The sequence below is a fragment of the Danio rerio genome, chromosome 3 (assembly GCF_052040795.2).
Source record: "Danio rerio strain M-AB ecotype USA chromosome 3, GRCz13ab, whole genome shotgun sequence".
Taxonomy (NCBI): Eukaryota; Metazoa; Chordata; class Actinopteri; order Cypriniformes; family Danionidae; genus Danio; species Danio rerio.
Window position 1 is genome coordinate 16,283,288 of NC_141023.1, and position 144,179 is coordinate 16,427,466.

Consider the following 144,179-nt stretch of genomic DNA (forward strand, 5'->3'; position numbering starts at 1 on the left):
ATTCATCATGGAAGATGCCAATACAAAGCATTTATTTCCAAGACTAAAGGAGACTAACTGGAATACAACACCGATACTCAGATACAAGATTGATAGCTAACTACAATAACAAAATGTGCAACTCTTACACAAACCTGCTGCACCTCATGCTTCTGTCACGTGGGACCAATCAAATCAGATCAAAGAGCCTGAGGTAATGCTTTGAAACCAGTAAAATTCAAGCAGTCTCTTGCAGGATAGCACATTGACAACTCTCACCATGCAACTAAAAAGCTGCCCAATTTTATTTTCCCCTGCACTGTAAAACCCAATAAGTTATGGTAACTTAATCCATTTGAGGAAACCGCTTGCAACAAACCATTCAAGTTCAAAAACGAGTCCTGATGAGTACTGTGAACTTAATTCATGTGAGTAAAAGAAGCTATTTGAGCACAGTAAAACCCAATAAAAGGAGAGAACTCAAACCAACCGAGTACTCTAAAAGCCAATAAGTTAAGGGAACTCAAATCGCTTGAGGAAACAGATTGCAACAAACCATTTGAGTAAAAAAAACAAAAACTAATCTATATAAGTACTGTGAACTTACTCCATTTAAGTTGAAGTAATGAGGTATTTAATTAACTTATTACCTTCAACAATGAGTTCAATACTTTGATCAAATGAGTAGAATTAACTTTTAGTCAATTGAGTTAACTACAGTCATTTCATTTGATAAAGTTGACTGTTGGGTTTTACATTGTGGGAAACAGTAGGAAGGCTTTTTTTAGTCTTGTTGGGTCTAATTCCGTGTGTTATTATGCTTTGTGGAGGCCTTCATACTGTACAAATAAACACATGCTCGCATAAGTTCCTCTGAGGTTTCTTCAGCTGCTTTAACCTCCTCTACCCTTTTGGGTGTTTATATTATTGCCCATTTATAAGAGAAGTCAAAGGTAAGCTCACATTTTGTTGATGAAAAGGAATTTTAGCTGCGAAGAAGCAATAATCTTAACAAATTTATAGGAAAACATATAACAGGCCTAAAAATGTTGGCACGAGAGTAAAGCTTCTGCAGTTGGGAATGATATTTCTCGCTGTAATTCAAAGGCAAAATAATCTCTGTGTCAGTTACGTGAAATATAACCTGCAAAAACCTCACAGACAGGAAACCTGGTTCACTGGTTCATGCCGCTTGAAGTGGGTTTTTCACGGTTCATTTCCCCAGTGTGGGCCTAAATGTTTTGTTAAAACTTATACGTGCCTTTTTTATTATTAATTTTCACATTAATACTTCGGTATCCTGGGAAATATCTGATGAGTTTAATAGCTCTGGCTCTGTCTAAGAATATAATACTTGCATTCAGGCTTCGTGGTTTAAATTTGTGTCTCATTCTGGGTCAGTGAGATATTTTAGAGCACTAATGTCCTCCTACTAATGTCCTCCTACTGCACTAATGTCCTACTGAGTTTTTCTTTAGAAAGACAGTACTATGTGTTATTTTTCTAAAAACCAAGTAAAGGGTCTTTAATAATGTAGGTGTCGTTGCCTTTTCATAACCTTCCTCAGATCGGATATTGTTGTAACGTCTTTATTGTTTTAATGTGCTGTCATGTAGCGCCGCCTGGTGGTTTTAGTGTGTGTTGCATTTACCATGAGTAGCCTATAGAGCAGGGATGCGCCAACAAGGGCCAGCTGGCAAAAATTGGCCCATGGTAACCTTTGATTTGGCCTGCCATCAGATTCTAAGAATGGTTTAGAGATTGCCATTTTAAATTTCATGTACCCTTTTATTTGTTTATTCCATGGTTAAGCTACGAAAAAGCTATCTGAAATTAAACGTTTCAATGTAAATGGTGTTCAATGTAAATTGCTCAGAATTAGTTTAAAATGTACATATGACGCATAGAGGACAATGCAGAGACTTATTAAACCTTAGAGTTATAATTAAAACAGTTATACTGCATAAGTCAATACGATTCAAAGTAATGTTTTCTGCTTATTTTCTAATATTATGGAATTAGGAAATTAGTGTCATCACCTCACAGCAAGAAGGACGCTGGTTTGAGCCTCGTGTATCTGTGTGGAGTTTGCATGTTCTCCCTGCGTTCGCATGGCTTTCCTCCGGGTGCTCCGGTTTCCCCCACAGTCATAAGACATACGGTACAGGTGAATTGGTTAGGCTAAAATGTCCGTAGTGTATGTGTGAGAATGAGTGTTTATGGATGTTTTGCAGCTGGAAGGGCATTCGCTGCGTAAAACATGTGCTGGATATGTTGGCGGTTCATTCCTCTTCGGCCACCCCCTAGATTGATAAAGGAACTAAGCCTAAGAGAAAATGAATGGATTAGGAAATTACCCATGCAAATTTTAATGTAAAATAGTTTGGTATATTTATTTTTGGCCCACGGCTATCAATGATATTTGGATTTTGGCCTTCATACAAAAACAAACTGGACACCCCTGCCGTAGAGCAATGGTCTCCAAACTCAATTCAGCTCTGCACAGTTTAGCTCCAACCAGCCCCAACTCACACCTGCTTAATAGTGTCTTGTAGTTTTGAACACCTTGATTAGTTGTATCGATTACTGTGTTTGATTAGGGCTGGAACAAAACTGTACAAAAGCTGCAGCCCTTCAGGAATCCAGTTTGAGATCTATGCTTTAGAGGGAACGCTTTATCAGTTGGATGCACATGCACACTCTGCACTCCAAGCAGTATATATGTCTTGAAATATATTTGATCAAATATTTTTACAATATAGATTTACATAATTATGTTTTCTACAAATATATTGTTTGTTGGCCATTTTGATCTGTTTTAGAAAACATATAAGCATCGTAATCATCTGGTAGACCTTTTTTTAACGTTTATTTATGTTTTTTTATTTTGCTTTTTATAAAACTACAACAAAATACAGAAGAAAAGAAAAAGAACACCCAATTCCATACACTACAATAATAATACATATAAAATACAATACATAAAAATCACTAACCTATGACAGAACAACCGAACAACAGAACAGGGGACAATGCACATGAAGGCAAAATATAATTTAGCTGGTCAGGTTGCATAAATAAAAGTCTAAAGTAACATTGTTCTTGTATCACCAGAAAAATGCATTATCCTGGCTATAGTTTTATTGTCAAATAATAGTTTGGACACATTATTAAGATTATTATAGATTATAAATAGTGAATATCAATTACACTCAGTCTTAATTACTATATTATTGATAGGAGTTATTGGTTAGCTTGCATTTCTTCCAATGCAATAAGATGTTTTAATATCTGTCACCATGTTTTATGAAACATTTGCAATTTATCATTGTTGATATATCTTAACCTCTCCAAAGCAAGCATGTTTACAATATACCACATACCAAATATAGGTACAGATTCAGTTTTCCACATTCTCAAAATCATGCTTTTAGCAATTACAATACCAAATAACATGGCTTGACTTTAATATTTATTCAACATCTCTAAGTTACTAAATATACCAAGAACAGCTATAAGTGGACAAGGTTCAAGATTTTTTTGCAGGGCTTCAGAAAAAACATTCCAATATATTTTCCCTGGTCGACTTTTCATCCATAAGCTATCATTATTATTTCAATTGCTCATTATTATTTATTGAGTCAGAATTATCCAAAACATTTTTCAAGGAGTGCACCTTAAGGGGTTAAAAATGTATTTAATAAAAATGCATTTTCCTAAATATGTACTCAGAATATATTGTGTTTACTCAGAATAAACCTCTTTCTTTAATTCAATATTTTTATAGCTGCACATTATTTATTGAGTTGGAAATAAGGTATACTTTTTAACCTTTTGCAATAAATTTCATTATAAATTATATTCATATATACTCCATTCACGTTCAACTGTAAGGTCAGGAATGTATTTTCTTCATCCTCAAATATATATTTTTTGTTATTGAGGGTTGAAATTAAATATAATTCAATAATTCAAAAATAAATGTTATCAAAACCCACAAAATACAAAATATATGTAGCATAACTTTAAAATATATATAACCAGGAAAAAATAATAATTCTGGTAATTTAACTAATTTTGTTTAATTAATATAGATGATATGCGAATTATTAATATATTAATTTATTAATTCATTCATTAATTAATATATTAATTATGAAATCATTTATTTATTTATTTATTTATGCATGACCTCTGGCATTCCCAGAAATTATGGAGGAGATAAAAAGGAGAAGGTAGTTGGAATTTTTATAGATTTAAAGAAGGCATTTGATACAATAAATTATAATATACTGGTAAATAAATTAGAAAGGTATAGTATTTAAGGAGTAGCCTTGAATTGAATGAGTGGTTATTAAAAAAAAAAATTGGAAACAGTAAATATACATTTTCATACTTAAATGTAAATTGTGGCATACCTCAAGGATCTGTTTTAGGCAGTGGCACCCGCAGAAAATTTTCTTAGGGGTGGCCAGATGAGGCCACATCAAATCTTGAGGTGGCACACAATAAAATAATAAATTCAGTGTAATGTTTTGGTAAATGAAATAGTGTGGTTTTAATTCATTATTATTAAAATATTGCAATGTATTCTTTGAAATAGTTCAGCAAGTACATGAGCAAACCAAATAAAAATCAATATTTGGTTTAAAAACTCTTTTCAGGGCAGTTATTTTACACATACGTTTGTTGTACAGAATACATGCCATGTCTAAACGAAGATTTAATGAATTAATTTATAAAACAAATAAACGAACTGAACAAAAGGCGTTACTATATGCACACACACCCACTAATAATATCATCTATCCATATTCCTTTTTGAGCCACAGTATTATTAATAGTTTTTTTTATTTTTTTTTTATTGATGTGCCTTTTTGCAAAATACATCCACAAAATCACTGAGATTTCTGGCCCTTGTAAGTCAACAAGCAAAACAATGGAGATGCTAAATAAGCTAGATTTTTTTAATAAAAAGTGTGCAATCTCATGAACCCAAAGTTGTGCATAAACCCCACAAACAATACAAACAACTTATAACCCTTAATAAAATTACCCTTAATTTCATTTTTGAATGTGTATTAGCCTAATCAGCAAAAGCGAATGTTCTGTAGAAAGGCAAAAACATTTAAACTATGCAAATCAAAATGACCTAACTCTGAACCTTGCTAAGTAACGTTAACACGTTTAGTATTTCACCATAAAGGTTAACAGACAGCATAGAATAGTTACTTAAGTGAAGATATGTATGTATGACAAACATACCCGTTGTTTCCTAAATAATTACCATTGCTGTCTGTTGAAGGTGTGTACTTGCTGTCAACAACGATCAGGGGGGGGTTGGAAAGGGCAGTTAATCAGCTACATCAGTGGCACAAATCAATCCACAGTCATTTTCTGGCTGCATTTTATTCATTCATTTTCTTTTCGGCTTAGTCTCTTTATTAATCTGGGGGTGCCACAGCGGAATGAACTGCCAACCAGCTGCATTTTATTTATTTATTGAAATATTATGAATGTCCGTAATTACATTTAAATTAAAAATATCAACAGCAAAATCTTATTGGGGTGGCCACAGGGGTGGCCAGAGGTTACACAAGTTTACACAGGGGTGGCCCTTGGAGGCGCCCCTGGTTTTAGGAAAAGGTCAGGAAAAGATTAAAAGATAATATGGATGCTGTTTTTTAGCAGGTTTCTTCAGACATCAGACATCAGACACCCTTAACATCTCATCCATCAACACATGAGAACAGTACAAACAATCACCAAACATACAAAATGGGAAACAGGCTACTATATCAGTGGCTACAGCGATAGTTGCCCATCAGATAAGGAGCATGAGATTTTTAAAAAAGTCTTTGTACTGTCTTTAGATGTTGTGGGATCTTATTCCAGGCTTATTTACTTTAAGTGTTTTCATATGGAATGGGAAAACAAAATAAAGAAATATACAAGAAAATGCAAATTACTTAACAAATAACAATAATAAGGGCTTAAACAAAAGCATATTTAAAATGCAAACGCATATTTAAAAATAACAAGGCCATAATATGCTATAATAACATCACCATTATGTTCAAACATGATGATGCATAATCTAAGAATATCCACACATGCTGCATAATTATGGCAATTAATTCCCATACAGCTCTTCCATATAAGCCCACAATGCTCTTAGTAGTATGCAGCCTGTCTGTCCTCCAGATAGCTGAAAGCATTTCTTTTTTGATCTGAGACTGAGAGTCATTTTTGCCACCAACAGATGGCAACATCACTAATCATAGCCCGTCCATATAAACACGCTCCCGGACTTAGGTTACATGTTGAGGAGGACTTTATTAAACAAACTGTAACCAGTGGTGTAAAGTAACAAATTACAAACACTCAAATTACTGTGATTGAGTGGTTTTTCTCAAGAATTGTATTTTACTAAGTAGTTTTAAAAGTGTGCACTTTTGCTTCCCTTGGAGAACATTTTTAGTGCTGCATATTGGTACTTTTACTGCACTACTTACTTTTTTTATTGTCTATGGTGAAGTAGAAATATCAGTCCTGTGATTTCTGTCCTATCAAATCACACATAGAAAGTAACTCGCATCATTTGAAAGCATTAAAAGTGTCCAAGAAGATCTCCAAAATCTATACCTGCAATGACTCGGGTATTAGCATTAGCGTATTATCCATTGTTCCTGTTATGCAAATTAATGTAGTTAATTAAAATGTAAAGTGTTAACAAAACTATTAACCATTCTCATGTCATGTCAATCATTCTATAATCATTCCAAATTGTTATAACACAAAAGAAGAAATACTATAGGCATACAGTAATTTTTTATTTTTATTTTATTTTTTACATATAACTACCTGAATATAGTTAACACAAACTAATATTAATAAGTTTTTTATACTATCATGAAGGTTGTGGCAATCCTGTTGTTACTATTTTTGATTATGTTTGAGTTAAGTTTTGAAGTTTAACAACTTTATTGATCCCACCAGGGGCAATTAAATTAGGGCAGTATGGTATCATGATAGAACAAACACAAAAAGAGACTTACAAACATTTTTAAAAAACACATAATAACTTCATAATAACTTCATAAATAGTACACTGTAAAATCCAAAAAGTTAGGGTAACTCAAACCATTTGAGAAAACCGATTGCAACAAACCATTTGCAAGTTCAAAAATGATGTTTATGAATATGTGAAGTTAAACCGTTTGAGTAAATGAAGCAATTTGAGCACATTTAAGTTAAAGTAATGAGGTATTTAATTAACTCATTACCTTAAACACTGAGTTCAAAACTCTTTTCAAATGAGTAGAATTAACTTTTTGAGGTAACTACTCATTTCATTTGATAAAGTTGAATGTTGGGTTTTACAGTGTGCTAAAAAACAGCATTAAGAAAAGACCCATACTTTAACAATTTTAAACCTGCTAAAATGTAAGATTGCAAAGCCGTATTGCCTCAGGAACAAAGGTGAATTTATATCTAGAAGCCCATTTAATGCTTCTAAACCTTTTGTCCAGAGGAGAATAATACAACAATGGCTTCAGAGAATAGGAATCATCTTCTGTCACACTTTGAATTTTCCTTATCATGTGCTGTTCATGTAACTTTGCAGAGGCAAACCAATAATCTTGGAGCAAGTCTTGACTAAGCTTTGAAGGCGATTTTTATTTTTTTATTTTTTTAACTCTCTACTGGAAAGAGAGAACCAGCATGAAAAGCTTTATACTCCTCATATAGGTAGTATAAAAAGTTCTCAGTATATTTTTGTACACAGAAAGAGTTCAGTTTCCCAAGAACATACAATCTCTGATGCACTTTCTTAGTAACAGCTTCTGAGTTCAGCTGGAACTGTAATGTGGTATCAAAGATTATGTCAAGACACTAATATTATAAAATAGACCTCTGAGGCATTTTCTAAAATCATTATTATAACTATTGTTATTGTCTTAATAATATATTATAGAAAATCAAATATTATTTAACATTATTTACACCTGAGCTAATATAAATGAACAGTAACAGTTGCATTATTACCCAACATAAAAAAGTCAATAAAAACTGTTTTAAATGCACTTCCTATTGTTAATCAATGCATTAAATAAAGTAAAGTAAACACTTTTTGTAAAGTGTTAAAATTATTATTACCTTTTACATTGTTTAGATGAAATGGTTAAAAGAACTCACCATTTACCTTTCATATAATATGACTTCTATCATTTAACATGTAAATTGGAACACTTTACCACGTTGAGATTACCAGAGTTAACCTATATATACCTAATCTATAGCATTTCTTGATTAATTAGCTTCTATTGGTCATTTTTGTCCCAGCTTACAGCATTAGGCTGAATGATTTGAGCTGTCTGGTCTGTTTGGGACAGTCCCGTCAGCCTTGTGACTGTATTTTTCACACTGGTGTTAATTTAGCCATCCTCCTCTGTGTATAGTTTACACTCATTACAGAGGCAGTGATAGATTCTGCACACTGCATGACCTCTTGGCATTTCAGCTCTCAGGATCAAGGATCTGTTTCTCTGCTACTCAGATATTCATATTGGTCACTTTTGAAGATAAAATAAGACGCACAATTGAAATAAGACCTAATATGACCCTTTTTACAAGATGTAAATTAAGTCTCTGATGTCCCTAGAGTGCTTATGTGAAGTTTCAGCTCAAAATACCCCACAAATAATGTTTATAACTCTTTGAAACTGCCCCTTTTAGGCTTTGATCCTAATTGTGCCGTTTTAGTGACTGTCGCTTTAAATTCAAATGAGATTGTGCTCTTTTAAAAAGAGGGCGGAGCTACAAATGTCTTGATCACCAGCGATCACTGCTTGGTATATCACTGGTGAACTACAAACTCATCCATGAACTACAAATCCCAGCATGCTGTTACACACCGGTCACCATTCTCCACTAATCACACATGTACAGCTGACTCTTGTTATTATTAATTATCCAGACTATACACCCTACACGCATTAGACTGGAGTCAGTCTTTCTTGTTTCCCGTCACTTATATTACTTGTCTCTGTGTTTTTGCCTTAGTCTAAGTCTGTTGTTTGCTTTGTTTGTTCTTTTGGATCAATGCCTTGTTTAGGACCTTGTTTTGACTATGATTTTTTGGATTGCATTCTTAATTTTTTTCCTATTTTTGGCCATGATTACCTGCATGAATACTTTCTTTAATAAATTATTATTAAGCTGCACTTGGATACTACCGCTATTGTTTTCACCATGCCGAGACCCAAACCTGACAACAAATGCCTGTGTGTCAGCATAGTGGCAAATTCAAAAACTAACTAACCACCTATGCTAATGAGGGAGAGATCTTTCCCCCTGTGGCATGTACAAAAGAAGAATGTCGATCAAAGTGTTTCTGCAGACTTTTTATGAAGTGTGATCATAAAAAATAAAAAATTTTTACCATTAGAAGCTGCTTGCTTCTATTCACAGAATGTTGTCACACAATTGTTTAAATGTGATTTTTGCATAATAGGTCCCCATTAAAGTGATAGTTGAAAAAAAAGAAAGAAAAAGAAAAGAAAAGAAAATTATGTCATTATTTACTTATTATTCACTTGTTTTGAGTTTCTTTTTTACTGTTGAACACAAAGGAAGAATTCAGGAAAAACTGTTATATAAAAAATCGATAAATTATAATATATTTATATTGTATTTACTGTCTCAGCAGGGTGTTTTTACACCTCTAGTTTAAAATAGTCAGGAAAGTGGGTGAGTCCAGCTCTGTTTAGGTGGGAGTGTCAGGTGGCGAAAGAAGGAAGGGTTTGCATAAAAAGGGGAGTTTCAGTACAAGCATGCACTGATTTTCACAGTGGCAACACAAACATACTGACGCAGAGATATTCAGTGACTACGTTTACATGGACATCAGTAATGGAATTATTTGCCTTAATCTGAATAAGACAATTATGTAAAGTGTTAAAGTGTTTACATGAGTTGCGTTTTGAATGTTCCTTTCATGATCCCATTTCATATATTGCACATAATTTGACACTGCGCTATCCATTTTTCCTTTGGAGTTTCATGTAATTTCGGGTGTTTCATTCTTAATTTGTCGACCTTAATTGAAGTTTGGCATTTTCATTAAGGAACATTTTATGCATGCCCCCAAGACAAACGAGATATTGGATGCAAGGAACAGCTGGAAGAGTGTAGTTTTAATGGAGTTTTTGATGTTTACATTTGGAGAGTGGCATTTACAGCTGATCTTTCAGTCCATAATATTGTAGTGATTTTAACGTACTCTAAGCTTACTATTTACTAAGGTATGTCTTTAAAAACTGAATTTTTCACTTTTTAGTGAAATATATCTTTCCTAATAGTGTTTTAGCAACGTGGGACACATATATGACAGTCAACATCTCAAAATATGTGTTTTGGCATTTCGTAACCCTTTAAGTAAACAAAAATTCAACACAATTTAGCAGGAATTCCCAAGTAAACCTTACTTAACAGTTATAGTTAAAGGTACTAATAATTATGGTTAGGTTTTTATTTTTAATGTACTATGCTTTAAAAAATGAGTTTTGCTGTTTTGAAACTACTTATTTAAAATGAGCTTAAACAACACAATTCTTGAGATATTTTGGGGGAACAACTTAATTGTTTAGACGAGTCGCTGCAAAACTCGTAGAGATCGGGTAAGGAACCAGACCATCAGGACAAACATACAAGTCGAACCACTGACTGAAACAATTGATAGGCATAAAATGAGGTGGTTCAGTCATGTTGTCAGGATAAAAAACCACAGGGTTCCAAAGCAGATTCTAGAGGCAAGAACTCAAGGAAGATGTCCAAGAGGCAGGCCTCGAATGAAATAGATGGACTCACTCAGCCCAGCATTTGCAAAGAGAGGAGTAGACCCAAACTGTGCCAGAACAGTGGCTGCAGACAGGAAAAGGTGGCGGAAACTTTGTTCAGCCTCTACACCGCAAGGTAGAAAAGGCCAGGAAAAAGAAAATAAGAACTTAATTGTTTTATGTTCAACCCACTTAAATGTGTTAAGTTAATTGATTTGTGTTGAGACAACATCAATGAATTATGTAGAACCCTGCATTTTTTTACAGTGGATCTGATTAACAAAATTAATGTAATTTGCTTTTCTGTATTGCTTTAAATACTGTAAATAAACTCAACAGTTCTTTTAAAATCAAGTAGTTAAATGACTTTAAAGTACAGTAACAATAATCCTCTTTTTGTTCAGTGGTTACTTTGTAACTAATTACACCCAACAATGATAACAATCAACCAAAAACAATTCAGGGAACTGTTAGTATAGCAATATTTACACAACTATCAAAACTTTGTTGGGTCTCAACAGCAGCCTGTAGCGAAACCTAAACTTCCTGTAGGTTTTAAGTTCATTGTATAAAGAGTTTGTGGCTATAATATGTCACAGTATTTCCATACTCTCCTACATAAAAGACACCAATACTCTCTCTCATTCACGCACACATTCATACAATATATGGCCAATTTAGTTCATTCAATTCACCTATAGCGCATATCTTTGAATTGTGGGGGAAACCATATGGAGTTAGTCGTGTTTCTTTATTATTCAATCAAAAATATTTAGTTTTAGGGGAAAATAAGTACACAGTAATTTAAAAAAAATTGCAAATAAAAAAAACCATTTAATTAAAAAATGATGTCAATGATAATAAAATGCTTTGTTTTGCGAAAAATCTACTTTTGTCGTATTATGCAGCACCACAATTTTGACTGCACACTCAAATCATTTCAACTGTCAAGCAAAGATTCTAGATGTGCAATAAATTACAGCAAAAAAAGAGAGCAAAATGAATGAGTGTGCAATGAAACTTGTGGTAACTGCATAATAAAGCAATTGTTTATTTTTTGCCATGCAAAACCTTTTATTTACCGGAGCACCCGCAGGAAACCCACACGAACATGGGAAGCACATGTAAACTCCATACAGAAATGCCAACTGACCCAGCCGGGTCTTTAAAAAAAAAAAAAAAAAAAAAAAAAAAAAAAAATATATATATATATATATATATATATATATATATATATATATATATATATAAATATATATATTGTGCTATATCAAAAACCTGGTGTCTGATAAATGTTTGGAGTGACTGTACAGTATTTTCAGCATTGTCAATAGTATTGTCCCCCTTGGTAAATATGAATAAAGAAATCAGTAATAAAATGTGTATTCATCTTTTAATCACTAATCGATCAATCAAATATTTAATATTTAAAAATAAGGTTAAACAAAAGAAAACTGATTATTCTCCAATGCACAAACTCACTGGCACCCTTTTGTTCAATGCTTTTTGTAACCTCCATTTGCCAAGATAACTGTTTCAGCGTCTCCTATGAAGCATGGTGAAAGGAGGAAACCTGGAAAGAAATTACAGAGCATTTTTCTTTACAGATCTCTCCAGATGCTTGTGCTTGTTCCTGTTCAGTTCCTCATTTTCTGAAGAATTCAGTGTCATGATTAATGTTGCTTTGTCTTGTGTTTTAGCTGTTGTTCTCCTTCAGTGTGGCCAAGTCTCACAAGACTAATATGCAGCTAAAACTTCCAAAACAAGTCTGATAGTTTTAGATTTATTATAATTTAAACTCAATAAATGAGCACACAGTATGTTAAATTGAAACCCCTTTAAGTCTATAAAGTAAAACTGATATGTTCACTAAATTACATTAATACATAAAAATTAAATTTTTTAAAGAGGCCAAATATTTACAACAAAATAAATAAAAATATCGGCTGTGATGATGATGATGATGAGAATACATTACAAATGTGCAGTTTAAGACACAATTATTAGCCCTCCTGTGTCAACATTTTTTTTAACTTCTAATGTCAATATAAGATTGTTTTGTCTATGCAGGTCATTGTCTCTGCCCACTTGTTAGCCTTTTAGCCCTTGACCCTTTAGGCCTTTGGATATGACATTTTGTTTTGCCCTGTTTTGCCCAGGACTGCTGTGTTTGGATATCAATACTGTATATGTTTTACTATGCTTGGATTCTCCTCTCGCCCTTGCCTGCACTGTCATTACAAGGAGACTTGCATGGGCATGACAGATCATTACTTTTCAGCTCACAGACCCGTTTTTTATTTTGTATTTGTTTTGGATCATTGTCATTGTAAAAAGATCCAGCTGTGGTCCATTATAAGACTTTTAGCATAGGCAATCAAATTAAACGTTTATATTTATATATTATAGAAGATTCTAAAAATCACAACATACTGCAGTACATTTAACATTAGTAGGATATGGGGTACAGGGGCGCCTGCCGGATTTTATTCTCTGGTATGCACATATCCAACACCGCCCCGCCCCATCACCCCTTATTCTTTTTTCAATCTCAAAAAACACTGATGCCTTCTACAAGGCTACATTATTTAAGGGTTGTCGCGGGGCACCTCAGATCATTTTGGAAGGGCACTTTCTATCCAAGAGTAATAAAAAGGGAATGTGCACTGCAAAGGTTGAGCCCTACGTTTGCACGTGCCTGCTGCGGTCTCCATTTTAATTCTAGTTTTAGGCCTTTTGGTAAATGTCTCAATAAAGTTGAGCTGTTTTAAAGAGCATTTATTCATTTTGAACCTTGTTTTAAACAATAGCTATCTGAATTGTAATTTTTAGTGTGCAGAAAAACCGCCAGCAAAACTAAAGCCAATAGATGTCTAGAATCTAATATATCTCTGATATATCTAATAAAAATAAATAAGCAGCAATAATTCGGGCCTTCTTATGGTAGGTACGCACAGTGCATACAGCCGTATGGCTGCAGGTGCCTCTAATGGAGTTTACCTTTTTATCCAGTCTTGTGTGTTTGATTTGACCACAGGAACCATCTTAAAGTCTAGCAGTGTCTGACAAGTAAATATGCTAGAGTTTGCTTTTATATATATATATATATATATATATATATATATATATATATATATATATATATATATATACATATATACATATTAGGGGTGTGAACCTACACTGGTCTCACAGTTCGGTTACATGCCATCGATTCAGTTCAATGCGATATCTTGAGTTCATCATGATGCATTGACGTTGCTTTCCATACACAATTTGATATTTTACTTAGCAACACAATAGTTCTTGTATTATTATAATTTATAAATATATTTATATATAATTTGTAATACAATTTTGTCCTGTAATACAAGCAGTCAGATCTATGTGCTGTACCTTTACATTTTCTTGCTCAAAGAAAACACTCTTTTTGAATGTGTCAAACAAAACTCAAGTACATGAACAGAACAATATGAGCATTTAAAGCAAAAAAACAAATGTAAATGTTATCCTGCTTGCTTTTTGAGCATTGTTGAGCGAGTTCTTCAACGCCTATGATTGATCATGCGCTCAACAGAAATGGCTGCGTTTGGCTGTGAACGGTCAGTGCAGTTCTGGCGCTGTTCATCAAACAGTGACACGGACTCTGATGGTAAACAATCAGCTGATCCATTAAAGCAGACAAAATGGTGGAGAAAACTCTCTCTGCATACACACTCATGTCTGGTAACGTTAAATGGTAAAGTAACGTTATTGTTGTAACAGCCGAGAGATAGAGAGAGATAAAATGTTACTTCAAGAACATGCCAGCAGGTTAAAGCGGCCACAGAGGGTCTGAGAGAGAGAGAGAGAGAGAGAGAGAGAGAGAGTTTACAGCTTTCATTTTTTCCTAGCTGGGTTCAGATGTATTTACCTGTCAGTAAAAGACTGTGCAGCAAACTCACAAGCAGTGAATTGTGCACACTTATCTTCTTTAAGTAGTTGGAGCGTTTTAATTACGAGCGGTCACCACCCTCGCCATAGTAATCTACCTGGCATATAACGCAAGTGTGATATATGACGTCAGTACATAATAACTGGTTATTATTATTACTGAACCGATACCAAATTGGTCGTATGTGTGTGTGTGTGTGTGTGTGTGTGTATTGTATATACAGTTGAATTCAGAATTATTAGCCACCTTCAAATTTTTTCTTCTTTTTTTAATATGTCCCAAGTGATGTTGAACAGATTCAGAAAATTTTCACAGTATGTCTGATAATATTTTTTCTTCTGGAAAAGTCTTATTTGTTTTATTTTGGCTAGAATAAAAAAAGTTTTGATTTTTTTAAACACCATTTTAGGGACAAAATTATTAGCCCCTTTAAGCTATATATTTTTCCCGATAGTCTACAGAACAAACCATCATTATACAATAACTTGCATAATTACCCTAACCTGCCTAGTTAACCTAATTAAGCCTTTAAATGACACTTTAAGCTGTATAGAATTGTCTTGAAAAATATCTAGTAAAATATTATTTACCTCGGAAGTATGCCATGGTAAATCCTGAGCAAATACCTTATAACTCTGTGTAACATTTTACCCCATGTTACTTGTGCCCTGCGCTCCCCTATACTTTATATATATATATATATATATATATATATATATATATATATATATATATATATATATATATATATATATATATATATATATATATATATATATATATATTTATTTATTTATTTATATACATATAACTATAAACCTTGGTAGTCTCTCAGACAAAAATGATTTCTGCTACTGTCTCTGTAACATTTGGATTAATATCAAATATTGGTAAGTTTAATTAGAAGGGGATTATAAAGGCCAAAAGGAGTTGCAGAGTATTACTTTCCAGAAATGTAAAGCTCAGAAGTAAAACTGAAAAAAGTCAATAAAGTCACATAAAGTCAACATTTATCTAGACCAGTCCTGAAGGATCAAAACACAGCAGGAAGTGGTGTTAAACCACAGCAGCCATAGTTACATCAAAGACCAACCTCAAAGTGTGCCAGAAGTGTGTGTGTGTGCACATGTTTGTTTGTTTTATTATTAACATGACCAGACATAATTAAATTAGAGAGCAACATATTTCAGGGAGACTTATGTAGACATATTTTTTTAACAAATTTCATTTTAAAACTTTATTATTACAAGAATCTGAAATGGTACATATTTAAATGAGTTTATTGTTTAAGTTAATTCCAAAGAACTGCTTATGCTTAAAAAAATAGCATTCTGTATACAATTTTAGCCAGAAGCTAAGTTTAAAAATAAGTTAATAAATAATAATAATTAAAAAAAGACATCTGACTGTTCACTCTTGTGTCTATATCCTGGAATTATATTTTCATATTTTAAAGAGATATCAGAAATTATAACACGCGCGCACTCACGCGCGGTACGTTTGTACAAAAGAATAACGTCACCTTTGTTTCCTCTGTTTTCGGAACCACCCTCTCCAGGTAAATCCGATCACGTGACCAGGACTGGGCTGTTCCTGACGTCACTCTCGCTCTGCCTAGTTCTGGTCAGCTGATGCCCGCGACGCAGAGGATTCAGACACCGCAGGACTCCGTTTTAACCCGTTTAAACTCAGTAAGTCCCATTACTCCAACTTTATTATCAGTGTTTAACTACTTCAAAACGTCCAAACGCTTGTATTCAGAAATCAAGAGCGTGTTTGTTTGTCAGACATGTTTTTAGGAAGCGTTGCTGAGTATTTACGTTCTCTGAGTTAACTTGGCGTTAACAACCTGTCGAGGATCATTAGCATTAGCGCTCGTACTGTTTAGTTTAGCTTATGCTTGTGTTTTAAATCTCTAAAGATGAGCTTTTCAGGAACTTTCTTACTGAAGTGAATGAAGTGGCACTTTGCTCTACTACTTGTTGACGCAACAAGCTCAAGTTGACAGTTAAGTACACAAATATCCTCTGTCAGGCTAGTTAAGCCGGTGTCTTGGTCTAGTAGTAGTTATAATTCAACGAGATAATTACACTTTCGAAATGCTGAAGTAATTTTAGCTTGATGATCAATATAGGATAAGTATGAAAGTACATAACACTTTGATCGATTTAGCAAAGCGGCTAATTTACTGCTGATATAATCGATGTGACGTAATGTTAGAGGAACGCAGTGTAAAGTATAGATGCTCTATTAATTTTACCCTATTATTGAGAAAACACGAAGAAAATTATGGCTCCAAAAAGATTTATCTTTGAGGGGTTGAATTCTTCTTACTAAAGGAAAAGCTATCTCCAGATCTGTCTCCAGAAAGTCGACTTTCATATGCTGCTTAGTCTCTCCATGTTGTCAAAACCATTTTTGAATCAAACTAATAAAATGTTTAATTTTAGTTGGAAAATGGTATTCATTATATTAAAAATATAGTAGTATAGCTTTGAGAATGGTGGTCTTAATATGCTGGATTTTTGTACATTTAATAATACTGTCAAAATTAAATAGGGTAAAAAATTTCAAAAATTCTACTTCAATCTGGAACTTTATTCTAAATGACATATTTTCTAACATTGGGTGGCTTTATTTCTTACTACTTTGTAATTATAATGTTGAAAAAAATACCAGCTAAATTATCTCCATTTCATAAGCAATTTCTTCTTGCCTGGTCACTATTATACAAGCACAACTTCCCTCCTCACAAATGTTTTATTTGGAATAACCAAAATATTGTATACAAAAACCAATCTTATTTTTTTCAAAGCTGATTTGAAGCAATTGTTCTGCTTGTTAGTCTATTATTTAATCCAAATGACCATTTATTAAATTATAAAGAATTCTTAATCAATTCAATAGTCTCATCCCCCCTAAAGAATTTGCTGTTGTATTTGATGCCATTCCATCTGGAGTTATACGATTATTCCATGGCATCCCCTATCCTTCTGTGTTTCCTCTTTTAAACCCTTCTACTACAATGGTAGAAAAATGTTGTTTCTTGCCAACCTCTTCAAACAAATCAATATGCTCTTTATTTTTTAATGGAATTGTGTCAGTTCCAATTGTTACTTTTTATAGGAACTCTTTTGTTCATGATATTGTTTGTGAACAAATATGGCTAATTTCAAATAGCTACTTAATTACAAATAAGATAAAAAAAGTTTCATTTAGAATTATCCATCGGACATTATCTGTGTATACTCTCTTAGTAAAATACAAAAAAGATATTGATACAAATTGTTCATTTTGTAAGCAAAAGAGTCCCTTATTTTGGCAATGCTAATTTGCTTTGGAAAGATTTTTCCCTTTTTTAATTGAGAATTTTTGAAAAATAATTTTCCTTACTATGGAAAAATGTTTTGTTTGGTTTTGTTGGTTGCAAAACAGAACCTTTAAATATAAAGAATATATATTTTTAATATTTTGCTTGCTGAAATGGAGTATTACTTTGAAACTACTTCTAACTCTTTTACAAAAAAGGCTTTAAAAACAACAAAAAATTATAAATTGCATAATATTTTTCTTTAATGTAAGTGTATATACCCCTTCTGGGTGTTTTTTTAAATATATATATATATATATATATATATATATATATATATATATATATATATATATATATATATATATATATATATATTTTTTTTTTTTTTTATAAAGTACTTTAATTTGTATATTTTCACTTTTCGCATTATAAGAAAATATATTACTGACCCAAAAAATGCACATTTACACAATACCGAAATTTTACTTTCCTTGTTAAAATTTCATTCATTATTTAATCTCTTAAGCGCATTAAGAATAATACATTTCTTAAAGCTTATGATAATCTTTGTCTTAATGATTGAGGCCTTTTAAAGATTTTCTTTCCCTCTCTGTTTTAACTTTTGTTATTGCGTTTTCTCTTCAAGGCAGTGATGTTATTTTTCTTTTATTCAATAATAACAAAAACACATAAAGTTAAATGAGTAGTTAAATAAAATTCAGTAAAGCTTTATATTAAGTGGGTAAAAAAACGGAAACGACAGAGAAGCAAAATATTTCCAAATTAATATTTTTATTAAAAAAAATTCTGAATATACAGAGCTATAAATTATTATTATTATTGCTATTAAAAAAACAATAAACGTACCGATTTCTTGTCATGGTGATTGGCTGATACTGAGTACCGATTCTGATGCTTGAAGCATTATGTAACTTGGCCACTGCATGAAGCACATTTTTCCTCTAAGTAAGTGGAGATCTCTCCTTACCTAAGATAAACTAAGGATGCTGCATGCAATCATATAGATTATTATTACGGCATATAATCTTAAACATGTCTTTCTCTTATAACCATTTATTGTGGAAAGAAGCAGCTTCACAGAAAATAACAGATAATATGCGGGAGACCTCCGGAGCTTCCAGGAGAAATCATATGGTTGAATACCAGATTGGGCTAATTGCTTCACTTGCGTCACAGTAGCTCAAAACACTACAATGGCTGCAACAAAGAGACCATCACTTGCTCGAGTTTCACCAATAAACTGTAGAAACAGAGGCAGCACCGTATCTGTATACAGTATATTTTAGCTGCTGTGATCGGTTACGCCACTACGCATTATTTACCTCCTCACATGTTGAGGTGCTGCTATCTGTATAACCCGGGTGTGCATGTGCGTCTTTCTCTACTTGTAAACTCATAAACAAACACCTGCAATCGGTTTATAAGATCGGCCAGATTGGTGTGTACCGATTGAGTCATTAATTGTGATCATTGGCCAATCGATTGGAGCATCGCTATTTTTAATTAATTGTTATATGTATTTTATAGCCGAATGTTTGTGAGGAGAAAAATGCTTCTGTTTTGTTCATAAGCATTTCAAGCATTTTTAATTGTAATTTTTGTACTGTTCGAGTCTTTTTATTTATTTATTTTTTTTGTACAGCACTGTGGGTGTTTTGAAAGTGCTTTATAAATAATGCGTGATTGAAAGATTGATTGAGTCTAGTCTTATGCTCCGACAGCTCGGCTCAGTCAGAAAACTGCTCACATACTCGAATGAAACCTGATTAGATGCCCTTCCACAGGAGTTCACATTATTAATACGGTGTTCTATTGTAGGATCTGCTTTTGAAAGACTTTCTATGGCCCACTGCTCTCAATGCTGGGACGGCTGTAGTTGTAAAGGCGAATGGAAAAAATGAGAGGAGCATCCACAGAGACAACTGAAAGAGTATCTGCATCTTGATAATTCCCCAAAGTGCTGCATTATTTAGCACGTGTGGAATTACCCATGAACCACACACCACTTATACCATTTTGACCACTTTTCAGTCATCAAATGGAGCTAACAAATACATTGTTTTTGTGTGTGTGTGTGTGTGCTCTATTGAATTTATTTGTGCTTCAACCTGCCCGAAAGTGCCTCTGTGTTGGTAATGTTTAGTATGGAGAGTCACATGGCGCAGCTTAATCCATAATCCGCTCCCTGTGAGTGCAGTTCATCGTAGTTTATAACAGGGTGTCCGCAGGGTCTTAAAAAGTCATTTTAAATCATTTTAAACTGGTCTTAATTTTAAAAGACACCCACAATCACCAACAATCCATCTAAATATTTTTTTTTATATAGGTATTAAACTTTTTGCAATTCACAACACACATTTTAATAGCAAATTCTCTTAATTAAATTCCCTTATCAGGAAAAGAAAGCTAAAAACAATTACACAATTCCTCATGATAATAACAGCAGTATGTTCCTTTACATGATCTTTCTTTTACACAAAAGCTTTTTGCAAAAGTAAGGATAAGTGCACAAAATATTTATAAATAGGCATAAGGTTTAATAACACATTAGGTTGAATAGGAGTTATGCTCAATTAATTTGGACAACAATTAAACATATATGTCCGCGGAGTCTTAAAAAGCCTTAAATTTCAAAAACAAAATTTTAGGTATTATTAGGTATAAAATTAAACCAGCTCTGAGTCACCAGGTTAGATTCACAGAGTAAGTTACCTCGGTAACAGGCTTTTAGTAAAAGTTACCTCTCTTTCAGGAACAGGCTTGACTTGCCCTGCTTTCTCGAGTTTGACGAATCGGTATCAAGATGGTCTCATAGTACATCCATTAAAAACACAAATGTTGATTTACAAATTGTAATGTGCATAAATGATCTAAACATTTGCATATTATTCAATAATATTACTGAAAAATGCCAAATAAATATGACTGAATAAACTAAATAAATATATACATTTAAGTTAATAAATAGATTAACTGCAAGGCCCAAATTTTTGTGTAAATGTGCAGATTTGTGTGGGCGCAGATTCCATAGCTATTATTTATAATCCACTCTTTTGAGCAGAACAGCTGAGAAGATCAAGATTTGCCCTAGGACAGCAGATGCCATGCGGTTGTAGCGGAATAGGTCCAGGCAGAGTAAAGTTCATCAGGTTATTCTGTGTGTTTTCTTCATCCTTCTGAGAGAGCATCTTAAATTCCCATAGCTGTTTGGGGCATCACATGCCTCAGGAATGGTGAAACGGCACAGAAGCATAACGCTATTATTTGTGTGCCCTCAGGGCACAAGATTGTGGAATCTTTCCTGAGCCTTTTTACTGGATTGTTTCTCCGCAGACATTAGTTCAAGATGACTTTTGCATAGTTGAGATGAAAATGTGTTATTATGAATGTGGCCTTTTAGGGTTTGTAGTAGTATTGCTGACTGGTTAATCACTAATAATCACTAATCACTGTTGTTTTCACAGTTTTGCCTTTTTTTACAGTTATTATAAAAATACAAGCAATTTAAATTGATCACTGAGCTGCATTCAGTTTCATTATGATTTCTGAATTTGGCATATGTCAAGATATGACCTAAATTTTATTTTGTTTTTCTGGTTCTGATCTAAGTTTTGTATATTTTTCTCCCTGCTGTTAATTTTTTTCTTGACTCTTTCTTGACAGTTTGTATGGGAAATAATATGTTATTTTAATTAAAAATCATATTATTTATTTTAAGCAAATGTATTATATACTAGGGCTGCACAATATTTTGTTTCAGCATCGATATCGTAATGTGCACATTCACAATATAGTCACATCGAAGTGCAAGTAATGTAAGTTTATATGTTGGGACTATAATTTACCAGGAGCCACAGTTTTTTGGATTCACTGAAGAGTTTAACCCTAATGGAGTTAGTTTATCATTGGCATGTGTTTTTAAGGCCAGTGATCCTGTAAGCATTCAGGCTCCAGAGTTTAAACTAATCAGGCACAAGAAATTGTAACTCTAATAAAGTTGTATTTATTTAATTATTTATACAATGAAGACTATATACTGTGTTATTTTGCATTTGATTTATTCAATTTCTGTACCTGAATTCTAGGATATAAAATATTTCACTTCTATATTCCCTATAATAATCCAGAATAATCTCCATAATCTTCCAGAATAATCAAAACTTTATTGAATTTTTTTTTCAAATAGAGCTATTTATGCTATCTGGGGAAATTGTAGTCATATCGCAATATACATTGCAGAAAAACAAAATATTGCAATGTTAAATTTTTCCAATATTGTGCAGCACTATGTACATATATTTATAACTTATAATAGTCCCCTACAGAATCTCCACGTGCAGCAATTCGCAGTTTTAAACATTTTTTTAGCCCATCATTGAGTCTATTTATTTATTTGTTTACTAAATATGTGTAAATATATTTATTCAGTTTTTATATTAATTCATAAATGTTTTTGACTATATATTGATATATATAAGATGAAAGACTTGCTTTGATATAATTGTTTTAAGCTTTTAGTTACTTTCTCACAAAATAATTTTCTGTAAATCTGTAGACTGTTTACAAGATTTTGTGCATAAATAGCAAAAAAGTCAGCAGATTCTGTCTGGTCCTAGTTATAAGATTTTAATAAAAAATAAAAATAAAACTATTGCTGTATTTAAAATCCCCCCCAAAACCCTCATTCAGTTTTCTTAAGTTAGTCTGCTGCTAATATAGTCCACTCAAAGGGATTAATTGCACTTGATTCCACCACAAGGGTGTGTTTTGTTTGGTTTGGTTTTGTATGGTTTTGTTTTGCTTTGTTTGTTTTTAGCTTTTATTTTGGTTTGGTTTGTTTTTATTTGGTGTTTTGGTTTGCTTTTTGTTTTGTTTTAATAAAACACCATAAATCTCTTAATAAATGGAACAATACTTAATGTACAAATAAGTGCTATACAAGTGCATTTTAACTCAATTTAAATCCCTCAGATTGATTAGATTTTCCACTTCTCTGTCAATGTACCATCTGTTAGTAATGAAACTAAGTATTTTGGTTTCTGTCATGTTAACAATAAAAAATTCTTTCAAAACATGCTCAGATAGGATTCAGCTGAATTTTATTGTGCATTATGGGTATTTTTCCGCTATGGAATATACATTTGTTATTACGTTGCACGTTGCATTGTGGTATTGATTAAGTGCACTTTAGTGGTGTCGGACATCACTACAAATGGTTACTCCCTCAAATAGGGCACAATTTAAGGTTATAGGTGGCGATCACGGATTTCAGCCCATCGTGTCACTTAGTATCTTATTATTCATCTAAATAGTTGTCATAAATACATGTTAGTAGCCTTAGCTTGTAGTCAAAGTTGATACTACATAGCTGCTGTTTTGATATAATCTACAAGCTGAATGACCTCTGTATATTACACTTTCAAAACAGAACATTCACATGATTCTCATGACTTTCTAAACAAACCACGGTATTAATTCATAAAATGCAAGTGACTTAACCGCATTATTGTCATTCTCCGTTTATTTGCATGAGGCCTTCATATTTTTCCTCACTCTATTTCCTCAGGTGCTTCTCCCCTTAGTGCATTGGGTTAAGAGCAGTGCATTATGGGGGAGCTGTTTCGTAGCGAGGAGATGACCCTGGCCCAGCTCTTTCTCCAGTCAGAGTCTGCATACTGCTGTGTCAGTGAGCTGGGGGAGATCGGCATGGTGCAGTTCAGAGATGTAAGTGCAGACCATTTCATTATGTAACATTGACCTCATTGTCATCAGATGTCAGCATTACAATCCACAACATTCCTGATTCCTGAACTAACAAAAAGTGTTCCCATTTCTGAAAAAAAAGGAAACCATGAGTGGAGTCCAGTGAAAAGCAGTGCAGTATTAACAATTGTAGGATATGTAGCTCATCGTTTATCTCCAGCAGGGGAAGATTTCCAAACAGTGATTACTTAAGAGTAGAGTTTAGTGAGCTAATGGAGTATTTCTGCAGTCTCTAAACGTTAGATGTGTCCCATTGAAATGAAAGTTACATGCTTGCAGTATTTAGCTTAGTATTAATGTGAACAGTTAATGGAATTTATGCAGAGGAAATGCATACCATAGCCTTTTTTTGTGTAGATGCACTGGAAGCTGAGTTTTTGTTTTTAAAAGGAAAATCCTCCTCGTCCAAACTGGGGTTTTTATTACATTTCAGGAAAACAATCTGTCCACTACAGCCTAAAACTCATGATACGTGACCATTCATGCTCACTGGGCATGCACATATTTGCTGGCATTCATAAATGCAGTCTACTGGTTGTGTAATGGCAGAGGCTTGACGAATCTGGGAACGATACGCAGTAGTCCAGAAGATGAATTTAAGAGCGATTATGGATTGCAGCACTTCCATGTTCAAAAGTCTGTGTTTCAGGCTGTACACTGAAACAGAACACCAGCATTTCTAAACCAATACAGGATCTTTAGGGCTTTCAAAATGCTTCATTTTTGTGGGTTGAACATGCTGGAGTAGGGTGGCATTTTAAAATCTACCTTAATGCCTTTTAGATGAGCATATGAAGTCCATTTAGAAAAATTGAAGCATTGTTTAAAGATTCTTCACTGACATAGCATTGTTCATTTTAATTTAATGTAATTGTTTTGGTAGATATCTTATTTGGTTGTATTACAAGGCGAGATTAAAAATGGTTGGTGGGACATCTCACCAAGCCTTTAAACAACATTCCAATTAGATTTAAGAGATACATTTCTGGATTATTTTGGGAATAATTTACAGTTAGTGTTAGGTTTAGGGTAGGGATGCATTTACTAAGCAGCTGGCGATGTTCAATCTGCAATCTATTGCTTTTCCTGCAGTTCCCGGATGTAATGTCGAATTTTTACAGTCGAATTTGAACCACTGAATTTATGGAAGCGAATATTTAAACTGAAATAAAATGAACTGAAAATTGCCTTTTGAATATTATACCTCGTATTTTTTAAGGGTATTGAAAATTTTGTAAGTGAAATCTGGAAATTGAATATGAATTATTGAATTTATAAGTATGAAAGCGTGTTTGAAATATTTTTAGTTGAAATACTCACAGCTTAAATAAAAAGCTATGTTAAATTTCAGGACCTAAAAATACAAAACCTGAAATTCATGTCATTAAAAAAACAAGAACTTGTTAATTTGGTGTGTTATTTGTTTTTAGTTTGTGCTATATAACAAGCTTTTTAATTCAATACTTTTGGCATAGATTTTGTTCCATAATTAAGAGAATAATGACTTTATCTTTCTTTGAATTGCAGTTGAACCCAGATGTCAACGCATTCCAGAGGAAGTTTGTGAATGAGGTCCGTCGCTGTGAGGAGATGGACCGTAAACTGAGTGAGTTACTGAGTCAGCGTTACTGACATAGTGAGCTAGAAATCATTGCTGACAAACAGCATCATGGGTTCTTATTGAATTAGGTAGATAGACGTTTATAAACGCACTCTTTTTTTTTCTGTTTCTGCTTTTCTTCATCTCGCTTGTCTTTTTTTTTCTTTTCAAGGATTTGTTGAGAAGGAAATCAAAAAGGCGAACATACCTATTGTAGATACAGGGGAGAATCCAGAGGTCCCCTTTCCACGAGACATGATTGACTTGGAGGTACAACCTGCACAACTCAAACTAAGACAACTTTAGAAGTTAACAGAATAAAACACTATCCAAAAATATAAAGCTGGCCTCAGATTTTTTTAAGGCAAGATATAAAGTTTTAAGGGATTTATGATATTTATCAGCAGCAATTATATCATATTTGTGGTTTTAATAATGTTTGAGTAAACATTATTCAGTATGTTAGTCATATTTCAGAGCAAAAACTCCAAGATGATTAACCGTGTTAATCTATGGAGCCTATTAACCTATGGAGCTGATTAGAACGCAGTTACTGTTCACCTATAAATTAATTAAATAATTAACATCTCTGTATGTTTCTGTTTGTATTCACATAATTTGATGTAAGTGTTCTTCCTAACATTAGCATATGTACACTTACGGGCTACTTTATTAGGTACACCTTACTAGTCCCTGGTTGGACCCCCTTTTGCCTTCATAACTGCTTCAATCCTTCATGGCATAGATTCAACAAGGTACTGGAAACATTCCTCAGAGATTTTGGTCCATATTGACCTGATAGCATCACGCAGTTGCTGCAGATTTGTCGGCTGCACATCCATGATGCCAATCTCCTGTTCCACCATATTCTAAAGGTGCTCTATTGGATTGAGTTCTGGTGACTGTGGCGGCCATTTGAGTACATTGAACTCGTTGTCATGTTCAAGAAACCAGTCTGAGATAATTTGCACTTTATGACATGGCACGTTATGCTGCTGGAAGTAGCCATCAGAAGATGGGTACACTTTGGTAATAAAGGGATGGACATGGACTGTGCTCAATTAGTACTTATGGGCCCAAAATGTGCCAAGAAAATATCCTCCATACCATTACACCACCACCACTGGAATGAACCGTTTAAACAAGGCAGGGTGGATCCATGCTTATATGTTGTTGACGCCAAATTCTGACCCTAAATCGAGACTCATTAGACCAGGCAACAGTTTTACAATCTTCTATTGTTCAATTTTGGTGAGCCTGTGCGAATTGTAACCCCAGTTTCCTGTTCTTAGCTGACAGGAGTGAAAATCCCAGTAGAACAGCAGTTTCTGAAATACTCTGACCAGCCCGTCTGGCACCAACAACCATGCCACATTTAAAGTCACTTAAATTACCTTTCTTCCCATCTTGATCGTGTCTACATTCCTAAATGCATTGAGCTGCTGCCATGTGATTGGTTGTTAAGAAATTTGCGTTAACGTGCAGTTAAACAGGTGTACCTAATAAAGTGGCCTGTGAGTGTATATAATATAACAAATGTGATTAAATTTTTAGTCAAGATATTGGCTGTTTTTTCCTCCGTTTTGTAGATATTATTAGCGCCAAATAAACACATCGTTTTATGCATCTCAGAGCAACACTATGGTTTTATGTCCCTAAATTAATTATTTGGGTCAATAATCCAGTGATGCAAAAAATGAATCAGCCTATTAAACAAATCATTTGATAAATGTTTAGTATACAGGGCCCTGTCGCAAATTACTGGTAGTTTTAGTCTCATAATGGTTACCCTTGCAAGCCAAGGTATCATCACAAAAATAAACTAAATATATTTTTAATTATTATTAATGATTTGTTTTTATTTTTGTTTCCCAGTACTGGGTTGCAGCTGGAAGGGCATGCGCTGCGTAAAAACATGTGCTGGATAAGTTGGCGGTTCATTCCTCTGTGGTGACCCCAGATTGATAAAGGGACTAAGCCGAAAAGAAAATGAATGAATGAATGAATGTTTTTATTTATTTATTTTTATTTTTTACAAATCTCTAATATAAAGGTTGGAATCCTAATTGTGTGGGTTTCTTTTGTTAAATTCCAATGCAGTCCTGCCTGTGTTCTCCATTGTGAAAGCAGATTCAGTAATCTATTGTGATGAGCATAGTGCTAAAAACATTAATTAAATACAGAACAATTTTTGAGTAGTTCAATACGTTTAAACATTGACTTATAGTGTATGTAATTGCTGTTCCTTTGGACTTTGTAGTTCTCAGAAGCATACCAAAAAAAAATAGGCCAGAAGGAAAATATTAAGCAGCATAACTCTTTTTGAACATAAGTTATACAAATAAATGTTGCTTAAGCAATTTCAAATGTTCAAATTAAATGTATTTATTTAAAAACATTAAAAAATTTCCACTGAACAAAATGTTTGTACATATTTACATTGTGTTCATCCTCAAATGTCTGATTGATCTTTTGTAGGCCACCTTTGAAAAACTGGAGAACGAGCTGAAGGAGATCAACACCAACCAGGAAGCCCTGAAGAAGAATTTTCTCGAGTTGACTGAGCTCAAGCACATCCTCCGACGAACGCAGCAGTTCTTTGATGAGGTCTGCAATGGCTTATCTCTTACAAAGCCTTTAGCCTGTAGAGTTTCCTGTGGTCTCGGAGGCATTTTACACGGCACACGTCAATTTGCAAGCTCGCTTGTGATCTCGCACTTTCTGTCATGCGCTGAAATTTTGGGGAGGTGGTGTGAAATGTGTCAGTGCAACCACAGTGATACCTGCTGTTGCATCAGCTTGAGGAACACATATGTTGCAAGCACTGAGGCAGTTATTATAACATTGTTTTTTGTGTTTAGTAATGGCTAAATTAACCTCTCAGTGTTGTTGTTTGACCACAAAAAAGCTGACTACAGTTTAATTGGTTGTGAATAAAATAACCTCAAAATAGTAATAGCTAGCTGTAGGTTGTAAGATACTGTAGTTTTGAGATCAAGCTTGCTGTAGAGCCACTTTTTGAGTCGCCTTTCATTCTGAAACTTTGTTTTCTTTCATTTAAAGCCAACTGGGAACTCACTGTTCCCCTTTACCGTGTAAAATGACCTTTACTCAGAAATGTTATTATGTGGTAGTAATAAAACACAATACATAATCTGAATAACGAACACCATTCAATAGTGAAAGGAAGAAACGCAAGCAGAGGAACCAAAACAAATGTTTTTGCCATGTCTTTGATAATGTTCACGATGATGACAAAGACAGATGCGTGTCTGACAGATTGACAGGCCATTCTCTGAATTCCCGGTCACATCTCAGCCGTTGATGATGATGATGATGTCACAGGGCCCTTCCCGAGACCAGTTCAGCAAGGTGTTCGACTCCATATTATTCACACGTTTCTTAAAATTGTAAAAAGACCAAGGAACAAAAACGGCAACCTCTGGTGCCCATAATAATTGGCTTCTCCCAGGGTGTTTCTTTTCTGTTTTTCAGCCTGTCGGAGATCTCTGACCTGTGCTTCCTTAACAGTAATCTGAACTTTAACTTTTTATTGTGATGCATTTCTTTTAAGTTGTAAAGGATCAGTTGAGAATAAGCAGTTAAGTTGTTAGCTGTCTTGTAATCATTCACTTCACACTCACACAAATTTAGGCTCTCGCGGAGACTGGTGGTGGGCGGTGTGAGGGTGGTGGGGCTTAATGGTTAAAATCTAAACAAATAAAATACAAAATACACACTGGAAGGACTAAACACGTCCTCCTTTCCTCATGTCTTCCAGTTAGGCATTTCACGGTTAGTTATCCCTCTAAAAAGTGTATATCGAGTTACTTTGATTAATTTTTGTGATTTTTATCTAATAAAACTTACACAAAATAAAACTCTGCTTTTATTGTTATTCATATTTATTAATTATATAAAACTACTCTTAATAGAATAAAGGGATAGCTCATCTCAAAATGATAATTAACTTAATATTTACTCTCCCTCAAGTTGTTCTATTTGGTTATGACTTGTGTTAAACACAAAAAGAAGAAATTTGGAAAAATGTTCAGAATGTGTAACCATTGACTTCCATAATTAGGAAAAACAAATACTATGGAGGTCAATGGTTACAGGTTTCCAATAATTAATAACTTTTATTCGAAAGAGAAAAGAAGGATCATGACGAGTGGAGGATAAGTAAATAATGACAGAATTTGGGGAAAATATCTCTTAAATAATTACTGTATCTAACAACTTTACTGCTAGTTTACTTTAACAGCTTGTGGCCACCTAAATCTACTTTCTCTCGGTATTTTATTTGTTTCCTGACCATTTCCTTAATAAAACATTACCAATGCTTGGATGAAAAATCTAAATCAGATTGTTTCTACAGTAAGATAGGAAGAAGTTAATCAAAGGTTCTCGTTCCTCCTTTTTAGATGGAAGATCCTTCACTTTTGGAAGAGTCATCAACTCTACTGGACCCGAATGAAGTTGGACGGGCCGCTCCTCTCAGGCTTGGGTGAGCTGCCATTGGTTTCTGTGCTTAGCCCATGTGTACACAAAAACTGTTCAATTTTTTGTACAAATATGTCCAACCATTATAGCCAAGAACAACAATAGAGAAGAAATAAATATTGCTGTTCTCTGAGCATTTATGTCTGTATCATTTAACACCTCCTAAATCCTATAAATATTTAACTGGATTATAGAGTTAGATTTAAACTAAGTTCAATGGAGAAGCACAACTATTTAGTAATGCATAAGTTGTAGCTGTGTCTTTTTTTGTAACTACTGTAGGGTAAGTAGAAAGCACTGCAGTGTGCTATGAAACCCATTCATTTCAATGGCTTGCTTTTTCCAAGGGCAGTTTGTTTCTCTGCTAACCAAAGTGCAAGAGAAGTGGAGCACACTGTTGACTAGTATGCACACACTTTTTGCAGGCAAAGTATAAAATAGCTGAATACTGATCATTGTATAATCTTCTCATCTATCCATATATGTATCTATGCATGAACTGCACATTCTCACTAGAAAAGCAAAGTTCTTTCAAATAATACATAATAAAGGACATTTCTATGTAGTATACTTGTTCCTGCAGCTTGCTGTAGTGCTACTGTGCTTTCATGGTATCCTGATAAAATGATTCCTCTCCACTCATTCACTGTCAATGAAATTTTAGTCAATAAAATAGGCTGTTTTTTTAAATCAGTATAATTTAAGTTACTGTGTTTAACTTAAAAAGGTTTACAAAATTGCTTTATATTAATATTATTTAATATAATAATAAATAATAATTACAAAGCGTTTTCAGTTTTTGGATGAGTGCATCCAGAATTTTTGGTTTCATCGCAGAATTGTTATTTCGGTGCATTCCTAGTTTTTATTGGACTGAAAAAGTGGATTCTTCATGCTTGGCTCTGGTTATTACAGTGTAGCCTGAACGCCTTTGTCTGAAATACTTTCAGAGAGTTTTCAAATCCTCACAAGCTTAATCTTTTAAAGAGACAGTTCACTATTACTGAAACATGCTTGCTTCAATTTTTAAATACTGTGTGCGTATGCTTGGATAAAACGCATTAAAAGAGATTTTCTGATTTGCCTTTATGCAACAGAAAGATCAGGATCTGATCTTTTAAATGCTTATACTTTAAGCATATGTGAATAATAAATACGGTTTAGATAGTAGTCATGTGGTCAAGTCATTCTGGGTTGATGTGTAAAAAAATCACAGTACAATATAATAGGTTTGTGCTAGTAAGATGGAGATAATAAAGCAGCTTGTAGCACACGTTCTTATGTAACTACAGCTAATTCAGCCGGTGGGTTTGCCATTGATTTTTTTGATCAATAATGTTTGTGTGCCTTTAATACTTAACATAAAACAAACTTTTTCCATTCACAGCACTCAATGATAGGAAAACACCACGAAGAGAGTTAGGAAAAGAAAATTTAAAGAATGTTCAAATGTTTTTAACATGACCTAACTGGTTGCAGGTTTGTTGCGGGGGTGATAGGCAGAGAAAGGATCCCCACTTTTGAGAGGATGCTGTGGAGAGTTTGCCGTGGAAATGTGTTCCTGCGCCAAGCAGATATTGAAGACCCACTCGAAGACCCCGCTACCGTAAGAACACTGATATGAAATAAGGAATAAATTAACCTTTAAATAACCTTTTAGTATTAAAAAAAGTATCACTTATTTCATGAACTTAATATCTGGGTTTAATAGTTATACGAACACTTTTTTTAATGCAACTTCTCTTTATTTTCAGGGAGACAATGTGCACAAGTCAGTGTTCATCATTTTCTTCCAGGGAGACCAGCTGAAGAACAGAGTCAAGAAGATTTGTGAAGGGTAGGGCATTAGGCATCACTGCCAAAACTAAGTCTCAATACAGTCAACAAAACCAAAACCTGTTTTAAATCATACTGATTTTGTGGACTAAAATATTTTAGGCCATTTTTTAATTGCTTTTCTCTTTTTTTCTTGTCTGCAGTTTTCAGTGTCACAAGATCCTTTAGAAATCTCTTTAATGCTTTCATTTTTGTTCAGGAAAACATTTCAGTGAGACTTTAAAATAATGGTCCTTTAAAGTATTTAATGACATGAACAAACATCGAACTTACATTTATTACAGCATTCATTTATCTGGGTTAACATTAGGAAATACCAATAAAGTTTTTTTATTTTGATCACATTAACTAATGTTAACAAGCATGATTTGGGATTTTAATAATGCATTAGTAAATGTTGATCTATGATTACTAAATGCTCTATACCAGGGGTTTTCAAAGTGTGAGGCGCGCCTCCCCTGGGGGGCGCCAGAGCATGTCAGGGGAGGCGCGGGAAAAAATATAATATAATAAAAATAGAATTATTAAGTTTATTATTATATGTATTTTTTATTTTATTTAAACATTTTAATTAAACAAAGCAAAAAAAAAAATAATACGTCAAATATAAGAAAACCTTTTTTACCCAGAAGGCCATATAGCTGTGAATTCGCTTCTGTTTGGCAAGCCCGCCAATACAGGTATATGCCTGCTAATACAATGGGTCGGTTTCATTTCAAAGCTGTAATGAAGTTCACGGCCCTTTGGCCGACAGGAGGAAGGAGGCGGAGAACCGACGCAGTTTTAAAATGATTTATTAATAACAGTGACGGCAGCTCCTCACAGAGGCTGCCGTCTAAACCAAAACAAACGGACGGCAGCTCCTCACGGAGACTGCCGTCACACTGAAAGCAAAAGTAAAATATGTCCGGCCCGGTCCTCTCTCGGCTTCCTCTGCCCTCGTTCTTCCTTTTATGATCCAGAGCTCCGAGGCAGGTGCGCACCGCAGGTGTATCCACTTACGCGGTGGCCTCACTCCGTTCCCACGGCTCTCGGCCACGCCCCCTCGCCACAAAAGCCTTCAAGTTCAGGGCTTAAACCCAAAAGACGACGATATGATGATCAGTATTTGAGTTTAGGATTTACGTGGACAGGACCAGCTGATGAACCACGACCTTTATGTGTGGTTTGTCAAGATATTTTGGCTAATGACAGCATGAGACCCGCTAAACTTCGACTGTTTTGACTGGGATGGACAGTTCTTGGATCTGTTTTAAAAACGTTATATTAAAATACTTGTTATTACTCTGTAAATAATTGCACGTTCATGCAAATGATGATAAAAGTGAGTTAACAGTCTGACATCTGTCTGTGTCTTTATATATAGTGTGTGTGTGTGTGTGTGTGTGTGTGTGTGTGTGTGTGTGTGTGTGTGTGTGTGTGTGTGTGTGTGTGTGTGTGTGTGTGTGTGTGTGTGTGTGTGTGTGTGTGTGTGTGTGTGTGTGTGTGTGTGCGTGCGTGCGTGCGCGCGCGCGCGCGCGTGTTTGGGAGGAGGGGGGCGCCAATGGATAAGTTGTGTCAAAAGGGAGGCCCACTGTCTTAGACTTTGAAAAACCCTGATCTATACAGTACGATCGTTTATACTTCGTTTATGTTAGTAAATACATTCTATAACATTAACTAATCAACCATTATTTTTTTACTCATTTTGTTCTTGATCGATTGATTCTTCCAATGAGGATCAGTTATATTAAATAGAAATCTTTTAAAACATCATGACTTGCTACTTTTGATCAATTGAATAGTTTTTGAATAAAAGTTAACCATAATAAAAAAAAACAAGCATTTGAACGGTGGTGTAAATAACATTCATAAAAGTGAGAAATATTTCATATCCACATAATCTGTTAATGTAGTATTTACTCATACTATCTGTACTCTACACAATCACTACAAAGTTTTAATTTGCTAATGTGTTTATGATAGGTTTCGGGCATCTCTATACCCCTGTCCCGAGACCCCTCAAGAGAGGAAAGAAATGGCAGCCGGAGTTAACACTCGTATTGATGATCTTCAGATGGTAAGACATATTAAAACACACAACACACAGTTGTTTTCCTTTCTTCGTGAGGACATTTCATAGACTTCCATTGTTTTTATATATTAGGTTAATATGACACTATATATGTCTAAGCCCTTACCCATAAATCCAACCCTCACAAAAACAAATGCCATTAGATACTAATAAAAACATGTTAATAAAACAACTAGGAGCAGTAAAATGTTCTAGTAGTTGGTTGTTTTGATATCTCACTGTATAAGTTATAACAACTGAGCTCTCATATGTATAGCTAAACCTGTACACACATTATCTGACAAAGGTTTATGGAAACATATTTTGTTGGAATGCAGAAGTTTAAATTCCATTAGACAACATTTTTATAAGAAGAGTACTTTGATAGACATTTTTAAAAATGTACTACCTGGAAGAGTTTATATTTTTTTTAATCAAAAATAGAGCTGAAAAATCATATATAACTTTAAATAATTTTTGTGTGAATTCTATGAATTCTATCGATTTCTGTTTTATACATTTTTACTTTATAAGTAACTTTTTTAGTGTAATACGAATTAGTTTTTTATCATGTAATATTTTAATGTATATCCATTTGGCCACGAAATAGCCATAAGTTGCTGATGTGACAATAAATATGTAATAAATAAATAAACAAAGGTTTATGAACAAAGTTGATATCGCCTTTATTTATTTCTCAAAAAATGGATTTCTCTTTCCAAGGTTTTTTTTATGTCTTTAGTATCAGAGTTAACTCTTATAAACCAGTCCAGACTTGATCTTATCTAACTTAGCGAATTCAGGTCTGTCCTGAACATGTTGGACTGAGTGTTTGCACTCATTTTAACAAACAACAATGAAAGCATCTGCTTGTTCAGAGAGTATTGTCAATACCTGGTATATTTGCTGTAATAATGATATAAGGATCAGCATAATGGCACCTGTTTATGGTTTAAACAAACTCTGTATGTCCTTGTCACAGTGTGCATCTCTCATCTCTTTTGTCCTGAGAGCTATGTGAATGAACAGCCTTAACCTGATTATGAGCCATTTTGAATAGTTGATGTGATAACGATGATTATTGCTACATCAGGGATTATATAATAAGATGAATACAAGTGATATGAGTGGATATGATGTGACAGGACATCAATTGATCTTGTTCACTTCATAAAGTGCAGCTAAGTGGTGTAATGGAATCATAGGAGAATTGAGTTTAAACCTCAGTGATATACTGGAGTCAAGCAAGGGAGAGTTTGTTCAAGCTAAATACATAGTTAAATAAATTACAGTAGGTATGCCTCCCTTTGGCAAAAAAAAAATAATAAATTAATAATAATAATAAATTAATAAAGAAAAAAAAATAAAGCATAAAGATTTACTTGTTATTTGAGCACATGAAGTTTATTCGTAAAACAAATCCTGCAAGTGTTGTTAAAAACAAGTAAGTCTAGTCATGCAGTCATCGTGATTGAGAATTTGTGTATGTTTACATACATTGTTTACATGCATTTACATTTTTAATTGTATTTATTTATTTAAAAGGTTTTACTTGCTACATTTATCATTCTTTTTACCCTCTCTGACATACAGTGGCGCCCCCTGTATGTCAGACCGCTGTACATTACTTCGAAAATAACTGAATTAGACTGCACAGCTGTGTGTTTTTTTTTTTTTCTCCTCTGTATTTATTTTTTACTCTTTCCATTAAGATCAAAATAAACTTCAAGACTTATTTGAGAATTACTGGATTTAGGAGAGGGAAAAGCCAGAATTGTAAAGTAAAATAATTACATGTTATATAAAATGTTAATAGTAATAGATGTATATAACAGGGGTTCCCAAACTTTTGAGCCCACGACCTCCAATATCTACTGAGGTGATTATAAATATATAAACCTTGCAAACAACAGCACACACAGAACAATTGGCCTAAATGTATTCACCATTTAATTTTGAAGAGTGCCATTCAGAGACCATCCTCCATGTTCAATTGTGGCCTGTACTTATTTTAATGTATGCGAGTGCCGTAAAGGTGTCCAGCCCAAAGTCCAAAGGTCATACTGTAGCCTATTGAAATAAAATGAGAAATTAGATGTTTTTACCAACAAATTCTTTTGATCAATCTATTATTGTTGGCATTTACAATTTCAAAGCCTTCGATTGGGAAAAAGCATTGCTCTCTCATTTCCTACAGTGGTAGCTCTAACACAGTTAAATATTACAAAAGACTACAAACAGACATTTAAAGCTTCATTCTTAAATATCAGCAGGAGCTTCAAGTGTAGACCTGACAAAAATGCCATTCAGCATATGCAATTATACAGACCTTTTGTTTATATAAAACAAACTATTGTTTCATGCTTTAAAAGTATAGTAATAACCATTTTCATCCACTTAACATGCCTGTTTAGCACTGAATATAATATGATCTGTTTTTGTTTTTTTGTACATTTTTAAGTGGTTTCATTTAAATTTTACAAATGTGTTATTTGTTTTAACGTTATTTTAATAATTTCAGATTTGTAAATTATACCTTGAATGGCCATGTATGGTTAAATTGACAATGATTATATCTGACAGCAGTCTTGTATTTACAAAAAAATTGAAGGTGAGTGGCTGCAAAAAAAAAAATTATATGGGCTGAATTTAAACAAACAAATAAAATTGAGCAATGTTCAACTTAATTTGTTTGTTTAAAGTTAGCCCATATAAATTGTTTGCAACCACTTATTTAAAAAAAATAATAAATCCAATGAATTATTTTTTTCAGTGTAGACAACTTTACATTCAGAAGATTTTTGTTGTGCGTTGTATAATCAAAAATTCATATTGTAGCCTATTAAAATTAAATGAGAAATTAAGATTATTTTATAAACAAATTTAATTGCTTCAATCCATGATTGTTTGCATTTACAATTTAAAGCCTTTGATTAAAAAATTCAATTACCATTCCCATTTTCCAAGGCAGCGGCTTTTACACAATTAAACATTACAAATAATGTATAACAATAGACATTTAAAGCATCATTCTTCATCAATAGGAGCATCAAATGTAAACCTGACAAAATTGGCATTCAGTATACAGTCTAGAATTCAGTCAGAATGATTGCTGTGGGCATTCATGCAGTACCAGAATTCCAGGAGTACTACTGTTAAACATCTAAGTTCAGATTTAAATGTCGACTTTGATGACAATACGCGATCAAAATTGTTTGCGTTTTTATTTATTTTTTTTATCATCAAAGGCATTGATTTTAAAAGTTTCCCTCCACTTGTTACCAGTGTATTTCTGCAACCTGTATTCATGCACAGCTGCAAGTGACGTAACTCTGACATTTACTCCATATTGGTCAATAGAAAAGTTCAGGTTTATTGTACAGAATAGACTACTTGGCTATATTAACTCAGAGTCACTCTCTGTCTGTCTGTCTGTCTGTACAGCTGAAGGAATCTCCCTCGGTTAGTCATTAGGGCTTCTACTAGGCATAATGGGGGACTGAAGGAGAGTGTTACATATCTGGGTCTATAAGAGAATATCACCGTGCCTTATTAGGGAAGGAAAACTTTGGGTTAGTGTGTCCTCGCACATTTACATATTACCCATGCCTTCCTGCCCACACAGATGCACGCACAGTCTGAATGGTTCTACACATGGCTGGACAGTTCACTGCTCCTTTAGTTCTCAAGTTTGATTTATTCAAAGATTGTACAGTGGCATGTACGAGTTTCAAAAGTCATGTCATTTTTCTTGTTTTCATCTGCATGAAATTCTGCATTGATTGTTAACTTTGACAACGTATATGCAAAAGCATGCAGATGGACTTATAATTTGTCGTAACCTGGGTCAAACGCTTCCGGTGAACCGTATGCTGTTACAAAATCTTCACTGCCTAAATGATATACGCTATAAAGTGGGTCTCAAAATGTACAAGAAGCACTGCATTAAATAAAAATTTTCCGCGCCATGTCTTTAAAATATTTTAATGTATTTATTGCAGTATTCTCAATGGCATTTCTGCGCTACCCTGCTGATCCTGACGGGCGCGTGTGTGTAAATGGCTTCTCATCTCGGTTTACGCTTCAACAACTAAATGAATGCTGAAATCTATTTAACTGATTATATTTTAATTACAGTACAACATCAATGCTGTAAAAAGAACCATATAAAATTGAAAAAGTCACATTAAGTGGAAGTTTATCACTATGGGAAGAAACACTAGCTCTGCATATACCCAATTAAATTCTTTTTTAGTTGAGCTACCTAAAACATGTCAGTATATGGAAATTGGATGTAGAAAAAAGTTGTTTTGCAGTTTACATTTATTACGGTTTAATTGTTAAAATATGTTTACATCTAAACATTTATTTCTATGTCTATTTTTTTAAATGTTTATTTTTTTAATTTATTTTTAAAGTAAAATTACAATTAATAATAAAATCAAACTTTAACGCTTACAGTTTTGTTGTGAAGAGATTGAGTCAGATGTTCTCTATATTAAGCTGTCAAACACTTTTGGGCATGTTATTTAGATATCTTGTGTTCCAGCAGAACAATTAACGAACTTGATTTAGCCATCAAAATACAAAATAACACATTGTAAATGTAAGAAGTGCAATGTACAAAAATTGTTAATCTATATCTTTATTTTGATTCCTGATGTTCCAGAATAAGTGTAATGCTTCATGTTTTAGTTCTAATGTTCAAACTAATGCAAATAAATACATTTTGGAAAAAAAAAAAAACTTTATATAAGGGATGTGCAATTAATTGAAATTCATTTTTGATTTGGCCTCCAACGATTCTGAAAAAGACAATTATCAAAATAAAACAATTATTGCGCCATAACCCACCCCCTTTCCAATAGTAAGCATTTTTCTTCTGCAAAGCCCAATTTTCATGTCTTAATCAGTAAAATCATTTCGTGTCACTTTTTCAGCATGGAACGTGCTTGATTTATTGAAGTGTATTTGATTTATAATGTTTTGACAAGTGCAAAAGAGAACTTAATAAAGATGGAAATTCAGGCAAATAGCCCAATCATAATCCTTAATAATAATAATAATATTAATAATAATAATAATTTTTTTCTTATATAGCGCCTTTAAAACTTAGTTCTCAAATAGGCATGGGACGATAACTGTTTTCAAGGTATACCGCGGTTTGGAAAAGTCATGGTTTTAAAGCCGTCAAAACCTTCTGCAATACCGTTCCTAAAGTATGTGTAGAATTTTTTTTATTTACCTTTTTTTAGGACAACAGTATCTCTAGCAGAAAAAAGGGGAGTTTTGAAACAAATAAAGACAGCAGAAGTCAATAATTCATTTAGCCTGACATGTTTACTGTTCCAAAATATTTTAAATGTTTCTCAAAATAAAATATACTGTGTTCAAAGGGGAAAAAAGTTTTTGTTACATTTAAAAAGAATATATTTTAGAGCAGTAATCACAATACCGTGAAACAGTGATTTTTATCTAAGGTTATCATACTGTCAGAGTCTTAAACTGGCCCATGCCTATTCTCAAAGCGCTTTACAAAAAACATACAGATATAAAACAGTTTAGTATAACAGTAAAATTGAATCATTCAAGATAAAACATTCACAATTGCTAAAACATTCAAAATTGATAAAACATTAAAATATCTAGAAACATAAAACAAACCAAGAATGCACACCTCACAAATAGGCCAGTGTAAAGTAGTGAGTTTTCAAGGATGAGTTAATTTTGAGTTAACTACATGATTAAAAATCACGATTACAATATTGACCAAAATAATCATGGTTATAATTTTTTCCTTAATCAAACAGGGCTACTTGGTAAGATATAGTTATATATCATACTTTATTATACTATAATACTATCATAGGTATACTATCCTGATTTAATTTGCTAATCCAAAATTTGCCAAATTCTATAAGCTTCAGTGTTGTAGTGTGGAAAATACCAAATAAAAATGTTGAATAATAAAATAGCTGCCATTCTGAATAATTACCAGATTCTACATTTCCGTCCTCATTTTCTACATTACAGAAATCATAAACTGTAAAACCCAACAGTCAACTTTATCAAATGAAATGAGTGTACCTAACTCAGAATTGACAAAGTTAATTCTACTCATTTGAAAAGAGTTTTGAAGTAAGTGTTGAAGGTAATGAGTTAATTAAATACCTCATTACTTCAACTTAAATGGAGTAAGGTTACAGTACTCGTATAGATTAGTTTAACTCAAATGGCTTGTGACCAATCGGTTTTCTCTAACGGTTTGAGTTGCCGTAACTCATTGGGCTGTACAGTATTCAGTTGGTTTGAGTTCTCTTCATTTATCAGGGTTAACTGTGCTCAAATTGCTTCATTTACTCAAATGGATTAAGTTCACAGCATTTAGCACACACAGCATTTGTTTTTGAACTTAAATGGTTCGTTTCAATTGGTTTCCTCAAATGGTTTGAGTTATCTTAACATTTTGGGTTTTACAGTGTCCTCCATACTGCCTTTCATTCAGAAATGATTCATAGCAGCTGTCTTCATAGTGAACGAGCTCATACCCACTTCACGAGGGAGTTTGCTCTCTATGTTTGCCACACTTATTTGCTGATTCCTTCTCAACCCACACGTTCAGAAATCTGCCATACATATCCATTTGCTATTCAAAAGCTAAGAAGGAACCCATCCAAGTGCAAGAGTGCTGACAGGGCCGGGACGAAGTGCACACTCGAGTTCCTCATCACTGACTCACCTCCAGCTATTAGCGGGCCTGTTTGTCCCTGAAGTGAGAGAGAATGATCACTATGCGTGTGTGTGAGGCTGTCAGCCCTGAATTGTTAATGTCCCTGTGCTCCTCCTAGCTTTTAGAAACAACTGGTGTCTTTTAGTTCAATACACATTGCTTGTTTGTGTTTTCTGGTTGCTGTTTGACCAAGTGAGGATTACATAAATCCTCGAGCAGGCGAGTTTGGCTGATTTGTCAGCGTGGATGAGCTTCTGTGTATTTCCAGCGTGGGCGAGCATGTGGGATATTCTAGCGTGGGCGAGTGTGTCTGATTTCAGAGGTGGCGACTATGTGTGTCCTGCCCATGTGTGTGAGAATGCACACTTGGAAGTTAATGTTGCCACTCTATCTGTCTGTAACATGCCAGGCAGATGCTGGCGCTCATCCCTGGCCACTCCTGAATGATTGAGAAATTCACCTGACTTAAATAGAAAACCCACAGGCTACGTTCACACAACTGGGGTTTGGGATTCGCAGCCAACATGTGGATCTTTAATTATCCTGTTCATGCCAAAGCTGTCACCTGTGACTAAATTGAGATGATGTTGCATGGATAAATACTACGGAACTCATTCTGTGCACAAAACACTGCACAAACTGCTATTATTTGGTCCCTTTTTGAATGAACCAGACACTCCTGTATGCTTGTACACTTTTAATAACTCATTCATATTTATGTCAGTTCAGACTCGTATGTGAGTGAAGGGTTTTAGGGCACTTTAGTTTGGTTTAAGGTTATAATTGTTTTGGATTTTTCATTAGTTTTAGTTTTTTTTATTTCGTTTTGACATTTTGTTTTCAAGTTCAGTTAGTTTAAGCTAGTTTTAGGCGGAGATGTACTAGTTTTTATTAGTTTTTATATTTTGTAATTGCTTAGTTTTAGTTTAGTTTTTATAAGTTTGGGTTTAAGTTTTTTGTTTGTGGTTTTTGAGTAAATTAGGATATTTGCTAGGTGCAGAATTCAATATCATCAGAATAAATACTATATAAAAAAAACTCAACCAAAGATAGGCTACATTTTTTTGACACAAGAACACAAGCATCTACCCATCCTCAAACTTAAAATCAATAGCACACAAGATAGCAGCCTTAAATAAAACATGTTTAGAATCATTTAAAATGATTCAGTTCTATTTGGTGAATTAGTTCAACTGGTTCACTTGGAAGATTTGGTTAAAAAGAAGGATTTGTTCACGATCAGGATCACTATTACAGAAATAAAACCCATTATTGGGTACAAATGTGTTAAATTATTACTTTTAAGTGTCTGCTTGGGTCTTATTTAATGCTATTATCGTGCTGCTGTCATGTCCACTTATTGTTTTGTCCAGGAGCAACAGTGAGGATGATTTGATTGATCTGGCCAATGGCATCAGGAATACAGACTCTGGGGTGTCGTACGGTCAAACACTTGGCAGCGTGAAGTTAATAGATTTACTTCTGAAAGGCTTACAGAATGCTTATGAATTTAATATATTTACAAATATGATAACGAAGGACATTTCTGCTATAATTCTAGTTAGTTTTAGTTAGTTTTGTATGTACACATTACACTTTCAGTTAGTTCTAGTTTAAAAAAAAACTCTTGTTTTTACTTTTATTTTAGTTAACGAAAATGATTTTCAATTCTAGTTTTTTGTTTTTTGTTCGTTTTTGTTAAGTATAATAAGCTTAAATTGGTTAAAATGTAAAATGAGTTATTTATTTATTTTTTTACAATTTTACATTGTTACACTCGAATTATGCTTTTAAGTTCTGGGTTGAGCACCCATTGAAACACAAAGCCAATCATAAATATAATTTCAATTATAAAAACAGTTCATATGTTGGCTGCATCATGGCCAAAATGCTGTTCTTGACCACGGACTGCAGGGGGTTGCAAACTTGCATTCACACTAAAAACGTGTTTTTTCTCATTAAAAAACAGAAACTGAAACTAGGATATGCAGATAAGACATTGATCATGTTATGAAAATATTGACGTATTAAAAATCCTGAGGTCAAAGAGGTTACATTAAATGGCCAATCAGTGTGATTTCTCTCTACTATACTGCATCTTCAAAGGCCAATTCAGTATGCCAATGTGTGTATTATGCCACAAAAACTAGCCAGAAAGACCCTCAGTTTTGGCCAACTACTGATAATGTGCTTCGGGCACAAACATTTTAAGGATACAGTCAGGTTTAACTAACTAATTCCTGAGAATATTCATTTCTAATAATGTTACTGTATCACCATTGTCCATTGATCTCACATTTCTGCTCTACTTCCAGGTGCTGAACCAGACAGAGGATCACAGGCAGCGTGTTTTGCAGGCAGCTGCCAAAACTGTCCGAGTGTGGTTCATCAAGGTCCGCAAGATGAAAGCCATTTATCACACACTCAACCTCTGCAACATTGATGTCACCCAGAAGTGTCTGATCGCTGAGATCTGGTGCCCTGTGTCCGATCTAGACTCCATTCAGTTTGCACTCCGTCGTGGCACGGTGAGGAGATACACATCTACTACACACACATACATTTAGTTTGATGTTTCTATAAAACTACTTATAATATGTAGCCAGTCTCATGTTCTACAGACTGCTCATCCTTATAGCAGTAGACTGATTCAAGAAATTCAAATCACCAGCGAAACTTTCTGTTAGTATAATTGCATATACTGTATAATGACCACATCATTGATAAATTAATTGAATTTCTATTGCAGTAGGAAGACATTAACTGTCATTAAAGTGTAGAATCTAATCTCACATCCATATCTTAAATATTTTGGTTATCCTGTAATCTTGTCATTTGAACTCTAGACTGTATGTGTATTTAAAGAAAATAAATTAAATAAGTATTAAGACTAATTAAAGTAATAATATAGATTTTTTTAATAAGTTGCCTTTAGTTTATGCTGCAGCTTTAAACCACTTTCCATTGCTAGATATTAGAGGAAAGGTCTTTTTCGCTAATTCTTTTTGACCTATTTGTCCTGTTGAAAGAGAAAGAACAGAGAGAGTACAAAGAGAGTACTTAAAGGAATAGTTCCCCCCTTAAGTTTTAACTTGTTTCAAACCGGTTTGAGTCTTTATGTTCTTTTAACCTCTTAAAGTGAAGTGTTGTTTTGGGGTTTCCGCATGGATTTTGCCTACCCAAATTCAAAGCATCCCAAATCCACATGCAGAGGTGGAACTGCAAAAGTTTGGTATCATTTTAAAGAAAAACCTTTCAATTTTGATGAAACACTACTGAAAGTGATTAAGGGTGTACTCACACTATGTATAGTTACCTTGAACCGGGCCGAAGCACGCTTGTTTCCCCTCCCATCTCCCCCAATGGCACGCACTCACATTGCATTCGCACCTGAGCAGTAAGAAGCGCTCTCGCTCAACACAGTGGAGATTTCTTTAGTTATATTGTTTAGTCGTTTAGGATGCATTGAAACGCAGTCAAAAATTTCGCCGAACAAATCAGCCACTTTTGACGCTCATAAACAGTCATCAAGTCCTCGTGCTGCAGGAATTAGGAGGTTTGCTGAAGGTGCAGCTGTTGTTAAGTGAGGGGTTTACGTCTTTAATAGTCTACGACGGTTTTCATTCATTGAACGGTAAGAATGCTTAATAAACACATAAAAAACAGTCCCTTATAATTTACGTCTCATCTTTAGTTTCGGACTCAGGCGCATTTTGCACTCACACTACAAGGGTAACGTGCCAAAGCCCAAGTGAACCATGCCCTGGCACACCTCTTCCAACTATTCATGAGCCGGCCAAGTGAACCATGCCTGAGCCCGATTCAGAGCACTCACACTTCTCAAACGATCTGAGAAATGGGCCTGGGCACGGTTCGGATAGCATAGTGTGAGTACGCCCTAAAATAATTGTATATGTTGTCGGTTATAATAAATTCCTCCAAAAAGAGGCACTTTTTTTGTAAACTTACATTTGAAAGTGTGCCTTTTAGGTTCTGTTTGGTCTAGGTTGCTGTAAATAATTTAGGTGGTTCCTGCACATGTCAGTAATCATAAGAAAAAATAAAAATGTCTCTACCATAATCTATGAGCGAACGAAACCACTTATAAGGGTATTGGGCCAGTTCGGGCCTTTAAAATGTAAAGAATTCAGAAGTAAATGACGTCACGGAATTGTGTAGGAGGTTAAACACAAAAGAAGATGGTCTAAAGAATAGTGTTGTCATAATACTGGAATTCAGCACCAGTTGATACTGAAATTTTAAAAACGTTAATTTCCCGCTAACATTTGAGCACTGTTGAGCACATTCTTAAACACAGCTGCTTTGCCATTGTTCACGTGCTCTGCGTAAACAGCAGTGAGTTCGGTGAACTAATGACCCTCATGGCCAATCACAGTCATTTCTGTTAAGCGCTCAAATGTTAGCGGGAAATGGACTTTTTAAAAACCTCAGTATCGATTGGTAGCGAATTCCAGTCTCATGACAACCCTACTGAAGAATGTTGGACACCTGTAACCATTGACAGCCATAGTAGAAAAAAAACAAATACTATGGTAATCAATGGTTATGAGCTTTCAGCTTTCTTCAGAATTCCCTTTTCTTTGTTCAACAAATGATCACTTTAGGGTGAGTAAATAGTAAGAAATGTTCATTTTTGAGTAAACTATTGCTTTAAATCCCCTATGCATACTCTGAACTAAGGTGTCTTGTTCTTGGGCTGCATTTATTCCAGTTCACATTTGATATGTTACACCACATATATTAGCACCACACACGTGTTGTCTCTAAGGAGCAGCCTATTTGTTCTTGTCATCACATACGATGACTCACACTTTGTAAACATGACTTTAGCTTTATTATCCCAGCACACACAGACACACATGCACACAGGGGAGCGAGTGTTAGGACGGAATGCCCAGATGCTTTTACATTGAGTCATGAGAGCCCTCAGATCAAAGTTTGAAATTTTCCTGTGGTCAAGAGCAGCTGAAACCCGATCCTGATCCACAGCACCACAAATGTGCTCTGTCCATTACTTCTGCGCTGATGGAGAACAATGGATGGAACAGTTGATCTAATATGTCCACTTGTTTAGTTTTTAATGTGCTGCACAGGCAAAAAGCTATTTCAGCTATTATGCACTGGATGCACCAAAATTAAAAATTTGGTCCAAAACCGGAAATTCTGGATGCATTTGGCCGAAAAACTAAAATTGTTTTATAGTAATTATTATTTTATTAAATTACATAATTTTTTGTAATGCATTTGAAAGTTATCTCAATAACTTTAACATCATACTGATTAAAAATTAAAATAAGCTCATTTCATTGACAGGTAATGAGTCAAGAAGCATGAGTTTACTAGCGTTGCCATGACAACACAGTAGCACTATTGCAAGCAGCAGGAACAAGATAGCATAGAAATGTCCCTTCAGCATGATATTTGAGTAGACTTTGCATTTCTTTTTGTAGAGTTTATGCATAGATTAGTATACATATTCATGAAAGGAATATCCACAGAACAGAATATTTAGCTATTTTGAGCTTGACTTCCACTGTTCTTTAGCTTTTGTTCGATTATGCAACAAACCAAACTTTGCATAGCACTTTAAAGTGATTGAGTTTAATAATGCAGCACTTTCTATGTCTGTTGTGCAGTGTTTGCAGCTGGAGGGAGCCTGAAACTTGCACACTGAACACTACAGATCTTGCATCGCAGCATAACCTTTCTTGGGCTCGTAATTTTCAGCTGAAAACCAAAAATGCCCTTTTTGATCATAAATTTTTGGCAGCCAATTCCTATTTGGACGAGATTAGTATTACTTAAGGACCTTTCGTTATTTGTGATAATTGCAGATGTTGTCTGTGAGCTTAATCCAGTTTGAATCTGCCTTTTCTGTAATTTGTACAGTAAAAAGTTCCCCATAAATGACCTACCATATTTTGCAGACCACCAAGTTTTTTTCACACTTTTTATTTTTAATTCACAATATTAGCAAACCATTAACAAAGACTTTTTGCTCGATAAACTACTAAATAGCTACTTATTAAAAGTTAGTAAGGTAGTAGTTGGGTTTAGGTATTGAGTAGGATTAGGGATGTACAATAAGATCATACTTTATATGTTCTAATATACAGTTAATGTCTTAACAGGCAGGTAATAAGCCAGTAGAAAATGGTGTCAGTTGTGACTTGGGGTGCTTTCACACCTACTATTTTGTTTCGGAAGCTGGTGTGTTTCCCCAGTTAGCGTGGTTTGTTTGGCATATGTGAATCCAGAAATAGCGCTCGAATTCGCGCCAAAACAATCAGTCCGAGATCACCTGAATGAGGTGGTCTCGGCTTGATTGAACAAACTCTGGAGCGGATCGATTGTAGTGAGAAAGCAATACGATCCAACGAACCAGCCTATGTCACATTGTATTATTGATATGCAATAGGCATGTATATACGGCTATATAAAGAGAGAATTATGAGTAGGGTGGGATGTCATCATTCCTACCAGTAAATGTGCGTTTTATGTCAAATACGAAAGTGAAAGCATGCTGAACTATTAACAAATGCTGTTTATCCTTTAGGAAGACTGATTAAACTGCAGTCTTGGTTTATCGGTCACAATTTACAATAAGGTTCATTAGTTAATGTTAATTAATGCATTTACTAACATGAACAAATAATGAACAATACATCTACTACTGTATTTGTTCATGTTAGTTGATGAAAATACAGTAGTTCATTGTTAGTTCATGTTAACTCATGGTGCATTAACTAACGTTAACAAGCATGGACTTGGATATTTAACTATGCAGTAGTAAATGTTCAATTATGATTAATAAATGCTGTACATGTGTTGTTCATGATTAGTTCATGTTAGTAAATGCATTTACTAATGAACCTTATTGTAAAGTGTTACCGGTTTATCGGTTATTTCTCTCTATAATGTAAATCCTTTAGTGCATAATTATAGTCAAGGCTATGTATGAGAAAGTCTTACCTCTGATTTATTTTTGACGATGTCCCTGGGTGTCACCATTCAAAATGAAAGCTCAGCTTTTTGCTCATAATCTCTTATTCTTATATGGCTGATTGCCAAAACTTAAAAATAAGGATGCATGACAGCTGAGCGGGACCATAATAAATCATGGAACTCTGACCAATGTGATGAGAGTTGTTTGACTTGTTTTTAGCTACTTTGGTCCATTTAAAAACTTTGCCGTGTGAAAGCGAACAGCACCAAGAACAAAGTGCAACATTGTAACAATTTTAATCTCTGTTTTAGAACAAAACAATCGATCTACAGGTGTGAACGTACTCTTAAACTAAAGTGTTATTAACTTTTTGAATTCATCTAAGTTGAAAAAAAAAAAAAACTGCCTAGACCATCTAAATCCAGGCAGATAAGTGAGAAAATTTGAGTAAAATCACAGGCTTCACAAATTTCATATGTCAGAGGGGGCATTTTCTAAATCACACATGGTCCACAGATAATGCTTATGCTGTGTTATTAGAGTTTAAGCCTTTATGACCCATGATGCATAATGTAAGGCAAGGCAAGTTTATTTATATACGGTAGCTCACAATGTTAGTTTAAAGTGCTATACATGGAAAAGAGGAGTCAAAAGCATCATAAAATAATAACAATATTTTTTATAACATAATATAAAAACAACAGAAAACAAAATGATTGAAAACCAGTTAGAAATGTATTAAACAGGTTTAAAAAGAATAAATTAATAGTACAATCAGTCAGAACATATATAATTGGGATTAAATAGTGATCATTATTACATTTATAAATGTGGATGCAGTTTTGCTTATTCACTTGTACGTGACTATTGCATATTAAATAACGGGTGGCACTTAGGATGATAAAAGTCTGTGAGCTAAAGATCCCTCGAGCGACAAATTCAGAAGAAGATTCAGGATTCTCACACCTTACAGCAGGACAGTGAGGGCGAACTGTGTGTAATTCCTGTAATCCTTGCGATGAGAAGTTGTAGCGTAAGGGTCGGAGGTCACTGAAATGTTAACCTCTAAGTAGATTAACTGCTCACACAAACGCACCTTCTGTTCTTCTGTCTGCCTTTATAGGGTTAAAATGGATTATGCGTAGTTTGAGTAGTGCTGCATTTACAGCCAACAACCTACAGAACAATTCTTACAGCCAACATAGAGGAACAAAATCCAATTAAAGCTATTGTTTGGTCACCAAAAAAAGTATCTTCCTTTTGAAGCAAAACTAGAAAGTGTAATGGTGTTAAGTCCATGTAGGCGGCGTGTTGAAATGTGAGGGGTTGTGCGTGCATGTTAGTTCAAAGCCTATCCTTACACATGGCATTCTTCCTCGTGCCTTATTTAACTGGCAGCTATTAATATCAGCAGTCTTACACATTGCTTCCACATGCACTTACACTTCAGTTCGCCATTGCAAATGTAAGCAAACAGTAGTTGCACAGATAAATTAACTCAATATTGAATCACAGAGACAAGTAATACATTTATGTTTTGCTTATCCACCTGCATATGAACTGCATTTTTCATACAAATTTAACTCAAAAGAACTGAATCAAATCACTTTCAATAATGTTCTTATACAAAAAATTCATATACAAGGTGAAACCTAACTTAGTTAGAGGTACATTTGGCTTGATTTATGTTTATCTATCATGAAAATAATGTTATGCTTGTTTTTTTTAATTTTATTTTTATATTTTTACACATGACTTTAATACCACAGGCTCTGTGGCAAGCTTTTTTTTTAGGTTACTGTGCTTAATTTTTAAAAATTATTTTCTTTTTTAATTTCCTGCTTTACAGTAATATATAGTTTATAATACTGCATCATAAAGACGTTTGTTTTTATTTATTTATTTATTTATCTTTGAGTTATTTTTGATCTTCTGAAAGAAATTTGTTAGTTCGGTCACACATTACAATACTAGATGAGTAGTTAATGTATTGACTCATGTGAGCAAACAACGAGCAATACTTGTACAACATTTATTAATCATAGTTCAAGTTTTACAGATGCATTATTAAAATGCAATACTGTGCTTTTTAACATTAATTAATGCAGTTTAAGTTAAGAAGATCTAAAAAGAACAACTGTATTTTCATTGACATCATGAAAAAAGTCTTATTAAATACATTAACCGAGTTTGCATGTTCTCCACGTGTTCGCGTGGGTTTCCTCCGGGTGCTCCGGTTTCCTCTACATGTCCAAAGACGTGTGGTATAGGTGAATTGGGTTGGCTAAATTGTCTGTGTATGTGTGTGAATGAGTGTGTATGGATGTTTCCCAGCTGGAAGGGCATCCGTTGTAAAACATATGCTGGAGAAGTTAGTGGTTCATTTCGCTGTGGCGACCTTAGATTAATAAAGGGAGTAAGCGGAAAAGAAAATGAATGAACGGATACATTAACTAACTTTAAATACATGTCGCATATTGTAAAGTGTTACTGTAAATTCTGACATTTTTTCCAAAGTTTTCAAAGTTATTAAGCTTCCTTTTGAAATTTCATGGATAAACTGTGATGAGAATAATTATACGTCATTACATACCTTACTTATATATACTGTGTACTTCACCTATTTAATAATTAAACAGAAATTGCACCCATAACTCACAAATCATCTCTGAAAAAATGTGTATAGCTGTGCCACTGTTAAAAGAGAAGTTTGTTTTTGTTAAAAATCACTCCATTTCATGCAGGAGAGAAGTGGATCCACCGTTCCCTCCATCCTGAACAGAATGCAGACCAAACAGACGCCCCCCACCTACAACAAAACCAACAAGTTCACCTCTGGCTTTCAGAGTATCGTTGATGCATACGGCATCAGCAACTACCGGGAGATGAACCCAGGTAACTCTGACCTCTCACCTTCAGAGTCAATCACACTTTAAAATAAGGTTTCATTAGTTAATATATTTACTAACATGAACTAACTATGAACAATACCTGTACAGCATTTATTAATCATAGTTAACATCCAAATTCATGCTTGTTTACAATAGTTATTGCACTGTGAATTGACATGAACTAACAGTGAATCATTTTATTGTTTTAACTAACTCGCATGGATGAATACAACCGTATTGTAATGTGTTATGAATCTTCAGGGTTGTAAGAATCTTCAGGGGTCTTATTTATAAAACTTTGCATAGAAACCTTCCTAAAAGTGAATAAATACAGAATAAATTTAAATTTATGAATAGCTCATATGCTTATTTAAAGTGATTAAATTCAGTTAATATTGAAGTTAAAGATGTTTACTTACAGCTGTGCACGTTCTCCCATCAATTTTGTTTTTTATGTATCACAACTTTTGCATGGGGAATGATGTATGCATGTTTACACCCCTGTTTTGTGTGTACACCATGTTTATAAATGAGACTCCAGAATACACACATGTTGTGATTGTCGTTACATATTTGTTTGTGCTCATGTGCTCAGCTCCATACACCATCATCACCTTCCCCTTCCTGTTTGCGGTCATGTTTGGTGATCTGGGTCACGGCGTGCTCATGACCTGTGCTGCACTTTATCTGGTACTGCGAGAGAGCCGATTAATTGCCCAGAAAAATGACAGCGAGGTATTCATCCACCTGTCCATCTCACAATCTCATCTTATCATCTCAAATCAAAAAATTATCCATGTCATTTAGCTTTCGTATACTGGATAGATCCCGAATGTTAACAATAGTGAACAGTGAATTTTAAAGCTTTCAAAAAAAGAATAAGACATTTATATTACATTTAAATGAAGGTAAATCTAAATATGAAATTTATTAAAAGGGGTTTGTGTGATAAATTTATTTATTCATTCATTCATTCTTTATAAAGCTTATTCAAAAATAACTCAGGGTTGACTAAAGTGCTGTACAAGTGACTTATAATAAAGTACAATATGCGAAGAATGCATTAATGCAATATGCTCTAAGAGATAAATTAGGCTGCATTTACACTGCATGGTTCAAGGTACACAATTCCAAAATATTATTATTATTATTATTATTATTATTATTATTATTATTATTATTTTATTTATTTATTTATTTTTTCCTGCCATGTGGCACAGATAGGATATGGCCCATGTACAAGCAGGAAAAAATCACATGAAATCTGATTTAGTTAAATCAGATTCAGGCCTTGTCCATATGTGGAAATTTATCCAATATGAATCGGATCTGTGCCCTCATACAGTGTAAACAGGTAGATCAGATTTTGTTCTTGTCAATGCCAGTTGCGCGTCATTAAAAGCTGTAATAAATGACGTCAAGTCTGACGCTTTCATTTTAGAACGAACTTCAGCAAAGTCTCAAACCTTAAATCTCATATTCTAGGACAACAAAAACTTTTATATTGTCATGTAGCACAAGTATTGAGGAATGTTGAGAGAGAGAGAGAGAGAGAGAGAGAGAGAGAGAGAAACAAACATCCATCACGTAAACAATATAAACTATAAAACTGCTGCATACATAAAGTGCATAAATCATGCCACGGATTTTACATAAGATGACTACTGGTTTACAAAAGCTCTTGGTTTTTTGTTTTTTTTTCCCCCACCCTGTCGTTGCGCCTTTGCCCGTGTGCAGTGTAAATGCAGACATTCAGATACAAGTCACTTTTAAAGTAAGTTGACGTAAACATTTAGTTCACTTCACTTCCTAATCTGCAATTGCCTCTTTGAATATCACACTAACTGTACAAAAAAAATAAAAAATAAAAAAATAATACTACTAATACTTCCCTTCTTAGACTTTACAGACCTGAAACTTGCCTATAGCACTTATTCATTGTTGCTCTTAGTTGTGTAAATTGCTTCCTTGTCCTCATTTGTAAGTCGCTTTGGATAAAAGCGTCTGCTAAATGACTAAATGTAAAAATGTAAATGTAAACAGTTCATCAAAAGGATCGGATACAATCGGATACAAAAGCAACATGGACCAAGTGCGAGTGATTTACATGTCAGACACTGCTCCAAATTAATCGACGCTGTTTTTTAGCCCTTATAAAACACATGAACACAGTTATTCCCTTAATAAAATCCATGTTAGCCATTTAGCAATGAAGCTACAGTCACAGGGCAGACAGAAGCCCTGCCCATCACGTGAATCCGCATCTGTTGTGAAGTGAATTTGACGTGCGAATGAAGCAGATTTGATGTGCGAATAAAGAGTAAACTCAAAATGTTCACACATCTTTTTACTGGATTTATCCACGCCTTGCGCGTCTGGTTTGAACACAGCATCAGACTCTTACATTTAAAATGAGGTTGTCATAATGTTGAAGGTTATCTCTTTTTGTTTGGTAATGAATGGAATAAAATACACAAATTATAGCTGTTAAAACAAAACTACAATAATTATTAATTATAATTTATTATCATATAATTTATTTATTTAAATATTCATCATATAGAACAGGGGTCACCAATCTCGTTCCTGGAGGTCCGATGCTCTGCAGGGTTTAGCTCCAACTTGCCTCAACACACCTGCCTGGGTGTTTCAAGTATACCTAGTAAGACCTTGATTAGCTTGTTCAGGTGTGTTTGATTAGGGTTGGAGCTCAAATCTGCAGGACACCAGACCTTCAGGAACAAGTTTGGTGATCCCTGATATAGAATATGAACTTCAATCTTTTGTAAATAAAATGAAAACATACTAGTACCTGCATTGAAAAAAACAAACAAACTCAAAACATCTAATTTTACTAAATATATTTCCTTTTATTTATTCTACTTACATTTTACAGATTGTACCGGCACAGATCACAATGTGTTCTTTCTCTCTAGATGTTTAGCATGGTGTTCGCAGGCCGATACATTATCCTCCTGATGGGACTGTTTTCGATGTATACTGGCATTATCTACAATGACTGCTTCTCCAAGTCTCTCAATATCTTCGGCTCGGGATGGAGTGTCAGACCAATGTTTGGTGAAAAAGGAGACAACTGGACGTGAGTTATTTGTTTCAGCCCATTGACGCATCTTACTGTGCTCTGAGTGCTCATGGATTTGTGTTTTTTGCTTGATTTGGCTCTCATAATCAGCCACTTGTTTGAGACTGAATGGAGTTGAGCATTCAGATAGAGATGCACTGATTGGCTGGCCAAGGACTGGAATTGTGCAGTTTTTCACATGATCGGCCTGACCAGTGTCTGGACCGTCTTTTGGCCAATTTCAGATGGTCCGTATTATTGGCCAATGGACCATAATGTTATAGAGACACTTTATGTGCTCATTTTGATCTCTTTTCCATTAACCGACCGCTTAAATTTTGACAAATTATTACTATTAGTTAAATGATTCAATTAACTATTGTCAAAAATGTTTCTTTCAAGCATATCTGTCAAAATTGCTTTCAGAGAGAGAGAAAACCCATTCTATCTATAAAATAGTAGTACAAAACTATAAATGCAAATATTTATCGAAACATATTTATATTTATATTAATATTTATACAAACAAAAAGAAAAATCTAACAGTTGGAAATTACATGTTTTGTTATTGTCGTTGCCGTTTTGGTGAAATTAGTATTTATTTAAAATAAATTTTAATGTAATTTCTATTTAAATTTAAATTTCAGATTTTTTTATTGTTAAAAAATATAGAGTAAAATAATATTTATATTTATTATATAAATTATTTTGTTTAGTTTTTTGAGAGAGAGAGAGAGAGAGAGAGAGAGAGAGAGAGAGAGAGAGAGGGAGAGAGAGGGAGAGAGAGAGAGAGAGAGAGAGTTTCTACAGGTGGTTTGTCAAACCCACTCACCGGTGTGAAGCACACTTCTTCAATGTACAATATTTTTTGTATGCGCAATATATCTAGTTAAATGATTTAAATGGCCATTGTCAAAAATTTTTATTTCAAGCTATTTTTAAAATATATTTGCTGCTAACCAGAAACTTTTCCAAAATCAGAAAGAAAAGTTAACATTGTGAAATTACATGTTTTGTTAGTGTTGTTGCCGTTTTGAGGAAACTAATATTTATTTTAATAATTTAAAATATATATATTTTTTTATGTAATTTCTTATTCAATTAAATTTTAGATGATTTTTTATTATAAAAAAATATAGAATGAAATAATATTTATATTGATTATATAAACTGTTTTGTTTTGTTTTCTGAGAGAGTGTTTCTACAGGTGGTTTTTCAAGCCCACTTACCTGTTAAGCACATTTCATCAATGCACGTGAATGTTTTTTTTTTTTTTTTGTGCAGTTTTTGCAGTTAAATGGTTTAAATGGCCATTATCAAACATGTTTCTTTCAAGCTATTTTGAAAATGCTGCATTAGCAAAAAATATTCTGCTCTACATGTCAGTCAAAATTGCTTTCAAAGTGAGAAAAAAAATCTATTAAAATTTGTTAATTTTACATGCTGTCACTTTTTCACATTGACTTAAAAAATCTGAATCAGCTATCGGTGCATCTCTAGATCTTCATGCATGACCTTTATTTTATGATCACTTTAAACACTGATTTTCCCTTTAACAGATTTGCAGTTCTGGAGAAAAGCAATGTGTTACAGCTGAACCCTGCTGTTCCTAATGTGTTTACTGGACCGTATCCTGTCGGCATTGACCCAGTAAGCTCCTATTCTCCAAACAATACTGTACCATAATGATTCCAACCCCATTTCTTTTAAAAACAACACTTTTTCCTCTGTCCTTTCACAGATCTGGAACATTGCCACCAACAAGCTGACGTTTCTGAACTCCTTCAAGATGAAGATGTCAATAATTCTGGGAGTTATACACATGATATTTGGAGTTTCCCTCAGTCTTTTCAATCACCTGTACGCAAAAAGTCCACTGTTACTTTCAGCATATATGCATTAGATTTTTTTGATCCTAATTATGTTTGTCTGTGTGCGAAGGTACTTTCGTAAACCTCTGAACATCTACCTGGGATTTATTCCGGAGATCATCTTCATGGTCAGCCTGTTTGGCTACCTGGTGCTGCTCATTTTTTACAAGTGGATAGCGTATGATGCTAAAAGCTCAAGAGTAGCCCCGAGTCTTCTTATAACCTTCATCAACATGTGCCTCTTCAGCTACAATGATCCCACCAACAAACCGTTTTATACGGGACAGGTAAATCAAACATCAGTACACTGATAAAAGCAATAAAGTGAGTAAATCCATTGCCTTAAAAGTGACAAGTTGATGTTGCTTATGATATTGAAGTAATTCTGTTGTAACTGTTAAGTTCACTTAACTTAATTGCTTAGATTTATGCTAAGTTGAGGCAATGGGTTTACTCATTTTTTTTAAGGTTAAGGGGTCACACTTTACCATAAGGTTTCAGTAGTAATTATTAGCTAAAATTTTTATTAACTAACATTAACTAATACAACCTCACTGTAAAGTGTTACCAGTAAAGGCAGCTAAACATTTTTTATAGTGTATGCTTGACAAGTAAAATGACTTAACACTGAAGTTTGTCATTCACCCTCTTTCTCTTCAGGTGGTGATTCAGTGTCTGCTAGTTATTATAGCTCTCTCCTGTGTACCCTGTATGCTCATTGTAAAGACCCTAGTCATGCGCAGACAACACCTATGGAGAAGACACCTGGTAAGAACCTGTTTGAAACGCTGTACATCAAAGGTATTAGTTTTAGCCTAGTTTTTAAGCTAGTTATTGTTTGACATTAGGGTTGTTATTTTTGTTTCTTATAGACCATTTCAATGTGGTCATGTGATTGGCCCATGAACATTTCCTGCTTGTTATCAAACTGTTTCATAACCATTATAGGTTCAGTTTAATCATAATTTAATGTTAAAACAGCTATCATTACATTATTTTTGAATATGTGGAGATTTTTAATTGTTTGAAGATTTGGAAATGAAAAAAAGTAAAACAGGAAATACGTTAGGACTATTGTTATTGTTTACATGCCAAAATGGTCTATACATAATTTGTATATCCATAATAAGATGCGGGAGGCAGTGTGTCCATATAAATGTTTCAAATGTTAATGGCTTGGAAAAATCTTATTATTGATTTGAAAAAATCTTTAAAAATGCGATGTTAATGGAAATCTTTAGGCACTATTCATTTCCAGTCAAAAGTTTTTTGTTTTTTTTTGAGTTTGTTGGATTTTCAAAGTTTTGTCATTATAAAAATCTGTTATTATTTATTAATTAAAATGTATTTTATTCTTTGATGAAAACACTGAATTTAGTTGAAACTTTGGTGTCACTTGAACATTTAGAAGTCATTTCTAATCATTTGGTTCACAAAAAACGTTTATTATAATTTGTTGATCATTTTGATATTTAGAATTGTTATACAAAACATAATAAATGTTCAGGATTATTAAATCTAAAATTATTTTTTCAGAATTCCAAGTCACATGCTTGGTCAGAAATAAATACAATCTTTAAAATATCTTTTGTCGATTTTAGTTGTCAGTGAAAAGTTTAGAGCTGGCATTATAAAATGTTATTCATTTTATTCTTGCGATGTAATTTTTTTGATGGAAATAAACTTCCCCATTTACACCCCATTCACACAGGGCATCAGCGTCAACACTTCCCATTCACTTCGAATGTGTGATGTCAAGCGTTGCCGAACTGAATTGTGTGTCGGTCGGCACTGCTTCACAGTTCTTTTCAAGTATACCAACGGAAGCGTCTGCCTTTTAGTTAGCTTTATGCAAAAACTCCAGCTTAGAGAGTAGCTGATTGCGGACTCATTTCATTGGCTGATGCTGTTATGACTATCACGGTAGCCCCAGCTTCAGACACGCCCTCCGTCAAGCGTTGATACTGAAGCCCTGTGTGAATCGGGCCTAACTGCTCACGTTAATGCAGTAGAAATATTTTTTAAAAAATTTGGCCAGCGCTGACCATGGGATACACGTTGACCTAAAAGCTTTTTAACTACTAAAGCTTTTTAACTAGTTACTGATTAATTAGATAAACTCATTTGTAACTAATAAAGTAATTGAAACTAATAACCTTAACTGTTGCAATAATGTGCACGTTTTGTAAAGCTGCTTTGAAAGAATAATAATAGTAAAAAGTGCTATACAAATCAACTAGAAATATCTAATACTTGCCCAGCTAAATGTACACACTTGCTTTTGCTGCAGGGAACGCAAAACTTTGGGGGAATCCATGTGGGTAACGGCCCAACAGAGGACGAAGCTGAGATAATCCAGCATGACCAGCTTTCCCAAAACACAGAAGAGGAGCCTGAGGTAAGGGAAACATTCTCTTCTCATTGGCCCTGTCTTTCTATTAAAGGGAGAGCTCACCCAAAAAAGAAAATTCTGTCATTGTTTATTGATCCTCATTTTGTTTCAAATCTCAATGAGTTTCTTTTGTGTTTGTTTGTTGTAACACGATACCTAAAACTGATGGGCATTGACTTCTGTAGTATTGTACTTTATTTATTTATTTATTTATTTATTTGCTATTTAGGGCAACAACAACAACAACAAATGTCCTACACATAAATGGTGGATAAATAATGACATCATTTTTATTTTTGGGTGAACTTTGCCTTTAAATTTGATCCAATATTCAACCGGCAGCCAATGTAAAGATTTAATACAATATGGTTCCAGTACTAATTGCAGATGAGAAAAGGACCATTTAATCCCACCAAGGAGCAGTGTGTTGTGGTAATCAAACATAAAAGTTATAAAATCAGGAAGTCCTTTACAAATAAAAAAAATAATTTCAACTTAACTATATACCCAAGATGATAAATACTGTTTTAAACAACTGCACAAACTTCATTAAAATCCAGACAGAATGATTGGACAGAGGTTTTCAGAGGTTAAAAAAAAGTCAATGTTAGACTTTTTTTTTAATGCAAGAACAAATACAATACATTTTATCAACAAAGAACTGCAGAAGCTTTTCATAGATTGTTGATGTGGGTCAGGAAGTGAAAGCGTAGAAGGATTTTAAAACCTGTTGAAGAGTGTTAAACCGAATTTAATAGTGTTAAAATACCTTTGTACTATAAGTATGTTTTGCAAAATAGCTTTCCCTGGCTTTTTTACCCAAGGACTAGTTTACCATACAGTCTTCAAAGCAGTGATATGAGAGATTTATCCTTTTCCCACTATCTTTCAGCCTTTTTACATACCTATTTACAGTTCCATTTGCATTTTTAAGCTGTGAATAAGCAAATACAATTTAAAGAAAATAAATAATTTACAAAATATATTTATTTTTTAAAAATATGAACAATTATTGTTAAGTCTACGGCTATATCTACGTTAATACTGAACAATTAAAATACACTGTTTTCATAAAGAAAATTCAATTTCTTCCCAAAAGCTAGCCAACCTATAACGACTGAAAATGCTTTCATCTCTGTACTGAGCTTGTGTTAAGGCATTTATTCATTTACTTCGCAGCAATATGTCAAGGAAAAGCATTTTTTTTTTTCTGCTAGTAACGCAGGACAGGAGTATAAAGTTACAAAGGCGAGTAAAAATATAGACCGAGAGACATGTCAAACATCTTTTAAAGAAAAGCAATCTGGAGCTAACTGACATTAATCTTTAACAATGCTGTCAAAATGGAGAGCATCCAAAACTGCTCTACAATATTATCCACAGTTTTAGCTGAGTTGGTCACATGACTAAAAATGTGTCATAGCTTTTGAAAGTCTACATTTTGTACAGTTCACACTGCAACACAAAAACAACATTTTCAAATGTATTCACTTTGGAGTGTGTTTTCAAAAAGAGATGTTTTTTTTATTGCATGAGTTTGGACCGAAAACTAGAATGGAGAGGGAAAAAATATGCGTTTTTAAACTATGCTGCAAAAAAAAAAATGCTTTTCGTAATTAGATTTCTTTTGGTCTTGTTCCTAGATTATTTTGCTTAACCTTTTAGCAGATTATTTAGCTTGTTTTAAGGTAAAACTAACTTAATTTTGGCAAATTATTTCTTAAAACAACACAGTATTTTTTTTTTTTTTGCTTGTCTAGAAAATGCTTCTTGATTTAAGAATTTTTAGATATAAAAACAAGATTTAAAAAATTTGAAGTAAGAAAAGCATTTTACTTGCTGTGTAAATATAGTTTTCTGCAGTCCAAGAAAGAACACATTTATGGGTGTATTGATTAATGTTGGGTTTTTCTGTGTGACACACTACGCAATGACACATAACTAAAATAAATAACTTAACAACTCATAATATCAGCAATTAAAGAGGATTTCTACCTAATAGTTACCACCCACATGGTGACAAGCCACCAAAAAACGCTGCAGTTGGCATGGGGTGTCTGCAGTGGTCATTCCTTTCTGTGACTCACTTTATCTATGATCTGCATGCCATTGCTGGTCTAAACTGGGTCAGCCCCTTTTAAAAGTACCATCTTTCACCCCCCTCGACTGCTGTATCCCAGGACAGCCAGCCTCAAAACACTAAACAAACAGCCAGCCGGCCAACTGCATGATTCGCTTCTCTGGATATATGATGGAGGCATTTTGTAGTTCCAGAAGCAATCGTTTCTGTACACAAGTGCCAAATAAGCTTCCTCTTTCTGCTCCAAACAGGCATGCCAGTAAATACTCTATTCACTAGAAACTGAAGTCAAATCTCAGAGATCATAGATCTGTTTTTCAGTGGCATTTTATAGTAGCCCTATAAAGTGTTTGGTCACTAAAGCCGCCCTTAGAAATGTAAGACTTTCTTGTACCAAACGGCATCTGATACAACTGATTCTTGTCCTTTTTTTTCCCCCTTACATTTCTCACCTAATACTGTAAATGTTAAGTGATTTTAATGTGATTTTATTGGCAAGTAATTTTTAACACAGTTGTCCTATTATATTTAGATTATTACAGGTTAATTACAGTTAATTAAAGCTAAACGATTTAAAACAAACCAATTTTGTTGCTTAAAATGAACAATAACATTAATCAGATATACAATGCTGTATTTTTATGATACTGTTTGTATATTATATTATATTATATTATATTATATTATATTATATTATTCTAATAAGTTTAAACTAACTAAAACTTAATATAATGCAATTTTAATAATGTTTCATCTAATTGGCAAAAAAATATTTGTAATGTTTCTCTAATAGCTCTAATAACCAAGTTAAACATATATATTTTTGTGTATTGACAAAAAAAGAAATCTAAATCTAATAGAAAAATGACAAAACACAACCAACTACAAAAACTTAAACATTTAAATAAAATCAGAAAAATAAAAACATGGAAATTAATTCAAACTTCTAATACATTTGGGGATGAGGCCATTACTTCAGTATTAAGATACTATTTTTAGGATCTTAATACTGAAGTAATAGTCTCATCCTGACAATTTTGCCAAAAAAAGAAATCTTTATTTTAAAATTAATTTTTAATGTTTGAATCTGCTTTTAATCTGCTTTATCATTTTATAGCTAACACATTATTTTATTAAATGTTTTTTTGATAAAGTGACATTTAAAATGTACCGTCTTTTAAAACTAAATGCCACGTGGTTTGTAGTATTTAACAACGTTTACATATTTCTAGGCGTGGCTTTAGTTTCTGAACACTTTTGGGGCTGCTGTATTTTGCTGTGACAGTCAGTAGAACTTTACATTTTCTAAATGAACCTGTTTTTTCCTCTAACAATCTCTTCATAAGATTCTGTAACTCTGCCACTAACCCTATTTTAACTCTGTCTGTCTGTCTGTGCATGTGTCTGATTACCTTTCAAGCCATCAGAGGAGGAAGTGGTAAGAGCAGACAGCCGTCTAGATGTAGATGTTTGTTGCCATTTTTTGAAACGTGTGTATGTGTGTGTGTGTGTGTGTGTGTGTGTGTGTGTGTGTGTGTGTGCGTGCGTGCGTGTGTGTGTGAGCGTGTGTGTGCGAGCGTGCTGGTGCTTGCGAGAGTGTGCATGTGAACGCGTACGTACTTGCGAGTGTGTGTGTGTGTGTGAGGGAGCGTGTGCGTGCTTTTATGAGCGTGTGTGCATGCACTATCACCCATATAGGCCTCTTGCTCTACTGTGTGTGCGCGTGTGTGTACATGTGCGTGTGTGTGGGAGCGTGCACAATTACACATATAGAACCTTTTTTTACAGCGTTTGTGTGTGTATGTGCTGGTGCTTGTGAGAGTGTGCATGTGTGCGTGCGAGCGCGTGTGTGCAAGCGTGTACATGCTTGCGAGTGTGTGTGTGCGAGGGAGCATGTGCGTGCTTTTATGAGCGTGTGCATCACCCATATAGGCCTCTTGCTCTACTGTGTGTGTGCTTGTGTGTTTGTGTGTGTGCGTGTGTGCGCGCTTGTGCGTGTGTGCGTGTGCGTGCGTGCGTGTGCGTGCGTGCGCGTGCGTGCGTGTGTGTGCGTGCGTGCGTGCGTGCGTGCGTGCGTGCGTGCGTGTGTGTGTGTGTGTGTGCGTGTGTGTGAGCATGTGCGTGCGAGCGCATGTGTGTGCTTGCGAACACGTACGAGCGCATGAGTGTGAGCGAGAGACTGCTTTCAGGTGAGTGTGTGCGTGTGCATGAACTATCACCCATGTATGCCCTTTTGCTCCTCTGCGTGTGCGTGTGTGTGCGGACGCGTATGTGTGTGAATTTGTGTGTGAGTGTGTATGCGCTATAGACCTTTTGCTCTACAACTTGTGTGCATGTGTGTATGCGCCATCACTAAAGTAGATCTTTTTGCTCTTCTGCGAGTGCGCGCGCGTGTGCGTGTGTGTGTGTGTGTGTGTGTGTGTGTGTGTGTGTGTGTGTGTGTGTTTGTGTGTGTGTTTGTGTGTGTGTGTGTGTGTGTGTGTTTGTGTGTGTGTTTGTGTGTGTGTTTGTGTGTGTGTTTGTGTGTGTGTTTGTGTGTGTGTGTGTGTGTGTGTGTGTGTGTGTGTGTGTGTGTTTTCATGCAGGCTTCGGTGTCGGGTCTTCTCTTGTTAGCTCTTTTCCATCTCTTCTAGACATATATTCTTTTTCTAGATGACCATTTCTCTTTGCTGATTTTTACGCGCCATCAATACACAGAAATAATCCGGCGAGCATGACTCCGAAAGAAATGTCACTGAATGATGCTGGAGATCTCAAAGGCACTGCATTGTGATTCACGTTTGCTAATTGATGCTGTGATTGAGCTGAGAGTGAAAGTGTCCTCATGTGTTTTCATTTGTCTGATCATCTCTTATTGCCCTCTCTTTTTCTCTCTAGTTTAATTTTGCAGATGAAGCAGTGCATCAAGCCATTCACACTATAGAATACTGCTTGGGCTGCATCTCAAACACTGCGTCTTATCTACGGCTCTGGGCGCTGAGTCTGGCTCATGCCCGTAAGTAAAGCACACACACTTGTAAACATTTGTGCAGTCCTTTTATTTTGGTCCACAACATTGCATAGAGTACAGTAGCTGTGTCTCTATTCAGAGGTTGCATTCTTTGAAGGATGTAGACTTTAAAGGTGAGCCCTCAAAGTTTACACATGCTGAGATGAGTGTTATGATGTGAGACAGTCGAGGCTACTAATTTGGTATGGAGCCAGATCAGTCTCAAAAATAATACATTTACAAAATAAACATTCATACATGCGCAGAACAATTCACACTTACAAAATCCAGTTCGGAAATTTGTAAACATACAAGTAAATATGATTAGTGTTTTGAATTTACAGATTCGATTTGCATATTTTTGAATCGGGTTTTGAATTTGCGGATTGGATTTGTTTATTTTTGAATTGTGTTTTGAATTTACAGATTGGATTTGTGTATTTTTGAATCGTGTTTTGAATTTATGGATTGGACTTGTTTATTTTTTAATCGTGTTTTGAATTTACAAATTGGATGTGCGTATTTTTGCTTTGTGTTTTGAATTTACCGATTTCATTTGTGTATTTTTTAATCGTGTTTTGAATTTACAAAATGGATTTGTGTATTTTTGAATCGTGTTCTGAATTTACAGATTGGATTTGTGTCATTTTGAATCATATTTTGAATTTAAGAATTGTATTTGCATATTTTTAAATCGTGTTTTATATTTACAAATTGGATTTGTGTCATTTTGAATCGTGTTTTAAATTTAAGAATTGGATTTGTGTATTTTTGAATTGTGTTTTGAGTTTACAGATTGGATTTGTGTATTTTTGAATCGTGTTTTGAATTTAAGAATTGAATCGGTGACATTTTTAATCGTGTTTTAAATTTAAGAATTGTATTTGTGTATTTTTGAATCGTGTTTTGAATTTAAGAATTGGATTTGTGTATTTTTGAATTGTGTTTTGAGTTTACAGATTGGATTTGTGTATTTTTGAATCGTGTTTTGAATTTAAGAATTGAATCGGTGACATTTTTAATCGTGTTTTAAATTTAGGAATTGGATTTGCACATTTTTTAATTGTTTTGAATTAACCAATTGAATTAGCATATTTTTGAATCATGCTTTGAATTTACAAATTGGATTTGTGTCAATTTGAATTGTGTTTTGAATTTACAGATTTGATTTGCATATTTTTGAATTGTGTTTTGAATTTATGAATTGAATTTTGTAAATGTCAATTGTGTTTTGGATGTATGAGTTCTATTTTGTGAATGTATTATTTTTGTGACTGATCTGGCTTCATAATTTGGTCACTGTTAATGAGTGTTTTTCTTAAGATGCATCCTTGGAATTGAGAGAGTTACAATCAACAGTCACAAATCAATCACAGTCTTAAAGGGTTGGTTCACCCAAAAATGTTAATTTATTAATTACTCACCCTCATGTTGCTCCAATCCCTTGAGACCTTTGTTCATCTTCTAAAGACAAATTTAAATTTTAGATGAAATCCAAAAGCATCGACAAACTGCATAGACAGCAATGGTTAAAAGAAGTTCAAAGTCCAGAAAAGAAACCAAAAACATTGTCAAAACAATCCATGTGACTTTAGTGGTTCAACTGTGATCATACAAAGCTCCAAGAACACTTGTGTTGCCAAAAAACTGTAAAACAACTTTGTTAGCCAATGTTTTTCATTTGATTAGAGTGCGCGTTTTCTACAGGGACAAATTATGTCAAACATGTAATATAAACAAATAAAACACATAATAAGACAAAGGCAAAAGAGAGAGGGGAAATAAAAAAATAATTTAAATGAAGTAGCTGGAGGACACAGATGACTATTGTAACAGTGTATAGCTTATTATTGTTAAATATAATATTAGCAGGGCTCTTCCTCTTTTAGAAATAGTTGTTTGACATGCATTTGTAATTTTGTATACTCTTTTTGAATCTTGGTGTTGCATGTATAACTACAGTTCCTGCATGTGAAGCATGTAATAGCTGCTGCAAGTAGAAGTTTTAATAAATTAATATAATAAGTATTTGTGTTCTCTCACAGAGCTCTCTGAGGTGCTGTGGTCAATGGTGATGCACATGGGTCTCTCTTCCAGGAGTTTTGGAGGATTCATTTTCCTGTCCATTATCTTTTGCTTTTTTGCTGTACTGACAGTGTTTATTCTGTTGGTCATGGAAGGTCTCTCTGCCTTTCTTCATGCTCTTAGATTGCACTGGTAAGTTATACACACACACACACACACACACACACACACACACACACACACACACACACACACACACACACACACACACACACACACACACACACACACACACACAGTCTTTTTGTTTACTCAAAATACTTGAAAATTTGTCAATTTACGTAGATTTATTCAGCGTAAACTTAATCTCTTTAAGTTGCTTATCAGATTATACCAAAAATTCATGTATAAAACTAAATTGGACAAGTTTGTAAGTTTTAAGTAATTTGCCCATTTGAAATGTGATGCTAAAAACAATTTTTTTTTATCTCATACTATTTTATTTAATATTTTTAATGTTGTATTTTATTATTATTTTATTTGTTGCATTTTATTTGTTTGTTTTTTAGTTATATTTAAAACCTATTTTATATTTTTTGCTGTATTTTGTATTTATTTGTATTTTATTTTTTGACATTATTATGCTGTATGTTGTATTTTTGCCTATTTTGTTTTTCATCATTTTTAATTATATATATATATATATACATACACATATATATATTACATGATTATATATTATATTATAGGTTTTATTATATTATATATTTACAATTAGTATGTTGTGCTTTGTATTTATTTGTATTTTATTTTTTACATTTTTATACTGTGTTATATTTTTTGTAATTTATATTTATTTGTACTTTTCTTGAGATTTTTATGCTGTGCAGTATGTTGTATTTTTTGCATTTTTTAAATTTAGTTTTTTATTACATTTTTTACCATTTATATTTTAATTTTTGTGTTGTATTTGGTATTAATTTGTATTTTTTTGGACATTTCTATGCTGTATGTTGTTTTTATTTTGTTTTTCATAAATTTTTTTTACCATTTATATTTAACATTTGTCTTGTACTTTATATTTATTTTACTTTATTTTTGAAATTTATATGCTTTATTTTGTTTTTCATGAAAACAATTATTTATATTTTAGGTTTTTATGTTGTACTTAGTATTTATTTGTTTTTTATTTTAGATTTTTTTAAATTTTGTATTTTTTATTTTTGTTTATTTTATACCATTTCTTTTTTTAAGTTATATGTTGTATTTATTTGTATTTTAATTTTTAATGTTTTACAGATTTACTTTGATTTGTCTTGATTTAATTTAAACCATATTCCACTGACCTCATTTTTTTCTTCATTCGTTTTGATTTGAACCGTGTTCCACTGACCTCTTTTCTTTCATCATTTCTTTAGGGTGGAGTTCCAGAATAAATTCTACACTGGACAGGGCTTCAAGTTCATGCCTTTTACATTTGACAGCATTCTGGATGGCAAGTCTGAAGAATAAACCTCACCCACTCTCTATCTCTCTCTCTCTCTCTCTCTCCCTTCCTTTGCAAACCTCCAAACTACAGGAGCCAATCAGTTTAGAGTGAGCTTTTATGATTATGTGAGCACTGTGACATGCATGGCTCTAAATTTCTCAGGTGTTCTACTTCAGGACATAAATGGAATAACTTACATGCAAGTAAATTACATGCAACTCGTAAAAAGAATCTGAGCATAACACATGGAATAACTCTTGCCTCGATATATTGATATAATATAATACAAACTCAATAGTATGAACGTCATGCTTTTTTTCCTTCATAAAAGCCTATGAATTTGTATATACTCTTCAATAGAAGCAAATATCTTTACAGTTTCCTTCTCATAATAGTGGAGATTTTGTCTTTTTGTCCAGTTTCCTAAATTATTAGAGTTTGTTTTTTATGTATCTTTTATTCTTTATGTTGAACATAACTAAATTAATAGTTCTCATGCAAAGGGACCTCATTTCAAACGTCACAACAACAACAAAAACATCACTTTATGCCATTTTACAAACCTTTGTCATGCATATCTGAATCATAGATGCAGTTAATCCAGATTTATTGCAGATCTTTTCATTCCTTCGCAGTCATGGTTGTAAAATGTAGTCCTGATTTAGTTGGTCTCTGTGTTTTGTTTTGTTTTTGTTTTCTCTGGACAATTAAAAGCAAATGTACATCTGATCTTACGAATCTGTTTGCTGCAGTGCCCAGTTCTGGGGTTTTTTGACTGTTGTTTATTCATGCAACATACACATGCATTGGCTATTAAAGAAATTATGTCAGATGTCAAAAGCAGTTCTTCAGTGTAGCAGAAATGAACTATACCAAGTAAACGCAGTCAGTGACGTGGAGTGATTATGTCTGTTGTGTGTGTCAATAAAGAGGAAGGAGGGGATCTAAACACATTATCTTGTTTTTCCTTTTTTTGTATGCGTGTGAGAAAAGATCTGTTGATAAATCATGTCTATAAATAATAGAATTTATTAAATTAATAATATGCAGTATCATTATAATACCGACCATATTCATTTTGATAACCTTTTATATATAACAATACACTTTACATTTACATTTACATTTAGTCATTTAGCAGACGCTTTTATCCAAAGCGACTTACAAATGAGGACAAGGAAGCAATTTACACAACTAGAAAGAATTCATCAGACGCTGGATTCGAGCCGAGTTCATGCTCGAACGAATCAATTCATGATCACATGCGTCTTACAAGGTGCGCCACTGAGACTGCTTTATAATTGGACTTTATAATGTGTGCAATATATAAAGCTAAAGTCAGATTTATTAGCCCTCCTGAATTATTAGCCCTCCTTTATTATTATCTCTCCTGTAAATAACACGTTTATAAACAACATGATAGTTTTAATAACTCATTAATAATAACTGATTTATTTTATCTTTGCCATGACCGTAAATAATATTTCACTAGATATTTTTCAAGATACCTCTATACAGCTTAAAGTGACATTTAAAGGCTTAACTAGGTTAATTAGGGAAGTTACTGCATAACGATGATTTGTTCTGTTGCTTAAGGTGGCTAATAATATTGACCATAAAATGGTTTAAAATAAACTTTAAAACTGCTTTTATTCTAGCCGAAATAAAACAAATAAGACTTTCTCCAGAAGAAAAAATATTATCAGACATACTGGGATCATTTGTGAAATATTTGAAAAAGAAAAGAATTCACAGGAGGGCTAATAATTTGGACTTGGAAGTTTGACAGGGCATTTCCCAGGTCTGGAAATGTTTTGGAAAAAACAGAAAAAACCCACAAAGTTTTGGAAAAGTCATGGAAAACAGATATCTGTATACTTGAATATAGGTTAGTTGTCTTGACTTTTATTCTGTCCTTTGCCAATCACATACTCTTACATTATTAGTGCAATGTAAGCATTATGTGAACCAATTTTGCAGAGATATAAATATACATTGAAACTAAATAGATCACTGCATGTGTTACGCTATTGTGTAATAAATTTGAACATGCATTGGTTTCCCTTTTACCTCGCATATGTAGACATTGCATGAAACATTAGGGCACGAAACTTTATTAGCACGAAACTTTTACTTGAAAGTCTTGGAAAAGTCATGGAATTTTAGTAGTGAAAATGTGTATGAACCCCGTTTAAAAATCTCAACATTATTGAGTTTATACATGAAGTAGTGCCAGTTACGTAATCAAATTACTTTTATTCCCAAGTAACTAGTAACATAGCACATTACTTTTTAATTTCCAAAAGTAATTCACTGTTAGCTCTCCTGTCTTCGTGTTAAGAGAAAGCAGGAGTAAGTGCAGATGTGTGGTGTGTTGAACATGCTTTCTGTTGTTCCAGCTTTAATGTGAACGTGTATTTACTCAGTTTCACAAAAACAAATTCACTTTCCTTAAAAAGAATAAAAACTGTCAAATGCAAACTTTGAATATTAATTACTTCATGTAAGCCAGAAAGGTTTGTTTGAGCTGGAAATTTACGTTTCCTTCAGCCTGAGCTTTATTCACTTCACATTTAACTTTTCAAACTTACTTATATATACAATTATATACAATTAAAGTCAAAATTACACTTTAAAAGGTATAGAAGTGCCTTGAAAAATATCTAGTAGAATATGATTTACTGTCATCTTGGCAAAGATAAAATAAATCAGTTATTAGAAATGAGTTATTAAAACTATTAGGTTTAGAAATGTGTTGAAAAACCTTCTCTCCATTAAACAAAAATTAGGGAAAAAATAAACGAGGGCTTATAATTCAGACTTCAACTGTATATATACATGAGTGTTATTACATTATTGACAAGCCAAGTCAGCATTGATTAAAAAAAAAAAGTAATGCTAAAGTTTATAAACTTAAAAGCAGTGGTGTAAAGTAACAAATTACAAATACTCCAATATCTGTAATTGAGTTTTTTCAGAAATTGTAATTTACAAAGTCGTTTTAAAAATGCGTACTTTTACTTTCCCTTGGGTATATTTTTAGTGCAGTATTTTTACTTTTACTCAACTACTTTTCTTCAACCTATGATCACTACTTTTTTTCTTGTTTTTGGTGATTGGCTGAGTTGAAAAACCAGTTCAATCAAATCGCACATAGAAAGTAAATCACATTATACTGTTTATAAACTACCTCAACACATGGGCGATTTATAAATGCAGCCTCCCTCTTTGAAGCATTTAAATTGTCCAAAATCTTTACACACAATGACCCAGAGACTGTTTAGACTGTTTGTCACTAAGATGACGACGGATGTGTACTGACTGTATCAAGACTAAAATCGCCAAATGGCCCTAAACAATCACTAAATTCACTACAGAATGTTACGTTTTCACACAAATGCACACAATGCATGTAATAGTGCCTTTCACAATGTAATACTCACTACTTTTGAATACTTTTAAAAGCTTTGAGTAATATTTACGACAGATACTTTTACCCCACTTGCACTACATTTTGGGTAAGTAATAGTACTTTTACTTGAGTATGATTTTTCTGTACCCTCTCCACCGTTGCTTAAAAGTACCACATTTAGATACTTTTTTAAAGAAGTAGTACGAAAACAGGACAATCGGGAGTGTCACAATTTTTGCAACAAAATGTTTTTGTATGAATACTATTATATAATGTTTACAGTCCCTATGAGGTTTCATTAACTTTGTAAATTTCCTGGCTCCCGTTACGCTATTAATGACTCATGAATCGATTTGAGATGTTTGACTCATATCTCTACGTAATTAAGCAAGTGGGTGTCTGTGTGTCCGTGTGTCCCCTGCCAGGCTCTAGGGAGGGTGGAGACTCCCTTTAAAGGGTCAGTGTGGGTGTGTCCTTACAGTAAGTGATCTCGATAGGGGGCTGGACTGAGAAGGGAAAGGGAAGACCTGACAGACGGACAGACTTCACAGGGAGCTGTGAACACGCGCACACACACACCTTAGAGAGAGAGAGAGAGAGAGAGAGAGAGAGAGTCTACTTCCACCAACTGGACGGGGTCCTGAAGTAGACTTGAGGGAAAGAGGAAGGGAGGGAAGGTTTGAGGAATTCTAACAAACCTAGAAGGTAGTGGTAGTAAGACGTGATTCAAAGAAGACTTTGTTGCCTGCAAGTTGGAACCATTCTGCTGTCACCGTCGGGTGTCTTCTGTCATTCAGGTCTTTTTTTAGTGCTTTATTTTTACCCTGCGTTCTTGCACACTGGGCCACGTTTGTATGTAGGTGTGTGTGTGTGTGTGTGTGCACACTTCTACCCTCTGCAAGCAAGCAAGCAAGCAGTGTGTGTTAATTGGAGTCTACTTGAAACCAAGCCATGGCCGACACAGACTTCAAACTGGAGCGTGCCATCTTCGCCGAAGTCTCTGATGACGATGAGGAGGTGGCTTTGGTTACATCTGCAGCCAAACCTGCAACATCCTTGAAGGAGTTCAAATCGAGACGAGGAGACGATGAGGATGATGATGATGACTCAGAGAAGGAGGTGGATCTGGTGTTGGGTCCAGGGCTGGACGGTGGTGACGCAGAGAAGTCGGATGCTACTGGCATATTGGTGCTGGCGCTTCTAGATAAAATCATCGGTGTGGTGGACAAGATCCAGCAAACGCAGACGAGCCTGGAGGCCAAGCAGGAGGTGATGGAGAAGAACATGAGCAGCATTCAGACGGAGTTGGCCAAGTTGGCCAAGAGTCACGTGGGCACGGCCGGGACGGTCAACAAGCTCCTGGACAAGGTGCGGAAGGTAAACGTCAACGTGAAGAGCGTGCGAGCGGACTTGGAGAAGCAAGTGGGACAGATCAAAAAACTAGAGAACAACGAACAGGAGCTTCTCAAGCGGAAGAACATCAAAGTGCTCATTATACCGGTGAGTAAGGCGCACGTGTTTTCACTGATATCACAACACAATCTCTCAGTCATTTGTAACTTGTGTGTAATTCGTATTCATTTATATGATCTCATTCACACATTTGTGTACACATTACTGATCCTTCCTGCAATGATGGTTGGGTTTAGAGGTGTGGTTTGGGAGCACGCCTCTTTTTTTTAAAAAAGTGTACGTTTTAGATCAAACAAATTAGCTACTTTTCCTCGAATACATATAAGAGTTATCTTATGTTTTCTCTTAAGATCAGACTTGATATCGAGTTCTTGGATCGGGCCTCCATTCATTTGACTTAATGATTGATTAATGAGTGAGCTTCCAGAATGACTGGTCATCAATTGCTGTTTTATCTACCTATTTTTATGCACATTTTACACTATTGCATAAAATAATACTGAATGGAAGCACTGAGATGCAAATACATTTTAAAAATGTGCACAACTGAGTAGGATACACTTTTTAATTTAAGTTTGGTGCGCTTAAAACTACAACGGAAACACATTAAAAGAATAAATTCCAGCATACGCTTAGTTTAAAGTTTGTTTAAACTGGTGCAGAAATCCAAATTTATACAGTGCAATGAAAATCCACTGGGGATGGCATTAATAGACAAACCAGCAGACTGACCACATTGTCAAACATCTGAAAGGATATTGAGGTCATTCTAAAATCCCTTAGCCAAAGTCTGTCATCAAAGTGGTTCAGTAATAATTCCTCTCAAAGAGCGTCTCATGTCTCTACAAAATGGCTGTGTTTATTGCATTTTATCTTCTTTTTTGAGATGCAAGTAGTTTGTTATTTATGAAAAAAAGCCCACAGTGGCTTCTCCTACAGCAGCATATTCCATCCGGTTCATCAGGAAGTGATGATTTCAATCTCTTTGACACATTGGATGAAAACTGTGCTTTATTAGCAAATGTTTTATGCAATATTGTTTTGTGCATAAGCTTAATTTGCATCTCTTGCAAAACTTGCAGGTTTGTAACAAGTGAAGGGAGAAGAAATTGATTTTTATTTAAAAAAAAATTAATAATTTATTTAACTAATATTTTCTAATAAGTGTTTTAGCTCATTGGTCATTTCAAAGTGACTTAAAGAAATCCTCAAACATCCTGGAAGCTGACACAATCTACTTTAGAAAAGCACTATAGAAATAAAGATGAATTGAGTTGAATAACTCAACTGCAAGGATCACATTGAAACCTGCATTATTTTGGTTTGCATTCCCAGCTCTAATTAATGGCTTACAGAGCCTTCATAATTCTGGCTGGTTTTGAGACTTGAGACTAGTTGATCTTTTTCTAGCTTTTTACTGTGCCCAGATATATCTATTTTTCTTATTATTGTTCAGATTGTAGCTGTTTCTGCTATAGCACGCTTTAATTTTTTGTCATAGTATAGAGATTCTAAAAACTTTGTTAAAATATTTGATAAGAAAATAAATAAATTAAAAAAGCATATACAGTTAATAATGAGACACATTAACAAAAAAAATGCAAATAAAGAAGACTCCAGATTGAGTTCGCATTTTACCCAATTTGTTCTTAAATAACCCAGCATTTCTTGGTGGTTTTTTTCTAGCTTCAAACTGAAAAGGTCAGGTAATATGTGCCCATATATATATATATATTTTTTTTTTCTCAATATTGTTCAGATTGTAGCTGTTTCTGCTATAGCACGCTTTAATTGATTGTCATAGTATAGAGACTCTGAGAACTTAATTAAAAATTTTTTTTAAATATATAAATAACATATACAGTTTAGGCTGAGACATGTTAATATAAAATGCAAACCACATACAATGGGATAAATAAAAAAAATGTTTGTTTGTATCCCTCCCTGTTGAAGCTATTATTAACTAATGTTCGAGTAGTTAGACAAAACAATTGCCATGGTCATAGACCACCTTCAATCTCACCAATAACCTGTCATTTATATTATCTTGATATTATATTGTTACTTTGGCGTAAGCTTTTTTAGTAATAGTCAGACATTTCAATTGCTATAAAAGCTTTGCGAATACACTTTTATAGTATAAGAAGTGCATTTGCAAAGCTTCAATAATCATTTTGGATTTAATATCACATTACTCTGGTGTTGTTTTATAGTGTCTGCTGCTGTTTGAGTTTGTATTTGCAGTCATTTTATCCCAGGTCCTCTACTGGAGTACACATGGATTCCTATGTAGGGATCGGCATTGAATTCCCCATTCACCATCATAAAGTGTCAGTCCACTCCTAAGTGAACTTTCAGCTGACCTCACATCAACCTATGAACAATGCTGGGTCAGCATTTTCCAGTTCCCTCAGGAATTTGGGTACCTGTCAGCGTTTTATGTACTTTATCTACAGTAGAGACATCATTTGATGGTCACCTTTTAATGTTAGAAGATTAGAAAACATTCAGTTGGTAGTAGTATTTATAATTCAGGAGTATTCAATATTTATTATCTATACCAGACGTTTGGGATTAGTAAAACATTTTCAGGTATTTAAATAAATGTCTGCCATTTGCAGCAATACTGCAGAAGAAAATACTGTAAAACAGTTTATTTGTATTAGTGTTAAATTGTGAAATCTTAACACAATTTAAAAGAACACATTTTCAGTTTTAATATTGTTATACATTTTTTTGTTTATCTATTTTAAAATGTGTGTGTTATTATTCCCATGTAGTAAAACCTAATTTTGACATCATTACTTCAGCCCGCTTCAGAAATAATGACCTTTTAGAAATTATTATTTTTTATTATTAAAATGTTAATAAAATGTTGCTACTACTACTACTACTGCTACTACTATTAATATTACTATTATCATCATTAGTAGTAGTAGTAGTAGTAGTGATTATGATAATAAAAATTGTACAATTATTATTTTTATTAATAATGTTAATTTTAGAAGTATTATTGTTGTTATTTTCAAAAATACTATTTATAAGGATTATGAAAATAATAATTATTATTTTATAATAATCATTTTAATAACAATAGTAATTATAATAATAATAAGGATTATAATAAAAATTGTAGAATTATTTTTATTAATAATAGTAGAATTATGATTTTTATTAATAGTAATAATAAGGATTGTGATAATAATGATAATAATTTGTTATTAATAATGTTAATTGTAGAATCATTATTATTAATGATAACTGTAGAATTATTAATGTTTTTATTATTATTATTGTTAATATATAAAAGTTTGTTATTGTGTATGTATGTATGTATGTTTGTGTGTGTGTGTGTGTGTGTGTGTGTGTGTGTGTGTGTGTGTGTGTGTGTGTGTGTGTGTGTGTGTGTGTGTGTGTGTGTGTGTGTGTGTGTGTGTGTGTGTGTGTGTGTGTGTGTGTGTATATATATATATATATATATATATATATATATATATATATATATATATATGTGTGTGTGTGTGTGTGTGTGTGTGTGTGTGTGTGTGTGTTAGCCCCCTTTTGAATCTTTTTTTTTTTCTCTTTTAAATATTTTCCAAATTATGTTTAACAGAGCAAGGCAATATTTACAGTATGTCTGATAATATTTTTTTCTTCTCGAGAAACTCTTATATGTTTTATTTCAGCTGGAATAAAAGTTTTTTTTTTTTTTTTTTACATTTTAAGAACAATCTTACTAGCCACTTTAACATTTTTCCGATATTCTACAGAACAAACCATCATTATATAATAACTTGTCTAATTACCCTAACATGCCTAGTTAACCTACTTAACCTAGTTAAGCTTTTAAATGTCACTTTAAGCTGAATAGAAGTGTCTAAAAATATCTATATATACAGAGTGTTTATATATGTGTGTATATTTCAGGATTGTTTGATGAATCGGAAGTTCAATGATTTATTCAGAAATTAATCTTTCCTGACCTCTAACCATTGAATAGTAAAGGATTTCAATGAAGAGGTTTTGCGAGATTTAATTTTACAGACGAAAACCTGTGTTTAATCACAGATATGATGCCTAAAATAGGCCTTGGTTCTTTCTAGATGATGCACTCTCTCACAGATGTCTTATAAGCCTACATGTGCTTACTGGAAATAAGGTAACTGTACACTCTCTGCACAAAGAGTAGGCCTATACTTTTTCCTTAATGTGTGTGTGTGTGAGAGAGAGTTGGCCGTGGCAGATAGTTGGCAGGTGTTTGATGGTGTAGGGTGAAGACATTGAGATTTATATCTGCATCTCCTCTATAATTATATAGAATTATAATCCTGCTGCCGTTTTAATTAGATCTGCAGATTTCTGAAGATTTTAGTTTTCTTGTACAACCCAATCTGATATATTTTGACGTTATATGGTCTATTCTATGACGGTTTAAATATTTTGCTTGCTATTAATTGTTGAAGGTTTTATCGTAATATAAAGTATTATCACGATATTGACCTAAAGTTGGAAAAAAGTTATTTTAACAGGCATAATTCTATGTTAAGCTGCTTCGACGCAATCTACATTGTAAAAGCGCTATATAAATTAACATGAATTGAATTGAAGTGTAATAACCATATAATACTTAAGTGTAACAAGGAGACACTGACAACGAAGATGAGGATCCACCTGCAGTTTATTTAAAAGAGTAGTCAGGCAGGCAAATGGTCAGAACTGGAACGAATGGTACAATGAGGATAATCTAAATCCGTAGTCGAGGTCACATGTGATAAGGTTGGTTCAGGAGGAAACAACATAGACAAGGAAACAAGGCTAGGGTCAAGAAACACAGAAAGACTAAACTGGGAAACGCTTTGTGTGGTTACAATAACAAGACTCAGCAAAGTGGTGGGAATGTGAGCAGAATATATAGTCTGTGTAATCAGTTTTTGATGAGCTTCCAGCTGTGTGTGTGCAATCATTCGGTGATCAGGAACAGGTGTGTGAGGTGCATGATGGGAGTTGTTTTTCAAATCAGTGGCAGACTTGTAGTTCTGTTGATAATGAATATTCCCCAGTTATCTGTAGGGGCTAGATCGCTGGTGATTGTGACAATTGCTGTTTTTTATTTTTTTATATATTTTTTTATACATGTTCAGAGTTCACAAGTAATTGCAAAAAGATGTAGTGGGTCACAGTTTACAATTAGGCCTCATTCATAAAACAAACTCAATGCATTCAAATCTACAGTGAGAGATACTATGTTAATGTTGGTTAAAAAATACAGCAACTGGATTTTATTAGTTATTAATTTGGTTTAATAATACAATTACAATACATTGGCATTAACTAAACAAAACCTAGTTGCCATTACTTTGAATTCAATTAAACTAACTCATGTTCACAAATTAAGCCTTAAGGGCCATGACATACCTCAGAATAAAAAATTTAAAAAAGCATCATAATGGGCGTGTTGCTCCATGATCAGAGGCAGGAGTGACGTGGCGAGCAGAGCTGGGGAGGAGGGGAGCGAACAACTGTTGTCAGTAAGCTCACAAAATGAGACACAAACTGTGCGAAGACCCATGATTTTATGATTTACAAAGTTAAAATGCAAAGAAATAAACAGTAATTTAATGCCCTGCTACATTTGTCCTTTGTAATTTCATATACACACAATCACAATTTATATAATTATAAAGATAATCGTGTTCATATAAACACTATAAATGAGGACTTTTCCCTCAATCCCCGGGTCTGAATGCAGACTCGGTGCAGCAGGTCTCTTGCCCTGTCTATTTTAACCTTTAGACCCTGTTGGTAATCTAGAGGATTTAGGCAAACACAGCAGCACTGCAATGTGTCTAAATGTGAACGAACTGATAAAAGACAAGGTCCGCCATTCTCCGCTATACTCATACTGCTCTCCCGACAAAAATGTGGGGGAAAACATGCAACAAACCCCGTGGATCATGGAAATAACATATACGACCCTTTAATACTGCTAAATACTGCGTGCTATAATAATGAGAGCTCGATGCGTCATCTTTGCATTTGCAGTTTTGTGCCACTTCACCAATTTTGATACCGTCCCAAAATCATTTTAAACCCGGAAGATGAAATTAGCTGACAAAAGCTCAAAATTATCCAGTTTACCCCACAATTAAAGCTAACAGGTGCTAACATTATCTTAACTGATGCTCAACTCACACAAATCTGTTAATATCTCAAAAAACGTACTTGAGGGTTTCTTGAACCTTTAACAAACACAAAGTCGTCTATAAATATTTCAATAATTTTTGATGTCGTATAGTGGAAAAATGCCAATACAAAAATCTTAATATTCTTAAAAGGCACTCAATTTTAATTATAAATAATTATTCATGATGACATTTGATGTGCCCACAAAATCAATATTGTGCGTTTTCACAATTCATTGAATATCAATATATGTTTAATCTTCATGCATGCTATACTTATGTGAAGCGTCAGTTCCCAAGAAGCCATGGTTTACATTGAATTTATTACAGCTAAGAGGTGTTAGGCACACTGTGTAGCAGATTTTCCCGAAATAAAACCATTTCTTTAGCTCAGTTCTAATAGTGGATGGATTGCCAAGCAACAGTCTGTTGTGTAATTAGAATGTCAACCAATCAAAATCAAGGACTGGAACTTTTTCAGAACATATTCTGTTTTAAAATAGAATAGAGTTTGAGTCAACATGTTTGTTTAGTTTATTCAGGAAGCAAATGCCCTATAGCGACATTTGTTTGAATTGTGTATATCAGGTATAATGATGAAATTTTCTACTCTGTTCCCTCAACGAGTAGTAGAATGACTAAACCTCGACTTGACTTGAGGTTATAATGCTGTAAGTAATGTTCCGTTTCTTGCACAACTAAATGAAAAATTACTACAGTATAGTGTTTCTGAACTATGCTATAATATATGAAGCCTATATGAAGAGTTCAGATGCCAAAACCTCTAAGTGCTGTCTGAAATTTTATTCTAAACTGAGCATTTTTCCAGAGAGTCCTTTATTTATGGTAAATAGTTTCACATTTAAGGTAATGCAAATAAAATTAATTGACGTAAAAGAGAAATTACTCAACTTATACGGTACAGAGTAGTCTGAGAAAATGTATAATTTTAGGAGAAAATGACAGATGGCACCTAAAGGTTTGTGCATCTGAACCCTTCATTCATTCATTCATTTTCTTGTCGGCTTAGTCCCTTTATTAATCCGGGGTCGCTGTCACAGTCTGTGGACTGTGGGGGAAACCGTAGCATCCGGAGGAAACCCACGTGAATGCAGGGAACATGCAAACTCCACATAGAAACGCCAACTGAGCCGTGGTTCGACTCAGCGACCTTCTTGCTGTAAGGCGACAGCACTAACTACCTACTGCGCCACTCCATCACCTGAACCCTTCATATATTATAGTATTTACAGTACAACATTTTAAAGAATGTAGTATTAACTGCACTATAAAAATGCTTGCTTTTACACAATTGTAAAAGCAATTGTGTAAAATGCTTGCTTTTTCCTTTATGCTGTCCCAACACAGATCGGTTAAATTAAGTGTTTTTACAAACTTAAGTGGGTTGAACATAAAAACAGTTGTCCTAAATTATTTTTTAAAAAAGTAGCTTGAACAAGTACATTAGTCTTTTTTTAGTGTATTAAACTGATAAATTGCTTGATTTACTATGGTAAACTGTGATATATACAGTTGTTAAAAACTTAGTTGTTTTACTAGCACAACTAATCAATTTATGTTAATTTAACTTTACTAATTATTCAAAGGCAACATATTATAATTACTGTAAATTACTGTAGTTTTTTATGTGCAGATCTGATCTCTATCATCAGGAGCCTAATTTACATCTTAATGGTCTGAGGGTGTACATTTATATTATAAGGCAATTTATTAGGATCGATTTACATACACTGGATGGGTGTTTGAGGTGTAAAATAGTAAGACTCACTTTTTCTGATATATTTCAACCATCTGCGTGCTTTCAAAGCGAAGATCTGTCAGGTGTTGTTATCATATTGGCCACCACTGTATCTATTTATTAACAGTCTCCATATTTTGGGATTCACAAGTGTTTTCCACATATTTTCAGTTGTGAATTGCATTATGGGATGTTGATCTCTGATCTGTCATCTTTTAATGTTGACAATTCAACTGTACAGTTGAACAAAGTGACTTTTATTGACAATTTTGGTAGTTTGAAAATAAAAATGTATAAGACATAATATATAGAGAGAATTAAGTAAAACAAAATGCAGAAAATGTTCTGGAAATTTATTACAAGGATTTTGCATTGTAATATACAACACCAACCCAGACATTTTTTTACTTTAGACCATAACAAATGTTATTAAAAGTAACTTAAAAAAAAAAAAAAGGTTAAAAGTTGTTGGAAGAAAGATCAAGGCCCCATAATGTCATTCAAAAGCATAAATAAATGGTGGAAAATAAAAACATGAATCACAAAATGTGGAAAACTTCAGATATTTTTATAGTGTATGACATTATACGGTTGTGATATTTCACAGCATTTCGAACTAAATAGTGAAAATATGTTTCTTTTAGTGATAAGAGAATAAGATTAGCAAGTGTTTTGTGCTAAAGCAACGTGTGTGAGTATATTCTCTGTGTAGTGTTTTGCTAAAGTGCCAGAACAGCGTGTAGCGTTTCTCTGCTATCTGTAGCGCAGTTGTAAAGAGAGTCTTGTGCAAGCGAGCTGGACTGAGCTGGAGTGGTATATTAAGTATTAAGTGTGTTGCGAGCGTGCTGGAGATATGGTAGTAAGGACAGACACTCACTCTGAGACCTCCATCCCCCTCAAATTCAGTCTAATAATAGAGCAGAATGCCGTCATGTCTGCAAGCCTGCATTAACGACGCTACCGGCAGTTCTGAGCAAAACAGTTTTGCATGTCACTTTTGCAGTCATTGTAAGGCAGCTTTTGGAAGGATAATGATAGTGGAAAACACTATACAAATACACTTGAATTGAACTCTGTCAGAGATATAACATTTAGTTAGTTGTTCGAAGTTTGTAATTTCCAGTTTTATATATTGTAGTAAAGTTTGTTGTTGTTGAGGGAAAAAGAAGAAGACAGGGTCGGCGATTCAGGTAAACAAACTGTTTTATTAATTTTATATGCCACCACACATGTAGCAGTGTGTGTGTGTGTGTGTGTGTGTGTGTGTGCGCTCTCTCTTCCCCGACTGCTCCTCTCGTTCCCCTTAAGAAGGGAGTCTCTCCGGCCCAATCACTAGAAAGACAGGTGTTGTTTATCATTTCTGATTGACCTGCTGATTAGCCGGCGGGCTCCTAGCATGCTCTCCCCCCTTATTGGGTGTTCGAACACGCTTACCTCTCAACATATATATATATATATATATATATATATATATATATATATATATATATATATATATATATATATATATATATAAAAGAAAAAAATATTATCGGAAATACTGTGAAATATTCCTGAATCTGTTTTACATCATGTGGGAAACATTTGAAAAAATTCACTGGAGGGTTAATCATATTGACTTCAACTGTATTTGACTTTGAAACAGCCATTAAATGCAATTATGGAAGCATAATTATATTATCAGTTCTCAGTTATATTGCTATTATGACATTACAATATAGGTGATTAAGCCTTATATAATGCCTATACGGTGATTTATTGTATTTAATACCATAATAAATACTAAAATTAAAGTCACAATTATAAAGTTGTATTATAATGTCACAATACTGATTTGTTTGTTTCATATATATAAGAAAGTTTTTTGCTAACTTTTTTTGTTACCTTAAAGTCTGAGAAATAAAAGTCAATCTGAGAAATAAAAGTCAACTGTGCAATACAATCTTTTTTATAGCAATAATTAATCAAAGTTACAAAAATATTTGCTTTCCTGTGAAACTTTAATTATGTTTCAAATATTTTTCAGATATACAGTTGATGTCAGAATTATTAGCCCCCCTGAATTATTAAACTCCCTGTTTATTTTTTCCCAAAATTTCTGTTTAACGGAGAGATTTTTTGGGGACATTTCTAAACATAATATTTCTAATAACTCATTTCTAATAACTGATTTATTTTATTTTTGCCATGATGACAGTAAATAATATTTGACTAGATATTTTAAAGTTTTAAATGCAGCTTAAAGTGACATTCAAATGCTTAACTGGGTTAATTGGGTTAACTAGGCAGGTTAGGGTAATTAGGCAAGTTATTGTATAATGATGGTTTGTTCTGGAGACTATCAGGAAAACAATTAGCTTTAAGGGGCTAATAATTTTGACTTTAAAATGGTTCATAAAAAATTCAAAACAGCTTTAATTTAAGCAGAAAAAACATAGAAATATTTCATAGAAATTGGGTAAAAAACACATAATTCAGGAGGGCTAATAATTCTGACTTCAACTGTTTATCATTTTCTGCCAGTAATTGTTTTATCACGCCCCCTTTTTCTCAGTAATATGAGATGCATGTTCTAGAAATATAAGCTTGTGTGTGTTTAGTGTGAGGTTCAGTGTGTTCCAGCTCCTCGCAGTTGTTTACTCAACTGCAGCGTTTCTGCATTTAGCCTCACTAACGAGTCATTTCCTCTGCTCATCTCTCTGCTGCTCTCCAAAACTTTTAACGCAAACACAAGATGACTGGAGCGAGTGAACGAGTGATGGAGGTCATTTATTTTTGTATCTGTAAAGTGATGTTCTTTTGGCCACCTATTTCCCATGTTTTCTTTAGGCGGATGTTGACTAATGTGGATCATTATGGTCTGTTAGGGATAATCAGATGTGTTGGAGGGAGCATATATTATATCCAAAGAAAGTTTTTCTCTTGAGAATGAGTAATGTGCAAATCCAGACATGCTGCAAAGCTCATTTTATCTAGTGGCAATGTTAAGTATGCAAATACTGTAATTATGCACGGATAATTATATGTGCATAATTTGTTTGCCGTTATGCAAATGTGCCCTTGTTAGTAGAAGTCAGAAAAAACACAAGTTAAATGTATCTGTATTGCATTTTGTTATTACTAAATCGGCAGGGCAGGCCAAAGCCTTTAGGGGGGTCCTAAGCTGAATTTTTTTTGGGCCCTCCTTGGTGAAAACAATATGACCAATTATTGGCAATCCTTGATTTTTTGCACGCTTTAAATTTAAAACATGCATTGATATTTTATTTGCTGTAGCTGTGTTGCTTACATCCTAAAATATGTTTTAAGACCGTTCTAAATATTGTTCTGCTGAAACAACTGCCTATTGATCCCACTTTTTATATGACTACTTGCCACAAAACTCAACAATTAGACACAAAAATTAATCTGAGCTGTAATTAATGTTGACAGAAAAACAGCTAGAAATAACCAGTACCATACCTATTATTATTATTATTGTTATTATTATTTTTATTATTCAGTCACAAGACGCTGCCAAACAGTCAAAAATAGTGACAATAAAACATTATTTTACATGGATATAAATATTAACAGTGCAAAAAAATAATAATTGTATTTTGTAGTTCAAATATCTTTAAAAAATTAAATCAGAAAGTATTTTCAAGACATATTCGCATGTAACATATATACTAAGTATCTAGAAAAAAATCAATTTTCAGAAATAATTCTGAATTAAGTGAATTTTTTTTCTGTAAAACAAACAACTTAATCTGCCAATAAGATGAGTAAAATAATGTTATTTAAAACCACAAACAATATTCTTTTATTTACCCTAATTTGCTAATTATTGAGCTTTTTTAAATGAAAAACCCACATAATTGTTACTAAACTTCTGTCTAGAAAATGTTTATTGGTTTAAGAATTTTTAGATATTTGGACTAGAAACAAGACAAAAATTATAAGAAAATCATTTTTGCAGTGTATTTACCACCTCTCAATCCATAGTACATGGCTGTGTAATAAAAAAAAAAATTTAACCAAATGTAAAAATCAGAAGCTGGATCAACTGCTGCAGTCAGTGTGAAAGAGTAATTCATTAATTCAGATCTTTTGTAAATTTAGATAAATATTGATACTGCCAGAGTATGCATCGCGGCTGGAAATAACATGATAAATGGGCATATATGTTGTCCCAACCCTCAACCATAACCCATCAAACTAAAACAAAAACGAAAGTCACTCAGTCATTTCAAACACTCTTGGGGACCCCTTGTGGCCGCTTAGTTCGCTTATGCCTTGGGCCGGCTCTGCTAATAGTTACATGTGCATTTTCAGCAAGTCAGTTGATCTATTTGAATCAAATCTAATTTAAGCACTTTTGCTATCTATGCTGCATAAAGTCCACATAGTTATATAGAAAGGGGGCATGTTATGCAAAAAATCACTTTAAGGGATTCAAACACAGTTCGGTAACAGCTAGTGTGTGAATATAGCCAGCCACTAAAGCCCCGCCCATTAATGGCAATCTCCCTCATTAGCATAAACAGCCCTGAGTAAGAACAAAGTCCTTTTAAGACTGTATGCTCGGGCATTCTGTCTGAATGGAGAGACATCAAATTCCCCAAAATTGCTTGCCAAGCTTATGATTATATTTCATATTTTCATAAATTTCATAATCACCAAGGAAATAAAACAACAACTGTGCCTTTAGTTTCATTTCTAAACGTTTTAGTCACACAAATTCTGCAGAAACTCAAGGCTGGCCCGAGCCCCTGCCCTGGAGAACTGTCAGTCTATAGCGATTGCTGATTGGCTCCTGTACTAGCAGGCAGGGCTCCATTTGCCATGTTGACCGTTATACTTTTCTCCATTCAAAACTGTACGAGTGCCAGTCTTGTGTATTCTATAGTCTTTGTTAAGAAGTAGTTGTCGGTTAACGTTTTTACCTGTTGAAGATAATGTCAGCGACTAGGAAGGTGGAGTTTTAGGATGCACAAATGAGTCTCCATAAACTGTCTGTTCTCCCCATGTTTGCGTGGATTTCCTCCGGGTGCTCCGGTTTCCTCCACAAGTCCAAACATGTGGTACAGGACAGGTGAATTGGGTAGGCTAAAATGTCTGTAGTGTATGTGTGTGAATGAGAGTGTATGGTTTCCTAGAGTTGGGTTGCAGCTGGAAGGGCATCCGCTGCGTAAAACATATGCTGGATAAGTTGGCGGTTCATTCCGCTATTACGACCCCAGATTAATAAAGGGACTAAAACGAAAAGAAAATGAATGGTGTATGTTTGTTTGTTTATATAAACACACATACACAAATTAAATAAATATTGATAGCATGCCATATCACTCTACCAAATGATTTCAATGGTTGTGTTTGACGCACAATGATGTTCATCACGTACAAAAAGCTTTTAATCTTTTCCCTTTAAACTCCTGTTCAAACACACACATGGATGATAGAGACAAAAACTACACATTGTGAGAGCTTTGTTGTTTTTATCAATACAATTGTCCCCCAACTAAAAAGCTGCATGTTCATTAGAGTTGAATCTTACATCTTACGTTGATAAATAATGCATTACTTTCAGTTTCATTCCTCAGTTGCATGTCTGTTACCATGTTTTGTAGTTGTGTGAATGACATCGAGCATCTTCTATATATTAGTTAATCTTCTGCTTGTGGGAAAGCATTATAATATCTTTCTCAACATCACATGCTTTTGGTGGTGTTTTTGTGTGTGTAACCAGGTATAATATATAGATATCCATACTGTACTTCAAAACATTGGAGTAATAACATTAGTAATTAATTAAATACGGTAGCTTACCATAAAATGTAGAAATATTTTTCTAACTATAGTATAAGGGCTGTATAGTAACTATAGTATAAGCAGAATAACTCAGATTAATTATTAGACAATAATGCACAGCCTTCTATGTGTGTATTTGTGCATTTGCATATATGTTTGTGTGTATGTGTGCATTGGTGTGTTTAATTCTTCCTGAAGTGTCAGTTTCAGTCTTCTCTACTGGAATGTCCACTGAGGCTGCAGGTTTCACTTCTGGCATTTATCAGATATCTAATCACAGGCCTCTGAGACCCACATAAATTACCCTGTAAAACTGGACTCCTGTAGGTGACAGGCATGTGTGTGTGTGTGTGTGTGCGCATATCTTACAGAGAGTGCACACATTAATGATTCCTATGATATAAATACGTGATATAAATAGCATTTTAATTTGCTTTGAGACTTGACATTAACATCATTATTCTCAGAACCTGTCTTTAGATGTCACTACCAGAATAACTGAGCTTACAGAACTCCATCTGCTTGTTTAAGTTTTGTTGTATGGTAGATATGGCATCTGACCTAATGGTCTTACATCTGTTTCAATGTTTTTCATTGCATTGCATAAAAGTGTGTTGCTTTTTGCAGCTGTGTATCTGTGGTGATCATGCATGTCATGTCAGTTTCGGTTCTATTTTAGGAACATGCATAATCAGAATGGTATTTAGGCTCTGTCCACACACACACACACACAAACACACACACTCTTATACCGGGTTCACACCAAATGCAGAATTAAGTATTTGCACGACATGTGAAGTTACATATGAAGTCAACATGTGAACAGAGGTGAATTTCTCTGGATTTTTTTTTTTATTCTGTGTATATCATGACGTGTCAATAAATGGGTGTGGCTAACTCAGATGCTGCTCAAGAGACCAATTGGAGCTCTCGCAGAGGAATTAGGTCAGCAATATGAATGAGTATTTATTTTATTTTTTTTTTATTGCTGCAAAAAGTTCACATCACAAAACAGGGAACAATCAACATCGCAAGACATTTTTACCATTAAAATAATAATACCATTAAATAAATTAAAATTGTTGCAACTGCAGCAAGGAGCAGTACAAAATACCTATACATCGAAGGGAAAAAACAACATTATAACAATAAAAATTCTGAAAATAAAGTACAGAGAGCTTCAGTTACTTTACTTAGGTTTATGAATTAAAAGTTTACCTGTGATTTGCAGAGGTCGGACAATTAAATTGAAAGGCCGAGTTTTAGACCACAATAATTCATTAGTTTGGTGTACGGCAGGGATGTCCAAACTCGGTCCTTGAGGGCCGGTGTTCTCGAGAGTTTAGCTCCAACCCTAATCAAACACACCTGAACCAGTTAATCAAGCTCTTACTAGATACTAGAAGCTTCCTGGCAGATGTGTTGAAGCAAGTTGGAGATAAACTCTCCAGGACACCGGCCCTCCGAGTTTGGACACCCCTGGTGTAGGGCCTACTTTTGCAGCCAATACAGCATCAGTTCATCTTGGCAATGACGGAGTCTTGCACAGTGGCTTGAAGGATTTTGAGCCACCCCCATGCTTCACTGTAGGCATGCAACAGTCTGGGTGGTGCTTTTTTGGGGCGTCTCCACACCGTAACTCTCCCAGATATGGAAAAGACAGTGAAGATTGACTCGTTAGAGACCAATTCATGTTTCACATTGACCACAGCCCAAGATTTTTGCTGCTGGCATCATTGAAACTGACATCTGGGCTTGAATGTGTAACTTACCTGATTATTAACACTCATTAAAAAGAAAAAAATATCGGAATCAGCTCAGCCAATAGGGGAAAAGGCCAGCGTGATAAAATTAGCATAACAAAATATGAAATTGCAATTCTGAGATATTTTCGGTAATTCTCTGTGTATATCATGGCAAGTAAATATATGGGCGTGGCTAACTCACATTCTGCTCAAAAGACTGTGGGAAGTGCTGATTGGAGCACTTGTAGTAAAATAAGGTCAGCAGTCTGAAGATTTACCTGTGATTTACAGGGGTCGAACAATGAAACTGAACAGCCTGGGTTCAGACCACAATAATTCATTAGTTTGCTGTAGGGTCCCCTTTGGAAGCCAATACAGCATCAGATCATCTTGGCAATGATGGAGTCCTGCACATTGGTCAAAAGGATTTTGAGCCATTACTGATCCAGCCCCATGCTTCTCTTTGTTGCACATGCAACAGTCAGGGTGGTACTCTTCTTTGGGGCTTCTCCACACCATAACTCTCCTAGATGTGGGAAAGACAGTGAAGCTGCACTCATTAGAGAGCAATTCATGTTTCACATTGTCCACAGCCCAAGATTTTCACTGCTGTCAACATTAAACCCAAAATTTGGTATTGGCACGAGTGGCCAAAGGTTTGGCTATAGCAGCCCAGCCATGTATATTGAACCTGTGGAGCTCACAATGAACAATTTTTGTGGAAACAGGAGATTCTTCAGTGAGTTAGGCAGTTGTGGTTTATGCTCCAATGCCGTCTCCCACTAGCTCCTAGTGCCTATGCTTGAGAAATTTACTTAGAGGCTGCTGTGTTATACTAAAAAAATAAAGAAAACAAGTTTGTTCTGTCTAGGAGAAAAGCATCAGTCAGGGTGCTTTCACATCTGTAGTTCGCTTCATTTGGTCCGCACCAAGGGTAATAAATGATTCATTGTTGCATTTTCTGCCGTCTTTGGGTCGTTTTCACACCACGCTGCTGACTTTGGTCCAAACCAGTTGAAACGAGCCAATATGCAGTCATCTGACAAAATCCACATCTCTCATTGGCCAGATCTTGTTGAACATATTTCCTAAACTGCTTATTGATTGGTCAGAATTCACGTGCGGGAAAATGCCAATGAACTCCAGCAGGTAAACAAAACCGGCAGACACAAAATGTCATTTTTACTCTGGTGGGACGATTGCGCTGACTGATTGTATGCCTGCTTTAGACAAACTATACATTTCGAGAATGAAGTGCGGCTGCGGCTGGAAAACAGTGTTTAATGCATCGCTCGTCACTTCAGGAGGAGGCGTGAATTAATTTAGCTAAACTGCGACATGGTCATCTTGCGGAAATACTACCATCGATCCATCAGGTAATGTTTTCCCCTCTCTCTCTCTGTTGGTAAAGCGCTGACAACAAATATGTTTCCTCCATATCCCATAATGCACAACGCATCGGCCTACGGCAGCTGAATTGGTCCAAAAGGTGCAGTACTTTTTGCGGTTGGACCTGTTTTAGTACGGATCATATTCTCATCACAAACCACTCCAGGGTTCGTTTGAAAGCGTATCGAGACCACCTCTTCAAGCAGGTCTCGGTACGCTTATTTGGTCCGCTTTTGGTGCGCACTTGAGTACGATTGCTGCATTCTCACCTGCCCAAACGAACCGTACCAAAAGGGGAAACGAACTCTAGTGCGATTCAATCGAACTAAATAGGGCAGGTGTAAAAGCACCCTTAGTTTCGTAAAAATCTAAAGTCAGATTTTATGTGAGAAGCTGACACTTATGGGCAATAAAAATCCCAAACCTGACCTCAGAATTTACCCAGAAATTAGGGGTTAGTCAAACTATGTACAGTTGCCTTGAATCGTGTTGAAGCACGATTGTCCCGACTCCCCTCTACCCCGACGTCCTGCACTCTCACTTCATTTTGCCTTAGAACTAAGCACGTTTACGTCATGGATGATGCGACTGTTCAGTTTAACAGGAAAAGAAGCGCTCTCGCTCAGCAAAGTAGATATTTGTTTAGTTATATCGTTTAGTGTTATTTTAAGTCGCTTAGGATGCAGTGACACACACTCGTGCTGCAGGTTTTAGGAGGTTTTTTGAAGGTGCAGCTGTCGTCCAGTGGGGGGTTTGCGTCTTGCACCTCTGCTCCTGGGCCTGATCTGAAGCACTCACACTTGTCAAACGAACCGGAAATGTGTAGTTCACAGTTCGGATAGCATAGTGTGAGTGCACCCTAGCGCTTACCAAAAAGAAAACATATCAGAATCAGCTCAGCCAATAGGACGTTTGAAAATGTTTTGAGGGAAAAAGACCAGAGTGATCAAATTAGTGATGGTATTAGACCAGAAGGATAAAATTAGGCCGTTATCGTCAGGGCTGGTAGATCGAATATTCCAACAAGAGTCGCAGTGTATGTATTTCAGCCTCGACCGGCTGATGAGGTGCGGATGACTGAGAAAAGATAGCGGAGGTTGTAGGGTTGCAGACCTGAGTTTGTAGAGATCTCCCAATAAAAACCGTGATATTTTTATCCAACTCTATCAAACCGTCAGAATATTATACCGGCCCATGTCTAGTGTAGAGGAACATTCACATGTGTTGATGCATTGAGAAGTGTGCTGCAGTCAGCGAGCTGTATATGATGAGTGTAGAAACGCTGAATGCTCAGAGCGTCTGCGTGAGATGATGAGGTGTGTGTATGACTTATGAAGGTCTGCGTGATCTCCAGCGCTACTGTTGGCCTCTGCTCTATTTTTGCGCTGAATTCAGGGTATCATATTCTCCAGACAGCACTGTGTGTGTCTGCTTGTGTGTGTGTGTGTGTGTGTGTGTGTGTACAGTGTAAGAGTGTGTGTAGGTGTAGAAGTACTTCATGTTAGTCCTGGCCAGAATGTGATGTTTGATAAATGGGCTGTGAATAAAGCAGGAGTTGCCATCTGTGTGTGTGTGGTTGTGTGTTTGTACGTGTGTGTTTGTGTGTATGTGTGCACTTTTGTGTGTATTTGTATGTATGTGCTTTTGTGTGTATGAGTTTGTGATTGTGTGTGTGTTTGTGATTGTGTGTGTATCTGTCTGTGTGTATATTTGTGCACATTTGTGTTTTTGTATGTGCACACGTGTGTGTGTGTGCATATTTTTGTGAGCTTTTCTGTATGTTTGTGATCACATCTGTACGTGTGTGTTTGTGATTGTGTGTTTATGTGTGTGTGTTTATACTTGTGTGCATTTTGTGCGTTTGTGGGTGTACGTTTGTGCTTTTGTGTGTATAAGTTTGTGATTGTGTGCGTGTGATTATGTGTGTATCTGTCTCTGTTTATATTGTGCACATTTGTGTGTGTTTGTATGTGCACTCGTGTGTGTGTCTGTCTGTCTGTTTGTGTATTAGTGCATGTTTTTATGCACATTTGTGTGAGATGGTGATCTGTGTTTTTAATTGAACGCATTTGTGTTCGTAATAGTTTATGTTTGTGATATTAATTTGTGTCCATTTATGATCATGTTTGTGTGTGTCTGTATTTTGTGTGTGTGTTTGTGTAAGTAAGAGAGATTCCGATTACATGTCTGTGTTTGTAATTGTGTCCATTTTGTGTGTGTATGTTTGTTTGATGTGTGTTTGTGTCTATCCAATTCATTGTGTTTGTTTTTAGTGCATTTGTGTGTGCATTTATTGTGTGTGCTTGTGCATGTTAGTTGGTTTGCATGTGTGTGTTAGCATCCCTTTTATTGTATTTTAGATAAATATATGGAATAAAAAATTGAGGAAATAACTTTCTATGTATCACATTGATAGTACACCACAGGTGTTCTCTATCAGGTCCTGGAATTACTACATACAGTACTCTCATATCGCTTGCATGAGCAGGACTGTGGATGGATATGGAGCAACACTTGATACAATAATGCCAGAGCCAGACCACCTTCAGTTAGAATAAACCTGGATTAGGAATCATGCTGTCCAAGTATATGTTCACTTCAGCTCAACAAAGCTCAGGATGAATAAAAGCATGTTTGGCTTTTCAAGCACACTAAAAAAGAATTATAATATATATATATATATATATATATATATATATATATATATATATATATATATATATATATATATATATATATATATATATATATATATATATATATATATATATATATATATATAGACAGTTGAAGTCAGAATTATTAGCCCTACTGAATTATTAGCCCCTGTATATTTTATTTCTGTTTAACGGAGGGGAGATTTTTTTCAACACATTTCTAAACATTACAGTTGAATAACTTATTTCTAATAACTGATTTATTTTATCTTTGCCATGATGACAGCACATTATATTTGACTAGATATTTTTCAAGACACTTCTATACAGCTTAAAGTGACATTTAAACTAGGCTTGAAGGTGCAGTAGGTGATTGTCTTTAGAAACTTGTTTTGTTGTGCTGGTTGAAAGTCTCTTCACAGTCCATTAGTAATGATTACAGTAAATGATCTAAATGTATTTATATGTATTTTATATCTGGCTAAGGCATAAGACAAAAAACTGTCCATACAATTAAATATTGTCGCCTGACATATTCCATAATTCTGACAAGTAGCTCAGACTGTCTGTCAGCAAATGTAGATTTTAACTACTGCATAGCCGTTTGTATGCAGATCCTCTGTTTGTGCGTTCACCCGCTGCCTGTTCATGAAAGGGAGAAAGCGGTAAAAACATACTAAATCAAAACTTTTACAAATCCTGAATGAATATTGGAGTTACTTTTGCACACTGGAGGAAGGATAACACTATGGCTTAAGTATTTTTTTAGAGGGGTAATGTTTTGTTTTAAATCTATTTTAGCTTCACCCAGAGCTGATGTAGATTGTGTTGTTATAAATGGGCTATATGCACAGAAGTGTTGTTCAGCCACTGAAATCTAGATAGATTGATGCGACTATTTTCAGTTTCATAAGGTTCTTTTACAGCAATGATAATGTAGATTTTCTATTTAATTTAACAACAAAACACAAGTAAATATTGCTATTTCACCAAGCCTGCTTTATTGAAGTTGGTTTTATATTCATATATAAAGGCGTGGCTTTGGACAGCAGTGGAGGGGACTGTGTTACTGTGAAGATTTATGCTAACAGGTTAGCATGTTGCAGATCACCTACTGCACCTTTAACAAGGTTAATTAGGATAATTAGGCAAGTTATTGTATAACGATGGTTTGTTCTATAGACGATCGAAAAAACATATTGCTTAAAGGGGCTAATAATTTTGACCTAAAAATGGTTTTAAAATAAAAACTGCTTTTATTCTAGCTGAAATAAAACAAATAAGACTTTCACATAAGAAAAAAATATATAATATACTGTAAAAAATTCCTTGTTTTGGTGAATATCATTTGGGAAATATTTAAAAATGACAAAAAAAAATAAATAAATAAAAAAAAAAATATATATATATATATATATATATATATATATATATATATATATATATATATATATATATATATATATATATATATATATATATATATATATATATTGCTCAGGTGTAATTTTATTTACAGACTTCAATAGAGTGTAAAAATCCTGATGGATCTGTGGGTTTTAAGTAAATCTGATCTATATTTTGTATGTTCTATTGGATATAAGTCAGGCCATTCTACAGCTTGATTTTCATTCTCTGAAAGCATTTGAGTTTCTTTAGCTGTGTTTTGGATCATTGTCTTGCTGTAAGGTCCATTCTGGTTTCATCTTCATCCTCCTGCTAATGTAGATGTTGGACTGAAGCAGCTAATAATGATTTACAATAAGGAAGGGCAGAGAGTTCCTCAGGAACTGCTGAGAGATTTCAGCTGCTGTCTGGGCTTTCACTGCCTTTATACACCTCCCTTTCTTCTTGTTTTCAATACTTTTTCACTGTGTCATTTTATTCTATTACGCATAACTTCATTTGTAAACTAATTGGATTAGTTTTCTCTGCATATATGGATTTCTTTAATGGTTATCAACGTCTAGTGAAAATTTAAAGTCAACAGCACCTTTAGAAATGTTTTCTCAGAAAAATGGTGGCGTGTTCAATACTTAATTCCCCAAATTATTTTTCAAAGATTTTAAGTGCTGATTAATGGAGAGAATTTTAAACACATTTTAAATATAATAGATTTAAGAACTCGTGTATATTTTATTTAGTCTTTTCCATGATGACATGACACATAAACTGAATGAGAGTCTAGTAAAGGAGGTTATTGGGTGAAAAGTCTTTACCTCTTTGCCATTATGAAGCTGTCATTAATGCAGCATCTGGCTCCTGTTTCAACCGCAGTAGTTTAATATAGTCTTCAGCCAATGAGAGACATAAGCCTGATTCACTGATTAATGCCATCCTGGCCCCTAGAAAAACACGTGCATGTGGCTCGCTCCTGACTGACAGGCCTAAGATCTCATCTCGGATGCAATCGAGAGCTCATATTTTTGGTAATACCTGTCATAAAACTCACATTAAACTCCTGATGAAAGTTATTCGGGGCTGTTTGAGGCTCTCAGGCGTACAGCTGCAGCAAAACTCAACAGCTGCTCGGTGTGTGTCAACCTTTAGATGCCTTTCAGCACACACACACAGCTGTTATCAAGCCATCAGCGGCTCGATTTGTTCAGCTGCATGTCATGCAAACTCCTGCACCAAATGTTTGTGCTGCTGTCTTGGCGACGGTTGTCATGGTGACATCATCCACAGACAGTTGCTAATCTGTGTAATTGTTCGCTTCTTTTTGAGGAGTCAGAATAGAGATGTTTCTATATATAGGCTGGACTGACGCCCTATTTAGCACAGCGTTTTAGGGTATTATGGGGTGGCAGACACACCGGCAGCAGTATTAATGTGCTGTTTATGGGTACTAGATTTGTATGTACTCTGTTATTTGGACTGCACTACATATAGTCGCTGCACTGAAATAAATCGTTCATTATAGTGGCTTGTGAAAGCCAGCATGCTGTTATACTACATAAACTTCTTCTGTGAGAAATTTCTATATGCATCTACCCCTAGACCAGGGGTTACCAATCTCATTCCTGGAGGTCCGGTGCCCTGCAGGGTTTAGCTTCAACTTGCCTCAACACACCTGCATGGGTGTTTCAAGTATACCTAGTAAGACCTTGATTAGCTTGTTCAGGTGTGTTTGATTAGGGTTGGAGCTAAAGTCTGCAGGACACCGGACCTCCAGGAACAAGTTTGGTGATCCCTGGCCTAGACAGTTCAAGCTACAAACAACAAACTTAGAAACGTTTAGACTTAGAAAGAAGTAAGAAACTTGTAAAGGGTGAGCAAATTATGTCAGACCTTTCATTTTTGCATGAACTATCCCTTTAAGCAGATATTTTAAATAATGCTGGAAGCTTAATTACCTTCATTGACTTTGAAAATCAAATACAATAGAAGTCAGTGGATAGACTTCCAGCATTTCTCAAAATATCTTCTTTTGTGTTTAACAGAAGAAAGAAACTCAAAAGATTTGAAAAAAAGTAAAGGGTGAGTAAATGATAACAGACCTTTTATTTTTAGGTGAACTGACCCTTTAAGGAGTGAATCACTGTTCAGGGAATGAGGCAGATCTCAACTAAACACACAAACATCTTCAGCTTCCATAACCAGATAAGAAAACACATGCAAGTTGATGAGGGTTTCCAACGGCACAGGGCCAGAAAGACAACACCAAGTCTGTGATAATAGCATGAATGTTTATTTGTAATGAGATCCTGAGAGTTTAGTCATGAAGCAAATGAAAGCTCCTGTAGTTTAGCATCAGTCAGTTTCTCGATGTCCAGCAGAGGGAGTGCTGTACTTGTGGATGCAACCATTATCATTTAAAAAGTCAGTCAACTACTGTGGGTTAAACCCAACTGTTTAACTCTAGGGGACGTAAAATGATCCTAAAATGTACATTGTTCATGAGATCTTCACTTTTATTTTGTTCTGAATTTTGGTTACTACACTGTAAAATGTTAAACCTAAATGTTAAATTTAGGTCATTGTGAATAATAAAATTAAGTTAGAACTTGTTTAACTTATTTCATTAAGTTACGCAAGCTGTTTTAAGTCAGGTCAACATATTATAAATTCAATAGACTTAATAAGGTTAATTTGATTCAGCTAAAACTTTAGGGCAGCCAGGGTTTTTTTTTTTTTTTTTTGCAATGTACATTTTAAAAGTATAATACTGTAAAAAGAAAATTAGGATTCAATATATTGTATATTGAGTATTATATGTTGATAACATTACCTTTTAAAAATTAGGAAAACAAAAACAAAGCACACTTCTTCAAAACTCAAATAAGCTGCGGTGTATAGTTTTACATTTTCAATAAGCTCTTATACTTTTGACACTTTTTCTAAACTCTTAACACAGACTCACACCTACAAAACACAATTTGCCAAATGGATCATTTTCTTCTCAAAAATACATTTTGTTAAATCTATACCAACTCTTCATTTCAAAATAGAGCACATCTGTTTCTGCACACACTAACTTTACCAAAACAATGCAAATCTGACTCAAAATGAAATGATTCTAAGAATAACACTTGTTTTCAATTCACAAGGTACATGCAGTCGATTAAAGTACACCAGGTTTCAAAATACTGCCTATTGTTGACATTACAAAAACTGCACAGACTTTTATGTTTGAGTTTTACAGGTTAATGCATGCAAAACATTTTGATAACTAAATTTCTTGGTTGGGAACGGATTCACCTAGTTTCCTTCATTCTTTCATTTTTTTTCAGCTTAGTCCCTTTATTACAGTTTTCTATGATTGCTTAAGCACGATTTTGAAATGAAGGCTCATTTTGTCAAAACACTACACAGTTGACACATCCACACACACAAACAGCAGAACACGTCGGTTCTTTTGCAAAATGAAACGCTTCATTCAAAAGTTTACATTATAGCAAAACACACTTTTGACACCGCACAGAACTCTTCATTCAATATAAGTCTGTTTGCTTCATTTACACACTGATGTAATCAAACACTCAAACACTCGTATCATTTCTAATTGACTAATACTGATATCATTTGGGTTTGATTTGTTTTAAAGATGTTGCTATAAAGTACATGAACTTACTAAATTCATCAAACAGTGATAGACCGATAGCTAAACATTGCTCTATCCTAACAAACCCTACATCAATGTAAAGCGTATTTATTCAGCTCTCTGGTGATGTATATATTTCAATAGCAAAAAAAATCTCCCCCATTGTCTCCTGTTTGCCAATCATCCTCCCTTTCTCTTCCTCTTACACATTGCCCTCTATATTTCTTGAAGACTAATAGTTTACATTGCTTTTTATTGTGATTCCAGCTGATTGGTGTGTCTACAGTTTTACACCAGTGTGCCTGCACACCTGACAGCTGTGTTTAACCAGTTGGCTCGTGTGTTCATTTGAAAGCTTTTGCTTTGTAATTGCAAGGAAATTCCATCGTGAAAAATATCTGTGTCAAAAGCATCCAAGTGTGTTTAGTGATTTGCAAACCACTGTGTGTAATGTTTTGCTAAAAGTGTGAAGCTGACTATGTGCTTACAGTTGTACAGATCTAGCCTTGTGTTTTGCTCCTTGAGTGTAAGGTTTTGCTAATTGTGGGAAAAATTTTATTTTAGTGTGTCAGCAATTGTATAAAACTGTAATCTGGGGTCGCCACCACGGAATAAACTGCACTTGATTGGCCCACTTTACCCAACATAAATCATCTGTCAATTATTCAATTGTTTGTTTATGATCCAGATTTTTTTCTTTTTAAAATATTTCCAAATGATGTTGAACAGAGCAAGCAAATGTTCACAGTATGTCTGATAATGTTTTTTCTTCTGGAGAAAGTCTTATTTGTTTTATTTTGGCTAGAATAAAAGCAGTTTTTAAGTTTTTAAAACCATTTTGGGGTCAAAATTATTAGCCCCTTTAAGCTATATTTTGTTAAGATAGTCTACAGAACAAGCCATCGTTATACAATAACTTGCCTAATTACCCTAACCTGCCTAGTTACCCTCATTATCCTAGTTAAGCCTTTAAATGTCACTTTAAGCTGTATAGAAGTGTCTTGAAAAATATCTAGTCAAATATTATTTACTGTCATCATGACAAAAATAAAATAAATCACTTATTAGAGATGAGTTATTAAAACTATTATGTTTAGAAATGTGTAGAAATCTTCTCCCGTTAAACAGAAACAGGGGAAAAAATAAACAGGGGGCTAATAACTCAAGGGGGGTAATAATTCTGACTTTAAATGTATTATTGATATTGATATTGTTTAACTGATATCATTACAGAAGCAGATGTTTTATATTATATCTGGGAATATTGTGTTTGCTATTGTGGGATTCTGTGTATAACATTTGTAAATACTACAAAAAAAAATCCAACGTTTTGTTGGGAGGTCTAGCATGTCTGTTAAGAAAATGTAAGCATTGTGAAAATGTGTTTACTGACTGCATATTGGGTAAAAACTACATGAAATAATTGACACACAGCTGATTTATGTTGGGTAAACTAAGCCAACTGATTCCAGTGTGGCTTAAACTCAGTGGCAGGGTTCTTTTTTCTCTTACATTTACACTTATACAGTAAAATGAGGACTTTGAGTAGTGATGTTGATGAAAACTAACCCTGAAGATCGCAGAGATAAGAAACAGTAATTTTGTGCTTTTTTTTTTTTTTTTAAGATCGCCCTTTTTATCTGCTTTTTGCAGTTTTTTTTTTTTTCAGAATGCTCTGGTGTCTTTCATGGTTACTTTGTTGACTGTATATACTGTAAAGCTTTTTCTGTTCTATCATACCGTGTTTCTACTGCACATCCTGTAGTAAACAGTAAAGGAACAAAAACTAACTAGAATTGTACATTTCCTAAAGGAAATGTGAATGGGGTTTGCGTGGCAAATCGATGGGGTACAAAACGGTAGTAAACTGGGCAATAGAACAACATGCTAATCGAGTTGCTAGCATGATGCTAACATGATTAGCATGTAGCTAGCATTATGCTAATCGTGTTAGCATCATGCTAGCAACATGCTAATCGACTTGCTAGCATCATGCTAATATGATTAGCATGTAGCTAGCATGATGCTAATCATGTTAGCATCATGCTAACAACATGCTAATGGAGTTGCTAGCATCATGCTAACATAATTAGCATGTAGCTAGCATGATGCTAATCGTGTTAGCATCATGCTAGCACCATGCTAATGGAGTTGCTAGCATCATGCTAACATAATTAGCATGTAGCTAGCATGATGCTAACACGATTAGCATAATGCTAGCTACATGCTAATCATGTTAGCATCATGCTAACAACATGCTAATCGACTTGCTAGCAGGATGCTAATATGATTAGCATGTAGCTAGCATGATGCTAATCGTGTTAGCATCATGCTAACAACATGCTAATCGAGTTGCTAGCATCATGCTAACATGATTAGCATGTAGCTAGCGTTATGCTAATCGTGTTAGCATGATGCTAGCAACATGCTAATCGAGTTGCTAGCATCATGCTAGCAACAGTGCTAGGGTGCCCTGAGTGTTTGCTAGGTGGTTGCTAAGGTGTTGCTAGGTGGTTACTAGGGTATTCTAAGTGGCTGCTAAGGCGTTGCAAGGCGGTTGCTAGGGTGTCCTGAGTGGTCGCTAGGCCCTTACTAAGGCGTTACTAGGCGGTTGCTAGGCGGTTTCTAGGGTAATTTGGGTGATTGCTAGGCAGTTGCTAGGGTACCCTGGGTGGTTACTAGGCAAGCCTCACATACATGCCTGATAAAATATTTATACTTAGTAAGCATTTCTAGCAAGTTACAGTACTTGGCTAGTCAATATTAGCATATAGCTAGTCACTGCTAGCATGTGTAGCGTATAGGAAGTTCCGTTTGCTAGCATGAGTCAAACGAGCCAATCCCCAAGTGTCTACGATGTTCTGATGCTGAGATATAGCTGTTGATGAATAGTTGCTAGGGTACTCTGTTTTGTTGCTATGGGCGAGGTTACAGAGTGAACTTGAATGTGGTTGGCTGTCTAAGTGAAATGAACCAACCCCCATGTCTCTATGATACTGCTATGCAAAGATATGCATGTAGGCCAGTTATAATGGGAGTCTATGGGACCAGTTTGGGGGCGTGGCTTGTGAGCTTTATTATCATATTGAGATGCTGATTGGTTGTCTGAGTCAGATGAGCCAACCCCCAAGTCAATTGGACACTGCTAAGCAAAGATATGCATGTAGGCCAGTTATAATGGCAGTCTATGGAATCAATTTGGGGGCGTGGCTTGTGAGGTTCATTATCATATTGAGATGCTCATTGGTTGTCTGAGTCAGATGAGCCAACCCTTAAGTCTATAGGACACTGTTATGCATGTAGACCAGATAAAATGGCAGTGAATGGAACACTTATAAAGGATATTTAAATGGATTTGGGGGCGTGGCTTAAGAGCTTCATTATCATAATAAAAAGCTGATTGTTTGTCTGAGTCTAATGAGTCGACCCCCAAGTCTGTATGACACTGCTATGCAAAGATATGCATTTAGCCCTATTATAATAGAAGTCTATGGGACTCATTTGTGGGCGTGGCTTGTGAGCTTCATTATCATATAGTGATGCTGATTGGTTGACTGAGTCAAATGTGCCCACCCCCATTTCTCTATGACACTCCTATGTAATGTTATTGATGTGTGACATTTATAATAGAAGTCAATGGGATTTGCAATGGGACGTCCCACCCCATGTTAAGTCAATGGGGCAGTTATTAAGGGTCTTTAAATGGTTTTGGGGGGCGTGGCTTGTGAGCTTCAAAATCATATTGAGATGCTGATTGGTTGCCTCAGTCAAATAGGCCAACCCCTAAGTCTATGACACTGCTATGTAATGTGATTGACATGTGAGTCAAGAAATGAATGGGAGTCAATGGGCAATGTAAAGTCAATGGGGACCCCTTTGGGACGTCCTAGCACCCCAGGGGTACAACCTATACCCCCTTTTGGGGTATGTTCTCATACAGGCTGCAACCCCCTACAGATGTTGCGAATCCCATATTTCTACGAATTTCACACTTGGCGCTATAACGCTTCAAAGGTTGTCCCATTTCGCGGGGGCGTTAGTGCTCTTCTAGAAAAATGAATGGGAGTCAATGGGGCCCATGTAAGTCAATGGGAAAACTTTGGGACGTCCTAGAGCCCCAGGGGTGCAACTTATACCCCCTTGCGGGGTATGTTCTCACTTAGGCTGCAACCCCCTACAGATGTTGTGAATCCCATATTTCTAGGAAATTCATACTTGGCGCTGTGATTCGTCAAAGTTCAGCTCAATGTTAAGTCTATGGGATTTTTGGGGGGGTTTTTTGGCCCCTGCGGGGCCAAAAAACCCCCCACCCCTTATAAAAGTCATAGCACACCATTCCCGATAAGACCGCACGATTTGACCCTACTTTCAAGGGTCTGGGACGAAAGCTGCGGGACTAGTTACGCGCCGAAAAATGGGACGGAAGAAGGAAGAAGAAGAAGAAGAAGAAAAAAATAATAACAAGCAAAAAAGAGCATAGTAAGAATGGACTTTGCCTATGGCAAACCCCATTAATTAGCTTTTTACTGGAATGCTTTTGAATGTGAACATTACTGTACATGTGGACAAAAAGTATTTGCAGTTTCTGCAGCAATAGGCAGTATTTGGAAACCTGGTGTACTTTAATTGAGTGCATGTACCTCATGAAGCAAAAACAAGTGTTATTCTTTGACAGAATCATCAGATTAACGGTGTTTTGGTAAAGTTACTGTGTGCGGAAATAAATGTGCTCTATTTTGAAATGAAGAGTTAATATAGATTTAACCAGGGGCGTTGCGAGGGGGGGGCTTTGGGGGCTTAAGCCCCTGATGTATTGTCAAAAGCCCCTGATCTCTTGGAATATGTTGCACTTAAATAAAAATATGTTGTATAACATTTATTTTGTTATGTAAGTACTAAAAATTACCACATACATCACGAACATTCCACTTAACGCAGCGTTTGTGTCAGGTAATTAAACCGTCAGCTGTTCAGCAGTACCTATTTCTACCGGCAGGTGGGAGTGGCTCTGTTGTCACATGGTGTTAAAAAAATCCCGCCACTGCACATCATTCATTTATTATTTTGAGGAGCTGAAGCTAATGAGGTAATAATACAACTCTTTCGCGAAACTGAATAGATTTAACTACTGATGAAGCTTGTTTCCACAGTATAAAATGTGTGTAGTTCTGGTGATTTAAAATAACTATAATCAATAAAATGTGCATCATATCAATGTAAATACAAGTAAAAAAAAGTAAATTGTACTAACTTTCTAGAAATGATATATTTATATGATATAGCAAGTCACATCTGTTTCTGTAATAGTTAAATCACAGTGAGTTTATGCATCTAGCTTATTATTATATAACTCTACTGTAACATGCTATGTCAGTTTGAATCAAATTATAAATCGACTTTCTTATGAAAATACCTAAAATGGTTGGAAGAGCACATACAGTTGAAGTCTGAATTATTTGCCCCCGTTTATTTTTTTCCCCCAAATTCTGTTTAACGGAGAGAATATCGTTTTCAGCACATTTCTAATCATAATAGTTTTAATAACTCAACTCTAATAACTGATTTATTTTATCTTTGCCATGATGACAGTAAATAATATTTGACTAGACGTTGTTTAAGACACCTCTATACAGCTTAAAGTGACATTTAAAGGCTTTAAAGGCAGGTTAGGGTAATAAGGCAAGTTATTGTATAACGATGGTTTGTTCTGTAGACTATAAGAAAAATATATAAAATCTTAAAGGGGCTTATAATTTTGACCCTAAAATGTTTTTTTTTTTTTAATGTAAAACTGCTTTTATTCTAGCTGAAATAAAACAAATAAGACTTTCTTCAAAAGGAAAATATTATCAGACATAGGCTACTGTTAAAATTTCCTTGCTCTGTTAAACATCATTTGGGAAATATTTAAAAAAGAAAATAAAATTCAAAGGAGGGCTAATAATTCTGACTTCAACTGTATAAAACATTTATTGTCGCAGTCGTGTAAATGATCAGTTAAAGCCTTTTTATTTTTATTCAGATCATATTTTTATTCTACTACAGCAACAGCTGGATGCCTTCATCCATATTAGGGATTTCCTAGAATGTTCTACTACTTTTGTGAAGAATATATATGGAATTTCTGCTCAAGTATGAATAAAACAGGCATTTCATGCATTTAAAGTGCTGCAATGCCCACATCACCCTATTTTGAGGAAAACTGGAAAAAAAAATCCCTCTGAAGAAATTTAAAGTAAACATATTTCTAGCATATAGATCTTTATTTTTATTATTTTTTTTGTAGCCTTAGCTAGCCTACTATTTTTGATAGAATTGTTATTATGTAAAAAATAGTAGCCTATTGAATATTAATATTTTGCAAGGTATTGAATTTAGAAATTCCATTATTTTGACAACACTACATCTCAGTTAATCACTCTGTCCAAATGAACATGTTTGTAGCTTTGTATCACATTAGATAACAACTCATACTATAAAATAAATAATATTTTCAGATTTGAAGACATGCAGAAAATTACATTTTCAAAAAACAAACAGAAACTTCAAATCAGAAGGAGATAGGAGGCTCAAGAGGTATGATATGGCTCATAACAGACTAGTTTTTTTCCTATTTGGATTTTACAAGTCTTAAAAAACCTTTATTTATTATTAACCATTTTTAATCCTGGTAATAAGATTAGAATAGGTATATTAGTGCGGTGAATTAAAACTTCTTTTATTTTTTTACTTATTTTTTTTGGGGGGGGGGGGGGGGGGGTTCTTTGGGGCTAAGCCCCTTATCCCTTTCGACCCTAGCAACGCCCCTGGATTTAACCAAATGTATTGTGCGAAGAAAATGATTCATTTGGCCAATTGTGTTTTGTAGGTGTGAGTCTGTGTTAGGAGTTCAGAAAAATGTGGGTAAGAGCTTGTTAGCGATTGAGAAAAAACTGTAATAAGATACAGAGAAAATAAAAAACAACCTGTCTTTTCTAAATCACAGATTGAAACTTGTTTTGTAAAGATGTCATAGTTAAAGTCTCCTCTAGAGGGCGCGCTGCTCTTGGCTGTTCACTGTATGGATTTAAGCATGGCCCATGTTTTATAATAATCATAATGTAATTTTCTCATCGTTGTTGCATACAGATCAGTTCATTATCTTATTTCAGAGCTCCTCCAGCCGTGTAATGATGGTGATTATCTCTCAGTTTTCCACGAGTCTTGGCATGTCCTGAATTCCTAATGTCACCATTTCTGATGTACAGGACGGGTATAGGGGTGGCAATATCCACAGATTATGAGTCTTAAGACAGAATGAAGTCCAGCTGATTATAAAGCTAATATGAGTACAATTACTTTCATTTTAGCTTACTTAATGTAAGATTAACTTAATGTTCAAAGTTAGAATAATTCAGAATATTGTGCAGTCCTACACTCAAAGGAGGACTTTGGCTGGTTGTTTAAACAGCTTATTTAAAATATCACAATCATTGTTTTTTATTGTTTTAGACAACTTAATTGTTTTATGTTCAGTCCACTTAAATGTGTCCAAATAATTAAATTAACTTAATCGGTTTGTGTTGGGACAACATGAACACTTTGTTTGGAACCCAACATTTTTTTTTTACAGTTTATATGGACAGTGGACAGTAGATTTGGTGATACATTTTAAAATATTATATTTAATATATTTTCCGTCTATTTTTTGACATTTAAAGCAGTGCTTAATTTGTAAATGAATAATTCCCGGAACAAATCCAGGAGATAAAAATGATCATGACCGATGTCCACCACACAATTTTAGTTTTTTCAGAGCATGACGTCATTAAACAGTGATGGCACACACACACACAAAAAAAGCATAACATTTCTTAACGGTGTTTAATTATTTTGTGCCATATAACGTTATAGGTCAGTCATGGATAATAAAGTAATAGCTACAAACATAAATTGTATGAACAATCTCTATTCAGTTCACTTTACTGTTATGTGTGAAGTGAAAAATAATAATTAAATACCTCAGTCTAATCTTCAAGAAGAGCCCACAGTTACCACTTCTGTCATGTTTTCTGGCTGACTTAAGATCGCTTTGCTTCTGTCTGCTGCTATCCTGATCCATTCGCGCAGTTTCATCTTCTCAAGATCTCTTTTGATCAGACTCATCACATTTACTCTTGGTTTAAAAAATGAACATATGCCTCTCATATGTCTCTTTGCCATTTTGAATATACAAATATTATTTAGATTGGCCTGTATGCCATTATTTATTTTCGCTGCTTACTCTGCATAAAACAATAATCACCAACCAATAAGAGGGATCAAACATAGGAAAGCCGATTGGCTGATCGGCCACAATCGACGCAGCCTTCACTTGCATATTCTTTTTTTCACAAACGCACGCACGCAAACAAACAAACAAACACACACACACACACACACACACACACACACACACACGCACACACACACACACACACACACACACACACACACAAGTAGGTATTTACCAAGCAGAAGTTAATGCCGAATCCATTAAAATAAATACCGGAACGCAAAACACGGATAGCTGACATTTTCCGGAACAGGATCCGGCTCAAATTAAACTACTGATATAAAATCTGTGTGAAATCACATTTTGCAATGTTTTATTTTACTGACACACTTTGTTATTCTTTAGGTGAACAAGTAAGCTGTGCAAGTTATTCCACTGGAAAAACAAAGTTTGTTCAATTAAAGTCTGAGCATTTGCTTTTACGTTTAGACTGTCTGTTCTTCTCTGATGATGTCAGTTTGACAGCTTCAGCCACAATATTCTCAACCATTAGTTTGCTATGAGTGAATATTGTGCAAAAACAAAGCTCCGCTCACTACTCAATATTCCATCTCATGTGAACTCTAAAAATCTTTCAGAAATCATTCTTAGCCTGGATGATGATTGGATGCTCAAGAAAAATATATATTTTTATAATTATCATATGTTGAAAACAGGTAAGCTGCTTCATATTTAAAATAAAAGTTTTGTTAAAAACTAAAAGTTGTTATTCCAAATTTAAATCTGACATATAACAATATTACTGTTTTTATTTATTTTGATCAAATATTATGCAGCCATAATTGTTTAGCAGAAGATTTTTTTGAAAAAGTGATAAAAAAAAATACTAAAATATATTGTGCCTTATGCTTCGCTGTTCAGTAATTCAAATCCCCCAAACTTGCATGTAAATAGTACATTTAAGCTGTTGGAAGATTGAAATAAATGTTCTGAAATTCTGAGTTACTATGATTGCTACTCATGTGTATGTCGCACCGGGAGAAAAACTTACTGGAAATTCCTGTGCATTAAACAGTTTTAATGCACATAAACAGTTTTATTGCACACCTTCAAGCAAATCAGAATAAAACATTTCAACAGTCTGTAATGTGTATGGAATAATCAATGGATAGCCGTAGGTTAAAGGGTATTAAAAGCACGACACCAAAGCAAAGAACTACACATTGCAAAATGGATATATTTTATTGTAATTATATACAGACTATTTTACAATAGAAATAATAAAAGGTTCAGGAGCAGAATCCATAGACATAAAATATTGATTTGACTTGGGTTATAAATACATTAAAATAAATACATAAATCTTATACATTTATAATTTGAAGCCATATCAATATTATACATTCAGGTGTAGATTTTTTTCCACCATTGTTGAAAGCATCTCAAAATGTCCATAGCATCATGAACAGGATGTTCTTATGAAATGACTATATTTGAAAATACCTGCTACTTATAGCCTTAACATTTTTACTGACTATAGTATAGAAAGTGAATGTACAACATGATTCACATAAGTGTCAAAAAATGGTGCAGTAATTCACAGAAAAACCTGTGCCGAATTCGGCTCTAGAAGTTCTTCTGAACTCTCTGTCCTAATACAGTTTTGTTTCTCCCTGCAGGAAAAAGGGAAACCTGTGAAAGTCTCTAAGAAGCCTGCAGGAGAAGAAGGAGAGCAAGTGCTAAGTGAAGGAGGAGAGGAAGAGCATGCCTCTGAAGGAGAAGAAGTGGAGGTCGAGGAGACCATTGAGGAGTCCCGAGCCGAACGCATCAAGCGCAGCGGCCTCCAGAAGGTGGATGAGCTGAAGAAAGCCTTCAGCAAGGAGCAGATGCAGAAGACCAGACAGAAAACCAAAGAGAACCTGGAGAAAACCCGAATGAGAACCAAAGAGAACCTGGAGAAGACCCGACAGAGGACCAGAGAGAACCTGGAGAAGACAAAGAAAAGTCTAGGCAAGAAGATGGGGAAGTTCGGAACAAAACTGACCCCAAACACCGAGCGGAGAGAAAAGATCCGCAGCTCCAGGGAGAAGATGAAGAAGTCACTGAACCCCGACCACACCGTCTATGCCCGCTCCAAATCCACCACCTATCGCGTGCCGCCGTTCACCTTCCACGTTAAGAAGATCCGCGGGGGCGAGGCGGAGCCCACGCCAGAGCCGGAGGAGGAAGATGAGGAGCAGAAGGAAGAGGAGGAGGAAGGAGATCTCGTGGAAGAAGCTGAACTGGTCAGTCTGGATGGCCCAGAGATGGAGGCGGCAGATCGCTCTAGACTGGCCTTCCAGGAGACGGTGAGGCCTCGAGAGACGGCCGGCCTGTAAGTCGTATATGCTAAGGGAAGAATCTTGTGGAGGAATACGAGGATAAAGGGATACTCTAAGAAATAAATGGACTAAACTGTCACTGAGGCGGTGTACAGTCAGGAAGGTGTAAAGTCAGTGGTGGCAAAAATGATTAGAACACAGCGCATATTTGAAGTGCAGGTCATAGGGATATTATGTGTCCTTATATTGTGTTGAAGTCCAGAAGACTATACAGCTGCAAATGGGTCAGAAAACATTGGGTGTACCCCAGGGTGTGAATTATACATTGACGATTAACAATTACGATAATGATAGTTTGTGTAATAAATGCGTCAGTGAATCAAATTTATGTATTTATTCACCTCATTAATAAAACGTATTTAAGTTTGTTAGTGTTTTGTGGAATTTTTGATGCATTCTGAACAACAGTATCCTCTGATTTGTTATTTCAGAGGTTACTGTAGGTCAAACCATATAAAATATGCAGCTAGATTTACTTCACATTTAATCTGAATGTAGAAGCAAACACCTATTTTATGAGTAAGGTGTCTTGTGAACACTGATGTTGTTTATCGTTGCTCTAGATCTGCCAGTTATGCATTCACAATGGTATGAACCATTATAGGGGTGCTCAAATGTATATTTATATTATCTTATATTTTAATTATTAATATTATTATTTAAAATACAGCTCAGAGCAAACTGTTTTTCACTATTTAGAGGACTGACCACCCATACATCTTTTTTTGACATCCTTCAGGGGTGATCAAGCATTAATTAGGGGGTCAATTCCCTCTCAAACCCCCATGTAATTTACACCCTGATGTACCCAACTATTTAATATGTGGTAAAACACATAAGGCAAGTAATATGTGTGAATTCAAAGCTCTGCATTTTCTAGGAAAGTAGGCTTTCGCAATCATGTTCCTGGAGGACCACCAAGACCACATGTTTTGGATGTCTCATTTGTCTGTCACACCCTTTTCAGGTCTTATGCTAATGAGCTGATGATCTGAATAAGGTGTGTTTGGTTAAGGAGACATGAAAAATGTGCAGAGCTGGTGGGCCTCCAGAAACATGGCTGAGAAACAATGCTTCAGAACACAGATCTTTGCTTAATACTTTATTTTTTGTTTGCAAAACTTTATTTTGCAAGTATGACCGTAGATTGACTCCATATTAATCGAGTGATGGAGATGGCAAATCTCGTAATTCATAGAAAAGTGGTTAGTAGTAAACATTAGACCCATGTGATCCATCAGCTGCCTCCATTATGCTTGCCTTGTTTACACTTGATTACTAAGTTACCAATACTACAGTGAGCAGCTCTAACAACTTGATGAAAATGCTCTGAAATCACATTTGTCTTTTGTTTTTTCTAGATTTGAACAGATTTGCTTCATGTTACAATGGAAACCCGACTAGTATCTTTATGTATCTTGCTCTTTTGTTGCTTACTACAACATAAAAGATACTTTTGGAAAATCCATATGACCTGCTCTTTAAGAGATTTCAGCATTTTTTATGCTATGGCCATTATATTAACCATTAAACAAATAAAATACTTTTAAACTCATTTCTAATAACTGATTTCTTTTATCTTTGCCATGATGACAGTATCATGACAAAGATAAAATAATATTTGACAGCAAGGCTTTTCAAGGCTTAACTAGGTTAATAAGGGTAATTAGGCAAGTTATTGTATAATGATGGTTTATTTTGTAGACTATCAAAAATTTATAGCTTAAAGGGGCTAATAATTTTGACCTTAAAACCGTTTTTAAAAAATTAAAACTGCTTTTATTCTAGCCAAAATAAAACAAAAAAGACTTTCTCCCGAAGAAAAAATATTATTAGACATACTGTGAAAATTTTTTTGCTCTGATAAACATCATTTAAGAAATAATATATACCCATTAAGCTTGCCTTGTTTCCTCTTGGTTACTAAGTTATAAATACTACAGTGAGCCGCTCTTACAACTTGATGAAAATGCACTGAAATCACATTTGTCTTTTTTTTTTTTTTTCTAGCTTCGTACAGATTTGCTTCATGTTACAATGGAAATCTGATTAGTATCTTTATGTATCTTGCACTTTTGTTGCTTAATACAATAAAAAATATATATTTTTAAAAAATCCAAATGAGCTGCTCTTTAAGAGATTTCAGCAGTTTTGTTCATTACAATTCCCGTTAAACAAATGAAATACCTATAAAGTTATCATTACACTCTATAAACCATAGCATAGAGCCTTCTAAAGAAGATTTAGGTCATTTTCCTTACTAAAAACAAGCAATGTCACACAGTTAGTCCTAAATAATGGAGACATGGAGAACATTAGTGTTGAAGTTCTCAGGAAATGCATTGATAATCTCCCAGAAAGATGTGCTGCTGTATCTGCTAAAAAATGGTGGAAATACCAGATATTGCCTTTAAGAGAGGATAAAAATGGTAAGACTGCATGTTTTCCAAAGATCTATCAGATGTTGTAATCATATTGGCCGCCACTGCATCTGTTTATTAACATATTTTGTGATTCACAAATGTTTTTGATTTATTTTTGTTTGTGAACTGCATTATGGGATGTTTATCTCTACAGTTAATCAAAGTGAAGTTTATTGGCATTTTCAGTAGTTTGAAATAATATAGTGTATAATGAACACAATCTTACGGCAATTCGTAACTTTTTGATTTAGTGGCTAATTCGTACGATCTAATTCGTACAATTTAGTACGATTTTCTCATCCCCAAGTGACGGTTGGGTTTAGGGGTGGGGTTGGGTGCCACGCCTTTTTTTTTTAAATCTTACAATTTCGTACGACTGAGCTCGAATTGTACGAATTAGCCACTAATCTGGCAAAACATAAAATACGTTTTCTTGTGAGATCAGGCTGGTATAATAGATAACATAGAGAGAAGTACTGGCAGCTTATTACAAGGTTTTTGTTTATTTTTCAACATGAAAAGTTGACAGAGCAGAGATTAAGGTCTGTTAATGCAACCCAGATGCTGCAAGATATGATCTATGCAATATTTCAAAAGATTTGCAACTTTTTAACTGCTAATGGCGTGCCAGTTAAAAACGTGGTGGCTGTAAATACCCCTCCTATGAAACTGCACTTGCTTTAATCAAAAATAGTCTATTTAACCTCATGATAATGGAATTATTTAGCCACTTTACCTGTATTTTAATTAGAAAGGTCATTATATTTATTGTATTCATTTTATCTGTCATAAAAATAACAAATCAATAAACCAAAAGATAAGTCAACCTTTAAAAAAAGTCACCTTATTCTCTGCCGTTTAACAAATTGACTTTTATTGACATTTTGTTTGTTTGAGTTCATATAATGTAGAAGAAATAATATAGAGATAAATAAGTCTGAGAAATAACAGAAAATTTACTGTCAGCTTATTACAAGGTTTTTGTGTGGTGATATACAACACCATCTCAGACAATAGCTCACTTTAAACTATTAAAAATGTTTTCAAAGTCACTTTTTCCAACCTTTTTGGGTTAAAAGTTCAAAGATCAACGTGCCACAATGCAATTAAAAAGCATAAATAAATGGGGGCAAAATAAAAACATGAACCACAAAATATGGAAAACTGCCAGTTTACAGATTTGTTTACAGTGTATATTAATGCTTAAAGTGACATTTTAGTACCTAAAAAGTACAAATATATATTTTAACAGGTACCACCCCAGTGACAGTTTTAGCTTTTTTTTTCTGGGATGTGCTCGAGGACGGATTAGAGAGCAAGTGAATGTTGAGTTGACCGGACCTTTGGATGAACCTTTGGTTTGTTTGGTTTTTTTTTTCTTTTTCTTTTTTTGTTTAGTTTAGTTGTCAGTTTTTAAAATTGACTATTTTATTACTTTTTATTGTGTGGTGAACTATATAATAATACTTCAAGAAGATCCAACAACTGTGATTGGCTTAATGTACATTTAAAAGCTTAAGAAAAAAGTAATTAATGTTAATGTCAGAAAATCCAGATATCAAATATATATTTCAGAAATCACTGTCACGGCATTTAGAGACTATTAGATAGGATTTATAATATTAACTTATTGATTTGTAATTAAGGCTTGGCGGTTGCAGCCAAGATATATTTTCCATATATAAAAAGTGTCTATATTTAATGAACGCCCTGTGCTCTTTGTACTGTCATGTGATGTGATGGCTGATGATTTTAATGCTGTAAATGTAATAACAGGGCCTCTGTGTCCTGTTGAACCTCTGGATTTTAAAGGGATAGTTCTACTTTAAACATCCTCAAACCATCCAAGATGTAGACCTTTTTTTTTTCAGTAGAGTTTTGTTTTGGCTGAAACTGTGGTAATCTGTTCAAGAAACTGAACATAATTTACAACATTATTACTAGTGCTTAGATTAGTGCAAAGATTAATCAAGATTAATCGCATCCAAAATAAAAGTTTGTTATGACATAATATATGTGTACTGTTATTAATTGTATATAAATAAATACATGCATGCATGCATATATTTAAGAAAATGTTTATATTTTGATATAGCATTGATATGCATATGAAAGACATTATATATACATTTATATTTAATTCTATGAATGAATATATACATATAACCCTAAGACTATTAGATATTAGCCCCAGTTTATTTATTTTTTTCTCAATTTCTGTATAACGTAGAGAAGATTTGTTCAACACTTTTCTCAACATTCATTCATTCATTTTCTTGTCGGCTTAGTCCCTTTATTAATCCGGGGTCGCCACAGCGGAATGAACTGCTTATCCAGCAAGTTTTTACGCAGCGGATGCCCTTCCAGCCGCAACCCATCTCTGGGAAACATCCACACTCACATTCACACTCACATTCACACCCACACTCATACACTACGGTCAATTTGGCCTACCCAATTCACCTGTACCACATGTCTTTGGACGGTGGGGGAAACCGGAGTACCCGGAGGAAACCCACGCGAAGGCAGGGAGAACATGCAAACTTCACACAGAAATGCCAACTTTCAGAGAAAAGCCGAAATTCGAACCAGCGACCTTCTTGCTGTGAGGCGACAGCACTACCTGCTGCGCCACTGCCTCGCCCTTTTCTCAACATAATATTTTTAATAACTCATTTCTAAAAACTGATTTATTTTATCTTTGCCGTGATGACTGTAAATAATACTTGAATAGATATTTTTCAGAACACTTCTATTCAGCTTAAAGTGACATTTAAAGACTTAACTGGGTTAGTTAGGTTAATTAGGCAGGTTAGGGTAATTAGGCAAGTTATTGCATAACGATGGTTTGTTTTGTAGACAATCGAAAAAAATATAGCTTAAAGGGGCTAATAATTTTGTCCTTAAAATGTTTTTTTTTTTTTTTAAATAACTGCTTTTACTGTAGTCAAAATAAAACAAAAAAGACTTTCTCCAGAAGAAAAAATATTATTACACATACTGTGAAAATATTTTATATATATATATATATATATATATATATATATATATATATATATATATATATATATATATATATATATATATATATATATATATATATATATATATATATATATATATATATATATATATATATATATATATATTAAGTTAAATAAATACATAAGTTATTTGTTTTATTTCGACTAGAATAAAAGCAGTTTTTTAATTTTTTAAAAACCATTTTAAGGTCAATATTATTAGCCCCTTTAAGCTATATAGTTTTTCGATAGTCTTCAGAACAAACCATTGCTATACAATAACATGCCTTGTTATGCCCTAACCTGCCTAGTTAACCTAATTAACCTAGTTAAGCCTTTAAATGTCACTGTAAGCTGTATAGAAGTGTCTTGTAAAATATCTTGTCAAATATTATTTACTGTCATCATGACAAATATAAAATAAGTCGGTTATTAGAGATGAGTTATTAAAACAGTTATGCTTAGAAATGTGTTGAAATGAATCTGCTCTCTGTTAAACAGAAATTGAGGAAAAAATAAACAGGGGGGGCTAATGATCAAGGGGGCTAATAATTCTGACTTCAACTGTGTTTGTGTGTGCGTGCGTGCGTGTATATAGGACATATATAGGATGTATGTTTGCCCATCCTTATATATTTGCCCAGCACTAATTATTACATTTAATAACAATATTAATAATGGTAAAAATACATTTATTTTGTATATTGTCCTCAAATTCTATATCTTACTCAAAGCACTTTACAATCAAGCAACACAAAAGAAAAAAACAATAAAAGCACACATGAACAAAACAAATCACAACAATGTAAGACAATGTTAAAGGAACAATTAGATAAAAACAATCCTAACAGAGTTTTTACATGCGTTTCTTTTGACTGTCAAAATGCTAATATGAACAACCAAAGACCACAGTTTCAGTTTCTTTTCCACTGAAGAAAAGGAAGAAAAAAATGTCACCCACATCTTGGATGGCCTGAGAAACAGTCTCTTTAACGCTGTGATTAAAATGTTGGAAACCTTTGAAAGTGAAACTCTGATAGAGTATGTTACATTATGAAAATATTGTTATGAGAGGAACTGAATTAGAAATTATTGAAGGAATAAAGTCAACGAAAAAACAAGCAAGCAACAGAAAAGAAATAGAACCACTGATGACTGAACGTTTTCCTCTTTGAATCTGAAGGTTTTAATAGTCGCTTGGAAATATGCAGAGTTGTTTTGAAGTCTTGTTACTGACGTGAATGTGATCTCCAGATGTTTTAAATGCCTCGCCGTCTGACTCAGAGTTTATTTAATTACTACAGCTGACGTCTAGAGAAGGCGCAATGTGATATTTGATCTAAATATATATGCTTCTAAAAACATTGTTTGTGCTACTTTTACATGCTCAGTCTATTCTCCTTTGTACAGTATACATACACATAAATACAGTATTAGTAAACAAGGAGCTGTTATGGAATAGTTCGTTTAATATGATGTCTTCATGTACCTTTATGGTTTAGATGGCTAAAGTAAATATTCAATTTAAAAGCTAATATTTTAAGTGCCTTGTGTTAAATAATCAACCCATAGATATCCGCTATCATTTTTGCAACTGATGTAACACTTTGGAAATGTATGTAAACAATTCTTGACCTTATTCTGTAATGCGGAAGTGCACTCGTTTTTACGAAGTTCCAATTCAGCTGCCTATGGGAGAAAGGACAAGATATAATAATAATAAGACAATATCAGTTTGCAAGATCAAGCAGTATAACAAGCTATTTTTAATGTCTAAAAATCAATGGAAGTGAGTGAGACCGGAAGTTGAATAGATTAAAATGGTGACGCCGTCTCCTGCAAGTCAATAGCGCTAAAAATAAGTGTGTTAATGACTATACATAAAAAAGAAAATTGAAATAATAAGACATCATTCGTTTGCAACATCAAGCAGCACAACGAGTTGTTTTTAACGTCTAAAAATCAATTGAAGTAAGACCGGAAGTTAAAAAGATTCTGATGGTGGCGGCCACTCGAGTATGTTCTCTGGGTCAATAGCCTAAATAGACTACCATATAAGCCTACATTTTATTTTTTTTACAACCAGCACATGGATTTTTTTTTTAAACCTGTGATCTGATATTATGAAATGATTGCTTTATTCATTGCACAAATGGGCAGTAGTTTTAGTTGTGGAGGTCTGAATGATACTTATGGCTCTGCTGTTGTACATGTGAGATTTGTGGCTGTATAAATGGATTTAAGGTGGATTTTATTAAACAAATAAAGGTGTCCACTTGTGTGCTGTGAGACCTGAAGCCTCATTTTTGGTGAATAAGACAATGCGAATGAAAAGGTACTTTCTCTACTATGGAGCCGTATCAGTCTTAAAAATAATACTTTTACAAAATTTTATTCATACATCCACAGCGCAAGTTACACAATACAATTTGTAAATTCAAAACACGATTCAAAAATACACTAATCCAATTTTTTAATTCAAAACACGATTTGTAAATACACAAATGTAATTCGTAAAGTCAAAAAAAGATTCAGAAATACACAAATATCATTCGTAAATTCAAAAAGCGATTCGTAAATAAACAAATGTAATTCGTAAAATCAAAAAAACGATTCGTAAATACACAAATGTAATTCATAAATTCAATAAACGATTCATAAATACACAAATGTAATTCGTAAATTCAAAAAGCGATTCGTAAATACACAAATCTAATTCATAAATTCAAAAAACGATTCGTAAATACACAAATGTAATTCATACATTCAATAAACGATTCGTAAATACACAAATGTCATTCATACATTCAATAAACGATTCGTAAATACACAAATCTAATTCATAAATTCAAAAAACGATTCGTAAATACACAAATGTAATTCATACATTCAATAAACGATTCGTAAATACACAAATGTAATTCATACATTCAATAAACGATTCGTAAATACACAAATGTAATTCATACATTCAATAAACGATTCGTAAATACACAAATGTAATTCATACATTCAATAAACGATTCGTAAATACACAAATGTAATTCATACATTCAATAAACGATTCGTAAATACACAAATGTAATTCGTAAATTCAAAAAGCGATTCGTAAATACACAAATCTAATTTATAAATTCAAAAAATGATTCGTAAATACACAAATCCAATTCATAAATTCAAAAAACCATTCGTGAATGCACACATCCAATTCATAAATTCAAAACATGATGCAAAAATACACAAATCCAATGTGTAAAATCAAAATACGATTAAAACATACAAGTAACCCTATTGTTTTAGACTCTCTCAAAATTTGGTATCAACTTAGAAAGATTTTGAAACTCCCTCAGACCTGTAGTCTTACCCCTTGCTTGCAATCATGCATTCACTCCCTCACAGTCAGATAGAACATTTTTATCATGGAAAGATAGTGGAATTATAACTATAGGGGATCTTTATATAGACAACATTTTTACTTCATTCACGCAGCTTAGTGAAAAGTTCGGGTTACCTTCCTCTTATTTTTTTCGGAATTTACAAATACGGAATTATGTTAAAAAGAATATTTCCAATTTCAAAACGTATGAAGCACCTGAATATATTTAGTCATGTATGACATTGGAGCTTAGAAGGGTCTTGTCTCTAGATATGTTGAATATTTTAATGATACCAGAATCGCTCTAACAGAAAATTTAAAGGTGTCTTGGGAAAGGGACCTGAGATCTCAGAAGATAACTGGACTACTGCTCTTCAAGTTATCAGGTCCTGTTCCATTAACTCTAACTTCTAGCTGATCCAGTATAAGGTAGTCCATAGAGCACACTATTACCGCACTAAATTGCACTCTATATACTCCTCTGTATCGTCTCTATGTATTAAATGCAAGTCCAATGAAGGTACACTGGCCCACATATTTTGGTTTTGGCCAAAAATGTCTACATTTTGGACGGAGGTGTTGTCTTTTTATTCTGAAGTTCTAAGGATTAATTTTCCTCCTGACCCTCTTATTGCAATATTAGGCTGGGCTCCTTTCTTTGAAAACTGTAGCTTGGATCAAATCCAGACAGTTCAATATGGAATAACTATGGCAAAAAAGGTAATATTATTGATGTGGAACAAAGAGTGTACACCTTAATTTGAGACATGGCTCACAGAGTTTTGTAATGTACTACATATGGAAAAGATTAGATATGAGATTGCTGGTAAACCAAAGAAATGTAAAAAAAAATTGGAAGCCCTTTTTAAAATGTGTACAGACTGACCAATGAGTGGTGTGGAAGATTTCACAAATCATAGCTATGTGTACAAATTACAAATTTTCAATAATTAGGTATGTTTAGGTATTCATATATCCAAAAACTTTTTTCCAATTTTAATTATTTTTGCTTATCTCTTTTCCTTTTTCAGTTTTTTCCCCCTCTTGTTCATATGTATAAATATGCTCTATATAAAATGAACATATGCAGATATTTGACTGGACTTGTGATATGTGCAGGTATAGATTACTCATGGAGGAATATGATTAGGTATCTGTACAGTTGTGGATGTGCATGTGCATATGTATCTACATTTCACATATGTTTATTTATTATTATTTGCTGGCGTGGGAGGGATTTTTGGGGTTTGTTCTTTAAAATGGGAAAAACTTAAAATAATTTAAAAAATAATAACAATAAATCCAATTCGCTAATTCAAAACCTTTTAAAAAAAAAAAAAACAATTAGAAAATTCAAAACATGATTTGTAAATACACAAATTCAATTCTTAAATTCCAAACACGATTTAAAAATACACAAATCCAGTTTGTAAATTCAAAACATGATTTGAAAATACACAAATTCATTACATAGTTCAAAAAACGATTCAAAAACACACAAATCCAATTCATTTGATGACAATATTTAAGATTTTTACAAATTGTTTTTGTATTTATGAATTGTGTTTTGAGTTTACAAATTGAAATTTGTTCATGTGAATTGTGCCGTGCATTTATGAACTATATTGTAAATGTATTATTTTGAGACTGATCTGGCTCCATATTCGATCCCTGAACGTCTTCAGAAATGCATTTAAATTTAAGCGAGTTATTGCAAAAATAAATATATAATTTTATTATATTTAAAAAATATTTTATACAAATTACTTCACTTTCCTGTTATTTCTGTTTGTATTAATATTTGTATTATCTGTATTATTCAGTGTTTATCTGTTTCAGTATTTATCTGTTTATCAACAAATTGATTAACTTTTCATTTTATATTTTACCCAAACTTATTAATCTGCCTTCAGTTTTGGCTTTAGTACTGGCTAATATAATATACATGCACAAATATATTACTGTAAAGCATAAAAAATATTTGTTTAAAATCAAGATCTGTACACATGCTGAGCACTGTATGCAGTCAGTTTTAGGATGAAAGGTGTTTTAAAATCTTCCAATAATAATAAAGTGATGAAATACTAAGCAGAAATTAAAATCTAGTTTTTCTAACATTAGATGTTTAGACATGAGTACTATAATAGATGACTGTATAGACTGTTTGGTTAGATGTTGCGACACAGAGCCATCTCTGTTTGCACTCTCTCTCTTGCATTTCTCTCTTTCTCCCTCATGTCTGTCCTCTGCCCTTGCTGGTGTCGAGTTGGTCATAGAGGGAATACATTAAATAATCAATGAGAGCAATCTGATTAAGGAGAGTGCTTTTCCAGATGGGAGGCAGAGGAGGAAGAAGAAGACGACGACAGAAGACAAACACAGGCATGGCTGCACTGAGAATAAAGGATTCACTGGATTTAGCTTATTTTTTCAAGGTGTAGTGGTTGCCAACTAATTATATATGGTGAATTAAAAAAAACTAATTAAGTTGAGCGTTACTCAACTTCATTTGTTTGTTTAAATTCAACCCAAATAAATTGTTTGCAACCACCTTAAAAAGATTAAGTAAATTCAAGTAATCCTTTATTCAGTGCAAATATTCTACAACTTTATATACAATTAGTTGAGCAAATATTTGAAAAGTTGATTGATTTTCATATTTGTTTTGTAATTTGAATTTTGAAATGACTCAATATCTGCAATATCACATGATGATGCTTCAGAAGTCATAGATGATTTGCTGATTGTTCTGTTAAGTTAAGTTTGAAAAGTGTAGAAAGGCAGTAAACGCCCAGACAGCAGCTGAAATCTCTCAGTATTCTTCAGAAAGCCTCTGCCATCCGACACTGTATATGAATATTAGCTGCTTCAGTCCAACATCCACATTATCAGCAGGATGAAGATGAAACCAGGGTGGACATTTCAGCAAGACAATGGCCCAAAACACAGCCAAGGAAACTCTCAAATGCTTTCCGAGAAAGAGCTGAAGAACGGCCCAACCCACCCTCTGACCTGAATTCAATAAAGAATACAAAATAAATATCAGATCTGATCAACGCAATCTCACAGCAATTTGTAACTTTTTGATTTAGTGGCTAATTCGTACAATCTAATTAGCACAATTTAGTATGATTTTCTCATCACCCAATGACGGTTGGGGTTAGGGGTAGGGTCCTTTTTAAAATTGTAAATTTTTGTACAACTGAACTCGAATATGTGCTAATTAGCCACTAAACTAACAAAACAAAATTCTTACATTTCCTCGTGAGATCAGGCTGGATCTGATAGAAAGACCCGCAGAATTAAGATTTAAGATTTTCACACAATGTTTAAGTCTGTGAAAAACTCATGCCTGAGCAATGCATGTGACTTCATTCTCCATACGAGAGGCGTCTTTAAGCTGCCATCATTAAAAGGCCTTTTATATAGAGTATTAAATATGTTTCAGTAGTTCAGTACTTTCTCCTTGTGTCATTTCTTTAGTATTAAACATATCTCATATTTCATATTTATTTTTGTTTTGTTTTATTTTTATCTCTGTATTGTTTGAGTTTTTATTCAAAATCTGGTTCAATTCCATATCATCAGCATATCATCTTTTAGAAATATTATTCCCAGAAAAAAAAACACATGACATGTTCAATATTTATTTATATTTAAATATATATTAATATATATTTATTATGTTTTACAGTTCTAAAAATACAGTCTGTATTTTCTAAATATTTATAAATAAATGTGCAGAATAATTGGAAAAGGTGGTATATACAACACCTGGCAACACCTCTAGTAAGATAAACATGCTTTCTACATACCAAATTTATGTAAAAGATATCCTGATCACTTTACTAGACAATACTATGGAGCTTGGAGATACATCAGATAGACATTGTTCTTTGAAAGAAAACACAAGCAATGTAAACAATGTATTATATGGAACGCAGTATATACTGTCTGCTAGTGCTGTGCTGTACATACAGCACTGCACATCTGTGTTTTCCATCAGCGTGAACTAGTCTTGCAAATTTGGATGATTTCTTTATATTATAAGTAAATATGTTTGATTTATGCGTAAAATATGGTTTCAGTTTTCTTTAAAATCTTTATTTTGAATTGCAAAGTTACGTATAATCCATATCCAATAATTCAGTCGACCATTTATTTATTTATTCATTTATTTATTTATTTATTTTTTTATTTTTTCGTTCATTCATTTATTCATTCGTTCATTTATTTATTTATTTATTTATTTATTTATTTATTAATTTAGTTTCATTTATTCATTGATGCATTGATTTATTTATTTATTTATTATTCATTATTCATTCATTTATTTTTTAATAATTAATTATTTAATTTATTTATTTATTATTATTTATTTATTTATTTAATATATTTATTAATTAATTCGATCATTTATTTATTTATTTATTATTCATTATTAATTAATTAATTAATTCATTCATTCATTCATTTATTATTCATTCATTCATTTATTTATTATTCATTCATTTATTTCTTTATTTATTTATTCATTTATTTATTTGTTTATTATTCATTTATTCTTTTTTTCATTTATTTACCTATTTAATTATTTATTCATTCATTTATTCGTTCATTTATTTATAATTAATTAATTAATTAAATGATTATTCATTCAATCATTTATTTATTAGTCTTTTGTTTATTTGTTTATTTTATTTTATTTATTTATGTAGTTTTTAATTTATTCATTGATTCATTTGATCATTAATTAAGTAATTAATTCATTCATTCATTTAGTCATTCATTTGATCATTTATTTATTTATTTATTTATTTATTTATTTGATGTATTTTCATTTTATTTATTTTATTAAAATATTTATTTTAAAATAGGGGGAAAAATAGGGACTCCAATGTTAAATAGATCTGTTAAACCTGTATACAAATAACTGAAGCATTGTGTTCATTAAATAAAACACTTCCTTAAGCGTTCTTTTGGGAAATGCATAACTATCATTTATGTCAGCACTTGCAGTCAACCATGGCAAGATAATCGTAGTGATGGAAGAGGAAGAAAGTACAAGGAAATCATGAACATAACATTATGCAATCACTCATTTCTTGTTAGTGTATGCGAGCGCCTTCTGCATGTCATAATGGCGCAAATCAATCCTCGAAACATTCAAAGCATTTCATCTGGTTATTCAACAACGACTTGGATTTTAATCTTCCACAATTAAGAATGTATGCTCTGTATAAAAATGCTGGGTTTCACACAATGGAGTTGTGTTGGGGTAACGTGAAGGAATCAAATTAACTTCTTAGTTTTTACAAATTTAAGTGGATTGAAGATAAAGCAATTAAGCAATTAAGGAAAATATAAAGACCATTTTGAGGGATGTAAACAAAAACAATGGTCCCAGCAAATTTAATGTTTTACATATTTAATTTCTGTAGCTTTCGAGAATCCAAAAAGAGCAACTTATTGATAAAGAATGTTGTAATAGCTGTTTTAACATTAAGTTATGATTGAATTGCCTCTTGTTACAGTTATGACAGTTTAATAACAAGCAAGAAATCTTCAAGGGCCGATGACATGACCACATTGAAATGGTCTATAGTGCTAATTCTGTGTTAAGGCCATAGGCATTTCTATTTACAAAATGATCCAGAAACTGATTTTTGTCATTTTGAGAAATTATACAGAAATAAATAAGCGGGACAGCACTTAATTTAAAAAATGAATGACAAAAAGTCAATATGACAAATATTTTTATGTTGCTTTAACTTATTTTATTGTAAATTAAATAGGTTCCAACTACATTTTTTTTACGTTATGCAAAGTTTAAGTTAATATTTTAAGTCAGTTTAATTGATGTAAGTTGATTTTGATTTGACCAAAAAAATCTAAAGGCAGCAAGACATTTTTTTTAATAGATTTTTGATGACAATTTCACTAACACCTCAACTTATAGGGTATATGCAGAAGTATGCAGAAGAACTTGAAATTTTTCAGTAACCTGGGTCAAGCGGTTTCGGTGAACTGTGTGCTGTTATTAAATAGGCACGTTTAAGGTCTGTTTTCGTGAAAAATCTTCACTGCCAGATTGAAATACGATATAAAGTGGGTCTCAGATTGTACAAGAAGCACTGCATTAAATTACATTTTCCCCCGCCATGTCTTTATTTATTTTACCTCATGGAGTTCTGTGCTAGCCTGCTGATCCTGACGGGTGTGTGCATGTAAATTGTTTTTCATCTCGTTTTACACTTGGACAACTAAATGAACGCTGAAGTCTATTTTTACTGATTATATTTTAATCACATTACAACATTGATGCTTTCAAAGGAACCATATAAAATAGAAAAAAGTCACATTAACCGTTCACAGAATGTTTATCAGTATGGAAAGAAACACTAGCTCTGCATATACACTACTCTATCATAATCTACTAAAAGCTCTCTACAGATACATTTAAAACATACATAAAAGTCAATAAGACGTCTAAAGGAAAGCATCAAAATTGCAAACCCAGTAAAAAGAAACAACCACCCATCTCCCAAAATAGAAGAACTAATTAACATATTTCACTATATATGTTCGTTCTTGCACCTAGGTTTCACTGTCACACGTTTTCTCTAAAGTTTCAGAATGTGCTTCAGACCTGTATTTCAGTATTAATACACCAGTCATGTGATGCGTCAATTCCAGAGTCATTTCTTGACACAGAATCAGACATGAGTGTGGTTATGCAAGTGTAACTTTCTATTTAGTATTAATGACAGCGCTGTGAGACTATGCCAGGGGCGTAATGGACATTTTAAAAGTGGGGTGGGGGAGGATGGGACAGCTGTATGAGATCCAAAACTTTACATTTTACAAATGTTTCTAAATGGTTGGTATCTAAAAGTAAGGGGGACGGTTGCTACGCCCCTGGACTATGTTGTATGTGAAACACAAGAATCGAGGAGCCGTTGGCTGTGAACCAGATCTTCTACACTGTGAAAACATCCTCTGGAGTTTCAGAAACAAGCGTAGGGCCAATGAATGACCTGTTAACACCCAGTTTTAATACTTCGGAAGGTTCTGTTTCTGTGCTGCTGTGGTGGTCATGGAGGAGTTATGACCATGTGTCTGATTCCTGTGAGTGTCCAGGGATCGCTGAGTCTTCGCTGACGTCCAGTGTTCTCCAGCCTCTGGCGCCTAGACTGCAGCTCTCCACAAAACGTTAGGCCATATGAGAAATGGTCGTGCCCAACTGAGCCAGGTATCTCTTGAAGTTTTTTTTTTTCTTCACTTTCACCCATTGGTGAAGTTTTCTTCCTCGCCACTGTAGCCACTGGCTTGCATAGTTCGGGACTTGTAGAGCTGCGCATCGATGGATTACTTTTCAGTGTTTGAACTCTCATCAGTGAATAATGAAACACATTGAACTGAGCTGAACTAACATAAACTGAACTGAACTTAACCTCTGAAAACTGAACTGACACTGTTTCAGTTCACTACAATCTTCTACAGGTGTGTGAAGCTGCTTTGACACAATCTACATTGTAAAAGCGCTGTACAAATAAAAGTAAATTGAATTGAATTGTTCAATGAACGAGATAATGTCCGATGACGGTATTAACATGGAGCATCATAAGATTAGCCATAATTTTGTAAAAAAAAGAACGTGAAAGCCGCTTGATCCTGATGACATTTTGCAGAGAGCTAATTCGACATAGGTTTCCTTCAGGAATTTCCGAGGGGTTTTTATTACGATATCTGCGGTTAAAAATACCATCATATACCAGGAAGATCAATTTTGAAATTAAAAGTAAGAATATAATTTTAAAAATGGGGGAAAAATCTAAATAATAATGTATATATATATTTTTTTTTCTTCAGAATTTCAGAGGGGTTTTATTTCGATATGTGTGGTTTAAAATACCATGGTACTCCTATCAATTTTGAAATACTACAATCAAAATAATAAAAACTTAAACAAAAAATAAACATATTCACACAAACTTTTTAATCATAAATTTAAAAAAATGTACAGCTATTGACTACAAACCAGACATCTTTATTTATGCGGAAGTATGCTAAAGGACTTTTAATTTGTCAGTAACCTGAGTTAAGAGCTTCCGGTGAACTGTATGCCATTACAAAATCGGCGCGTTAAAGGTCTGTTTCCTTTAAAATTCAGCGATCTCCACTGGCTGAGTCATATCCGATATAAAGTGGGTCTCAGATTGTACAAGAAGCACGGCATTAAATTACATTTTCCCCCGCCATGTCATTAAAATATAAACATTTATTTTACCACAGTATATTTAATAGAGCTTCTGCGCTAGACTGCTAATACTGACAGGCGGCTGCGCGTAAATGGCTTTTCGTCTCGTTTTACGCTTAAGCAACTAAGCGAATGCCACAGTCTATTTAACTGATTGTATTTTAATTACATTACAACATCGATGCTGTAAAAGGAACCTTATAAAATGGATAAAAAAGACACATTAACCATTTACTGGAGGTTTATCAGTATGGGAAGAAACACTAGCTCCGCATATACCCTATAGAAGAGCCATTGGCCGTGAACCAGATCTTCTGGACTGTGAAAATATCCTGTGGAGTTTTCATAGATGTTTTAGAAACAAGCGTAGGGCTAATGAATGACCTGTTAACCCCCAGTTTTAATACTTCAAGGAAATTAGTCTGTTCAATGAACAAGATTAATGTCTAAAGAACACAATGGAGGATCAAAAGATTAGCCAGAATATTGTAAAAAAAATAAAATAAAAAAAGCCGCTTGATTATAACAGAAAGTTAATTCGACATGGGTGTCCTTTGGGAATTTCAGAGGGGTTTTTATTACGATATCTGCGGTTAAAAATACAGTCGTATACCTGGAAGATCAATTTTTAAACTAAAAGTAACAATATAATTAAATTATTTTTTATTTTCTTCGGGAAAATCAGAGGGGAGTTTTATTTCAATATGTGTGGTCAAAAATACCATGGTAGCTGCACATATCAGTTTTGAAATAATAAAAATTATAATATAATAAAAAAAGCAAATAAAAAATAAACATATACACACAAACCTTTTAATCATAAATGCAAAAAGATGTGCAGCTATTGACTAAACCAGACGTCTTCATTTACAAAGCTATAGTCCAGCCAAGAAACTGTTTATTTGTTTGCTCAAAGTTTACAAAGTTATTTGTAAAGTCAAAGTTTCTAACATAGTTGACTTTTTAAACTTGATATTCTTAGAAATAAATAAGACATTATTTTACACTATACTTACTCTAACTTGATATGAAATGATGATTAAAACATGTTTTATTTTGTGTTCACACACTTAAACGTGCACAAAGTTACAAATATATATATATATATATATATATATATATATATATATATATATATATATATATATATATATATATATATATATATTTCGTTATTATTCTATTTATTATGCTTTAAACAACAGATACATGATGATATACATGGTGATAGAAAGTAAATGATAACAACAATACATAACATAAATAAACAAAACAAACATAAAAAACAAAAGTATAAGTAATTAACTAACATTCTTACAAATACAAATAAGCAAGACATTTACATTAATCAAAAATATTGAAACTAGAGCACAGTTGGACAGTTTTAATGGCTTTTCAATTATCACTATGCTGAATAGGTGCACAAAGTTATATAAAGAGACGCATTGATGACGCCAAACGTCACGACAGCACACACTTCACATCCACTGAATTAAAAGTCCAGATGACGTAGGCGCTGCCAGTAATTCAGATGACTTCCAGCCGTGCTGTTCCAGAAGCTGGATTTCCCCCCGCTGTGCTGCGTATCACAACACGGTTTTACACGGGAGGAACCGGCAGCCGGAACAGCCTGCACAGCCAGAGCAACAAACACAGGCGGCCTCGAGCTGGCGCGCGCTTAGTCCCGCCTCTTCTGCGCCATTCGAGCTCAGCGATTGGACAGAATTCTAAACTCGCTCGCGACTGCGTCAGAGACATGTCAATCAAAGCGGAACCGCAAACGTGCAGCCCATTTTCGCACAGACCACCGTAGCTCGCGTGTTTGCAGTGTCAGAAAAGTTGGAAAAGCTCGTTTTACGATAGCATATCGTCTCTAAAACGCTTGTTTTTGTAGTCAATAACGTGTTGACTGCGCTTGTTTCCGTGGAGGACGATTTATCTGAAACCTTGAGCGACACATTAAGGGGTAAGTTGTCCAGCCACGTCGCTTTTTTAAAGGAAAACGCAGTTTGACGCAATTTTTGGGGATGTTTCTGTTGTGTACATTGCTTTCTGTTGTCAGGTGGTTCTGCTTGTGTTGATGTTTGAATTATGTTATAACGTTAAACCGCTAGATTGATTTCTCGTGACGGAAATAATGTACACATTGTTTCCACTTGGCTGTTAAATGAAGCTAAAAGATACTGTGACCTGACTAGACAACAGTTGATACTTGTTACATGTGTAACAAACAAACTCGTTTTAGTATGATGTCGATTCAGTAGACGTGACAGAAGTATTAAGAATCATTAAGTTTGCTTGAATGAATGTTTGTAGAGTTTATTTCTTCTTCACTTGATCTGTTGTAGTTGTTTTTTTCCTCAATGCAGATTTTGTTTGTTTGTGTCATTTTACGCTTATAGATGCCATTTCTTGTCATTGGAATCCATTCATCCTCTCAGAGTCGGTCAACAACGCTTTATCTGCATGATTGGCAGGGTATAATAGTGGAAAAGTGTATCAGATAGATGCTGGTGGAGCAAAAAAAAAAAAGACAATGAAATTGAGCAATTAAAAAGAGAGAGAAAAAAACATTGAAATGGAGCAAATAAAAAGAAAGAGACAAGTGTTAAAAAGGCATAATTCTCATAAGTCAATTTTACTGGCATTTATATTTACAATATTGCACCTCGTGATGAAGTACTTGCATACACTTGCAAAATAAGTACGTGTTCATAATAATAATAAATATCAACCAAAATTAATAGACAACAAGCTGTTTAGCAGTACTAGAACCACCTATAGTACAAAAAGTCTCTTGATTTCACTTCTCATTATTGTTTAATAATCTGGCTTGGATTTGCGCCACCGATTCAGCATAAAAAGCGCATTGTATGCCAATCTGGCAGCTTTCGTACTTGCATTGGTTGGATAGGTATCTTTTTTGTTGTTTTTTTTTTTTTGCCTCCACGGGTATTCCCCACCTCTGCCCCATGACGTCACTCTTCCAGTACATGGCGAGGGAATCCTCGAGTAAGAGGTGATGGAGACCGACCTGCGCGCGCGCTTTTGCTCGGCCACTGCAGTCTCGCTTCTGGCTTTCATGTCGCCTCGCCGAGTTTTGCTTTACTCGACAAATGAAACCAGTTTCACAGTTCCCACCGACGAGAGATGTGCACACGTTAGACACTGGTGCACTCTGATTGGCAGTTTTTCTCCGTATCTCAAGAGAGTGTCCTTAAAGGGACAGTTCACCTTAAAATTCTTCATTTACTAGTTTAAAGCCTGTTTAAGATTTCTTCAACTGTTGAACAAAAAAGAAAGATATTTTGAAGAATGCTTTTTGCTGGCACCCATTCTCTTCCATAGTAAAAAATACTGTGGATTTTAGGGGGTCGTAGCAACCAGCATTCTTCAAAATATCTTCTTTTGTTTCCAACAGATGAAAGAAACTCATCATGTTTTAAAACCACACGAGGGAGAGTAAATGATTACAGAGTGTTTGGGTATCCCTTTAATGTTTTTTTTTTTCAGAGGCAAAAATAATTTGGGGGTGTCAAGGTGGCGCAGTGTTTAGCATGATCGCCTAACAGCAAGAAGGTTGCTAGTTTGAGCCCCGGCTGGGTCAGTTGGCATTTCTGTTTGAAGTTTGCATCTTCTCCCCGTGTTTGTGTGGGTTTCCTCTGGGTGCTCCAGTTTCCCCCACAGTTCAAAGACATGCGCTATAGGTGAATTACATAAGCTAAATTGGCTGTAGTGAATAAGTGTGTATGAGTGCTTCCCAGTTTTGAGTTATGTCTGCAAGGGCATGTGCTGCGTAAAACATATGCTGGATAAGTTGTGGGTTCATTAAGCTGTGGTGACCCCTGATTAATAAAGGGACTAAGCTGAAAAGAAAATGAATGAATGAATAAAAAAAAATTTGCTATCAAACATTGATAAATAAAATTGCTATCATGCATTTTAATGATTTACAAAAGACACTTACTAAATTTGTCATTTACTATTACCTTAGATATTATTGGGGCTGCACAATATATCATTTCATCATTGATATCGCAAAGAGCTGACTGTAGTTTAAATAAATTGAGACCAAGAAATTATAATATTTGTAGCTTTATGATAGATTAATCGTATTAAATAGTTTATGGTGAATTTAATGGTCTTATTTTACATTTGATTATTTGATAATTTGTGTCTGAATATGGAACACAACTCAGAAAAAAAAGCATAAAGCTCTGTTTGTTTCAGTTTTATCTTTGCAGCGTTGTATTTAATTATGCTTGTGATTTGTTTATTGTATTTCATGAAGATATTTTAGAAGGAGTGTTTCTACTAAAAATCATCCCAATCAAACTAAAGTTATGAAGTATTTCCAATTTTAAGTCAGCTGACAAATTGTAATAAAATCTTAAAATCTGAAAAATCTGAAAATTGCTGAAAAACAAAATATCGCAATGTCAGGTTTTTTTTCCCAATTTTGTGCAGCCCTTTCATATACCTAAAAACCGTGTTTTAGAACAAAACTCATTAACAGGGTTTCTGCAGGGTCATAAAAACTATCTTACATCTCAAAATCCAAGTTTAAGGCCTTAAAACATCCTAAATTTACTGAAATATTGTGTTGTAGGTCTTAAATCGTTTTAAACAGGTCGGAATTTTCCTTTGTTCATGTATTGCTACTAAATCTGGCCAATACAATCAATCATCAACAATCATCTCAATAAAACTTTAAACTTTTTTATTTGAAAAGGTAATTTTAACTTTTGTTTATTAAAATGGTTTAATTGTTTTCCTCACAATAACATTTGTTTAAAAGTTCTCCATGTACTTACTGCTGAGGAAAATGACCTGGACAGATTGTTGTGCAAAAATGTAGTTTATTATGGTTTTTAAAACTTTTAAAACATTTGTTAATTTTTCTTTTATTTTAAAGAAAATTTATGTTGTAAAAAAGTGTAGGGATACAACTAGAGCTTTCTTGTTTTTACACAATATTTAAAATAAAATATTTCATTTTTATTGTTATTAATGTATTATTGAATTATTAAATGTATACATTTTTTATTTTTTTAAAAGGGCAAATAAACATCTTTTCTATCTGGGCCATTTGAAAATTTCCTTAGCCCTTTATGAGTGTAAAATTCCATTCATAATGGTCTTAAAAAATGTCTTTAAAAGTCTTATATTTAACTCTGTGAAACCGGTAGAAACCCTGATTAAGTGATATTTAAAATGCCTTTTTAAGGATCTGTGCAAGCCTTAAATGCTAATGAAACTATGATATAATGTATGATGCATGATCTTTTATGCATTTCAGTAAGTACAGGTCTTTATGAATATGATGTTTCTTTTTCTGAATATATCTGCTGTGCTGAATGATGATGACACATTATTTCACTGAAATTTTATAAGAATTGTTTGGACAAATTTAGACAAGCCTGACGCTGGGTTTATTTAAAAATAAATAAATAAATAGCATTTTTTAACCCAACTGGTGGGTTTTCCATTTTTGACCCAACATTAGGTTAAAACAACCTGACATGTTTAGATGGTCTTATTCTTTCAATGTGTATAGAATTACTTTAGTTAGACACCACAGTACGGCTTTTCTCTTTGACATTTATGTATAATGTTTCAATTTGCATATTTATTTCACAACTTACTGAGGTGCATTTGCTTGAACTTGAGTTGGAGTGTTCATAAATAGTGAAGACTATTCCCAGCATTAAAATACATTAAAAAAAGCCAATAAGGAAGATATATGAAGTCCAGTCTTCAAGCTTTTGATTGGTTCTTAATTGTTGTCCTTAAATGATGTGATGACTGTAAACTGTGGTACTGACTCATATCATTTCTATAAGGGTTGGGGAGTTTAATGATCATACAATTGTGCATGGTTGCAATAATTATTGCTTCATTCTATCTTTGTTTACTGAGTGATGTGCAGCTCCATTTGAAAAGTTTCCTTCTTTTGAATTTGCATTAAATGAGTACCAGGAAGCGCTTACCACTGTGATAACATATACGGTTAATGATTGTGATTTTAACAGTAAGCCACCATAAAAATGCTGTGGAAAAATCCATGGTTAAGTACACATGATGTAATTTTTGCAGAAAATCATTTAAAAAAAGGTTTTATTTAAAAAAATGTCTTATTTAGACTACAGTACAATATTTTACACTGAAAAATATTATATAGATATTTAATTTATTTAGACTGAATTTAAACAAACAAATTAAATTGAACTTAATAAAAATAAATGTAAATAAATCAATACATTTGTTTGTTTAAATTCAGCCTGTTTGCAACCAGTTACCTTAAATTTAGTAAATCCAATGTATTGATTGATTCTATATGCCTGTTATTTTCCACAATACCTTAGTAATATTTATAAAGAGAAGAACAGTCATCATTGTATCATTATTTTAGAAATGGTACAGCTGTAATTATTAGGTCAGTCTGTTATGTTTCTGTAGCAATAACCCTTAGATTATCGCCTTTAAATGAGTGTATACATCTTTATCTTTGCTAGTTCATATGAATCAGGCCAAACTGATAAAAATCGCCCCTGATGTTACAGGCAGCGAGTTCCTCTATCTCTTCTCACTAGTGCTCTTCAGAGAAGGGCGTAGAGAGTTTGTTTTTCCAGGGACTCAAACCACAGCATTAGACATCTGTTATCGGCATCTTGTTTTTTTATTCTGAGTCCCAATAATGACTCACACCATTGTCACAGTTCTGATAGCTGAGCTAATGATGGTCTTTTACTGTTAGAGGAAAATAAATAGATACTATATAAGACAGAATACTTTACATTGTTCAAATAGTACAATTAATTATTTATGTTATTCAGAAAAGATTGCTTTGCCTATGTATTATTAGTAGTAGTAGGTCATATTTCACATGTATGTCATTACAATAATCTGACTTTTGCTTCACACTGGCTCTTCAACCATAAACCCTTGGGAAACATTCTTGTTTGAATATTTGCTGCATCTCTCATTGATTGGATGAATAAAGCACATAAGGTGTTTACAAAAAGACTGGCTTTGCTCATCCTCATATTATAGATGATAGTAGACTAGGGCTGCACGATTCTGGCTAAAATGAGAATCACGTTTTTTTGTATAAAATCAAGATCACAATTTTCTCACGATTCTGTAGATGTAAAATAAAGGTTAATATGAGTAGGCTATTATCATTGTTATTACTCAAACGTATGGTAAAACAACAATAATAATATTAGGCTTGTGTGTAGGTCTACTGTTGGTTAAAATGCTCAATTTTGTGTAGACTTGGAATGGCTGACATGAATAGACTTTAAATTTGTTCTGGTTTTTAAAGGTTCACAAAACCCTCGAGTACTTTTTTTTTGAGATTTTAACAGATTTGTGTTGAGCATCAGTTAAGATAGTGTTAGCACCTGTTAGCTTTAATTGTGGGGTAAACTGGGTAATTTTGAGCTTTTGTCAGCTAATGTCAGCTTCCGGGTTTAAAAGAATTTTTGGGGCGTGATAAAAATCGGTGACATATCACAGAACTGCAAGTGCAAAGATGACGCATCGAGTTCTCATTATTATTCATAGTGGAGTTTTCTTAACCTATGAGAAGAACCGGCTTCTTAACTATTCATGACTGCACGTGCTTTCTGAATGCAAGGCAGACCAGCCAGTGCCGAGCTGTGAGATCCTACCTTGATGACTGGGTGAAACCGCATCCACGGACCCACGGCACGCAGGCCATTCATTAAGGGTCGTATGTGTTAGTTTCGATGATCCACGGGGTTTGTTGCATGTTTTTCCTCGCGATGCTGTCAGGGCCGATAAAACAACGCTGTATGTGTGCTGCATTTTTGTCGGGAGAGCAGTAAGAGTATGGCAGAGAATGGCGTACTTTGTCTTTTATCAGGAGTTTGTTCACATTTAGACACTTCGCCGTGCTGCTATGTATGCCTAGATCCTCTAGATTACCAGCAGGGCTAATGGTTAAAATAGACAGGGCAAGAGACCTGCTGCACCGAGCCTGCATTCAGACCCGGGGATTGAGGGAAAAGTCCTTATTTAGCGTTTATATAAACACGTTTGTCTTTTTAATTGTATAATTTGTGCTTATCTGTATATGAAATTACAAATAACAAATGTAACGGGGCATTAAATAACTATTTATTTCTTTGCATTTTAACTTACTATAAACTATAAAATCATGGGTCTCCTCACGGTTTGTTTCATTTTGTGAGCCTTCTGACAACAGTTGTTCGCTCACCTCCTTCTCCCCTGCTCTGCTGGCCACGCCCACTCCTGCACCTTGATCGCGGAGCTCCACGCCCATTATGATGCATCTTTTGAAAAAATTCGGATGTAGACCTGAACCGAAAGTGGGGGGTGTCATGACCCTTTAATTCACAGTAAAGTGATGACATCATCAGAATGCTATTCATAATTCTGAAGGTGAATTACTATGTTTGAGACATATTCTTGCCATTTGTAATTAACAACATTATTAGATTTTTTTTTCCCACTGGTAAAATTAGACATTTGTCATTATTAGATTTTCTCTTGCATTATATTCAACACTATATAGGCTAGAGTTGTCATACTCACCCAAGTAGACATCTATTTTCATGTATAGCACTCTGTTCACACTAAGAAAAAACATCAAATGCTTGTTGTAATCATAACTCTAAAATGCGAAATGATTATTTAAATGATGTACATGCTTTTGGTTTCACTTTTACTTCCAAGAGTGCTCATGTCATGGCTGCTGTCACTTTGAGAAAATAAAAAAATCAAATGCAAATCAAACTTCCCGCCCAGCTCCGAAACGATCACTCTGTGCAACAAACTGAACATTATTTACAACTTTATTACCTGTTATCCACAGCCTGTGCAGGTTCTGTTCTCTAAAGTCGACATTATTGGCGGGTATGCACGCATTTCGGAAGTAAAGAAACAATGTGTTAGTTCATTTGTGATTTCACAGCAGTGAATACATCATTACATGAAGACAGAAATGACATTTTTGGGTGAATTATACCTTATAAATACTGTATTTGACACTTTTAACACCATTTGGTCGTGTCCATGTTGTTGAGCCACTCATGTAAAACAATGTGAAGACTTGTGTGACTGCCTTTACGCTTCTCTCCTGACCTTAAAAATGTAATTGGCTGAATCGCAGAAAAGCTCAATTAAGATTCTGTGTGGGGTCAAATCGAGATTGCAGTCTTTGTTCCAATTAATCATGCAGCCCTATAGTAGACTGTGATCAAGTCCTTTATTTAGACTCTAGCTACTTGTTCACTCAAACTGACGTGATTTTTCTCTATCAGTATTTAACAAGTTTATTCAAACCACTAAATAAGGCAAGTTTATTCAAATTACTGATTATATACACTGCAGTGTTTCTAAAACTCACCAATAAGAGGCTTTTAATTGACTGTTGCTTGATTATAGTGATGCATAATGCATAGGGCAGCCATATTGGTGTTGGCCAATAAATGTTTTGCTTTTTGATAATTATTATCCTATTAGTAAATCAATTATGGACTGTTTCTACTTGTTAATCCACTTCCGATGTGTGCTGTTGGCCATGAGGGTTTTGAATGGTGTCTTCTTCAGCATGTTGTACATCTGCATTGTAGGAATTTTCACAGTAAAAAAATCAGGGCTGCAATTTGGAAAAGCACAGAAATCTTGCAGTTTTCTTGCTTTCTGCAGTTTTAAGAAGTTTTAAAATACAATCAGTTGTCCGCTTTATTTGTTTGTGTTTTGTTTGCGCAATCAGGCTCTGAAATTTTTGGACTTGGACTTATGTATACTATATTTGCATCTTGGCTTAATATTTTAAGTTTCTTTTCACACAGAATGTGTCTCTGGATTTAAAAATATGTGACACAGCATTTAGAGAAAAGTCCCTTTTGTTTTTTCTACCACCTTGTTAAAGACAAATAAAACTGTAAACAGATGCAAGGCTTGCCCTGTCTCCGAGTTCTTCTGATTGGTCCACTGCTTTGGAACTGACTTTAAGTGGCACAGCTGTAAAAGTTGAATCATTTTCAGCTTTACACACTGTAAGATGCTTCCAAAGTTACAAGACACAATGGTCATGATCATAAACCTCCAAGCATGTGTTTTAAAAACTGTGCATTGGAGTGGAAATGCACATTCTTTCTGAATGACCACTAACAACACTGCATTGTTTTACATTCAGTGCCAAGCTATTGCTAATCCTCCTGTTTTATAACCCTGGGTACTAAACCAAACATGGCATATGGAATGGGACATCTGCATAAATAATAAGCTACATGAAATCAACATGAAAATACTTTAAAGACACTTCAAATTATATTTTTGAGACACAGACAGACTGTTTATACTAGATGCTGAATTGGTCAATCTAGGTTGACTCCTTTGTATGTATTGAATGCACCACTAACATATAAATATTGCCTAGCTGCTCTCACTATAAAACATATAATATTAGAATGTGAAAGTTTAAGTACTGTTAGAAAAACTTTTTTTATCATGAAATCACTTTGGATTTTTTTTTAAAATGTAGATTTTAAGTTACCAAAAAAAACAACAACATATTTATACTTTAATAAACCGTTTTTGTGAATTAATTTTATTTTTCACTATTTATATATTTTTATTTCTTTATAGGAAGTTGTTCTTATCATGTATTTTTTTATGTATATTTATCTTGCCATGGAATAGCCATTAGTTGCCGATTTGTCAGTCAGTCAGTCAGTCAGTCAGTCAGTCAATCAATCCTGGGTACAAAGCTGTGCTGATCTCACTAAATGACATATAAACTGTTCTTATACCTGGGGTTTAAAGTGGTATGAAAAGCCCTTTATTTACACCCACATGTTTTCCATAGTTTGCCATAGTGCTTCAAGCTTTGGCATGCATGTATCAGGGTGTAGTAGATATGAGGGGTTTTAACCTCTGAGCATTGGCAAAGCATCTTCCATGGTTCATGATATTCCAAGTAACTTGTTTTCCAGCAGATTAAAATGAAAGGAGAAGTGAAGTTCGTTGACAGTCTGAGAGAACGGTTGCAAAAACGTTCACAGTTAAAAATATGTGGGTGGGGAGCTTGTTAATTTTTTTTAGCAGTTATTGTTACACCTAATGAGAAGACTGTCAGGCACAGCGGTTGTTTGTCAAACCTTTGAAGCCAACACCTTTTAAAGGGATAGTTAGTCAAAACATAAAACTGTACCCACGCTCAAGTGGTGGTAAACTTTTATGAATTTCTTTCTTCTGTTAAACCCAAATCAACATAGTCTGAAGAACATTGGAAACCAGTAGCCATTGACACCCATTATAGGAATGAAAATTTTATGGAAGTCAACAGCTGCTGCTTTTCAAATTCCAACATTCTTAAAAATATCTTCTTTTCGTGTTCAGTAGAAGAAAGAAACTCAAACAGGTTCAGGACAAATGGAGGATGAGTAAATGATGACAGACTTAAAAACTATTTGGTTATCCCTTTATATGGTTATCTGACTTGGGCTTTATTTTTTTTATAACAATCTACATGGACTGTGTGTATGCATATGTGTCATTAAAAAGAAAGTTTTGGCTTATATATTTCTATTGAAGGTGTGATCAGTTGTCTGTATTGTTCTAGTCAATATGGCAGTTGTCTTGCTCTTAATTTGATGGCTGATATATGACAATTCATAAGCAGAAGTGTCCAGTCAAGGGTGTGTAACTGAGATTAAGTATTATTCATTCCGTTTTTATATATAAATAAACATTTTGATGGAATTAGATGCATTCCTGGGTTAACCTGTAGCTGTGTAAATGGGAGACTGTCCTACTGTCTCTTTTAACATTAGTCGTCACTGTATTCAGATTTTGCACTCAAGACTTGCACACTTTTATTTAGTGAAAGTGGAAGATAAACCTCTTTGTAAAAATATTTTGGTGATAATACATAAATTAATAAAACGTTATTAGAATATTTTAAGGGAAATGTTTAAAAAGCATGAAGGTTGCTGATTCAAGACCCAGCTGGAGAGGGGCCTGGCTGCATACCTGGTGCGGTGCAATCTGAGCTGCATCCAATGCTTTTTAATTCGCTTACCTAACCCCACTCCTAACCCTACCTGTCACTGTGACGTCACACATTGAGTGTATTGTGTCTGACATTGCATCGCTGAGTAATGTAATCTCAGCTTGCATCTTAAAGGCTGCATCTAGATACTATTGCCTGGCTGGGCCAGTTGGCATTTCTGTGTGGAGTTTGCATGTTTTCCCCGTGTTTGCGTGGGTTTCCTCCGGGTGCTCCGGTTTCCCTCACAGTCCAAAGACATGCGCTATAGGTGAACGAAGTAAACTAAATTGGCTGTAGTATGTGTGTGTGAATGAGTGTGTATGGGTGTTTCCCTGTACTGGATTGCGGCTGGAAGGGCATCTGATGCGTAAAACATATGCTGGAATAGTTGGCAGTTCATTCCACTGTGGCGACCTCTGATAAATCAGAGACTAAGCTGAAGGAAAATGATTGAATGTTTAAAAAGGTGTCTTTGGAGGAATTGTACAATATTTATCATTCACAGATTTTGCACAAGAAATCCAGCATGTCCACACTGCACTGTCTGATCTGATGGCCTGAAGTCTTAAACAGAGTGTGCTAATGACAACACACAAGGATACTTTTTGTTTTAAATTGGTCATTTGTTGCAAAATGTTCAATTAACCAAGAAGATAAAATCCCCACCCATTTTCTAAGTCCAAAACAAGATGTGTGCAGGTGACGTAAGAACTCATTATGCACTTTCAGAAATAAAGATACAGGAGCTGTCACTGGGGTGGTATCTTTTAAAAAGATACACATTTATTACTAAAGGGTCCACATTAGTTTCTCAAAAGCATTTATTTGTACTTTAACATTTTAAGAGGTACACTTTTGTACTTTTTAGGTACTAATATGTGCCCTTGAGGTATTAATAGGGAGCTTTAGGAAAAAAATTTGTAGCTTTTAAAAAGGTGCCACCCCAGTGGCAGCTCTTGTACCTTTATTTCTGCACTTTAAAACCCGAAAGGTTCAGGTAACTCAAACCTTTTGAGGAAACTGATTGCAACAAACTATTTAAGTTCAAAACTAATTCTAATGAGCCTGTGAACTTGGTCCATTTGGGTAAATGAAGCAAATTGATCACAGTAAAACCCAATTAGTTAAGGCAACTCAAACCATTTAAGGACACCGATTACTAAAAACAATTTGATTTAATAAATTAATCTATATGAGTACTGTGAACTTACACTATTTATGTTGAAGTAATGAGGTATTTAATTAACTCATTACCTTCAACGCTGGGTCTAAAACTCTCTTCAAATGAGTAGAATAAACTTTCTGTCAATTTTGAGTTAGCTACACTCATTTTATTTGATTAAGTTGACTGGGTTTTACAGTGTGAGAGTGTGGGATTATAGTCATGCACTACTTTACAGAAGTGAACAGAGAATTTTAAATAGGTAAAAAAATTCATTTTTATATTGAACAATGGATTTATTTGTTTTCATTATTGCATATGCATCTAAATAAGTTTACAAATGCCTAATCTTGAGTCAGTAAAGTGTTTGTGTCTCATCAAAACAGATTACAAAAAAAAGATTCATCCCACCCCTTTCAAACCCGTTGAAATTTCATTTGGTTTCTGCATTTTCAGATTGAGGTTATTTACGGTACATGCAGAGTTTTCATCCAGTTCAGTCATTTAAACTAATTGTAATCTGAAACCATGTGAATGTACCTATTGTTCTATTGTTTGCATAAAAGGAATATGTCCATAACTTAAAAATGCTTGACCACAATTAAAGCTATATTTAAATACATTTTCCACTGGTAAGCATGTAATTCCTCGTGTCAAGTTGGTTATTTGGTTGTACTCATTAAAATGTTTTACAAAATAAGCTGCATTTTGGCAGCTTCTGTAAAGGAAGTAAATGTGTCAGGTACTTTTAATTTGTCATTGTTGCTTTGCACAGTATTCTGTCTTTTTGTGATATATTTAGTGATTCTTTGGCAGTGGCACTGTTGTCGAACTCTTATGTTTAAAAATTTTTACTGTATTTTGCATTTTAAAATGTCTATGCAGCAGACAAGATCTTTAAAACAGATCTTTCTCAGTCTAGTTTTGTCACTTCATTGATTTTCCTCCTACTCTTATTAAAGCTGATCGATATGACATTTTTGTAGAGTAAAAAAAGTCAAAAAATTTTTTAAACTCTTGATCTAAAGAAGGTTAAAAAGCAGTGTTAAAATGTCTAGTTTTGGGCTGTGAAGTAAGACATTATGTATTGTATAGACAAAATAAAATGTCTATAGTTCCTCTATGGTGTCAAAACATATATAGTTAATAGGGATGTAACGATTCGCAGTGAGCCGGTTGAAAACCAATTCAAATATATGACTTCAAACCACTAGAAATGTTAAACGAATCGCGATACAATTTTTGAACAGAAGAAGTGCTTCTCGCGCAAGCTCACTTTACCTGCACATCAGCGGCAAGCAAGAGCTGGGGCAGCAGAGGAAACTACTTTTTAGGGTTGGGTGATGTTGACCAATTTGGCATCGTACGATGTCTAATGTGAAACATCCCGATGGACGATGCCATTGTCGTCGTAGGCGGGGGTGGTTGTTAAATATCAATTAATTCATAACAAATTAATTAATTGTAGCCTACCGTTTTCACTAACTGACCCACATGGTCTTTGCTTTACCCACAACCAAATCATAAAATAAATAAAGTTACAAACAAATGACCACTTGTCAATCACTTTTTTCCGCGGGACTCTAGCATAAATAGGCAGTGATTGTCTGTGCTGTTCTAATGGCTTTTTCCCACAGGTGGTGGAGGAGCCAAGAGTTTGGTTGGAGTTCACTGTAGTGCATACATTTTCATTGTTTTCACTGCGAAAAAAAATGCAATAAAATAAAAATATGAAACAAACTGTGCTTTAAACATCTTCACTGTAAAAAAAACATTAGTTATAGCAACAAAAGTCCTTCATTCAAGAGCAGTGAGTGATATTTTTTTTTTTTTTTTTAATATTGCGCACTGTCCCTTTAAGAGCAGTATGGTTCTGATTTATGGTTTCTCTTTCACATGTCTTTTGATTCTCAACTCATTTGTTTATTACATAAATGAGGGTTAATATGAATAATCACTAAACATTGTGTTTTGACACAAATTTGCATGTATTTGACCATATGATGCACATCTCCTGCTGCAAAAGATACGTTAGAGTACATTCTTTTAATCATTTTCAAGTAAAACTGCACTTTGCAGAGCAACAATGTGTACAACTGGAAAGAGGGCGGTAAATGATGCAATAATTGGTTTATCTTTATTATTGTTTTTGAATAATCGTTAGTAGCCAAAATTGAAACTGAACTTTTGATTAATTGCACAGCCCTACTTAGTCCTATAGTGAGATTATCATGAATCATATCGAATTGTGAGTCAGGTGAATTGTTAAATCCCTAATAGTTAATGGTAATACTTTTTTCATAATTGATAGGACTGTAGTCTAAAACACTATGCAAGCATCATGAGAGAATTGCAATCTCACAATGTTTATATTTTGTATTTCATTTTTTTGATATGTTTTTTTTCTTGTGTTTTAACTGTAGTGATTAGTTTTTGAAGTGTTTTATATTATATTAAGATTTATTTTATTTTTTGACATTTTTAATCCGTCATTAGCCTTGAAGTCAAAAATAAATAAGTAATTCAACCTTTCATATGCTTTAAAATGTAAAATAAATAAATAGTCCTTTACATATGGTCAATATCTAAACTTCTTTCATTGGATTTACAGAAATAATGTTGTGATATATATCGTTATCAGGATATGAGAGGACTTTATTTGTGATAGGACATTTTTGTCATATCACCCGGCCCTTGCTATTAACAGTTTGATAAGATGAATGTCAATATAGGCATTTGCCACCTCTAAAATACAACAAATGTGACACTATTTATACACTGTGATCATGATATTAAAGATGCTCCATTGCCAGTGTGCACCGGTTTAGACTCTTGCAGGCTTATTTGAAACCTCTCTTACTTTCGATGAAAGGAAAGCAGCATCTGTCAGCTGTTCTTGATATTACTTATTCATGTCCTACTCAGCTTGTTTTTGTTCACTACCTAGAGACCTCAATATAAAGGAGACTGAATATAAAACACTTTAAAAACTAATACAGTTGAAACACAAGAATAAATAAAAAAATAATGTATCATAAAAATGAAATACAATATATATGCATTGTTCAAGATTGCCGTTCTCTCATGATGCTTTCAAAGTGTTTTAGATTACAATCATATAAATTATGAAAAAGTATTACCATTAACTATTAGGGATGTAACCATTTACCTGACACACAATTCGAAACATTTTCTTAATTTTTTTTCAAAATCAGATAAGTTCACATTGCGAAGTCAAACACGGGTCACACATCCTGAATAATGAAGTCTTGCTGATTAGATGCAGGTCAGATGTGAAATTTGCAGACAAGCTAATAATAAGGATGTTGGATTAATTTACGATTGGTTTCTATTTTATTATGTACAATTTTATTGCATGTAAACTGAATGTCAGTGTATGTAATGCATTTTATATATTATGTTTGTGCTCTTTTGCTCAGGGCAGCACACATCTCTATAAATGACAGCTAGATTAATGGTATGGTTGAAATTGAAATGCATTTTTGATTACTCTGCACAGCACTTTTGTTAATCAGTTACAAATCTTTTTTTGCATTGCTGTTGCAAATTGTGTTGAGTTGTCTCTAGATGTTATCTAAGTGGCTAATTTCAGAAATGAAAACTGATAATGACAGTTTTGAAATCATTAGCAATTAAATTATTATTAAACACAGAAAATAGGTTTGTTGTAAATTATACTTCTAACTGCATGTTAGTGCTGCATGATATTGGAAAAATCTGAAATTGCAAAATTTTATTTTTCAGTGATAATACTGTGATATGAATATAGTTTCACAAGATAGTTTGAATAGCAATATTTGATGCTTTTTCTGGGGAATCTTATGGTATTCAGGTATACATTGTTTAATGATTTTCTTAAAAACCTTAGGGGAAGTGAAAGTTTTGTTTTTTACTGTCAGAAGAAATGAGTAAAAATTAAGAGTTTTTGATTAAAAAAAGCGGTAACACTTTACAATAAGGTTCATTAGTTAATGCATTTACTAACATGAACTAATCATAAACAACACATGTAGAGCATTTATTAATCATAATTGAACATTTACTAATGCATTATTAACATCCTTGTTAATGCTTGTTAACATTAGTTAATGCACCATGAGTTAACATGAACTCACAATGAACTACTGTATTTTCATTAACTAACGTTAACTAACATGAACAAATACAGTAGTAAATGTATTGTTCATTGTTTGTTCATGTTAGCAAATGCATTAATTAACATTAACTAATGAACCTTATTGTAAAGTGTGACCAAAAAAGCTAAATTATCTGCCATTATTAAAATAATCTAGTTTTTGCTTTGAAATGTAGATATTGGGACTAGAAACAAGGCAAAAATTAAGAAAAAAGTAAGAATTTTTATTTTATTTATTTTATTTTTTATAATCATATAAATACAATGATTAATAAATACAATTCTGTAGCTAAATACAATGATTAATAAATACAATTCTGTAGCTCTTGGTCAACTAAAATTATTGTAAAATGATCATTTTTTTCATGAAGATTTTTTCAACACATTTTTAAACAATAGTTTCAATAACTTGTTTCTAATAACTGGTTTATTTTGTCTTTGCCATGATGACAATATTTGACATAATGACATGAAATTTTACTTGATAATTTTTAAGATGCTAGTATCCAGCTTAAATTGACATTTAAAGGCTTCACTAGGTTAATTAGGCAAGTAAGGGCAGTGACTTCATTGTATAATGATGACTTGTTCTGTTGACAATCGAAAGAAATATTGCTTTAGGGGGCTGACAATATTGATCTAAAAATGGTTTTAAAAATATAAAAACTGCTTTATGTAGCTGAAATAAAACAGCTAAGACTTTCTCCAGAAGAAAAAATAATATAGGAAATACTGTTAAACACTTTGCTCTTAACCTTATATATCATAATTTCTTTTGGGAAATAATTGGCAGACAAAAGCTCCAAATGAACTGGTTTTCCTCACAATTAAAGCACAATTAGAAACAGGTGCTAACCTTGCTTAATTGATGGTTATTAACTAAATCAATTCTCAAAGGTAATCAAGGGTTTTATGAACCTTTAAAGTGCATGCTGCCTTTCTATTTATGTTAAGCATTTGTGTCGGACGTATAAAGTATATTTGCTTTGCTCATCACTTTGCATAAGTGACATTGTCCTGCCTGATGGGAATTTGAACTTTTCCGTGGAAATCAACAATTTGTACTTGATATGTAAATCTCAATAGTCAATTGTCTTGTCTTCCTGTGTTTTAAATATGATCCTGAGCGTTACTGTAAATTTAGACATGGGAATTACTCAGAATAACAATAATGTTAAGTGGTGGAAAACCCAGAAAGTGTTGTCGATCTAATCTTTGCATCTCTTGTCAGATGATCCCTATCCCCTTAACTGATTTCAGTAAAAAATAAAAAATAAAAAAATAACAATTTCCTAACTTGATCTTATCTTAAAAAAGTTTGAGATCTGCACAATTAATTTGTGTCGGGACAATATGAATAAATTTTTTTTTTTCAAATTTAAGTGGATTAAACATCAAACAATTAGGCTATTTTTTCAGCTCATTATAAATGGGTAGTTTGAACAAACAGCAAACGTCATTTTATTTTGTGTGTATACAGTCTATGTTTAATATGCATAGGCATGGGAAGATAACCAGTTTCAAGGTTTACTGTGGTTTGGAAAAGTCAATGTTTTAAAACCGCAAGAATGTTCTGTTTTACAGTTCCTATGGTATATAACGACAGCTTAATTTAGTTTATTAGGGCAACAGTATCTCCAGCAGGGCCGTCCACTTAAAAGCTGCTGATTCTGCAAACATCAGAAAAACAAATCGCTTGTATACCAAGATTCAAGCATAGAGCTAAGCAGTGCAGTGGCTTCACTTTATACAAAGAAATGAAAGATGTCCAAAGATGCCTTTTCATGTTGTCAGGAAAGCTGTGTTTTTGAAACTAATAAAGATAAGACGTCAATGATTTATTTGAATTATCTACTCTGACATGTTTACTGTTCCAACATATTATAAATGTTTCTTAAAATAAAATTCAGTGTGTTTAATGGGATAAAAAAAGTTGTTGTTTTTTACCGTGAGATTGGCCTTTCGTAATAATCAATGTATAGGCTTATTGCAGAACTCAATAATTTTTGGTGATGCAATATATATCGCCCATACATACAGTAAAAACCAATTCTTGCAATATTTTAGCTGATTGTGCAACATCTCCATCTCTTATGGAGGTGTCAGTGTCAGTATGGTTAAAAAAAAACTATAGTATTTACTAGGGGTGTAACAATATTGTAAATACCGTCATACCGTATTTATATATACATACCGTCATACCATAATTTTTTTTCAATATTACCGTAGGCGCATGACTCAATAAAACTATATTTCTGAGAAATGTTTGCTTGGGTGAATGAAGTGAACGGGAGGTAGCGGGAACTACAATTCCCATCAGCCTAGGTGTGGCCATCATCCTTTGCGGTCTGTTGTCACTACAGATCCAGTAATGAGGAAATGGAGTGTGCTGCTAGTAGCGGGGAAGAAAAAGAGCTGGAAATGATCGAACCTAAAGCGGGTTTTAAATCGGATGTGTGGAAGCATTTCGGTTTCTTTCTAAAAAGATACGAAAAAGGAGAAAAGGTGACAGACAAAGAAAAAAAACAATATGCAGGCACTGCCAGACTGTGGTGAAATATAAGTCGGGGAATACGACTAAAAACAGTCATGGGGACTGCAGAACACAGCACACTTGTTAGATTGATGCAGACATTGACTTGTACCGCAAAGAGACCTCTATCTCACTCATGGCTTGTCCTCTCAAGTGGTGGAAAGACAATGCACAACGTTACCCACTGCGGTCAACCTTGGCTAAATCATATCTCTCTGTCCCAGAAACCTCAGTCCCAAATGAGAGGGTTTTTTTCTGTTGCAGGGGACATGCCCAGAGATCCCAGCTTTTACCAGATTATAGTTATATGATTATTTTGCTTAAAAAAACCCATCTCTATCTAAGTGAGTGAGTGATTAAATGTTGAATGTGATGAGTTTTCAACAATACTAAATTGAAACAATTTTTTTTTATATGGTTTAGTAGTTTTTTGTTATTAAAATTAAAAAATGTAAGTTCCTGTTTCGAAACTTACAGATAGATGGCTAATTTGTATGTCATTGATATTTTCAGTGCTAAGGTAAATAAACACTTTTGGCACTTTTTTCGAGTCTTTTCATTCGTTTTGTTTTTCCTGTAAATTATTCAATAAATACCGTACCGTGCCATTCATGCCGAGGTATTATCGTACCGTGAAATTCTGATACCATTACATCCCTAGTATTTACTATAAATTACTAAAGTATATTTTCATGTGGGTGTCTGACAGCTGAAATAGATCTATAGCAGATATCGCAGCCTCTGTAACTTTTTACCTTTTTTTTTTTTACATTTATTATTATTTATTTAGGATAAGTGTTTTCACATTC

At 34.1% G+C, this 144,179-nt stretch overlaps 3 protein-coding genes and 1 long non-coding RNA gene across 12 annotated transcripts in view; 3 read left to right on the plus strand and 1 right to left on the minus strand.

The window, feature by feature from the left end:
- Nucleotides 1–16,396: 16,396 nt before the first annotated feature.
- On the plus strand, nucleotides 16,397–67,312 carry atp6v0a1a (ATPase H+ transporting V0 subunit a1a). Of its 3 annotated transcripts, XM_087242199.1 has the most exons (22): nucleotides 16,397–16,445; nucleotides 23,655–23,812; nucleotides 25,379–25,457; nucleotides 25,624–25,721; nucleotides 27,930–28,058; nucleotides 29,876–29,958; nucleotides 31,434–31,560; nucleotides 31,709–31,791; nucleotides 33,756–33,849; nucleotides 42,889–43,101; nucleotides 50,285–50,435; nucleotides 51,027–51,166; nucleotides 53,368–53,531; nucleotides 55,073–55,163; nucleotides 55,255–55,373; nucleotides 55,455–55,671; nucleotides 56,045–56,152; nucleotides 57,675–57,782; nucleotides 61,277–61,294; nucleotides 62,734–62,851; nucleotides 64,891–65,062; nucleotides 66,289–67,312. In XM_087242199.1, exons 2-22 carry the CDS (start codon nucleotides 23,696–23,698, stop codon nucleotides 66,380–66,382), a joined length of 2,523 nt encoding a protein of 840 aa, XP_087098325.1. In that variant the 5' UTR covers nucleotides 16,397–16,445; nucleotides 23,655–23,695; the 3' UTR covers nucleotides 66,383–67,312.
- Nucleotides 67,035–69,240, minus strand: LOC147845571 (uncharacterized). The gene is made up of 2 exons (XR_015480570.1): nucleotides 67,667–69,240; nucleotides 67,035–67,465 (listed from the first exon to the last, which is right to left on the minus strand). It is a non-coding gene; the product is annotated as an uncharacterized LOC147845571 (long non-coding RNA).
- A 1,078-nt stretch (nucleotides 69,241–70,318) lies between these two features.
- cavin1a (caveolae associated protein 1a) lies at nucleotides 70,319–110,822 on the plus strand. The gene is made up of 2 exons (XM_087244145.1): nucleotides 70,319–71,271; nucleotides 105,687–110,822. The coding sequence occupies exons 1-2, from the start codon at nucleotides 70,723–70,725 to the stop codon at nucleotides 106,383–106,385; spliced, it is 1,248 nt and encodes a 415-aa protein (XP_087100271.1). The 5' UTR covers nucleotides 70,319–70,722; the 3' UTR covers nucleotides 106,386–110,822.
- A 14,426-nt stretch (nucleotides 110,823–125,248) lies between these two features.
- stat3 (signal transducer and activator of transcription 3 (acute-phase response factor)) overlaps nucleotides 125,249–144,179 on the plus strand; it is a 79,278-nt gene continuing 60,347 nt past the window's right edge. For all 7 annotated transcript variants that reach the window (XR_015479496.1, XR_015479490.1, XR_015479494.1 and 4 more), the window contains 1 exon segment: nucleotides 125,249–125,436. The gene's annotated coding sequence lies outside the window, so the exon portion shown is untranslated.

Excerpts from the sequence above, each read along its gene's own strand:
- atp6v0a1a (XM_087242199.1), top strand. The coding sequence starts at position 23,696 with ATGGGGGAGCTGTTTCGTAGCGAGGAGATGACCCTGGCCCAGCTCTTT. Across the intron at positions 33,850-42,888 it reads GTATTGATGATCTTCAGATG|GTGCTGAACCAGACAGAGGA; the intron begins GTAAGACATATT and ends CTCTACTTCCAG. Across the intron at positions 62,852-64,890 it reads GCTGAGTCTGGCTCATGCCC|AGCTCTCTGAGGTGCTGTGG; the intron begins GTAAGTAAAGCA and ends GTTCTCTCACAG.
- cavin1a (XM_087244145.1), top strand. The coding sequence starts at position 70,723 with ATGGCCGACACAGACTTCAAACTGGAGCGTGCCATCTTCGCCGAAGTC. Across the intron at positions 71,272-105,686 it reads TCAAAGTGCTCATTATACCG|GAAAAAGGGAAACCTGTGAA; the intron begins GTGAGTAAGGCG and ends TTCTCCCTGCAG.